This window comes from Coenobita brevimanus, chromosome 74, assembly GCF_032717465.1.
Source record: "Coenobita brevimanus isolate Jiangsu-jjx chromosome 74, ASM3271746v2, whole genome shotgun sequence".
NCBI lineage: Eukaryota > Metazoa > Arthropoda > Malacostraca > Decapoda > Coenobitidae > Coenobita > Coenobita brevimanus.
This window is the reverse complement of record NC_137027.1, coordinates 4,332,038-4,465,149: the sequence shown is the minus strand read 5'-3', so window position 1 is coordinate 4,465,149 and position 133,112 is coordinate 4,332,038. Positions and strand designations below refer to the sequence as shown.

Below are 133,112 nucleotides of genomic sequence, written 5' to 3'. Positions count from 1 at the left end.
CGGTACGTTGCTGTTTTTTACTGGTGTTCTTCTTTATTAATGAAGAATTTATCGATATATAATTCCTCTTGATGGTAAATTCTCTCCTGAGTTAAATCGTACGTAGAGAAAAAAATAACGCAAAAAAATTTCTTAATCTGAATGAGTTAAATACTTCACCTTGCACGATCATTTTTTTTTTTTTTCTTATTCCTTCACGCACGATCCTCCATTTTTTAACACCTTCAGTTCGATGACGCGTTTTGTATTTTGCTCTTACTACCAGCGGAAAGATGCTGGAATGGGACGCCTTCATGTGGTGGCACCGATATAACCGCGCGGCTCCTCTGCCTGGTTATGCACGCGTCCCCCTCAACTCCCTCCCTGCCTCTAGTATACTAGGATGGTGAGCTGCCGGTGAAGGGCAAGTTCAGCCTGCAGTTCACAGGGTTCATGTTCCAATTGAACCTAGGACTAAAACAACAAAAACAACAACAACAACTACTACCACTACTACTACTACCACTACTACTACTACTTCTGCTATTGCTACTACTTCTACTATTACTACTACGGTACAACAACTACTAATACTACAGTACTACTACTACAACAACAACAACTACTACTACTACCACTACTATTACTACAACAACTTCTACCACCACTACTACTAGGCAACTTTGGGGAGAGCTTTACTACCGTACTGAAGGAAGCAGCTGACCTCTTTCATCTGGCAACACCTTTTTCTAATTCAATTAGAATCTCCAGACGAAATTATTGAATATGGAAGGACACCCTCACAGTGACGGGGTTAATGAAGGACACATCCAGTCTTTCTAACTGAAAAAAAAAAAAATGTTTATCTATATTTAACTGTTTTGAAATAACAGGACTAAACTAGAGAAAAAATTTGCCTAACCGGATTTAAGGGGTTACGGCTATGTAAGTAAGGATATATCTAAGTTTAATTCTAAGCAAGGCTATGTCTAGCAAAGCCTGATATCTAAGAAAGGTTAATATCTACCTAATGCTTTATCTAACTCCTACAGGTGAAAATGTTTCCCCGAAGCTGAGTAAAATCGCCTGGTGGTAGCAATAAAAATACTGTAAAAATAATAATAATAATAATAATAATAATAATAACAACAACAACAACATTAATAATAAAACAAGTTACTGGACTGAAAAGTTAAACTGGTATCCTATGCGCTATCAGTCATTCACCTCTTCAGCCCGGTTATATATTTTCAGCTTTATTCTTCCTAATACCAGACAGTTTTATTCAACTTTCGAGAGACGTATTGCAGTGAGGGGATTGAGGGAGGATGTTTTACCTCTAGTTCATAGCCTCATGTAAAAAAATAAAATAAAAATAAAAATCTAGATGTAGGATATGTTATCGAATTATGGGAGCTTTTCTCTTTTTTTTTCCCCCTTTTGCCAGACCATTTCATTCGTTATCGTAAAGCCATTTTATTTTGTGTACCACGGGCCTCTTTTCTTTTCTTTTTTTTTTATTATTCCTTGTAACCCGAGACGTCATTTGTTTCCTCTTTACTGCTTCCCGATTATACAAGTTAGCTCAGAAGAGTCCGTGGTGTGTGTGTGTGTGTGAAGGAACCCATGAAAGCTGCATCTAACCCACCTGGTTAGAAAGATCTTTAAGTTGAAAATAAGCGTTAGACGTTATTTATTTATTCTTGTGTGTGTGTAATTCACCGGGTCGGTCAGGATCACTTGATGGTCGTGATCGTCAGCTTTTACCCTCCCGGAAGGGAGATGAGAGCTCATATAGTCCGATCTAAGGGCAAGGCTGCGACCTTCACACACGCACACACCCGTCCTCTTGCTCAAGGGGGACAGTAACCACCCACTTCGTCAGTGATACTTTTCGCAACCTGAGCGAAGCGCGAACTCCCGTCCACCAGTTGGCAGGCGAGAACGTTACCACTGCACCAGTGTGTGTGTGTGTGTGTGTGTGTGTGTGTGTGAACAGGTCATATCCGTCTGACATTTTAAATCTTGTTACCGCCAGACCTTTTTTATTTAATCATTTATTTATTTATTTATTCATTCATTCATTCATTCATTTAGTCATTCATTCATTCATTTACTTATCTGCTTATCCTAGGCCTTTTTTTTTTTTTTTCTTTATCAAACAGATGGGGCCGCCCATCACCCACTCAGTGTAGTGCAACCTTTAGATGACTCTACTTAAAATGATTTGCAAGCAAAAATGGTTGTACGTAACCAAGTAAAGCATCTACTACGCTGGGTGGTAATCACATAACCAAATGGCGCCAAGTAATCTAGTGGGCTGAGGCGATCCAACTGGAATGAGACCCACTAGGATTTACAGCCGGAGGATGGGTGGGATTTATTTCTGACATAATGCCACCCAGGGCACTCAGGGATCACCCTTGCTTTGACGGGACTGAGTGGTCTAGCTTCAAGTCCAAATGCCCTACAGTAGATGGGGCAGAAAATAATTGGATAACAGACAGACAGATAGACAAACATACAGACAGATAGATAAATATTTAGACTGGTATACAACATTACTACTATAATTATAACACATCCGTTGTCGGCACCGCTGTCACGAAGTGAGTTGTCCCCCGAAGCGAGTTGTCGCTTGGGCGTTATGCGCATGCGCGAATATTGAGGGGACCTCTGACAACAGCTTAGCTGTGGTTAGTTGTCCTGAAAATAGTACTAAATTCTGTGCACCCCAACCTATCCCAAACCAGTCCATAACTTAACCCAATACACCCTAACCTAACCTAATCCAAATCTCGGCAAGAAATGTGAAGAGACATCTAACCATGCCTTATCAATTTCCACGCATGCACACAACGCCCAGGAGACAACTCGCCACGGGGGATAACTCACAATGTTACACCGGATTTCAATAATTAGCTATATGACAAGGTGCGCTTGAAGATTTTATTTAATCTCTGAGCACTGAGCAAAATAGCCTTTTTAAGAGGGTGGGGGGGGGCCTCTATTGGTAAATGAGTATGTGGAGATCATTTTTCATTACTGCTACCGTTAGCCCATTTTTTTATCATGACCGTCAGATCATTATTATCTTGCTAGAGCTAGATCAATTCCATTAACCGAAGCCGGTAACTATTTATTTATTCATTTATCCATTCATTCATTAACTTCGTTATATGTGTACTTATTTACTTATTTCAGTGTATACCATATATATATATATATATATATATATATATATATATATATATATATATATATATATATATATATATATATATATATGTTTTTTTTTTTTTCATTTTCTCTGCATCTGTACTGTACATTTTCCATAACTTACCTTATCATCCTGGTGAAGTGTGAAGGTTATCTAAAGCGTCGATGTTTTCACTGCATATCCGTGCATCATATTCACTAAACCTTCAAGCTGGATTTTTTCTTTTTTTTTTTAACGCACTGTTAACGGGTCATATGACATGTAGTAGTTTAATAGTATTATTATTTTTCTTCTTTTATGTTTAATAGTTGCAAATGGTACAACATTCCAAGCAAAGTACTGGAACTACAAGTTTCAACGTTTCCACACGCATTAATATACTGTAGCACTTGCACGAACTTTCCTTTAGTTTCAATACTTTCTTCGTCTTTCGCGTTGAATATCAAAACCAGTTAATCAGTCTACATAAAATTCATTGTTCACATGTACTGATACCAGACAGCAGGTACTGAACTAGGACACATAGGTTTAATGCACTTGCACTGGCTTCTGCTTTTGATTACCAGTATTTTCCGTCCTTTCTGTTGCAGCGTACCAAGACGAGCAAAGAGTTCAGCGCAAAACAATCGTTGTTTACATACACTGATACCAGTTCCTGATATTGGAACAGGGGGACACATGTGTAATGGATGCACATACAATAACAAAACGTTTGCAGTTTCTAGTTCAGATACCCAACATTTTCCGTCTTTTTATGTTGCACCACATAAAAATGTGTAAAGAATTCCAAAATTCATTGTTTACATATACTGAGGTAGGATACTGGAGATAAAGATGCACTATAAACTCTATGGTAGGTACGCGCACCTGGGGTTACGGACACTGTAAACAAACATCTCTACGAACTGAAAAGCTCGTGACTCATCTTTAGACCTCGGTTTCGGTACTGTCTCACATTTGGTGTCTTATCTAGGCTTCGATTTCGGTACCGTCTCACATTTGCTAGGAAAACTAAGTTGCTGTGTGTGTGCGTTTTTATTTTTATAATTTTTTTTGCGCATTTAATTTTCCACAGGGAAGTGAGCATGGAAGTGAAAAAGTTACTACATGACAGTATTGTGATACCAACTCTAACATATGGAAGCGAAGCTTGGACTTTGTTGGAGGGACACAAGTCAAGAGTGAGAGCAGTGGAAATGAGTTATTTGAGAGGAGCATGTGGAGTCACATGGAGAGACAGACTGACAAATGAAGAAGTGAAGGAGCGTTGTGGTGTGGATGTGGATGTGATAGGAAGCGTTAGGAGAAACACACTGAGGTGGTTTGGCCATGTGGAGAGGGTGGAGAGTGAGAGACTGACGAGGAGAGTGTATGTGAGTGAGGTGGAGGGGGAGAGGGGGAGGGGGAGGCCAAGGATGAGATGGAGGGATGGAGTGGAGATGTATGTGAGGGGGGGGGTGAGCTGGGAGCAGGGCAGTGAAATGGCGGGGGACAGGGCGACGTGGAGGCGATTTGTTTGTGGCCACCCCGTATGGGATTAGGCGTCTGGCAATAGATAGATAATTTTCCACTGCATCTCTGAAACTTAGTGCATGTACTCTAAAAAGAGCTGTAAGTCCTTGGACAGTCCATTCAATAGCCTACGATAAATAAATTCAAAATTTCATAATTGACCATCGTTTCTAAGAACGTTGTGTATTTTTACCGCTAACAAATAATATGCAACACGAGTTGCATTATCGATCGGCATTATTAACTCTTACTTTCGTGATAGAGATGTCTGTCTAGCACAGATATTGTCGGCTGCATAGCTTCATTATGCTGTTCCATTATGTCTTCAATCTCATCTTTTACTTTTAGCCGCTGTCTAGTTTGAGTGAAAATAAAAAATGATACTCCAGTAAATGCCTTATTCCAAGGCTGTGTCTATCTATCTGTCTTGCTACCTATCTCTGTTAGCAAGACGAAAGCCCGATTTTTTTTTTTTTTTTTTTTTTTTTGCCCTTTTTAAAAACTTTTCAAGCTCCGACACTTACCTCTTCCAGCCAAAAGTTCAAATAGTCCCTCTTGGGCAGGATGGCAGTCAGGGGATAAGGTCAACCAGCATTTTATTGCATTTTACAAGACTTTGGCATTTCAATCCAGTGACGGCCGACTTGTAGCCTCATTTCGTGTCTTTTCCTCCCGCACGAGCCAAAGTCACGCTTGAACTTTGCCTTCTTCTCTACCAGTGTTGAGTGACGCTTTGTGCATGGAATGTGTGTGTGTGTGTGTGTGTGTGTGGAGAGAGATTTTGTGGACATGCTTGTGAGTTGATTGATTCTCTCTCTCTCTCTCTCTCTCTCTCTCTCTCTAAGCCCTTAAACCTCGACTTATCACCTACAGTATTCTAACAAAATCCAGACACTTTCACAACCCACCAGAAATAGATCTCTCTAAGATCTAGGTAATCGTCCGAATTAACCTTCAGCCCCCTTCACAATTGGTACTTTGTGACGATTTATTTTCAGACGATTTAATTCACTTTCAGACGCTTTTGTTTACTTTCAGACGATTTCATTGACTTTCAGGCTATTTAATTTACTTTCAGACGGTTTCATTTACATTCAGACGATCTCATTTACTTTCAGACGATTGCGTTTACTTTCAGGCTATTTCATGTACTTTCAAACTATTTCATTCACTTTCAGACGATTTCATTTTCTTTCAGACGATTTCATTCAGACTGTAAAGGATCTCGTGCTGAAGATATTAACCCCTTCATTATGATGACACCTTTAATCAGTTTATTCTTGCTCTTTCCAGACGATTTTATTCAGCTGAGGAGAGACTTTCTGAACTAGAGGGGTTAGATACAGCCCTTATGAACCCTCTTCACTACATGTCCCCCCTAAGGTGACTAAAATCGTCTGCAAATAGCACAAATAAGATGGAAAAGATTATGTCATCGGACTGATGGGGTTAGGATTGTATCTAACCCTTCGAAAAATCTCTCCCAAATAATCGTCAGACAAGCACAAGTAAAACAAAAACACGAAATGAAAAAAAATAAAACGATAAATACATCACGGGCTTCAACGTGTTAAGCCCACCAAAACGAGCGTGCCAGACGGTTTTATCTGCCACCATGGTGTTAAAGATGGGCGCCTTCATGTGGTGGCATTGATGTAACAGGGCGGCTCGCCTGCCTGGCTATACAAACGTCTTCCATCTACTTTCCTGTCCCCCAAGAAGAGGATGGTAGACTGCAGGAGGGGTTAATTTCAGCCTTCAGTCCACTGGGCCACATTCCAGATGAACCTTGGGCGATTATTAGGCTACTACTGCTGCTACTACTACTACTACTATTACTGCTACTACTACTGCTACTACCACTACTCTTCTTTCTTCTACAACTACTCAAGTAATTAATTAATGCTATATCTAACTCCTCCAGTGAAAAAAAAAAAAATCTATCATAGGCTCAATAAAATCGTCGTGAGAGGACAAGAATAAAAAGGACAGGTACAAAAATTCTAGATGGATGCGGGACCATTTGGGCTGTAAAATAGGAGGTTCGCTAAAGTCTATGGGAGTGAAGAACTTTGCATGCGAAAATTTTTGATGAGTGACTGACTGACCAGGCCGCTGCTCGAGATTGTCCTGTATCTAAAGGGACCTCCCACGGCACAGTGGCTTGACTTTATACCTTTATCACTCTCACTCTGACCACCTCATTAACTATCCCTATTTCAACCACCCTCACTCCATCACCTCATTAACTACCCTTCTACCTACTACTCTCTCTCTAATTACCTCATTAGCCCCCTCAAACCACCATGCAGGTCACTAGTTCCCCTTTAGCCTCTCTCTTTCAACAACCATGGATAAGTGATTCATACGACAATTGCTATGCAAAATGAAAAACGCGTCATGCAGTTATTCACGATGTAATACACAGCGAGCAGACCCCATCGACCCGCCCCCTGGATGTTTTGAAGTGAGCGTGTGTCCGGGCCGAGTTATTCATAGAGCGCCGAATCATTCACGGGGCCGTCCTATGTGATATGTATCTATATACGATTGCGATATGAATAAAGTGGTGGGGCCATGCAAGAATGTATGGGCTGCATTCATGGATGTGTGTTGCGTGTGGATATTGAATGGGTGTACGTCACGACAGGCCTGACACACCGTACACGCACACGCGCACACACACGAGTGATGATCTGTTTACAAGGCACCAGTCACTTTCAGATTTCGACCAGCTCGTAATTTTAATTGAAGCTAATTGTAATACTGAGTAACTATTGGCATTTGAACAGTGAATATGAAAATCAATTTTTATTGAAACTGTAATATGCACTTCCACTTCAATCCAGTTTCATATACGCCATGAAACTGACATAGTGAAATACGAAGGAAGCTGTGGCAGTGTTTGATTCATTCTAAAAGTAATGGAAGGAGCTAACGGTGAGAAAATGGTCACATTCTCAGAGACTTAACCAGCAAAACTTGGTTTAGTCTTTGCAACAGGTTACTTGATTCAGGGTTGTGTTGCTGTGGTAATCCGGCCATAGTCTTACACTTGAATGAAGCAGTGAAATAGAAACTTGGTCCAATTCTGATAACCTATTCCTGATATCGTAACAGCATCTTTCTTTGTCATCGATTTTAGTTATGTGGTTACTGACTTACCATCTCAACGGGGAAAAAATGAATAAAAAAAAAAAAAAAAAAAAGATGCAGTCCTTCGACAAATCAGAACACTTCCCACAGAATCGGTTTCTCAGTCCAAACTGCTGAAGGAAAAGACTAGGGTCAAAAGACCAAGAGACTGAAGACGAGCAGTACGAATCATCTGAACTAACACGAAGTTTACATTAGTGGCGTCGACTTCTTTCCTTTATGCCCCCTGCAACAAAAGATAAGCAATAAAGCCACAGAGATTATGTCCGAATCAATGTTAAGAGAGTAGGCCTATACAATGGACGGCTGTGTTCCATTTGTTGTGGTCCCTTTGGTCTAGTGGAAATATTTTCCTCCAAAGTCTCTCCGTCTGAAGCACCTGGCTAGAGAAATACTGGGCTACACTGCCAATTCAGTGCTGTTGGAAAAAGTATCTATCTATCTATCTATCTATTGCCAGACGCCTCAATCCCGCTTGGGGTGGCCACAAACAAATCGCCTCCAAGTCGCCCTGCCCCCCGCCACCTCACTGCCCTGCTCCCAACTCACACCCCCCTCTCATATACCTCTCCACCCCATCCCTCCATCTCATCCTCGGCCTCCCCCTCCCTCTTCCCCCCTCCACCTCACTCACATACACTCTCTTCGTCAGTCTTTCGCCCTCCATCCTCTCCACATGGCCAAACCACCTCAGTGTGTTCCTCATAACGCTTCCTATCACATCCACATCCACACCACAACGCTCCTTTATATCCTCATTCGTCAGCCTGTCTCTCCACGTGACTCCACAGGCTCCTCTTAAATAACTCATTTCCACTGCTCTCACTCTTGACTTGTGTCCTTCCAACAACGTCCAAGCTTCACTTCCGTACGTTAGAGTTGGTATCACAATACTGTCATGTAGTAACTTTTTCACTTCCATGCTCACTTCCCTGTTTTCTTATCACTGCTTTCAAGGAACCAGCAACCTTTCTTCCCTGCTGTACCCTTTCAAGCACTTCACACTCCAAACCTCCATCCTTACTCATCACACTACCCAAATACTTAAACGTACTCACATTTTCCAATTCCTCACCATCTAACCTTGCTGTACATTCACTAACTTCACCTCTCTCAAAGACCATCACTTTACTCTTCCCTACATTCACCTTTAGGTTCCGTTTCTTACACACTCTCTCAAACTCATCCACCAAGCCTTGCAGCTCCCCTTCGTCTTCACTCAACAACACAGTATCATCTGCAAACAACAGTACAGGGAGTTTCCAAACACTATCCTCTCTCACCAGGGCCACTCCAACATCCACTACCCTACCTTGTACCTCTTTTATTACCCCATCCATGTACAGATTGAACAACCATGGAGACATGACACATCCTTGTTTCAAACCAACTTTCAAAGAGAAAAATTCACTTAGTTCACCATCCACACGCACTGCAGCCTTCGCACCATCGTACATACTCTTCACAGCATTCAACAACTTCCCATCTACTCCATATATTCTTAACACTTTCCACAATCCTTGTCTATCCACCCTGTCATATGCTTTCTCCAAATCCATGAAAGCCGCATACAACTTCTTTCCCTTCTCTAGAAACTTTTCCACTAAAGATCTAAGAATGAATATCTGATCTACACAACCTCTTCCCTTCCTAAAGCCTCCCTGTTCTTCTCCAACTAATTTCTCTGTTCTTTCTCTAACTCTGTCTATAAGTATCCTACCATACACTTTTCCTATTATACTAAGAAGACAAATGCCCCTATGATTACCACACACTTCTTTTTCCCCTTTTCCTTTGTACAAGGGAATAATTATACCTGACTTCCAATCCTCCGGGACTCTACCTTCCTCCCAGGCCAATCTGCACATCTTCCACATCCATTCTACTACTATCTCTCCCCCATGCTTCAGCATTTCACCACACACTCCATCAATTCCTGGGGCTTTCCCCGATTTAACTTTCTTCATTGCTTCCACAACTTCTATCCTACTGATTTCTTCCTGTCTTCTCACCTCCCTCCTTCTCCCAGCCATTCCCCAGCCACTTATACTTGCATTACTTCCATCCTCTACGTTCAACAATTCCTTAAAGTGTTCTCTCCATCTGCTCACTTTTTCTCCCTTCTCCACTAGTAATCTACCATTTTTATCTTTCACTCCCCTGCTAACTTCACTTCCACCCTGTCTTACTCTTTTCACTTCTCTCCAGAACATTTTCTTACAGTCCCTCCACTTTACACTCAAATTCCTTCCAAATTCCTCATCCACTCTCTTCTTACTCTCTCTTACTAATCTTTTCACTTCTCTCTTCCTTTCCACATATAACTCTCTCTTCCGCCTCTCAACTTCTTCCACGCCCCTATTTCTCACCCATTCATTGTATGCTTTCTTCTTTGTGCCACAGCCTGTTTCACCTCTTCAGTCCACCACGCTGTTCCTTGTACCCCCTCCGCCTTCTCTTCCTTCCACACACCACATCACATGCTGCACATATTTCTTCTGTAAATATCTTACACACACCTTCCACGTCTCCCATCTGCTCCAATTCATATTTGCCCAATCGTTCCTCCACTTCTCTCTTATACTCTGCCTTTTTCTCATCCTCTTGTAACCTTTCCACTCTCCTTGCAACTACTCCTTCCTCTCGTCTTTCCCTTCTTCTATTCCTCCATCTCACTTGCATCCTAATTCTGGCCACCACCAAGTAGTGGTCAGAAAGTCCACTCCCCCAACCTCTATATACTCTTGCATCCTTTACACATCTTCGCATCCTTTCATCCACACACACATAATCAATCATTGCCTTCCTTTCATTCAGTTCACCACCCACCCTTCTCATCACTCGCCATGTATACCTGTGGATCATTTTATGCCTGAAGAGGGTATTGGCTATCACCAACCCCTCCCAGCACAAATGTCCACTAACGCACTCCCATTCTCATCTATCTCGGCAGGCACACCCCACTCACCAACTATTCCATCCACCTTCACATTCCCAACTTTACCATTCATATCACCAATCAAAAACACTCTCTCATTCCTTCCAAACTTTTCCATGCACATTTCCACATTTGTCCAGAACTCTTCTCTCACTCTTCTAGCACGATCTTGCGTTGGCGCATACACACACACAATCGCCCACATTTGTATTCCAACTTTCAACTTTACCCACACAATCCTTTGACCCAACTGATCCATACTGTCTTATGCTCTTCTTCCATCTTTTACTCACAACTATACACACTCCTTCCTTTGCCCTCTCATTCTCATCTACTCCTGCACATATACCCCATCCATACTCCCATTCTCTCACACTTTCTCCTCTCCATTTTGTTTCAGTTATTCCACATACATCCACTTTCGCACCCTCAAGCACCTGGACAATCTCTCTCTCTTTCACCTCATCATTCGCTCCTCTTACATTCCATGTACTCATTACCAAGTCCTTTGTCCGGTCCTGGGTCGTCATCGTTTGGTCAGTCCTTGTCCGAGGCTTCTTGTTTGTTTTTTTAGTTAGTTGTTTTCCGGGGAGGGGCACTAACCCTCCGCCAACCCTTTTAGTCGCCTTTTACGACAAGCAGGGATACTGGGGGAGTATTCTTGAAAACCCCCCTACCCCCAGGGGGGAATTGCGAGGATTCGAACCAGCGCTTGCAACTGCCTGAGTACAGCAGCCTACCAAGCGAGCATTTTTTTTTTTTCACCCCTAACAGATCGCAACGTTTGGGAAACTCCAGATCAAAACCAACAGCGATATACGAGTTCAGCTTCAGCATTTGTGACTATCCAGCAACACACTAGATGGTGAGGGAAGACACCATGAGGCGCATAGCCACGATGCTCTTCTCCGTAACTTAGGTTTTCGAACCTGTGGGGGGTCTTCACCCAACATCCTGGGATATAAGACCACTGCATAATACAGGTTATCACAGTTTCTTTTTTTTTTTCTTTCTTTTTTCTTTTTTTTTTGTGTCCGACTCTGGGCATAGGCTTCACAGCCTGCTTACCTCCCCTAAGCTTTGCCCTAGGTACTCATTTTACCTACAAACCCATAAAGGGTGGATGGACACCTGAACTGAGTGACACCGCAGCTGCCCGCTCCAGGATCAGAACCCTGGCGCTAACGGGCTGACAGCTTCACAATTAGGGACGCTAACCACTCAGCCACCCCGGCGGTAAATAAACTACATTGACAGGAAATGTAAGCAAATTGCTAACTAGAGTGAAGTGCAGGATTTTTTTTTTTTTTTTTTTTTTTTTTTTTTTTGCTTGATACCCCAGCCCGAACATGGGTACAACTTATGATTGTTAAATGTAATTATTTGCACCACTGTATGCAAATGAATTTGCAGTTGTGATTTCAGAGCATTGTAAATCAAGTAACTGTAACTGTAGTTTTAATTCAAACCTTGCATGGGTAAATGTAACTAAAATTGGAACTAACCATAAGTAGTGTAATTAATCCAAGCCTGGACACAGGTGAGAGTTACTTTCAGGTAGTGGTACCGGTATGATCGGGCGGTGGAGCTACACGGTTATGCAAACATCGCTCAGTCCCTTCTCTATTCCCCTAACAGGAAGGTGATAGGCTGCAGAAGAAGGGCAGCTTTACCATGTAGTCCATTGCGTTCACGTTCAGATGTGTCTGGGATTGCAACCACTGCTAGATACCTTGAAACTCTCTCTCTCTCTCTCTCTCTCTCTCTCTCTCTCTCTCTCTCTCTCTCTCTCTCTCTCTCTCTCTCTCTCTCGTCCCTCACACAAAAATCCCCAAGCTAATCCAATTCCAAACCTGTATTAACCCCCGCCAAGACAGCCCCAGGGACCCGCTCAAACTTCAACCCGGACTTAATTTTCTCGAGCAAGATTAAAAGTTAGGCCAGAAGAGTGGAGGGAGCACAGTTACGGGCTCGGCGGGAGGCAAAAGACGTGTTCGGGGCGCTCCATCTTCTCGGCACTTCCTACCCAATCCTCTCTTCTCATACTCCTCTCTTCTCATACTCCTCTCTCTCTCTCTCTCTCTCTCTCTCTCTCTCTCTCTCAATTCCTCTCCTTACCATATTGAGGTTTTTTTCCCCTGCTTCTCACAGCCAACACTTACACTTCGTTTATCTTTTCGTATCGTTTATGAAGGCTCCAACATGCTTGCATGCGTCTGCCTTGGTCACGTAATGGGGGCTCTCCACACTGCTCAGTCTCTGGTAGCTTCCTTATTCAGTCCCTTATCCCTGAGTTAACATTCTATGACCTCGTCTAAGGTCTTTTTCGGTTTGCCTCTCACAACCCTACCCTCGACGTTCACACTTCTCACCTTCCCCATCCAACTGTCTTCCTCTAGCTTCTCAATATGACCAAACCATCTCAATTTACCCCTTCTCATCACAACACCAATACATTCCAGTCCCATCCTTCCTCTCAACTCTTCAGTATTACACATAATATACATTTACGTCTCGTGTTGCTATCCTTATCTTCGGTTCATAGAACAGATACCACAGTCACTCTTTTCTAACAAACAGCCTCGAAAGGAGCATTAGGTCTTTTGCTGTTTGCTCTTCACTGTACTCCTTTATACATCACATATGGCAATGGACACCTATACTTAAATCTTCCTAAGGAACAGGACTCATGCAGTATGATGACTAGAGGGATTTGATGCACTTATAAACTCCTCCATTACTAGATGTCCTCCTAAATCCCTTCTCTCTACCAATGCCCTTTTTTCAATACTTGACACCTCCAGATGATTTTATTCAGGTGCAGGAGATAAAGAGGAATATATGTAATCTCTCGGTCCAGAAAAAAAAATGCAAAGGTGAAAAAGTGTCAGGAGGTAAAACGAATACATTTTAAAACCCTTACGTCAATGCGTTAACCTGAATAAAATCGTCTGGTAGCATTAAGAATGAAATAAAGCTGACAGTGGTAGTGAAGGAGTTGATCTACCGTTTTCCAAGCATCCCCTGTGTCTACACCATCACAGTACATAATTATCTACCAAACTAGCCTACATCTAACCTACAGTGTTTATTTTCCCTCTATGTTACCTTCACATTTGTTCATTTGTCCATCTATCCCTCCACGTTACTTGCACATTTGTTCTGTTGTTCACTTATCTTTCCTTGCAACTCTACAACACCACAGTTACCCACCTAACTAAAGCTACAGTGTCCATCTCCACTCCACGTTACCTGTAGACTTGTTCATTTGTCCAACTATCTCTCCACGTAACTCAAAAGCACGTCAATACTGTACATTCCACTTAACTAATGCTACAGTAGGCCTATTCATCTTTACTCCACGTTACCTGTGAACTTGTTCAATTGTTCACCTATCGCTCCGTTAACGCCACACCTCCACGGCACATCCCACCTAACTACAGTTACAGGTTCACCTGTCTCTCCACGTTACGGTACCTTAGCTTGTTTGTTCATTTGTTCACCTATCTCTCCACGTAACTCTGCACAATCACAGTACATATCCACCCAACCAACAGCGTTAAACTCCTGTCCACATTACCAGTACACATTTGTTCATTTGTCTACCGTTACCTCCAAGTAGCTCAACACCACCACATCACATTCCATACCATACTAAAGCTATAAAGTGTTCACCTCCACTCCACGTTACCCGAACTTTTGTTCAATTGTCCACCCATTTCTCTATCCAATAACTCGACATGCACTCCTAAAATGAAACCAGAGTTATTATTTATAACTGTTGTTCCTGTCCTGTTGTGCCAGGGGGAGAGTGATATTATGTTTGCCCTTTCAATCTGATGGCGTATTTCTAAATGTGGGAGCACTTCCAGAAGCGGCCTGGTTAGTCAGTCGCACTTTAAGGATTTTCACACGCAAGGTGTTTCACTATCAAAGTCCCATATGGTCCTCTACTTATTTAGGACTTGCTCATTTTATTCTTGTCATCTCCCCTAAATTGTGTTCAGCATTGAAGACACCTAGAAATGAAGAGGCTAGATGTAGCCTCCATTTAACCCGTCACAACAAGAGGTCTGCCAAAAGCTGAATAAAATTGTCTGGAGGTAGCAGGAATGAATCAACAAAACACGCCACTGAATCGAAGAACTTGACGGTAGGACAGTGAAGAAGATTTAGACGTTCCCGTCGACTGCACGAGGGGCATTTAGGCTAACAGTCTGTTTTTGCTAAGTACCAGTCTTCCCCTACAACACGACTCGCAGCAGAATATATTACATCCAGGTCCCTTGTTATACTGCTGGGTGAACAGGGCCAGGAGGAACAAAATGCGCCCAACAGCATGTGACCGGCCCGAAACTCGAACTCGGGTTCCAGTAGTTACGAGCTGGATGTGCTAACCAGTGCAAAATCAGGTCCTCTTAATGATGAGGGGGACTAACTTGAAACGGGAGAGAGGACAGTGTGAACTGACCCTGACCCCTTCAACCAATGGAACGTTTGTAATATATATATACTGTATATATATATATATATATATATATATATATATATATATATATATATATATATATATATGTGTGTGTGTGTGTGTGTGTGTGTGTGTGTGTGTGTGTGTGTGTGTGTGTGTGTGTAAAATTCATGTTACCATCAGGCAATTTTATCCATCTTAAGATAGCGAGTTAATAGTGGTGGGGTTAGTAAAGTCTGAAAAGCTTCTCGTGAGCTGAATTATTAATCCTTTGCAGTGGCGGATCCACTGGGGCTCTATGGGTGCCATTGGACCTCTCCAGATCAGTCACTTCGCGAAATGTTTTGCACTGCCTCAGACACGAATAACTCATTACAATAACGAACGATGCAATGTTGAACACGGACACATTCATATTTTCAGGTAGGAAACCCACCATCATACTAGTATTATTAGTACACAGCTAGACTGGTCAGGGGCGATTGTGCCAGACTCTCGAGTGTGTCATTAATTATAATGGATTAGGGGAAGGAGAGAGGGAAGACGATGAGCAGTTGATACATATATCCCTTGCCCAGTCATACCGAAAGCGAGAGCCGAAAGAAATACGATATTGTTGGTTCTGGAAATATACTTCGATGTCAAAAGTTCATTTTTCGACATACACTGAAAGTTCAGCCATTGTCCATCCAAGCAGCATCAAAACACACCATTTTGCTCTGTTTTTCAGGAGGTAGCTTCCCGTTATTTTTTACCTCGCCCGGACGGAGTCCGCGAGGCATTTATTTTAACTGAGTTTCTTTGTTAGCAACATTAGGGAAAAAGCGACTAAAGGAAATTACATGAAACTTTCAGAATATGTGGGCACTGGTCCCAAAAGAAATTGATTAAATTCTCGAGATAATCGATTCATCCTGAAAGGTCAAAATCAAGGTCACGGATTTTCAGAGGGATATAACTTGAAAACGGTTGAAGATAGAGATATTTACTATCAGGAACATACCGGAACTCGTAATATGGGCTTTCATTTGGCACCAAGACCTTTGACTCTGAATGACCCTGAAAGGTCAAGCTCAAGGCCACGGATATTTAGGGGACTATAACTCGAAACTGGTTGAAGACAGATATTTACTAGTATTAGCATATAAGAAATCCCATGTAGGTTTTTCATTGGTACCTTGACCTTAGACCGTAAACAACCTTGATAAGCCAGACTCAAGATCACACATAATCAGGGGGCTATAACTCGAAACTCATTGAAGACAGAGATATTTACTATTACCAAACTATAGGAAGTCTCATAAGGTCTTACATTTGGCAGCATGACATTTGACCTTGAGTGACCTTGAAAGGTCATACGCACGATCACGGATATTCGGAGGGCGTAACTTGAAAACATTTGCGCAAATACCTCAGACTTTAACTGTGCACTCAATCGCAGAAACGAGTCAGTATTTAACTACAATAAAATAGCTGCTGTCGGGCGAGGTTTGTTGTGCCTGACACCACTTGTTTTTTCTGGATCTGGTAGCAGTAAGACTGCACCAAAATCTAGTCAGACTGAAAGGATTAACGATAACTGTTTCTTCATTATACTGCGCTGCTTGGAACTGAGCAAGGAAAGTTACAGAGACTGGTTTAAGAATTTGAAGGTAGGCTTATGTGTTAGTGACAAAATTTGAATACCCTTCTGGCTGCAGTAAACACATTGTATTTTTTTTTTTATCACTGACTTCAGCTCAGAGAAACACCCTGCTTCGAGAAAGTTGGTTAGTAAACATCTCCATTAACGCTTTGAAGAGGAATTAGTAATTACTGAGACAACAAGAGGTAGGAAATAATAATCTATGGAAATAATTAATTTAACTTGTGCAACCATGTGTTCTATACACAGTAAGTTATATTCCGGCTATCGCCAGGCAATATTACTAGGTTACGTAGCTCAAAGAATCCACCGCAATAACAGTGCTGGGAAGCAGTAAAGTTTTGGTTTTGAGTGGGGCATTTTATAATGATGAATGATTCACTGACAAATACGTGAAGGATTTTAAGCATTGTTTACGAATTGTATCAAGGGTGGACCACCAACACCGCCCATTTCATCGATCATATAATATGAATGTGCTTGTAATTTTAGATATTTCATGTTTGGAGAAGCGGGATTTGCTAGATAGGAAGTACTGGTAAGTTCCCAGTATTTCTCTTTTTTTTTTTTTTTTTTCCGCTGTCAGTTGCCAGTTAGCCTGCTACTGAGGGGAGGTATTTTGCAAATTTACACATTATTTTTGTGCCCTTTTTTTCAATATTGTTTTATTTGTGATTTTTTTTGTTTAATTATGTAATTTTATCTCTGTATGCTAAAGCATTTAGAGTGTTATGTAATGCAAGAAAACTCTGGATGTTTTGGATGTCTCCGAGTTAGCAACTGTTGCTTGCCCGAGAATGTAGTAGATAATTTATTCTAGTTTACCACCAAATAATTACATTTAATATTTGCCACCTTCACTGTTTTTACAAGTACCGGAGCTATACAATCTGCTCTGACACTGAACTATACTCAAACTGGACTGGAAAACCTCTAGTCCCTTCCCCATAAGAAGCCAGTGCTTATTTACAACGCCTGAGCAGCTAAGCTGATGTCGTTTGTTGCACACTGAAAGGCTGAACATTTGAAGAACAACGCACTGGCTCTTACAGTCTGTGGCAGTGTGGGATGGGGACGTAACACGTTTTGTTCTGGACACCGATGAAGTTTTTTCTCTCTTCGACCATTTGATTTTGCAGAAGACTGATAATAATCTGTGCTATAAAAATCTAAATAAGTTTAGGTAATATATATATATATATATATATATATATATATATATATATATATATATATATATGTATATATATATATATATATATATATATATATATATATATATATATATATATATATATATATATATATATATTCTCAGAGAATGGTTTTGTAACTAGTAACAGAAAACGACGTATCGATCAGCTGACTCGTGTAAACATCTCACAGCTGTTTGGGGAGGCCTGCAGGGCTAAGAGTATTTAGGGTTGCTTTCTTAATGGCCTGCATTTTCATTCAGTATTGAAACCAAGATTCCTCCTCAAATATCCAAATTCCAGGTGAGTGGAAGAATATGTGTCCTGGATTAATTTTACATCTGTTGTGGGAAGTGGTTTATTTATTTTTTCTTTTCCCTACAAATGAGAAGCTTTTGGTATGTTGTAGGACTTCATGAGGTGTGCTTTGACAATATTGTCATGGAATGTGTGTTTGGTAGCTAGAGTAATAGAAGTATATTGCTGTTGGCGAGGAATGTTTGTGGAGAGGTGTATGATACCATGCCTTCTTTTAATAAGATGGTAAATTTTTGGAGTTAGGCCACACCCAACTAATGGACACTGAGAAAGCTATACTGTATTCATTAGTGATCTGAAGTAATTATAAGAACTTTGTCATCATTAAGGAGACAGAACCACCTCTTAAAAAATAACATAAATGTTCAACTACCCTTGACCTGATTCATTGAGTTTAGAAAGATGTACAGATGTGCATTTCAAGTATGAAGAGGATCCATTAATAAACAAGGAAAATATGATTAGCTACATAACGGATAGGTTAGGATATATTTTGGTTACGGTAGGTTAGCCTGAAATTGATAAGGTTAGCATGTAATAGGTTAGGTAAGGATAAATAAGGTTGAGTTATGAAAATTTGGGTTATATTTGGATCATCAGGTACTGATAAGGGTAGTTTCATTCAGAAATGGTGCTCTACCTAAGATGGTGTCCATCTCATCGCACACCACAAGGTGCGTCCACATGTAAACATATGCCGCATTTTAAAATGCTTTTCACCACTTTTGAAAGAAACACAGAACATTGAAACTTGAAAATGCTGGCAAAAAAGACTTTAAAAAATCACATGAAGAGCTAAGGTAAGGAAAAAACAGAAGAAAACTGTATAATAAGGTGGTTCTGAGTCTCCTTAAGGATTAACACTTTCTCTTACCAAGTTCGAGTACATGGGAGGTCAAGAGACTTGACGTTTCTTTTGGGGCTCCCATCTCTTATCCCTTCTTGAATGTGGAATTCATTTCAGGAATCAAATAAATAATCTCCAGAACTTCTCCAATACATGGATAGTGCCCTACACAACCTGTACTCCCTAACTCCTATTTGTTAACCACCTATCCAAGCCAGCTTTAAAAGCACTTATGGACAGAGCAGTAACAACCTCTTTTGGAAGAGAATTCCAAGAGTTGACATCCCGTACACTGAAAGAATTTACTCTAACTAGTGTTCTCTAGTGACCTCTCTTTTTCAACTTGCATGTATTCGACCGGGTACTGCTTTCACTGTATTCAAAGAAGACACTATGATCAATTTAATCCATCCCTTTCAATATTTTGAAGGTTTCCAATAAATATCCTCGGTGCCTACTTTGTTCCAGCATTTTCAGGCCCAGTCGAACACATCGCTTTCCATACTCCATGTCCCTGAGCTCAGGTACAAGCTTGGTCATCCTTCGTTGAACCCTCTCCAATTCATTAATGTCCGTCCTATAATAAGGCGACCAACTCTGCACCGCATACTCCAGATGCGGTTGCACCAGAGATGAGTATAGGGTCCTGCACATATTCAGGTCCATGTGAGGGAAATTTCTTTTTAATCAGTCCGACCATCCTGTTGCCCTTGGCTGCTATTCTTGTAATATGTTGGGCTGGTTTTAAATCTGTCGTTATCAACACTCCGAGATCCTTCTCCACTTCAGATGAGACAAGTTCCTCCCCACTCAGGTTATATACATATCCTGGATTCCTATGTCCTATATGCATCGTCACACACTGTGCAGATGGCTTTTTGGTGAAAGTGCAAGAAACCTCCCATACTTAAAGTTTATAATTATATATTTTTTCAGTTAATTATAATATGCAGTAATTATCATTGTGATAGCTTTATAAAGTTGTGGAAATCCATAATTATGAATATATTATCTATAAAACAACAGTTTTACACGCAGACCTTGGCAAGCAGCTACCCATCATGTCAGACTTTCAAGCTGATTCGGCTCCAAAGTCACTCCATCACATATCACCCATCTCTGCTAACTGAACGTAATGTGACCTAACCTAATGTAACACAGCTTAATCTAACCTAACCTCATTCACCCAAACCTAACATAATTTAACCCAACCTAACTAACCTGAACTATTTGTGGACGAATGAGTTTGGGTCTGAATCATCTCATTGCCCGCTGCAGGATGCCACAGCCACTGTCAACAAACTCAACTTAATGCACTTTAGCATGGCTATTCAACTGGTTTCCCGTGGGCCAAATCTGGCCCTTGATTTGATTTTGTTTGGCCCTTTCACCAACTCTGAAGAATGAAAATAAATAACAGACATAAAACAGAGAGTTTTGTGTTTTTCATTTTATTTTTGTATTTAATGGAAAATGTAAATGCAAATACAGTACACTAATACATGAATTTCTCATTTCTTTCTGAGTACCATGTAAGTGTTTAGACAGAGGGAAAAATTACAGGTAAAATAATGTATGGCCCTTTTGTTATTCTGAGTTTCATAATTCAGTCCTACTTCTATAGTGGTTGCATAGCCCTACTCTTCTGTAACATGTTATTTTTGCATAATTTGGATGTCAAGAATGAATTATACAATCTCTGTTAACATAAATGATATTCCATAGAATCTGCGTATCATAAATGAACTGATAATTATGGCAGATAGTCCCTGTCACTGAACTTTCACCTTTTGTTAATGGGAGCTCTCCTGCAGTTTGACTTTTTTTTTTTTTTTTTTTTTTTAACAGTAAATAAGGAGTTGGGGGAGATTCTTTAGCTTGTATATCTGTCTTTTGTTGTTTAAGTTGAAATGAACTAACCTAACCTAATGCAACCAAACCTAACCTAATTTTAATATACCAGTACCTGCAATAACAGATAGAGCTTGGAGCTGGACACCGTCCTCAGACACACAGGCACCTTATTTATTAAGTGCTTAAAATTATATTTGCAGAAGATGTGTATAGAAGAGAAATTTCCTAAAAATGCATAAATGTCATGGTGAACATATTAATACAGTCTCTGTTAGGTGTAATTCCAAAATAATAGTAATGAATAAGACGTTTGAGAAATACAGTAGTTGCCACCTTCCCTTTGTCAGTATGTGAGTGTTAATTAGTTACAGTATTGGTAGTGTTTGTTCATAAAGTGGGGAGATCTTGATTTTTTGACCTGCAGAGGGCTGCTTATGGCCAGTAGCCTATATAGTTGTAATCCAACAGTCGTAAGTCCAACTGAAAATGGACAGGGCCATAAATAATGGGAAAATATCTGTATGTAGTTTAAACACAACAAAATGAGATTAGAGACATTTAGAAAATTATAGAGAGCATTAAAGTTATTAATCTGAGCAGTTTTTCAAAATCTAACATTAATAAAGAATGAGATTGAAGTTTTGAACCATGTTTTCAAATCCAGTTTACCTGAAATATCATATTATGAACAGTACTAGCTGCAAGCCAAGTTTGTATTTACACTACTGAAGTTTAGAAAAAAATATATATATATATATCAGTTAAATTTCAGTTTACAGTACTATACTGAACACAAGAAAATAAAAAAATTCTGAGGTGGTATGAGAAAAGCTTAATGGGACCTAATCTGATTGAGAAAGCCATATCCTTTAGTCTTAAAGGCAAAATGAGCAGCCTTTCATCCCAGCCTTGGTATCCATTGCACTAATCTCTGCATCACTGTGATTCTAAACTCGACAGCATAAGACTATAAATCTTGGACACCACATTATACAAACCACACCAAATATTCAGTAATACAGTAATAATTATCTTTAGTTGCACTAGCAATCCCCAGAAGTCTTGAACTGCTCCTTGAGGATTGAAAAAATAGTTGCCAGTACAGTATCTGTATGTAATGAAGTTATGGATATTGCATGCAGCTGGCATTTTTTATACTGCATACCACACAGTAGAATACTGTTTTATGTGGCAAGGGTCATTATTGAAAATGTTGTTGATGGTCAGTGTCCATAGTACACCAACTTTTTAATTTTGTTACAGGATTGGATGTGGGGTGCAGCAGTGGGTGCAGTGGTGGTTGCCTGGTGTGTGGGTATTGTTTGGGGATGGGGTGGGGAGGGGGGCAGCCTTGGTGTAGTGCTGCCCCTCTCCCTGGTGGTAGGGGGGCTGTCTGCCATGGTGCTGGGAGCCACCCTCACCATTGCTGCATATGTCATGCTGTCAGCCAAACACCAGGTGACGGTTAAGGTTCCACCAGAGGTCACTGCAGTACAGTCTGTTGTGGCAGTAAGTTCATTTCATTGCTTTTTGGGTATAAGAAGTTTAAGACCACTGTAAAAATTATGTAGCTACAAGGTGATTACTCACAGTGAACACACATGCCATGCCTTTTTCACAGCCTGTTCTTTCAATCCTCTTTCACTGGAATCCAACTCTATCTATCTATCTATAGGCAGACATCATAATCTCATATGGGTGGCTGTTTGTCTTTGAGTTAGTGTTACGTGGAGGGACACTAACCCTCTGCCAACCCACTTGTTGACACCTAGGGAACACGTATGGGATGGTTATATGGTTACTGCCCAGCATTGTAAATGGTTTCCAGGCTTACAGGAAAGCAATAGGCTTGTCACCCAATGTAAAGCCACCTGAAAAGGAAGGAACTATCTATCTATTGCCAGATGCCTTTATCCCATGAGGGGTGGTCACACACAAATCGCCTCCATGTCACCCAGTCCCCCTCCATTTCACTGTCCTGCTCCCAGCTTACACTCTCCTCACTCACATACCTCTCCACTCCATCCCTCCATCTCATCCTTGGCCTCCCCCTCCCTCTCCCCCCCTCCACCTCACTCACATACTCTCCTCGTTAATCTCACCCTTTGTCCTCTCCACATGGTCAAACCACCTCACTGTATTTTCCCTAATGTTTTCTATCACATCCACATTCACACCACAACACTCCTTCACTTCCTCATTTGTCAGTCTGTCTTTCCATATAACTCCACATGCTCCTCTCAGATAACTCATTTCTACTGCTCCTACTCTTGACTTGTGTACTTCCAACAAGGCCCAAGCTCCACTTCCATACATTAGAGTTGGTATCACAATACAGTACTGTCATGCAGTGACTTTTTTACTTCCATGCTCGCTTCCCTGTTTCTTATCATTGTTGTCAAAGAACTATCAACCTTGCTTCCTTGTTGTACCCTTTCAAATTCTTCACCCTCCAGACTTCCATCCTTACTCATCACATTACCCACTTACTTAAATGCACTCACATTTGCCATTTCCTTATCATCCAGCCTCACTGTACATCCAGTGACTTCATTTCCCCCTGAAGACCATAACTTTACTCTTCCTTACATTCACCGTTAGATTTCGTTTCTTACACACTTTCCCAAACTCATTCACCAAGCCATGCAGTTCCCCTTCGTCTTCACTTAACAAGACAGTATTATCTGCAAACAACAGCAGGCTACAGGGAGTTTCCAAACACTGCCCTCTCTCATTAAACCTGCCCCAGCATCCATTGCCCTACCTTATATCTCTTTTATAACCCCATCCATAAACAGACTGAACAACCATGGAGACATGACATATCCCTGCTTCAGTCCAACAATCAGGTAGTAAAATTCCCTCAATTCACTGTTCACACACACTGCAGCCTTAGCCCCCTCATACATACTCTTCACGGTAGTCAACAACTTCCCCATTTACTCCATGTATTCTTAATATTTTCCACATTCCATGTCTGTCCTCCCAGTCATATGCTTTCTCCAAATCCATGAAGGGCGCATACAACTTCTTTCCCTTCTCTAGAAACTTTTCTGTCAAAGACCTAAGGATGAAAGAAGAGTACAGTAATAAAAAGTGACCGGAAGGGAGAAACAGGATGAGAGGAAGGCAATCACAGAAAAAGAATTATAAAGGTGAAGGATGAAGTTAGCAGCACCACATCAAGAGAGTGGATAATGGTTGCCACCACCTATCACTATTCTCTGGAATGCTTTGTTTTATTATGATGGCACAGACTTGCAACATAGTGCATTACCTCTGAATTTATACCTATTCTGTACAGTACTGTAAATGATTATCAAGCTCTTTTCCAAAATAATAATATTATGGACGGGTGGGTGTTAGAAGTTCCACTACTAGTATGCCATACACAAATAAATACCTCCTCAGTATTTCGTTGTCTTGTATGGCATACCATTTGCAGCTGGATATCTATGGTTTATTGATACACTAGATCAGGTGTTTTTAAGTAGTGCCTTGATATCCCAGGGGGTATGAAAATGGCTTCTTGGGGGTATCCAGAAAGGTGTCAAAAAAAAAAAAAAAAAAGGAACAATTTTGTGTATAGTCTTTCTTTCCTTCATTCTTTCCTCTTTGTTCTGGCTGTGGGTGACTCTGCACTGACTGACAAGCCAAACGGTTTCCTGTACACCAACAAATCATTTACTATGCTGGGTGGTAACCATATAACCAAATTTTGGCCCCTAGTGGTTTAATGGGTAATTATGGCGCTCCAATCGGATTGAGCTGGTGAAGGTTTATATCCAAGGGGTAGTTGGGGTTTATTGCTCATGTAATGCCACACAGGGATGAGTGAGGCTGGTCACTCACATCTTAAATGTCAGGACCAACTTGCCTAGCCCCGGGCTCCTATGTTCATCATGGGGCAACACAGGATTGGATGATGGGTGGATGGATGGTAAATACGAACATTATTTTGTTGAAAATATAAATAAAAGAATCTATAGAGTTGAACTGTTTGCTCATAGCCATTCTCTCTCTCTCTCTCTCTTTTTTTTTTTTTTTTTTTTTTAAATGGAAAACTGAAAGTGGAAGGAGTAACAGTATTAGAAAGGGGGTATTGGGTTGACTTTCAATTGAATCTGGGGGTATTGGGGCTGAAAAATTTGAAGAACCACTGCACTGGATTGACATGCTTGTATTTATTATGTTAGAGTGATTTTTTTTAATGTTGTACGGGATAGAAGTACCCTGTACTGTGCTGTAAGGGTACGTGTACAGCAAGATTTTTATTTAAATTTAAGGTACCAGGTTCCTGGAGTGTGAAATTGCACAAATGTTAATATTATGAAAATTTTACATGTACAGTGTTCATGATTACACAGTGGATCAGAAGTAGCTGTGAGAATTGATGATGTAATGACTAGGTGATTTGGTTTGAAACAGAGTTACCTTGTAACCATGGTTGTTCAGTGTGTACCATTTCATGTATGGGTAGAGTGCTGGTAGAGGTGAAAGTAAAAACACTTGATGTGGGATAGAATGGTAAGACTTGGTAGGGGACAGAATGGTGGGACTTGGTAGGTGATAGAATGGTAGGGCTTGGTAGGGGACAGAATGGTAGGGCTTGGTAGGGGACAGATTGGTTGTACTGTAGTTTTTTCCCTTGAAGCTGCTCCTTTCACGATGCAGCATAAGGCAATAGATAGATAGATACAGCAGACCCTATCTATAGCAGACTATTTGGGAATATGCCAGGTCTGTTAAAGCACAATAGTTCATTATATCTGAGGGTTCTCCCCCCTGAGGCTGCATTTCAAGTACATGTTTGAAAATAAATTAGTTCAGTAGCACTTGGCCCATAATTATGCCCTTTTGCAGCTTCTTTTACATCCTTATCATAGCACTGCATGTCTAGTACGATACCATATTACTATACAGTAGTCTGGTATGACAGCTTAGTAATCACGATGGGGAGAGGGCAATCCCGGGCCAGGTTGGAGTAAAAAGGGTGGGAAATGCATGTGTTACACCCCATTTAACAAACATTGTTCGTTATGTCCGACAAAAGTTCCATGAGCTTTGTGACACCTCATAAATCTGATGTCTTCTGTACCAGCATCCATTATAGCAAGGGTCTGCTGTAGCTATCTGTAGTCTTGTAAGGAACATTAAGTTTTTTTTATTTTTTTATACATATTTGTTGTAGTTATTCCTAATGTGTACTTAAACTTGATAATTTTGTCATTGTCCACCGCTGTACATACAGAGTGTACATTGTGCTGAAGCCTCACCACCAGGAAGACATGGAGTGGTTATTAGCCGGAAGATCGATGGTGCCATCAACGAACTGATTGATGGATTTATTGTAAATGATGTGACACCCTGGTACTCTGAACTGGTCACTGACACAGCTCCCAGCATTGACACACTCAGGTCAGATTCTCATGTGCAGTTTATCATGGACATGTGTACATTGATTTACTACAGATGTATACTGTACTGTGCTGTTAAATTTTGTCTTGTCATGTCTGTTTGTTCCTGTAATTGTCATGAAAGGGGTACTGTAGATCCCTTTTTACCAAGTGATTAGATGATGAATGAAAATGAATGTTCTGCACTGACTGTGCTAGTAAGTGGGATTGTCTCAACACTATGTTAGTACAAAGAGGGAGAGGTTTCCAGTCTCTTATTCCCATTCCATTTAGCTCTCCTTTACAACATGCAGGGAGTATGTGAATTGTATTCTCTCTCCCCTGCATCCCCAAGGGCAAATGAATGTTAAGAAAATTATACCTGGCAGTTGACTAGCCTACAGTATTTTTTAAGCTATTTTCTTACAGAGAGAGAGAAAGAGAGATTTAATCACATTTTTGTGGTGCAGGAATGTGTTGTGGCACAGTGTCCGATGTGTCAACGAGCGTCTTGGCTGCATGGACCAAGTGCGCTTCCTGACTGCCGGAGTCGTCACCTGCCTCACTCGTCACCTTGAACACATAAGACTCGCCCAGGCTGCAGGGTACAGACATCAACCATTACAATGATATTTCTTTCATTTTACAGTGTTGTTCTCTTGTTACTGCTGGGTGATTTTATTCAGCAAAGGAAAGACCTCCCCATTTAGAAAGGTTTAGAAATACAGTAACCTCTTCACTGCGATAATAAGTTTTTAATTGCATTCATACTGCCATCAAAGTACCTGTACTGTACTGTATTTTGTTCAGCTCGAGGAATACTTCTCAGAGCGAAGGGATTATCAGTTCTGTGAAACAGGATGGTATCTTATTCAGCAGTTCGCCCTATTCTGTTGCACAAGGTTCGGCCTGTCTGTCTGTCTTTCTGTGTCTTAACTCCTCCTACAGTCTATTCAATCTGGATATCTCAGTAAGCCACGCCCCCTTTCCCCAGTGCCTAAGTTGTCATACGGCTGGCTGGGCTGTAGGCTATCACCTAACGTCTGACCATGGAGTTCCTAAGATCTCATAAACATTCATCGTGTAGTATAAGAATGTTTTAATACCTGTATATCTGCAGTTATTTGTGCAGCATGATTTTCCCTTGCACCACTATGCTCGTGAATATTTTGTCAATGGAAATTATTTTCCAAAAGGTAAAGAGAGGCCACAGTAATAAAATTAGAATGAGAATAAGTACAAGAATGGTTGAAAAATGTTTATACCGCTTTTTACTTATCATTGATTTTTACAGCAACTATCGAACCAATTCAAGAATAAAGTAAGAATTCTCAGAGAGAAAATTATCTTGATTACTATGGTCACTTTAGTTATATTAAAAGTATGGCAGAGCTGCGGTAGAGAATTTTTTATGCAAGATTTGCAAGCGCATCAACTTGTATGCCTCACTGGCATGATTTTGGCGCTATTTCGTGTTGTCAGCTGTCGCTCAGCGCAACTTAGCCCCAGCTGCCTGGCCACCACTTTACTTTACGAGAGAGAGAGAGAGAGAGAGAGAGAGAGGCGGGGTGGGGAGGGAGGGGGAGGGACTGCAGTGCACAGAGACAAGGGAAGGAGAGGTGGTAGGGCATACCACCCAAGCATGTAGTCCAAGTGCTCCAGATCTTTGCATGAAAAATTCTCTACCTCAGCTCTGCCATACTTTTCATAAAATTTGAAGAGACCATGGTAATCAAGATAATTTTCTCAGAGAATTCTCACTTTTTTCTTGAATTATTTCAATAGTTGCTGTAAAAATCAGTGATAAGTAAAAAGTGGTATAAACATTTTTCAACCATTCTTGTACTTATTCTCACTTTAATTTTATTACTGTAGTCTCTCTTTACCTTTTGGAAATTAATTTCCATAGACAAAACATTCACGAGTATAATGGTGTAAAGGAAAATTATGTAGCACAAATAACTGCAGGTCTACAGGTATTAGAACATTCTTATGTCGTGCAATGAAATTTATTATGAGATCTTAGCAGCTTCGTGGTCAGACAGTAAGCGATAGCCTACAGCCCAACTAGCCATAACATAAATTTGGTGCCTGGGAAAGTGGGTGTGGCTTATTGAGATATCCAGATTGAATAGTCTGTAGGCTATCTGATGGTTTTGACTGAAGCTAGTTAAGTGAGTTCATCTGATTACTCTGAAGGTCATCCACTATATACAATTTTCCGACCATGAATTTTTAGGGGGGTCACCCCCCCCCTCACCAAATTAAATATTCTCAGAAATAGTGAAAGGAGGGCAGCTATGGCTTTGATTTCATAGTATATACTGTACAGTGGACTCTCATCCATAGTGGGATATTTGGGGAGCATGAACCTCCCCCTCAATGATTGTTGGGAGGTCAGCCTCCCTCCTAAAAATAAAAACAATCAGAAATAGTGGAAGTGAGCACTTGGATTTCAGCAAAGCTTCTTAGATTAGTTTGTTTAGTTCCTTGATAATGTCTTCCACTATATAAAATTTTCCATCATTATTTTTAATGGGGGTCAGCCCTCTGTAAAACTTATAAAAGGATACAAAATAGGAGAAGTAGGGCAGATATTGCTTTGATATTGTACTGCATGTTGTGTAATGGGCTCCCATTTGCTAACTACTTCTGCTACTGCTGCTGCTACTACTACTACTACTACTACTACTACTACTACTACTACTACTACCACTACTACTACTACTAATGCTGCTTCTAATACTAATGCTACTTCTAATACTAATGCTACTACTACTACTACTACTGCTACTACTACTACTACGTCTGCTACAACTCACTGAATGTATCCTGGGATGTGACCTCTTCACATATGCCACCAGTGCGATCATGTGGCTTTTGCATTGGGATACTACCTTCTTTTATTATGCAGTCAACATTATTTTGTAATTCAAATCAGCATGCCTATTCCAGGATTGGATATGCAGTTTCCATGTTTCCTCTGAATGTTAACCCTACACCGCGGGGTTGTTTTTGCGCTCCTTGCGTGTCCCGCGAGGATATTCACGCTCCGACTGACTTTTTAAAAATATTTGCCAAAAATCAGTTATTAGTCCTAGAATATTAAAATTATATATGCATATGGCACATATCTTCAGCTTTCCCCTGGGATGTTGTTGAGCCTTCGTCATCTACCGTAGGACTTGTGGAGACTTCTGAAGTTGGGTAACGAAGTCTCCGCTTTACACTTCCCGATACCTCGTAATATGGTTACCACTGCCTGATATAACTACAAACACTATTCTATGAATTTCAAGTAGTTTGGAAGCCACATTCCAAAAAAAAAAACACTGTGAAAGCAATGTAAATTACGAGCACATACGACCTTTCCTCCTGTGCTGGTTCCCTGATGGTATTCAGAGGCAGAGCTGTCATTTATTATTTATAACACACTCACGCTTTATATTCCTAGTACTTTATTACACTTATTTATATATACAGTATTTATCTATAAGTTTCTTTCAGTACTAGTAGTTTATTTTCACTCCAGGCATTCACTTTCTCGTCCTGTTTACTAGCGTAGAGAGCGAATCTGTCACTTTCACTTTCATAACTCCCAGTATTCATACATGCTAGAGTGAAACTTTCACTTTCATTACTCCTAGTACAGTATATATACTCATATTCTTACATTACAACTCATTTACATTTCTATTTACATTCTCTATTTTATTTACATTATTTACCTTTCTATTTTATTTACACTATGTTATGCACTGTCACTTGCAGTAACTTATAAAACTATTTTCCACTGTTCACTTATATTTACATTCATTGCTTTCACGTGCTGTTTACACATTATTTATATTTCCACTTGCACTGTTTTAGAGTCACCAGAAAGATCGTAGTCACTGTCCATCATTTTCATTGATAAATTAGCCAGTTCACGTTCCACAGCAGTAACTTAGCCCTTCACCCCTTTCCACACGAGGTTTAGTAGGGGTAGAGGTCACAGGGCCCTTTGCATGGGGCTAAAAAGCGGCGGAATTGGACAGGCGCGAATCCGACATGGTTTCACCTCAAAAGACGACAGTAAACTGAATGCTGTGGCCTAGGGGCAGTGAAGGGCTGCCAGTGTCAGCGTGGTGACAGCTGCTAATATATACGCTATGAAATGATTGGCAGGAAATCTAGACAATACAAAATAAATTAGGTAGTTCCAGGTGCATATAAATATCACTTAGGCTTCTCCCTTCTTTATATTTATTTTTATTATGAGAACAGGTCATACGGCATATTTCAAGGGGAAATAAACAGGGAAAATTAGTGAACGAGTGCACATGAGGTGTTGCCAGGTGATAATTAGTCCATTCCAGATGTATGGCAGTATCAGTTACCTTTTCTTTTTCTTTTATATATTATTTTGTATAAGAATAGAGCAAAGGGCACATTTCAATGGATAAAATGAGTGGAAAAATCCTTCCAGCATTTGTGTAGCGTAGCGCAGCTGGTCAGGCAGGAGGAGAGGGTAATGGAGGGGAGGTAAGGAAGGGGGGAGTCAAGGACAGGAGAAAAATGGCTAAATTGTCAACAGTGGATGGGAGTACAGGTGACATTAGCAGAACTGATTATAGCTGGACACTGGTAGTACTGACAGATGATACAAGCCACCACTTGAAAGCCTGGGCGAATTAAAAATAACGGAATCACAAAAGTGACACCCCGCGGTATGATCCCTTGCTCCCGAGCGTCACGAAAATGACGCCCCGCGGTTAAGGGGTTAAAGAATAAACAGCACATCTACTCTGTTTACATGATTAGGAACTGATCAAGTCTAAAGCTACTAGCCACTGGACTTGTACTGATACTGTTCCAGACATTAACTCACCATAACTGTATTGGTTGCAGAGAAGCACGAGGTGAACGTGGTGTGTTCCATGTAGTACCTCAACTTAGTTCCCCAGAGAGAGAAAGGAACTTCCTGCGCTTGGTGGCTGAACTCTTCATTGTGCGGTGCCTCCCTCCTGAGTATTCTCACTGCACACCACTACGCACACTTCTCAAGGAACTTCTGGCATGCAAAGGTTAGGCAGTGTTGGCAGGTCAAAAATGTACAATCGAGTCGTCTAATCCACGGCAATACGGTTCTGGACCACTGCTGTGCCTTAAATTCCATGATTTGTAATAAACACAACTTACGGGAAAAATTACTTATGGTTCTGGCCTCTCGGCCAAGTTACCACATATCACCCTACCTACACCCAACTAGTCACCAGCGAACACTAGCACACAAATAATTATTCAGTGTTTGTACTGTATTACAGGGAATAAAGAATATTAAACATTAAATAAACAATATTAAAGGGTCTTACCTGATTCCAACTGACGACAGTGCTTAAGTGGAAGGGGTGGGGGGTGGGGGTTCTGAGGTTAAAGGCACACTAGGGCCTTTCAGCATGAGATGAGTGTGGTGGTGCCTCATGCCGCCACTGCCTCAGTCCTCCATCTTCTTTGATTCGTTGACACCATAATCAGCTGCTATTGTTGCCCCTTTTTCCCATTATTGATGCAATGAATAACATCCATTTTCTAGTCACATTTAAGTGGTGGCTTTTTTTTTCTGTCCCTTTTGTGATGAAGTCTTAGGCCGGTTGTGGTCTGGTATCATATCATGCTGGAAGGGCAAGTAAGGGAACCAAAAAAAGGCAAAGTAGTCATCAGAAACCGCATTCATGGCCACTCTTGCAGCGGGTGGTGCAGGAATAAAGATTGGAGGGAAATAGTGCGTACACTTGCTGCCTGGGAAGGGTTATGATTGGCTTCTCATTGTTTGTCACGCTTGCCTGTGAATGGCTGATGGTCACTGTTTGCAGCACAGACACGTACCATGGAAATCTCAACGGAAGTGCATCACTTTGGTACCGAAAGTCCTCACTTTAAGCATATAACCGTGGCTTCTGCTACTTCCGGCTCTGAGCAGGAACCATGCTGTGGATTAGAAAACCGTGGCTAACAAACACTCGTTTTATGTGACCCGACTGTAGTTGAATGGAACAGACATTCATGCAGGTACTGTATATGAAAACATAAACTTCTATTTTCTTTAAACTGTTTTTAAATATATACTATATTACACCATCGCTGCTGCTAGTGCTGGAGCCTCTGATTGACCGAGTGTGTGACCCTGACTGGATCAACATGCGGCTGGTGTCATACCTGCGACAGCAGCAGGCAGCTGAAGAGCTGCACCGGCGGACGTACATGTATGCTGCAACATATGAGGACTTCATTACACTCATACATGATTCCACTGACGTTCATGATCTTCAGCATCTGAGGTAGGTTGTCATGAGATCTTGTATAGTAATTTTGTCTCATAAATAGACACTTACATCTTAACTTGCAGCTTTTAATTATCACTTCTTTGATACTACACTTCAGCCCACAGCACTCACAGTTCACCCTGCACTCCTTGTAGCACCTGTCCTACAATGCATTAATGTTGCAAATCACCAGACACCCCTGCTGTGGTCATAGTTAACAACATCTACTACTTTTTGTATGTCATTTGCAACCACAAACTCCCTTACCTGACCCTAGTTACTTGCTATACTTCATCCTTTACCTGTTGTCTCTTGTCTATCCCTGCATCTTCTCCCACAACACTCCTACACATCAGACACACTGTATGCTGTACTTTAGAATATAATTGGCCAAACCAACCCAGGCTTGATTAGAACAACTTTGCTTAAGGCAAGTTTTGCCTTTTAATGTACCATATGTTTTGCTTGAGTACATTAATTGGAGTCATTTCTGCAGGAAGTAAAATTTAGATTTTTTTTTTTTTTTTTTTTTTTTTTTTTTTTTTTGTGTGGGGGGGGGGGGGTAGGGGGGGATAGTTATCACGTAAAGTTATATTGACAAGCTACAGAGAGAAGCATTTGCATGGAGCCTGTGACATGGCCCCAGCCCCAATTGTTGAGACTGTGCTGTGCCAGTATCATTGACTTAAGAGAGCAGTCACATTGCATTTACTACATGCATTTTGAAGCGCCCCATATTCTCTTGCATTTACTGTTTAGTGATGTTTTTCTTATTTACATTTTTTCCTCTGAGTTTTAAGACAGAGTAGTAGCAGTAGTTAATAATGAACTGAACCTCTTTTTTCATCATTTATTTTTAACCTTTGGGGTAGCGATGTTTCCTATCAAAAATATAGTTGTCTGATGGTAGCCAGAATTAGCTAAAGGAAATTAGTCTTTAACCTTTAGGGGACGAGTTACTTCCCTCAAAATGTGTTCCACATAATCTCGAGGGCCATTGATGCCTGTTGAGTCAATCTTATTAATGATATTCAAGTGTTACAAAGTGCTAATTATTTTAAACTTTGTCACTAAGAAATCACTTATTAATTACTTATGAAGGTGTCACTATTATTCACTGTCATTGTGCTTTATTTGCTTTGTTTATGGTTATTGCTAAAGACTTCTGTGCTGTGGCAAGCGTAGCAGTAATGTTGATGTAATCCTTTAGTTTACAAGTGAGTTAACTTTGTATTCTACCTCATCTTGAGGGCCATAGATCTATGCATAAAACTGTATCATCTCAGGCTAGTATCTGTTAGAAGATTCACAGTTGTATCCTGTCTGAATTATATTCTTAGAATTGTTTTTTCTACTATTTTATTCATGAGAGATGAGTCATTTTATTTTTTATAATATTGCTGTATAACAAGTTGTACATTTTGGCCATCCCAGAGTAAATGCAGGATCAAGAAATTCGTTGGTCAGTTCAGATGGTTCATCAGACTTGATGTTTACATAATGCATTACAAAAGAAACAAACTACAGTACTGTACTTAGAATATACTGTAACTTCTTTTCATACATAAGTGTGACCAAAAGTAACCTATAAATGCTGCTTGCTAATCCAACAGAATTTATTTACCGTATCTCTTTGCTTCTTATTAAGAATGGAATGTATGACATAGTTACAGCTTACATCTATCTCTAGGTACAGTAGACTAGCATTATTTAGCATCTAGAATAGAATTCCTGTAGCCGTAATCTTGTATACCGGTATTATATAGCACTAAAATAACCTCAGACCTTCTCAGGCTGTTTGGAGTCTCTCAAAAATTACATAATGCTTTTTCCGACCAAAATTTATACCCCACACTCTGTGTAATACTATAACATCAAGCCAACCTCCCCAAAATATTACAGAGTGCAATGCTGAACCCCCCCCCCCCTTTCGAGGCATTAACCATGACCTGAGTAGTACACAGAGATGGGCAAGACCCTGAAATTCACATCATAGTTCAAATGTTCATCAGTTTTTTGTTGGTTTCCATGAGCCAAATATGGCAAAAATGATAGATATGGTAGTCAGATTTATTGTGCTAGACATGGGTGCCATTAGCAACAGGCTCATCTTGTATTGTGCAAGGGAGTAGTGTAGTATCATTATGACTATTATCTTCATTAATACAGAACATATTATGTGTAATGTTCTTACAAGTTGTGGGCTGTAGTTATTGGTAAGCAGATGTATTCCATACCAAGTAAAAATATTACATCTGTATTATTTAGGCTTTATATTGTACTGTTACATAACACTTCTTCTGACAAAGCTCACCTCCCAGTATCACTTCAGAATGTCTGGTTTGGTGCCTCCCCCTCTGTATTACGTAATTTTTTAACAGGTCTTTTGGATGTTACTGCATATGTGATCCTAGTCATTTATTCTCAGCTTCAACATTGATTCACTTTGAACCAATGCAGTTAAGAAAGCATTAGTGACTGAAGCCAAAGGATCTTGAGCTCATGACATTTGGTCACATTACTGAAGTATCCCTATGTCATTAAAATCTTCTCCTCCAAACATGATGCTCACTCACCTGTTGTTGAGGGTACAGTACCTTATTATGCAGCTATCATATAGGCTTTTGAGTCGCTCATACCATGGAACTTTTGAAATGCACCTTGATGCTAATTTTTTGGCGATATAATTTAGAATGGCTGCTACTGTAAATATTCTGACAATCAGCCTGTTGTATCAGTTTCCTGCTGAAACCTACATGTCGCTAAAATGGAGACAGTAACACATATTTGGACGTCGTAGTCTGTGTAATCTCTAGCACCATATCATCTGTCATTTATGCTCCAGGCAGTAGCAGATTAGTTAGAGTTTTGTGGTGATGTATGTTTTGTTTGCTGTATTAAATTCAGTATGGTATACAGTATTTGTTACCTTCTTTCAGTTCCATTATGTTTCTGAAATACTTAATCCTCTTAACTTCCCTTATGTGTGTGAAGTGTTCCCTTAACTAGCACCAGTAAAGTAGATGGGACTTGAATCATGGTGCCGTATCTTATGGAACTCTAATATACAAGTAGATCCAATTTACCTAGGACTCACAAGATTTTAATTTTTGTTTTTCCTAGTTAACATTTTTGTGTTCCACGTGATACTCATATGATGTTTTTGCCTTGGTAGCACACTGTCATACTTTTCTTGGTGAACTGCTCAATCTTTTGTTTTTATTTATCAGCTTTGACAACTTCTTAGAGTTGGTTTTAGCCTCTGAAAGCACAGAAGAATTGCTCAGAATAAGGTGAGAGCACGGTTTCTTGCCTTGTTGTGCTGCTTTGCTTGTTGCCTGCCATTTTGCCTCTTATGCTATCAGTTTATGTTTGTTTACATCTCTCTTGATTAACATTACCATTTGTAATGTGTAAATTAATTCATTATTTTAATTTTTGTTACCGGTATGAATTATTGCAAGCATAGGCATCAGTATTTCAATTTATGAGAACATTTGATATATTACTGAAAAATTTTAAAGGGATTATTACTGTGTTCAATGTTCATTATTTGTAATTTTATTGTTGGGCTGGGATTAATAATCATTTCTAAAATATATTGTAGATTCTCACTATAAAGGACAAATTGGGGGAAAACCAGGTCCATTAAAGCTGACAGTCCATTATATCCAAGGGTCCCCCCTCCCCCCCCTCAAGGTGGGATTTCAAGCACCTTTTTGAAAATTAAATAGTACAGTAGCATATTTTAATACTAAAAAAATTTGAACCATAGTGGCAGGTGGTGGCAACCATCATCCACTCACTTGATGTAGTGCTGCCTACTTCTTCCTTATCCTTTATCATTCTTTTTCGGTGCCTTCCCCCCTCTCTTCCTATTTCTCCCATCTTTCCTATCACTTCTTATTGCTTTTCTTTCCTTCACAGGTGGCTTTACATTGAGTGACAAGACAAATGGTTTCCTGTAAGCCAAGAAACCATTTACAACTCTGGGTGGTAACCATATAACCAAACCACATGTGCTCCCTACATGTCAACAAGTGGGTTGGTGGACGGTTAGTGCCCCTCCCTATAAAACAAATAAAGTCAAATGGCCACCCCTTACGGGATTATGGCGTCTGGCAATAGATAGATATATAGACCTATTTTACACTAACCTATCCCATGATTTTGCTCCATTGCAGCTTATTTCACATCTATGTTGTAACACCTCATCGTAACTGGAATAGTATTATTATAGTCTGTTATCACAATACAGCAGTCATGATGGAGAGAGGGCAATTTCAGGCCAGGTAGGAGTAAAAAGGGTAGGAAAGACATGTGCAGGGTATTGTGACTCATTTAACGGATATTGTTTGCTATAGCTGACAAAATTCAATGGTCTTCATGGCATCTGTTAAATCCAGTACCCACTATGTCGGGGTGTGTTATAGTGAGGGTCTGCTGTATATTTTTGTGATGCAGTACATATTACTTTAAAAGGAGCATTAATATTCCAGCCTTATGAGTGATTCATGGAGGTACAGTAATCCCCCTATTATCCGACGTAATAGAGCCATGGAAGTGAAAAAGTTACTACATGACAGTATTGTGATACCAACTCTAACATATGGAAGCGAAGCTTGGACCTTGTTGGAAGGACGAAAGTCAAGAGTGAGAGCAGTGGAAATTAGTTATTTGAGAGGAGCATGTGGAGTCACATAGAGAGACAAACTGACAAATGAGGATATAAAGGAGCACTGTGGTGTGGATGTGGATGCGATCGGAAGCGTTAGGAGAAACACATTGGGGTGGTTTGGCCATGTGGAGAGGATGGAGAGTGAGAGATTGATGAGGAGCGTGTATGTGAGTGAGGTGGAGGGGGGGAGAGGGAGGGGGTGGCCAAGGATGAGATGGAGGGATGGAGTGGAGAGATATATGAGAGAGGGGGGTGTGAGCTGGGAGCAGGAGTGAAATGGCTGGGGACAGGGCAACATGGAGGCGAGTTGTTCGTGGCCACCCCTTATGGGATTAAGGCGTCTGGCAATAGATGGATAAATAGAATAGAGCCAAAGTCATGTCAGGGGTAATGGCAATGTCCGGATAATGAACAATATCCCCCTACTATACCCAGACCCTACCTGTACCCAACCTCCAACCTATACCTAACCTATATGTACCGTACCTCTGCTTACTTTGGCAGTTTTTACAGTCATTCAGGGATATTTAGACATCAAAGCACACATAGGGATATTCAGAGTAATGCTAAACACCAAGAAAACCATACAAAAAAAAATATTGAAAACCAAAACACACTACCAATACACTGCTGTATGTACAGTACCCCTCCTGATTTTGGCACTATTTTCAGGTCAGTCTGCCATATGTAGACATCAAAACACACATAGGAATATCCAGAGCAATGCTGAACGCCAAGAAAACCATGAAAAAACACTTTGAAAACCAAAAAACACCCCACCTAGTGGAAGAAAGATTGGGAAGGTATGAGTTAGAGCAGATGGAAGGGGTGGAAGACGTATGTAAGATATTCACGGAAGAGATAGGTGCAGCATGTGAGGTGGTTTGTGGAGTGAGGAGGAGATGCAGGGGTGTGCAAGGGACAGCATGGTGGAATGATGAGGTGAAACGAGCTGTGGAACAAAAGAAGAAGGCATATAGTGAATGGCTAGCGAGTAGAGGTAGAGGAGAAGATGAGGGAGAGAAGAGAGAGGTATATGTGAGCAGGAGAAGGGAGGTGAAGAGATTGGTGAAGGAGAGTAAGAAGAAAGTGGATGAAGAATTTGGAAGGAATCTGAGTGTGAAATGGAGGGAGAGTAAGAAATTGTTTTGGATGGAGGTAAAAAAAAGTAAGGCAGTGTAAAAGGGGAAATAGTAGGGGAGTGAAAGATAGGAACAATAGATTGTTGGTGGAGAAGAGAGAGAAATTGAGGAGATGGAAGGAGCACTTTGAGGATTTGTTGAATGTAGAGAGTGAGAGCAATGCGAGTATAAGTGGTTGGGGAATGGCTAGGAGAAGAAGAGATGAGAGGAGGGAGGAAGAGATCAGTAGGGCGGAAATAGTGGAAGCAATGACGAAGATCAAGATGGGAAAGGCTCCAGGAATTGACGGAGTGTGTGGTGGAATGCAGAGGTATGGGGATGAGATTGTAGTGGAATGGATATGGAAGTTGTGTAGATTGGCTTGGGAAGAGGGAAGGGTTCTGGAGGACTGGAAATCAGGTATAATTGTTCCTTTATACAGTAGAAGTCCTATTTTTCGGCATCTATGGGACCAGGCTAGTGCCGAAAAATCAAAATTGCCGAATTATCAAAAACCCTACCCACTCAATACCTTATATGTTTTGGTGAACACTATCATCACCACTCATATCATTACAGATGTGCTTGGAGAGAGTACTGTATACTGTTTGATACTGTACAATACTGTAATGAATACAGTACTATACATGAATATGAAAAATAAAGAAATTAGTGAACATACTGTATATAAATGTAATGGTACAGTAGGCCTACAAGTTCACATGCACTTACCTAAACTTATAGTAGGTTCCTTAATTACATATGTACAATAGAAGGGGTTGATTGGACTCTGCTACTGCTGGAAGAAGTCCCCAGCAGTAGAGGGTCCTCATGGAGAATTTCAAGACTGACGAAAAAAATCGGAAAATCTGCCGAACGATCAGAGATTTTCGTAAGTGGGACTATTTCTCAAAACTGCCGAAATGTCAGATTTGCCAGGGAATTGGATGCCGAAGAATTGGACTTTTACTGTACAAAGGAAAAGGGAAAAGAGAAGTATGTGGTAACCATAGGGGTATTTGCCTTCTTAGTGTGACTGGAAAAATATATGGTAGAATACTCATGGATAGGGTTAGGCATATAACAGAGGAGCTAGTTGGAGAAGAACAAGGGGGATTTAGGAAGGGAAAAGGGTGTGTAGATCAGATATTTGTTCTAAGATGTTTAGTGGAGAAGGATCTAGAGAAGGGAAAGAAAGTGTATGCTGCCTTCATGGACTTGGAGAAAGCTTATGACAGAATAGATAGGCAAGGTATGTGGAAGGTATTGAGAATATATGGAGTGGAGGGGAAATTGTTGAGTGCTGTGAAGAGTATGTACGAAGGAGCTAGGGCTACAGTGCGAGTGGATGGTGAGCTGAGTGAGTTCTTTTATCTCAGTGTGGGACTGAAACAGGGTTGTGTGATGTCTCCATGGCTGTTTAATATATACATGGATGGGGTTGTAAAGGAGGTGCAAGGTAGGACAGTGGATGTGGGGGTGGCTCTAATGAATGAGGGTGAGATTTGGAATATTCCGGTGTTGCTGTTTGCTAATGATACAGTATTGTTGAGTGAAGATGAATGGGAGTGAAAAAGTTACTACATGACAGTATTGTGATACCAACTCTAACGTACGGAAGTGAAGCTTGGACGTTGTTGGAAGGACACAAGTCAAGAGTGAGAGCCGTGGAAATGAGTTATTTAAGAGGAGCCTGTGGAGTCACATGGAGAGACAGGCTGACGAATGAGGATATAAAGGAGCGTTGTGGTGTTGATGTGGATGTGATAGGAAGCGTTATGAGGAACACACTGAGGTGGTTTGGCCATGTGGAGAGGATGGAGGGTGAAAGACTGACGAAGAGAGTGTATGTGAGTGAGGTGGAGGGGGAAAGAGGAAGGGGGAGGCCGAGGATGAGATGGAGAGATGGGGTGGAGAAGTATATGAGAGAGGGGGGTGTGAGTTGGGAGGAGGGGAGTGAAATGGCGGGGGACAGGGCGACTTGGAGGCGATTTGTTTGTGGCCACCCCAAACGGGATTGAGGCGTCTGGCAATAGATAGATAGATAGTGTAGGAGGAGGAATCTGAAAGTTAATGTAAACAAGAGTAAAGTTATGGTGTTTGAGAGGAATGAAATCACAGAATGTACAATGAGGTTGGATGGTGAAGATATGGAGAATGTAAGTGCATTCAAGTACTTTGGTAGTGTGATGAGTAAGGATGGAACGTTGGGGGATGAAGTGCGTGAAAGGGTACAGCAGGGAAGGAAGGTTGTTGGTTCACTGAAAGCAGTGATGAGAAATTGGGAGGTGAGTATGGAAGTTAAGAAGTCACTGCATGATAGTATTGTGATCCCTACCCTGACGTATGGAAGCAAGGCATGGACCTTGCAAGAGGGGAACAAGTTAAGAGTGAGAGCAGTGGAAATGAGTTACTTGAGAGGAGCATGTGAAGTGACATGGAGGGACAGGTTGACGAATGAAGAAGTGAAGGAACGTTGTAGGGTGGATGTGGATGAGGTTGAGAAGATAAAGAGAAATACACTGAGGTGGTTTAGACATGTGGAGAGAATGGAGAATGAAAGACTGACTAAGAAGGTTTATGTAGGTGAGGTGGAAGGAGGGAGAGGGAGGGGAAGACCGAGGATGAGGTGGAGGGATGGAGTTGAGAGGTATATGAGGGAGGGGGGAGTGAGTTGGGGGGAGGATAGTCAAATGGTGGGTGACAGAGTGACATGGAGGCGTTTTGTCTGCGGCCACCCTTTGCAGGATTAGGGCACCTGGCAATGGATAGATAGATGGACCCCTCCTACACACTACTCCCTCCTAATTTTGGCACTGTTTTCAGGTCAGTCTGCCATATTTAGACATCAAAACACACATAGAATTATCCATGTTAATGCTAAACACCAAGGAAACAATGCATAAACAACATACATCCACAAAAAACCTCAGGACAGTTGGAAAATCAGTTATTTGACACCAGTGATAACTGCTCCTGGGCCACAAAAAAATTCCACGGCCAGATATGCACTGGAAATTGGTTAAATTGGTATAAATGGTATACCATCATTTTCACTGGTTTATATAATATAATAATAAGCTAATAAAAACAGAAAACTGATGAGTAAAAGTACAGAAATGCGCTGAAAATAAATACAGGTATACAGGCTGGTCCCAAACTTACAAGCTAATTGGAAGCAAGGATTTTGCTTGTTAGCCAAGTTCTTGTTAAACGAAGTGAAAAACTTATGAGAAAAATAGGGTTAGGGAGCAAGGCCTCCAAGCAACGTCCCCAAACTACCAAAACTGACTTTCTGATCATTTAAAGCTGGAATAAGGGGTTAATACAAGAGGAGAATACACCTGAAATATAAAAACAGCATGAATATAAGCAGAATAACAAATTATAGGTAAAATAGGGATGGGGTGAACAACCAGCCAAGTAACCTCCACTGACCGCCAACACCTTTGACAGACAGTTTTAAGCAGGAATAAAGGGTTGATACACACAAAATAGATGACAGCTGCGGCGCGACCCTCGTATCGATTCTCGTAAGTTGGGATTTGGGGGGATTTTACCTGCTCATTTAACAGGCGGTGGTGCAAATTTCAAAACCTTGTATTTGCGAATTCTCGTTAAGCGGTTGCTCATTAACCAGGACTTACCTGTACCTCGATATACGATACCCCTAGATGCAATACCACAGATTAGCGATGGGGGTAGAAATACCACCATACCCTGCCTAACAATGGCCAAACCCCGATTTAACGATGGGTTTTTATTTTTCTTTACCAATTTTAATGATATTTTAGACTAAAATTTTGTGTATAGGTTGATTTATGCACGGTTTTTAGACTTAGGTTAGGGTAATATGTTTTAGTCATAGGTGAGGTGAACATTGTCATTTTGGGGTACAGTTTACTAAGTTTGATTTCTTCCAGACTTATATTTGACGATTTTCAGATTTTATTTGTTGGTTTTAGTGAGTTCTTTATAGGTGTTAGGCTTAGGGTAACTTCTTTTACAGCTGTTTGGCCATTTAGATTGCCTTTAAACTTGTTTTTGGGCTCATTTGGGTGGGTTTAGGACTTGGTTGGGGGGAAACCCAAGGCTCAAAAATGCATCCCTATAGTTTACAAGTTAAATCTACCCCAAGATACAATACTCTGCCTGACGATGGGTTTTTACTTAACCAATTGCATCACTAATCCAGGGTATACCTGTAGTGTTCAGGAGTAAAACTTACCTTCATATAACTTCCCACCATCCTAGTGCAAAATTTTGCCTTCCAAGAATTAAGCACATGTCTAGATGCAGACTTTCATGAGCTTTCTCATGGTCACTTTGGAATTTTGATACGATCAATAGTATTCAAATAAATCACAAAAAAATTTAAATACTCATGACTCGGTGCCATCAGCACGAAGAAGGGGAGGGACTGAGGGAGTGAGGGGGGGGGAGCCGGGAGGGTATGGAGGAGGGACGGGAGGGGGATGGAGAAGTGAGGCCGTGGGCAGGATTTCACCCTTCTGTCACAAGGTGGACAGACGTTTTTACCATACATTTACTTGTGGCTTGTGGTCTGTTAGACACGTGATGGCCATTCGGAAACAAAACTCCCGGTGACTGGCTGACTTTGGACTTTCGGTAGAGAGGTAGACGGCCACTGTCACCGAACATGTACTCGGGTCTTGTGGTCTGTGTTCGATGCATGGTGTCAATTGAGAAAGACTTAGCCTGGTGGCTGCGCGACTTTGGACGTCCGGTAGGGATGCTTACGGACATTTTAACACCAGTTGTGGGTTACAGTGGTATTACTTTGGTGCTGGAGGTTCATTGGGAGTTATCGGACCAGCATGCAACTTTGACCATTCAGTACAGGGGCGGACAGACATTTTAGCTCGAGTTGTGGGTTACAGCCTATTTTCCATTCAGGGCTCGAGCCCAGCGGCCACGATACCGAATGTTTGAACATGTCAGCAGGCTGGCCAAAGTTCTTGGGGACTTTGACATCTGAATAATAGCAAGTAAATTCAGATAATGGTTTAATAGAGTCAAGGTCCAGTATCCTGATAATGAACAGGTCCAGGTACTGCACGTCAGGATAAATGAGGGATTACTGTATATTGATTTCGGTTTTTATACTATGGTCATATTCTGTATGGCATTGATTAGATGCTGTAGCTATATGTAGTCTAATTGATTACATACCCCTTCACTATGATGATATCTTTTATCATACACTTTACTATTTTTGCTACCTTGGGATGATTTTATTCATTTTTAGGAAGACTTTTCAAAATGAAGGGGTGTGATACTTTAACCACTTTGTTGCAAGATGTCTTCCCAAAGTTGAATAAAGGCATCTGATAGTAACTAGAACAAATTAAAAATATGTCATCATATTGAAGGTCACAGCACTGTGCAACAGGTTTGTACAGAGTTGCATGACTTAGTGGAAGCAGTGAGATCCATGTTTTACATATATAATAAATTCGTATTTGCTGTGTAGTGGCATAGAAAACTTTTTTTTTATTATTATTATTAAAGCATGTTTCTATTTAGAAATCTTGCATGCAGAATAGCTGTAGTATGGTAGATGGTGTTGAAGAATGAAAATACAGTACAGTGGCTGAATCGGTACAGAGGCGGCCTGCAGTCCTGATGGACCCAGGTTCGAATCCTGACTGGGGCAGGGGACAGTTTAAGGATTTGAATGTCATAGAAAGCAGACTTTCCTGATCTACCAGATGGCCCACCGACATGTCTTAAAAATACCCCTGCTAATATCAGTACACCAGTCCTGTATGAGACAGCCCTAGCATGTATTCAGTATGGACGGTGGATGTTAGTGCCGAAGTGGTGACATGTGGAGGTGTAGGAGGACTACTGGGACTTGGGATAGGCTACTGCCCCTGAGATATAGGTCCTGAAGCCTTTGCCCAGAGTCAAACACATTAAAAAAGAAAAAAAAAAATTATGTGAAAGAAAGAGGATTTGAAACTGGATTAATAATTTAATGAAATACTGTATACCTTTATTATTAGTGTCTTTTTTGTTTGAAGCTGTGATGCAGTTTATGATGGTCTTACAGTATAATGATGAAAACTGACTTACCAGAGAATGTAAGCTATTTACAGTAGACTTTGCATGGCATAATAATATAAAGAGGTTATATAGGCCACCTTGGATTGCAAAATTATGAAATAGTACTGTGCTGTGTTTGGTATTTGCCCAGTTCAGATGTGGCAGCTGTCATAATTATTTGAATACTGTAGTGAACAGAGAGATTATAGTCCATTTCAGGTGGTAGTCTTCAAAATCTGATTCATTATGCAAATGTATGGGAAATAATGAAAACAGACCTAAAAATTGCATAGCTAATATAGTAATTTTTCTGGCTTGTAGTTGGAACAGTTATATATAACTATACTGTACTTTTTTTTTTTTTTTAGCATATTGGTTTTATTTGTGAAATATGTATGATGAAGTAGTGTACTTTATTTTAGTTATAAAACTTTTGTTTCCTCAGTGTTGCATCTAGTATACATTTTCTTAACCCATGAGAGACGGGTGTCCGCATAAGCAATCCAAGAATACTAGTGACGAAGAGATGGGTGTCTGCATTTGCAGTCCCGCCATTTTTCAAAGTAGCGCGTGCATTGAGGCAGCTTCCCATGCTCAGTGGAGTAGTAGGATGACAATAACAAACCCTCCCCAACACCCCCCACCATAGTAATATTATATATTTATATATACTGTACATATATTGGAAACATACTATTCTCTCTAAGTGCCTTTGTCTATTAAATACATTGCAGTAACAGTGATGCGACAGTGACGTGATTTGTGATATTATCATCATTATTGTTATAATCTGGAGTGTCCAGTTTATTGGAAAATAGTGTTATAAAATGGTTTTGAAAATATATTTCACTGCAAATATTGCAGTGCCAATATAGTGAAATATAACAACACTGCACTAGCCTAACTCACAGTAATTTCCTTCTGAACTCATGCCGTGAGTTGGAAAACGTGAGTTAAAAAAAAACACACCTTATGGGGGAAAATGTATTTGAGTCTGTCATGGTGTTGGGTAGCCTATAGGATTGCCGGAACCCCTCTTAACACCACTTAACACTAACATCCTGCCTCAGAAGTATGTATTGCATGTCTTATAATGATAATAAACAGTATTAAAAGACATTACATATCCTAGTATTATAATAAACAATATTGAAAAGCAGTGCCAAGACGCGCTTGGAGGGTGTCCCTGTAGCTGTCCTGGCGGGGTGCCCCGAGGCCACTACCACAGCCACTGGTAAGCTGGTGGGCTAGGGGTCCCAGATCCATTGCCTGGACCTGGGACTGTGCAGGGAGTGGGACCTGTGCTGTGTCTGTCCCCCTTTATTAATACTGAAGATGACAAAACAAAATAAGTTTCAAAGCAAGCCTGAGGACAGTAAATCACCCATGGGGATGAGGGTGGGTTCATGGAATGTGGGAAGTTTGAGGGGAAGAGCAGGGGAAGTCGTTGAGGCATTCAGTAGGAGGTGGGTGGATGTGGTGTGTTTGCAGGAAGTCCGGTACAGGGGTGGATCAGCCAGAAAGATTGTTGGGAAGGACTGTTGCTATAAGTTGTTTTGGCAGGGGGGGACAGACGGATATGGAGGTGTTGGTGTGATGGTTGCGGAGAAATGGGTGGAATATGTTATGAATGTTTTGAGGGTAAGCGATAGGATATTGGTAGTGAAAATCTGTTGGGAAGAAAGATAGCTGCGATTATATCGGCATATGCTCTCAGGCAGGATTGGATGAATCAGAGAAAGATAGATTTTGGGATGATTTAATACGTGTAGTTGGTGGTATGCGGGATGATGAGATAGTGATTTTGGAAGGGGACTTAAATGGTCATGTAGGTGAAGCAGCACAAGGTTATGAAGGAGTGCATGGGGGATGTGCGTATGGTCTAAGGAATGCAGAAGGGGAAAGGATACCCGAGTTTGGGGAGGCAACGGATATGATTGTGTGCAACACATATTTTAGGAAAAGGGACAGTAGGTTAATTACGTATGAGTCTGGGGGAAATAGCAGTCAGAGAGATTATTTTCTGGTTAGGAGGGCCGATAGGAGGTTAGTGAGGGATGTTAAAGTTATAGGAAGTGAGGAGTGTGTGCAGCAGCACAAACTGTTGATTTGTGATATGGTGCTTAAAGAACAAGTGATGAAAAAGAGGACTTATGTACCTAGGAGGAAAATATGGAAGCTGAAAAACCAAATAGTAAGGGATGCCTTCTAATAGTGAGTTGAGGAGAGTGGTGGCTGAACAGGGAGCTGTAGACAGAGGCGTTAATGAACAGTACAGAGCCCTCAAGAACAATTTCTTGAGAGTTACTGATGTAACATGCGGCTGGACAAGAGGACCACCAAGACATAAAGTAACTTGGTGGTGGGATGAGGGTGTAGAAGCTGCAATTAAGGAGAAAAGAAGGCTTTTCCGGGAATGGAAGAAGGGTGGTAGCAAAGAGGAATATTTGGCTGCCAAGCGTAGGGCTAGAAGAGAGGTATACAGGGCAAAGTCTGAGTCACAGAGACAATTACTTGATAACCTAAATCATGGGGAAAGGAAAAATATATTTAGGGTGGCAGGTCAGGTGAAGAGGGATAATCGGGATATCATAGGTGAGCAGTGTGTGAAGAATGATGAAGGAAGGGTAGTGGTGAACAGTGAGGATATTAAAGATGCATGGAGAGAGCATTATAACCGGTTGTTGAATGAGGAGTTTGACTGGGACAGGGAAGGTTTGGAGCCAGCAGATCCAGTGTCTGGCCCTTGGCCTTTGATTGATACCGCTACTGTGAGTGAGGCAATAGGCAGGATGAGGGTGGGGAAGGCAGCATGTGTGTCTGGAGTTGACTGCCGAAATGTTGAAGGCCTCAGGCGATATAGGGGTGAGTTTAGTCACTGACCTGATAAATAGGATTATTTATGAGTGTGTTGTCCCAGATGATTGGCTGAAGAGTGTAATTGTAAATGTGTATAAAGGGAAGGGTGATGCCCTGGAAAGAGGAAATTATAGAGGTATAAATCTTTTAGATCAGATAATGAAGTTAATGGAGAGAGTTTTAGAAGGTATGATTAGAGAAAAGAGTGAATATTGATGAGATGCAGTTCGGGTTCATGCCAGGTAGGGGGACCACTGATGCCCTATTCATTGTTCGACAGCTTCAGGAAAAATATATTGGTAGGAGAAGGGATCTTTATTTTATTTTGTTTTTGTTGATTTGGAAAAGGCCTTTGACAGAGTCCCTAGAGAGGTGGTGAAGTGGGCAATGAGAAAGCTTGGCTTGGAGGAGTGGCTGGTTAGGGTGGTTATGGCCATGTATGTGGGTGCTCACACCCAGGTGAGAGTGAATGGAGATTTGAGTGATGAGTTTTCCGTGAATGTTGGTGTGCATCAGGGGTCAGTCTTGAGTCCTATGTTGTTTATCATGGTACTTGAAGCCCTTTCACTTGACTTTAGAAATGGACTCCCGTGGGAGTTGTTGTATGCTGATGATTTGGTGTTGATTGCAGAGAATGAAAGGGAGGCGGAGGAAAGGTTTAGGAAGTGGAGAGATGGTATGGGGCACAAGGGTTTAAGGGTAAATGCAGATAAAACAAAAGTGATGATATCTAGGGTTGGTGGTGGTACTGTCAAAGACGAGGGAGAGTGGCCATGTGCAGTTTGCCACAAGGGCGTGGGAAGTAATTCCATCTTGTGCGGTGTGTGTGATAAATGGGTGCATAAGGGATGTAGTGGTATCAGAGGTAGACTGCGAGATAATGCTGATTTTATGTGTATGGCGTGCTGGGGTGAGCAGGTGGAGATTGTCAGACGTGAAAGGATTGAACTTGCTGGTGAATCTCTTGAGTGTGTGGAAGAGTTTTGTTATTTGGGAGACATGTTGTGTGCTGGAGGTGGGGCTGGAGCTAGCTCTGTGGCTAGGGTGAGAAGTGGTTGGAAGAAGTTCAGGGAGCTCTTGCCTCTCCTGACATTGAGAGGGCTCTCCCTACGTGCTAAGGGGTCTTTGTATGCAGCATGTGTTAGGAGTGTAATGCTGTATGGCAGTGAGACCTGGGCAGTGAAGGAGGAAGATATTCGCCGGCTCAGACGTACAGAAATGACAATGATTAGGTGGATGTGCAGTGCGTCCCTGCGTCCAAGGCCTGGAGGGGCTGGGTTTAAAATGGAAGAGTTGAGAGGTAGGATGGGACTGGAGTGTATTGGTGTTGTGATGAGGAGAGGTAGATTGAGGTGGTTTGGATGTGTGGAGAGGATGGGGGATGATGATTGGGTGAGGAAGGTGAGAAGTGTTAATATTGGGGGTGGGGTTATGAGGGGTAGACCAAGAAAGACATGGGACGAGGTCATTAAGTGTGACCTTAGGGTTAAGGGACTGAACAGGGAGGCTGCAATGGATCGTGCAGCATGGAGAGCCGCCATTAGGTGACCAAGGCCAACACATGCAAGCATGTTGGAGCCTTTAAAAACGAAACGAAACGATTTACCTTAATCCTGCTGATGGCAATGCTTACGTCAATGAGAGACAGGTAGCTGTTTCGGCACACTAACCTCTGGTGCCTTATGATGCTGCTGCATTAATGCATCTTCAGCAACTTCACTGAGGAAACCCTCAAAATCAGCTACAGTGGTGGCATCTGCTTCAGTCCTTTCCTGGATGAAAAACTCTCTGCTTGATTGTTTTCAGCCATGGTGAAGCACAAAAAAGCAGAGAAGCTCGCAGGTAGATGTACATGTGTAGACTAAAATCTCGCTTGGTAGGCCTAGATGCCACTAGGCGTAGGTGGTTTGGGTGGAGAAAGCATTGTTTTGATTGGTTGCACAATCACAAGGACTATGTGCTTAAATATGATTGGCTTCCAGTCGCGAGTTGCGGCTACAATACCGTGAGTTAAACATCTCGGAAATGTCATTTTCTAGTGGAAAAACGCAAATTAGAGCATTTTCCATGAGTATGGTGATAATGGTGACTTAGATAAGGACACTGTGAGTTAGATAATATGCGAGTTAGTAGTGCTTGAGTTATGCGAGTGCACTATACCATACCATAGTGATCACACTGTGAATGTTTATAGTATGTGCAATGTTGAATAGTAATTATAATGTGAAAATCACAGTGTGGTAAGCTCTGGGTAGCAGTCATGAGAGTGATAAAATACAATTTTAGTACACCTCCTTCCGAAATCACTGCCCGTCCTGTGAAAGTTCACATAGTCTGCAACACCACCTCGTAGAAGACCTGAAGGAATGTGCTTTCTAGTGGTACCTCATTTTTTTTTACTCTAGCATTACTTATTATGTATTTACAAAGGTTTAAAAGTCTGTTTACATTTGGCCGATTATGCCCATCCTCAATGTCTGTCACAACATGCGGACACTTGTCTTTAGGGGGTTAATCTCTTTATGTACACATCTATGTGGACATCATATTAGTGCTGTAAATGACTGTTATATTACTGTCTTGCCTTGAGTATTCAAGGGAGTGATGATTATCCTGATGATATTAATGTTCTATCTATCTATATACCTTTTTTTTTTACACTTGTCTTTAGGGGGTTAATCACTTTATGTAAACATCTATGTGGACATCATATTAGTGCCGTAAATGACTGTTATATTGCTGTCTTGCCTTGAGTATTCAAGGCAGTGATGATTATCTTGATATTAATGATAATGATTTTGATAATGATGATTTTCTATTTTTTTTCGGCACAATAACCTTGTATCTATTCACCACATGACTCCGGTGATATATTTTCATTTCAGTTTTACCATGGAACCTTCAGATGAATTTATTCACCGTATGGGAGGCATTTTGAACTGGAGGGGTTATAGCATTTATTAACCTACAGAGTGTGAGAGGTCTTCTGTGACTTGAATAAAATCAGCTGGAGGTAGCAGAAGTATACTGTGAAAAGATGTCACTGTATTGAAGAGGTTAACCCATTGTGCATGTGATGATATTCTACACTGTTTTCCTGTGCTGACACAATATGATTGCAGGCGGAACATAATCAACGAGATCATGCAAGCCACAGCCATCAACAACCTGAAGAAGGCAAAAGGCTTAGACCCCAGCAAGGAGAGCACACCTCAAGGTTCTGGCAAGGGCGACCTCCTCCAGGTTATAACTGTTATGTGTTTACCTGAATGATTGTGTCCCATTTCACTGGACATATTGCAGAGAGTTATATTTATGGCGTGAATGGAGTCTGTTTCTAACTTCTTCAGTACAAGGGGTTTATTGTTGGCTGAATAAAATTATCTGATGGTAGCTAGACTGAAGCAAAAAAGACCATTTTACTAAAGGATTTAACAGGCAAGGATTTAAAACCCAAGCCAGGGTCATTGTTTACTGTAGCAGCATGATATAATGAGGACTAAACTGCTCTGTATTGTTATATTTCTTCTTACCTGGAATTATGGTAACTACATTTTCTGTCAACCATAACTTTGAAGCCAAGATCTATGACAACATTTTAGATTATTACAGTATTAGATAAGAGATGCATGTACAGTAGTCCTTATTGTACATCAGGGATGTAATCCTCATTTTCACGACTTTATCCATACAGTATAGCTACTGGCAGTGTATATCAGTGGAACGTTTATGAGCAGTTTTTCTGTAATTTACTGTGAATCTAACAGCAAAAAAGAATATCAGAAAGGTTGCTTATAACAAGGACTTAATGTGCCTTCATTCTCTTGACAGGCTAGAAATCTAAAGCGTTACATCAATCAGCTGACATATGCCAAGGCACAGTGTGAGCGCAGGATCACTGTTCTCACCAGTGGCCGAGGAGCAGGGGAGGCTGGTGGAGGGGCTGGAAATGCCAGTGGAGGGGCTGGTAATGCTGATGGCACACCAAAATCAGATCAGAACACACCAGACTCCATCTCAAGCTCACTCCAGAACCTACCAGGGAGAAAGGTAAGGGTACAAGACTCAGTAATGATCCCTCACCTGTCAGCTGAGGAATCGTTGTGAGTGTTCTTTGTCTCTTTCTATCTGTCTGTTGTCAGACACCATAGTCTTGTAAGGGGTGGCCGTTTGACTTTGAGTTGCATGTTTTATGAGGAGGGGCATTAGCCCTCCACAAACCCACTAGTTGACATGTAGGGGACACGTAAGGGTTGCTTAAATGGTTACCACCTAGTGTTGTAAGTGGTTTCCTGGCTTACAGGAAACTGTTAGGTTTGTCACTTAATGTAAAGCCACCTGGAAAGAGAAGAATAATAATAGAAAGTGACAGGGAAGATGGGAGAAATAGGAAGAGAAGAGAGCAGACACAGAAAAAGAATGATACAAGTGAAAGAAGATATATGCAGCACTACATGAATTGAGTCAGTGATGGTTGCCATCACCTACCACTTTAACCCGCCCCATCCCGACGTTTTCTGGGCAGTGGTACGCCCCAGTCCCGACATTTTTGGACCTTTTTTTTTTTTTTTTTTTTTTTTTTTTTTGGCCCAAACATCCGCTTTTGGTGAGAAACATCGAAAATTCGTAGAGAAATCGCTCACCTGAGGTTTAAAATACTCGATTCAGGTACGAGTACCTCCTTACCTGACTGGGTTTTCTAACAGGCTGGCTCCAAAGAAAACGAGTTCTGTGGGAGGGTAACTATTTTATCCACTCATAAACAGTATTTATTTATTTACCTGGTACGAATTTATATGTAGTACAAGAGTATATTGGTTTTCAAACAGTAATATAGGCATTATAAGCATTGTTTCACTCACTAACTCATCACCATTCATGACCTTTTTTTCCCACATTACCTGATCATTATTTCTGACTGTTTCTTCCTGTAATGCTATGTAAACTTTGTCCTCCACAGTGTCATCGATTGGGGAATCACTCTGGCCCTGAATGTCTTTATTGGCCAGGTCACTGGTAACAGGTGAATTGCCGAGACAATGGCGTGCAAGGGGGGGGGAGAGGTTATGCGGTGTAAGGCATTGTCCCTGCTTGGCATCTTGTAGAGGAATAGAGGAAGGTGTCCCATGTATACGTGCCAAAAATTACTCACGAAAATTGAAAATTGTGCAAATTAGGGACCTTGCAATGTTGCCGCGTTAATTCATGTCGCCGGGACGGCGCGGGTTAAATACCAGTATAGATATGATAATATTTCTTGTATATCTTTATATTAGCTTAACCTCTAGACTCCGGGAATGTTTTGGGCGTGGCTGCCCTCTACCTGTGGCAATATTTCCCAAAATACACTTTTTTTCAAACCTTCATATCTGGGAAAGTATAGCAGTTAGGGAAACAAATTAAAGACCATATTACTCAACAACTCTCCTTCTTGCATATGAAAGCATCCCCAGGTCTGCAGGTGGTCGCGTCTATAAGTAAAAACGTAAAGGAGATGAGTAACTTTTGCCGCTCAAAGCAGGATGTCTTCATTCGTGTTTGGCAGACCCAACGTTGGCTTCACTCTCAGTGTGATAATGTTGCCACTGCGAGATAAACTAGACAGTGGGATCCAAGGCACGCCCTATGGCACTATCACTGAGCCCTTTTCTAGTATCCTTGGGCAGAGGCTTGATAGGGGTGGATGAGGCAAGGGTTCCACATGAGATGGGAATGAAATCAGACGAGGAGGTTTCAGAAAACATCATTCAGCACCTGGCTAAGTCACAGAGAAGACTGAGGTATGCTTACATTGGGTGGCGGGAGTCTCTTCCTACCTTTTGTTGATGAGATCAAATGGCAACCAGCTCAAACTGTGGCGGAATTGCATTTGCGGTTCCTACCGACACCCAGCGGTCTCTGTCCATCCATTTTGTGGCGGCCCATACTGACACCCAGCACGTAGGGGTTAAGCTCAATATTTTTTCTCATGTATGCCTGTTTTTAACTTGGAACAGTTATAACTATATTGTCTGCTTGATCAAAGCATTATGGCCACTGAGTATCAGGTAAATCAGTATTTTGATGAAGATACAGGTAAGTTATTTTCCTTACTAAGGCACTCTGGTAAATACTGGCTGTAAAATTAGATTATTACATGTACTAATTAATTTTAAGTAAGAACATGGAAGAAATAATTATTTATTTTTACTGTCAGATCCTGATGTTCCAAGCACTTCTTGAATCAGCCTTTGCCCGTCGCTACTTCTCCATGTACTTGGATGAAATTGGACAGGGAGCTTTGATCAGCTTCTGGTCAGCAGTGCAGGAGCTACGTCAAGCAGACAAGAGGCTTCATCACCAGCTGGCTTCAGAGATATTCTACACCTATCTAAGCCCACAAACTCCACCCATAAAAGTTGATAAGGTAAGGCTGAAGATTTCTTTGGCTGACTGTTATTGTCCACTATTCCCATTCATACCATAGTTTACTGTAATTACCTCTTATCAGTAATTACTCAGTGTTCCTTATTAATCAGCTCATATCACTACTTTTCTGTCAGTACTCATTATTAATTACAGTATGGTAAATGTACCAAAATGCCATATGTTATTTAAAAGCAAAAGGTTAGTTATTAGTAGTGCAGTCTAATGATACTGTATTTGAATATGTATAGATAATTTGGTATGAAGCACAATAACATCATTATGCTCCCAGCCAACCCTGCGTGGAGTTGAGGGGTTCCTCCTGGGTAACCGAGGGCCAGAGGTTCTTTATGAGATTGGTGAGGAGGTTGAGCGGAGCCTAGAGGAGAGACACTACACAGGCTTCCTTGTGTCCACCACCTACCATGCCATGATACACCAGGCAGCACTCCAGGGGGTCGACTTCATGACTGAGTGTCCAGGTAGGTTTTCACTAGTTGACTTGAGATTGAAATATGCTGCTGCTGCTGATGGTGATGATGATGATTTTGGAGTGACTGGTTGATTACCTTGGAACACTAACCTTTGATCTGACTTACACCAACACTAACGTGGGGTGGACTGAACCCCATTTTCGAGAATGAAAAAAAATAATCAGAATTAGAATTTATTCAATTCCTTTGCACATATAGAAAATATGGCCTTTGTACTTCAATCTGAGTGAAAAACCAAAGCCTTGAAACTGAATCTTATCACTAAGGTGGATAACGAAAAAAAAAAGTGTAAAAATACTAAGATTAACTAATGACTGTGCTGAAAACCATGCTATCCAGTGACGTCTGTAGTTGCGGGCTTGGCTGTGGGCACACAAACACCCTGGTCGTGGGAGCCTCTGCTAACATACCCACAGCCTTGGGGCAGCACTAGGAACTGTATGGGAGAGGGACGAAAAATTTTTTTTTTTTTTTTTTTCCCCAAAGAACGACTAGTGTGCAGTGGATTTTTTTTTTTTTTTTACCTATATTTACCCCTGTAAATAAACAACAACAACTTATTATTGATCACCAAGGCTATAGCCATTGACTTCAAAGGAATTCTTATGGATTATTATATTCTTTTCTTTGAAAAACGAAAATCTTCCCTATGCAAAATGAAGACTATAATCTTATGTTACACCATATATCCTGTACTTGAACTAATAAGTACAAGTGTACATTGGAGTGTATGATGTATGTACTGGTGTACAGATGTACTAATCTCAAAATGATTATATTCCTGTCAGTTATTCCCCCAAAAAACTAATACAGTACGTATAAACACTAATGTGGGGTTGAGCCAACCCCAAGCATACTTTTCAGCACACAAAATATAAGTGAGCTGCACCACACTACCTCATTTTAAGAGCGGTTGTAGTGGCCTGAAGGTACTGGGAGACCCAGCACCCTGGGCCCCATATCTCCCCATGATTGCATCATCACCTCCTGTGGGGGGGGTCACCTCAACCCCATGTTAGTGTTCCAAGGTAAGATGAGGACAAAAATGATGACTTTGTCGAGGTTTGGACTGCTTAATCACACTTAATTCCCATTGTCTGGTAGAGGAGGGTGGCACAGGAAGCGGGACAGATGGTGGGAGCAGTGAGGGTGTGGAGGGAGTGACACTACAGCTCTCTGATCACTCCACCTATGCACGCAACAAGCTGGCCCACCTTCAAGAACGATTAACCAACAAGCTCTTGGTACGTGAAAATGAATGGATTAAAGTATAGGTAGCCCTCATGCCTTAATGTGCTAATGAATTGACACTTTTTTTCTTTTTTTTTTCCCATCCATCCATCCATCATCCAATCCTTCTCCCTACGGGTGACTTTACACTCCCTCTTCTGTCTTTCTTTCCTTCATTCTTTCCACTTCCTTCAGCCTGTGGGTGACTCTACACTGAGTGACAAGCCAAATGGTTTCCTGTGCACCAGGAAACCATTTACTATGCTGGGTGGTAACCATATAACCAAATTTTGGCGCCCGGTAGTTTAGTGGGTAATTATTGCGCTCCAATCGGATTGAGCCGGTGAAGGTTTATATCCAAGGGGTGGTTGGGGTTGATTGCTCATATAATGCCATTCAGGGATGCGTGAGGCTGGTCACTTTCATCTTAAATGTTGAGACCAACTGCCTAGCCCCGGGCTTCTACGTTCCTCATGGGGCAATGTAGGATTGGATGATGGATTGATGGATGGAAAAAAAAAGTGTCAGTTCATTAGCACATCACTTTCTCATTATTCATTTCTGTATTAGCATGTTGTGAAGTCAGGAATGACTTTTCTTTGTGTTTTGAATCCCTTAACCATGAATCAGAAGCATGTTTCACTAAACCCATGTCCTTCATGGAGCTTTAAACTGTACGCCTCATCTGACAAGAAAAAATGCTGATATTGGTCATTTTCACACATTCATATCTCAGCAGCCATACCATTTTGAACAACCAGTTAACTGGCAAAATACTCGTGAGTCCTTCCCCTTTCCAATGCAAGTTTCCCAAGCTGCTTAGTGGAGTTGTTGAGGAGCTAGAAGGTGAAGAACAGATGTAACTTTTGCCCATGTGCAGAGGCTGTGTCTGGGTGTGCCTAGCAGTTGCAGCCTAGGCTGACCGCCTTGAGCTGCTCCCTCTCGCTACCATGCTGCCTCTTCACACATTTCCCCAGTCATGAAGCATTTTTTCAGTCATGCTGTACGTGTGATGCTTACCATGTTGCCTGTTTTCCCTCACTTCCAGAGTTACACTGTGCCCAGTGGTGTGCAGGTGGTAATAAGCTTATGATTATAGTGAAAGTATAATGCGGACTTTTTCTAAAATCACTTTTTTCACTTCATTTCACTGTTTCAGTAAGGCATCAGGTTTCGCGGCATTCAGATTAGCAAAATCACTCTTTGGCAGCAGCCATCAAATATTCCTGTGATTGCACGTTTGTGACTAAAAAACACATTTTCACACCCTCTGCCAGCACAAGTTCCGGATTCTTGCCACGACAATGTCAGTGCCCACGCTCAGTTTTGACCCGTTTCCCGTTTCCCGCACATGTTCCGTGTGTCTCGCGTCCTTGATTAGTAATTGATTGAAATATGTCATATTGTGCTTCAAGTGGAGCCAGAAGTGTACCAGGTGATAGAGAAAATGGTGGTGGCGATGGAGACAGTGTTGGAGGGAGTGGTGGGACCCACTAGTCCTGCCCAAAGCCTCAGATACCCTCTAGCATCAAGTACATTAAACCATTCACCTTGGTTATTCTGGTGAGTGTTATGTTTGAATGGAGGGAGTGTGTATGTTATACATGTAAGTAATACAATAAAATCTCAATACTACGGACTTCGATAGACCGGAATTCGCTTTTATCGGAATCGAGGAGCTACCAGACTGAATTCCTATACAGATATATCAGAAAAAGTACGATAAAGCTGGAAGTAGTCCGGACTGCCTGACCACTTCAGCTATGTTCACCACAGTAAGGTAAATAAAAGACCTGTTTATCAGTGTACAGTACAGTATTATTATATATATTATACCATTTGATTATTGTAGTGAAGGTATAATGCAGTAGAGTACTGCAGTGGTAGTGAAAACAGTTTAAAAATTGTTGGTGTGATCTGGACTAATCGGAAAAAGTTTGGGTTAGCAGGGGGAAGTCCAGGCATCACTTTTATCGGAATTTCGTTTTTTTGGAATGGCTTGGGCCCCAATTAGTCCTTTGTAGTGAGGTCTTACTGACGTACTAATTCAGTCATTCATCCATCCAGTGTTGACCCATGAGGAGCATAGAAACCCAGGGCTAGGCAAGATGTTCCTGACATTTAAGATGAGAATGATCAGCCTCACTCATCCGTGAGTGGCATTATATGAGCATCAGGCATAAGCCCCAGCCACTCCATGGATATAAACCTGCACTGACTCAATCTGATTGGAGTGCCTTAATTATCCACTAAACCACTGGGCTCCATAATCTGGTTATATGGTTACCACCCAGTGTAGTAAATGGTTTCCTGGTGTACAGGAAACACATACTGTACTGTAGGCCTATATAAGTGTATTTTGTGATATTTTTATATTTTATTGTCGATTTAATGTTACAGTACATTATGATTTAATGTGTTAATAGCAACATTTCAGGTAACTTTAGGACATATTTAAAGTAAGAAATACACAAGGGAGGGTGAGTTTTCTTAGAGGCCCAGTCCCTATTAGCTTATTTCCCATAAGGTCAGTGCCCCAAGTATGGCTGAATCAACTTTGGTGGCACTTTTCACCGTCCTTATTAGACACGAAAACCTGGTGCCTTCCTGTATAAGTTAGTGTGTGTGTCGCTTACTGTGCTAAACACTTTTTTTTTTTTTTTTTTCTATGAAAAGTGAACAGGCACTGATTTTCTGTCCACACTCATTACTGAAGAAATCACAATCCACTTGTGTATATGGCATATTTTTCTAGAGAAAAATATTTACAATATCGTATACAGATGGCCCTGTTGTAAAATATATTCACTTCATTGTCGTAAAATATACTATGTATTTTTTACCGTATTTCACTGTTATAACCTTATGCACTTATCGCTTAGTGTGCTAAACATTAATTTTTCTATAAATCTCGTGATGTTATTTCTTACACAGTGAAAATTGCAAATGAACAGTCAGTTATTTTCCATCCACACTAATTAGTGAAGAAATCATTTATCCATTTGCATGTAATCCTTATTTTTCTAGAAATAAATATTTACAAATACAGTTCAGTACTATATACACACACATCATTCATAAAATACATACACGTCACTTGTAAAACAAACTGTGTACTTGTCACTGTCTTTCTTTTTTTCATATTATTTTGCTGTTACAACTTAATATGTTTTCACTTACTCTCCTAAACACCTATTATCTTATGTATCATCATCATCATCCGGACCTCCTTTCCCACCCAAGGGCAGGGTGAGGAGTAGCAACGTCCAGACAGCCCAGATTTGCAGAGTCCATGCTTCCATTTACTCACCATTCAAGCCCCTGGAATCCTGGCTCTACCTGATATGGCAAAACCATTCTCCATGTGCTGTAGCTTCACATAAACACATCCAATAGAGTCAGTCCGGACGCTGTCACGTTAAAAAGGGGTGCCAGATCCCTGATCATGTGCTTCTTCACACACTATTCATCCAGCCAGCTCAATCTCTTGTCAGTCCCCCAACCTCACCAACTTCTAAACCTCTCTTCCTCACACACTCATCCACCTTCTCCTTGGCCCACCTCACCTCCTCTGTCCTTCAAATTTGCTCAGATATACCATTTTCACCACTCTATTGGTATCTATTCTCTCCACATGACTATACCATCTCAATACACTCGCATCAATTCTGGTGTCCACAGACTTCCTCACTCCACATCTTTCACAAATCACATTATTTCGTATCCTGTCCACTCTCTTTACTCCACATACATTCCTCAGCAGTCCCATCTCCACTGCTCTCACTCTTGACTTTTCATTTTCATGCCACACCATAGTCTCACATCCATATGTTAAAGTTGGCACTAACACCTTAACACCTTATTTTCTTCATTTTTTTTTTTTTTTTTTTTTCTTACTCATTAAAAACAGTACAGTATATGAACAGGCAGTTATTTTCCATCCATGCTAATTACTGAAGAAATCATTTATCCATTTATACTGTGCAGGAGCATTACTTCCTTGAATATTTATAAATATTATATACACACATCACTGATAAATTTATACATGTCAATGTTGCTAACCTTTTGCATGTCACCTACTTTTTGCACATCACTTGAGCACAATATTTTCTAAAGTCACTGTCTTATACTGTTTACAAACATGATTGTTGTACACTATTTACAGTGTGGGAGCAAAAACCAAGTAAAAGAAAAAAAATACTTTCACTCAGGAAAGGCATTATATATTAGAAGGATACGGAGGGTGGCAAGGCATCGTACGAGAGGGACAGCACCAGGGTGGTGCTATGTTCTCCACATGATACAGATAAATCTCTTCTGTCAGTGACAACTTATGGCTTGACAGAGGAGAGTCTAATTCATGCCCAATGGTGCTGTCACTAAGCTGTCTTGGGCACATCAGCGGGGGTGGAGGTGGTGCGCCACAGGCATATGGGCAAGAAATCAAATGGTGCCACATTATAAAGTTATCATTACAGAGGCTAGCACATGACTGACACCTTGCAATACACACTCCGCTGACTGTAATGAGATCCCAGAGGCCACTCGACACAATATTTATGGACATGCTCTTCAAACTACAGTGTAGCAGTGATTGTGAGATACCTTGTGACCTGAAGGATGAGGGTTAAAGTAGTATTTTGTCCATCACGTGGATTTTAAATGAGGAGTGACTGTTGATCTTTAATGGTGGACTTTCCTAGCTCATAACAGTAGAACCTGCCGATTTACCTGTGGATCTCACTACTTGATAGTTGTTTAGTGATCTGAGGCATCAGTCACCATAAAGATTATGTGCAGTATACCATTTTAGTTTTGTTTAATTTATAAAGGCACCAACATGCTTTCATTTGTCAGCCTCGGTCACTCAATCGGTAGAGAGGTGGCCTGCAGTCCTTACGGACCCAGGTTCGAATCCCGGCTGGGGCAGGGAACAGTTTAAGGATTTGAATTTCATTAAATCAGGATTTACTGATCTACCAGAAGACCCGCCGACATGTCGTAAAAATACCCCCGCTAATACCAATACACCAGTCCTGTATGAGACAGCCCTAGCATGTATTCAATATGGACGGTGGGTGTTAGCGCCGAAGTGGTGACATGTAGAGGTGTATGGTATGTAGGAGGACTGCTGGGCCTTGATAGCAGGCTGTGAAGCCTATGCCCAGAGTCGGACACATTAAAAAAAAAAAAAAAAAAAAAAAAAAAAAAAAATTGCCGCTATCTGTGCTGCTCAGTCTCTGTCATGCATTAATTAACATCCCAGTGGGGCAGTTGAAGGTTTTTCAGTCTTGTAACATCAGCAGGGGCCTTGGCAGTTTCACTACACTTAACTCCTTCAGTCTGATGGTACCTGTATATTTTTTTTTTTTTATTGAATTCTTGCACGGTCAGACAGTTTTATTTTTTGAAAATTAAGAGGTTAAACATATATTTAGCCTTCATTAATCCATCGACAAGTCTTCTGTTAGTGCAAGAAAAAAATGTATATAAAATGTGGCCTTAGGATGAAGGGCTTAAATGGTCTGGACTTAAGCCTTTTCACCATGAAGGGGTAATGTAGAACTGGTTGTGGAAGTAGTTGTAAAAAAAATTATATATATATATATATATATATATATATATATGAAGCCTCTGTGGTGCAGGGTTCGCACCCCGCCAGGGTAATAAACTTTGGGAGTGTTCACCCGGCCACGTACTGCATTGGTGGACACAAGGGGTGCTGTGGTTGAACCAGTGTCGCTTACTATAAAGTATGCTTGCACCCAGTCGGCTCGCGTGGGCCGATTACACTTGGTTCACAGACTACACACACATCCAAAGCCTCTCCAACACTACAATTATACTTACAAGTACTTCTCACCCTACATACAATCTCTGCCAGACAGCCTAAGCCACTTGGTGGAGATACATTGGCTGTATCGTCCCAACTTCGGTCAGGATAGGCCGGTCCTGCAGTGGATACTTAAACGGCTGATGATGATGATGATGATGATGATGATGATGATGATATATATATATATATATATATATGTACACTGGGTCACAAAAGTATTGGTGCACAACATACTTGAAACATTTGGGACCACAGAACGAAGGTCACTGAAATACTGTACAGTATTAGTATCCGACCTACCAAACATCAGTAGCCCTGATGTCGGGAGGTTTCATATATCACCAACTAGCAATATCCTCTTGCACACATATAGCAAATGTAATGTTTATATAGACAGACACTGATGATACACAATGAGACGTTAGTAATGTCAGCAGTTGTTCAAACCATTTCGGTAGGCATCACACCCCCTGTACACCGATACTTTTGAGATCCAGTGTACCGTATATATACTGTACACTCATATGGAAGTGGTAAGTTCCTTCACAGCAGTGACATCTATTTTAATTATTCCTTGTACCTCCAGACAACTTTCTTCAGCTTGAGATTTTTTTTTTAATTGGGGAGTTAGATATAGCATTCATTATCCCACTTGGTACTAGAAGCTTAACAGTTGAAGAAAAACATCTGGAGGTAATAAGAATAAACCAGTGTTTTATCATATTGATTGGATTAAAAGCATCACTTCTTTTCATGTTCTCAGGCTCTCCAAGCAGTGCAGCAATATGGTAAGGCTGATGCAAAGGTTGTGGGGCACTTGGAGGGGGAGATTGCACAGCTGCGGTCAGATCATCAGCTGCTGGAAACACATGTTGAACGCACCACACTCTGGAGCGACAACATCGGGTCCTGGCGCGTCCATGTCCAGAGTGTACAGGTAGAGGGGCCACTGTTGCTCCTGTTGTTGTTATTGTTGTCACAGCATCCATTGGCTCATCAGAACATGGACCCAGTGGACTGCAGCCTGAAATTCTCCATCTCATGAAGTTCACCATTCTCTTTTGGGAGATTGAGAGTGAGAAATGAGGGATAGCATTTGTATAACTGGACATCAGTTATATTGGTGCCAGTGCATGAAGGATTCCCTTTCCAGCACCAGAAGGGTAATATGGGAGTGATTAAAGGGTATGTACTGTACCAGTACATTCCATGAAATAGATGAGAAGGATGTTGCACCCCATTTTTAATTTGGTAGATGATGGATTGACCTTACTGTGCCGGTGTATATGAAGGGTACCATTAACTGATGAAAAAAATATCATCATCATCATCATCCAGTCCTATGTTGTCCCATGAGGAGTTTAAGAGCCTGGGGCTAGGTAAATTGGTCCTGACATTTCAGATGAGAGTGACCAGCCTCACTCATCCCTGAGTGGCATTGTGTGAGCAATAAACCTAAATCACCCATTGGATATAGACCTGCATAGGCTCAGTCCGATTGGAGCACCTTAATTACCGACTAAACCACCATGCACCATAATTTGGTTTTATGGTTACCACCCAGCATAGTAAATGGTTTCTTTGTGTACAGGAAACCACTTGGCTTGTCACTCAGTGTAGAGTCACCCGTAGTAGAAGAAAGAGGAAAGAATGAAGGAAAGACAGAAGAGGAAGGAAGGAAGAGAGGAAAGGGCAGAAACCCAAAGCAGCACTACATTGAGTGGATGGTGAGTGCCCCCACCTACCACCAGTGAAAAAAATTATGATGATAATAATAATATTGTAATAATAATAATAATAATGTGGAAATGCCTTAACTTGAGAGGTGGAGCTGGGATTCCAAGGAGTGAATGATGTGTGAATGCTTGTGTGGTCCATTTCTCACAGTATGCTGTTGATACTTCTTCCACTTTCATATTTTTTCTTTTTTTGTTTCAGGATGCTAACTCACGGAGTCCATAGGTGGAAAAAAAGGTCATGATGATGGTGATGAATTTGACCATCTTTTGTGAACTGCATGTGGTAGATAAGATAAATGTTTCTGTTATTATTTGCCTGTTGAAATGATATTTACAGTGTATGCCAATATTCTGTGACAGCTTGTGGAAGAAAAAGAGGTTCCCCACTTGGTTCTTCTAGTTCACCTGAATTCTGAAGATGTCAAAACATTGGCTGCATCCTCCGAGGTGTTGTCCCCCCTTGCCCCAGCACCAGGCCCTCTATCCACTGCCTCATCACCCTCCCCTCCAGCTGCCCTTGATACATTAGAATCATCCCTGGCCAGTTCCAGCCCTTCAAATGGTTGGGTTGTGGTGAGGAGGCTCCCCCAGCTTGCTGACTTGCACAGGAAGTTATGGTATGGTCCAGTTACACATTATTAAGATCTGTGCTTTTAACCACTTCGCTATGTGAGCTTGTATAATATCATTTATAAAGGCTCCAACGTGCCTGCATGCATTGGCCTTGGTCATCTAATGGTGGCTCTCCATGCCGCTCCTTTCAGACCCTTATCTCTGAGGTCACACTCAATGACCTGAGGTCGATTTTGGTCTGCCTCTTGCAACCTTACCCTCATCGTTCACACCTCTCTTCCCCATGCCCAGTTGTCATCATCCATCCTCTCAACATGACCAGACCATCTCATTGTACCCCTACTCATCACAACACCAATACATTCAAGTTCCATCCTTTCTCCCAACACTTCAGTTGCAGTCCTAGACCTCCTGGATCTCTCATTCAAGGATGCACTACACATCCATCAACCAGTAATCACTGTCATTTCTGTACTTTTGAGCCTACAAATATCCTTTTCCTTTGCTGCTCAGGTCTCACTGTTGTACAGCATTACACTTCTAACACATGCTGCATACAAGGATCCCTTAGCACAGATGGAGAGGCCTCTCAGTTTTTGGAGAGGCAACAGCTCCTTAAACTTTCTCCAATCACCCCTTACCCTAGTCACGGAACAAGCTATGATCCCACCTACAGCACCTAACATGTCCCCCAAATAAAACTTCACACCCAGTTCTGTTGAATTTTCATAACATTTTCAAATTAATCACTACAAGAAGTAACTGTCTGGTAGAATAATAGTTAATCCATCCATTCATCATCCAATCCTACGTTGCCCCATGAGGAGCGTAGAAGCCCGGGGCTAGGCAGTTGGTCCTGACATTTAAGATGAGAGTGACCAACCTCACTCGTCCCTGAGTGGCATTACGTGAACAATAAACCCCAATCGCCCCTTGGATATAAACCTTCAACGGCTCAATCCGACTGGAGCACAATAATTACCCAGTAAACCACCAGGTGCCAAAATTTGGTTATATGGTTACCACCCAGCATAGTAAATGGTTTCCTGGTGTACAGGAAACCAATTGGCTTGTCACTCAGTGTAGAGTCACCCGCAGGCAGGAGGAGGACGAAAGAATGAAGGAATGAAAGACAGAAGAGGGAGTGTAAAGTCACCCACAGGCAGAAAGATAGGAAAGAATGAAGGAAAGAAAGACAGAAGAAGGTGGAAGGAAAGAAGGATGGAGGAGAGGACAAGGCAGACACCCGAGAGCAGCACTACATTGAATGAGTGGATGGTGAGCGAGTCAAAATTGCTAATTTGGAGTGATGACTTTGCCATGCAACTGGGTTTGATCCCCAAGAGGTGACAGAGTTTTTCAGTCACCTAATGCAACCAGTGCCACACTGGTCATCTACCCATGGATGTAATGCACAAGTATGGGAATATGGTAGTTTAGCTTGAGATCCATAAATACCAAAGGGGTATAGTGAGATTGACTATTACAGTTAGTTCTCAGTATGTCACTCTTTCAACATTTGCTAAGTCCTTGGTACATTAAGGAAATATTACCAGTTAAAATTTCATTACTTCCTATGAAGCTGATTTGCCAGTTTTCCCTAGTTGATGATAACAGTACTGTATAAGATATTGTGTGATATTTTAAAACATACCCTTTTCTTATGACGATTCTCTCTATTTGACAGTATTTGCTGATAGAATTTACTGACTAAATCTCTCTTCCCCACAGCCAGATAGCACCATGGATGAAGGGGGTGGAACTGCCAACAGTGGCAAGTAAGCTGCTGTTTGGCAAAGTGGACAAGTCACATCTGGAAAAAGTGAGGGCGGTAGCTCAGGTATATTTTGACGCAGTGCTCACTGATGAGAAGCTGTCAGGTTCAGAGCTTATCTATGCCTACCTTTCCCCCTCCCCAGAACACCTAAAGCAAGTGGAAATACAGCGCAAGAAGTCAAAATTCTCCTTTTCAACATTCTTCAAGGGGTACAGTACAGACATGGTGTTCTTGCAGAGTTAGGTATTGTAGAACCAGTGGCAGAAAAAAATTAATTCAATGCATTTGTTGTGATGATTATCACCAAAACTGTTGAGAGTTTTCTGCTCAGGCTTCATTAATTATATTACTGTAGTTCACCAGCCACAAGTGTGTACTGTAAATTAGACAGGTTTTCATTTGAGAATACCTACAAAAACTGTCCTCAGATTGCCTCATTATATTGCCTACATACAAGCCAACTACCTAACAGGATGGCTTTTTTCTCAGTCTGCATATAAATCAATGTAAGCGCATATACTTATGAGACTGTGACATTTTGATATATTTATTCATGCTGTCTTAGGCAGTTTTATTTGTCTTAGGAGAGCCTGGTAATAGTAGTGAAGGGGTTAATGAAGGCTATCTGGAAGCCCCCAAGTTTGAAAAATCTCCTCTAAACTAGATAAAGATGCTTGGAGGAAGCAAGAGTAAACCACAGGTCCTACCCTACTTCCGAACAAGTTACATTCCAGGAAACTGCTCTTAAGTTGATTTTTTCATGTCGAAAAATGCATTTAACACACCTAACCAACCGAACATCATTGCCTAGCCAAGCCTACCAAGCCTTTTAAATGTGCTTAGAACACATATATTAGCCTACAGTTGAGGAAAATCCTTAACACTAAGCCCATTTTATAACAGTGTTGAATATCTGATGTAATTCCATGTACAGTAATTGGAATATTATACTGAAAGTACAAATTCATAACTCCTAAAATTTGTAAGTCGACAGTTCATAAGTAGGGGGATGACCTTTATATAATAAAAAAGACTATTAAAAGGATTTAAGAAATATTTTAAAGCCTAATCACTGTGCCGCACTATCTAGGAGCGAGGGGAAAAGCGACAGTGACGAGGAGGACTTGGGTTTGATGATGGAGGTGGGTGAGGGTGGAGGTGACACAGGAAAGGATTCTGTTGCTGAGCCACTTTTCACTTTCCTGGAAGAACTGTGTGAACTGCGGGGAGTTAGCAAGTGGCTTCGCAAGACCTTGATCTCTTTCGTACAGATTACATACGGCAAGACTATTACCAAGTAAGTTTTATGTCTTTAGGAGGACAACTTTGAGATTTTGGATGGTATAGTACTGTAATGAACTTACTTTTCCCTAGTTGTACAATAGCATTATATGTCTAGCAAAACTTAGATCAAATAGATTTGTGTTTGCATTTGATTCTTTCAATACAATGACATCTTTTGAGTATAGTCATGCAACCAGCAGATTAATTCCTTCAGCTCAGGAAAGGCCTCCTTGTATTGAAGGGATCAGTGGGGGTTGTTTCTTTCTCCTTCACAATAAGGAATCTTTCATTCATTCATCATCTGATCCTGTGTTGCTCCATGAGGAGCTAGGAGGCCGGAGCTAGGCAAGTTGGTCCTGACATTTAAGAAGCAAGTGACCAACCTCACTCATCCCTGAGTGGTATTATGTAAGCAATAAACCCCAACTACCTCTTGGATATAAACCTACACTGGCTTAATTCGATTGGAGCTCCTTAACCCCTACACCGCGGGCATGTTTACAAATGTTTTGCGTGTGCCGCGGGGTTATTCGGGTTCCGACAGACTCTCAAAAAATATTTGCCAAAAATCAGTTATTAGTCCTAGAATATTAAAATTACGTATGCTTATGGCACATACCTTCAACTTTCTCCTGGAATGTTTGTTGAGCCTTTGTCGGTTACCGTAGGACTTGTGGAGACCTCTGAAGTTGGGTAACGAAGTCTCCACTTTACACTTCCCGACAACCCGTAATATGATTACCACAGCCAGATATTAACACTATAAACACTACTCTATGATTTTCAAGTAGTTTGGGATCAATACTCCCAAAAAAAAAAAAAAACACTGTGAAAGCAATGAAAATTACAAGCGCGTCTGACATTCGCACTTGCTCTAGTTCGCTCTTGGTACTCTGTCATTTATTATTCATAAAACCCCTCACACTTTATATTTCTATTACTATATAACACATATAATTATCTACAGTCTTTATCCATAAGTTTCCTTTAGTAGTATTAGTTTATTGTCACTGTAGGGATTCAATTTCTTTCAGTAAAATACGTAGCATTCACTTTCTCGTCCTGTATACTAGCATTGAGAGTGAATGTCACTTTCACCTTCACTCTCATAACTCATAGTATTCAGACATGCTAGAGTGAAACTTTCACTTTCATTACTCCTAGGGTATATACTCGTATTCTTATAATACTACTCATTTACATTTCTATTTACGTTCTCTATTTTATTTACGTTATTTACATTTCTATTTTATTTACACTGTGTTATGCACTGTCACTCAAAGTAACTTATAAAACTATTTTCCACTGTTCACGTATATTTACATTCATTACTTTCACTTGCTGTTTACACATTATTTACAATTCCACTTGCACTGTTTTACTCAATAGAAAGATCGTAGTCACTCTTTTATCAATTGTCAGCCCTTTACTTCTTTCCACACGAGGTTTAGTAGGGGGTAAAGGTCACAGGGCCCTTTGCATGGGGGTGAAAAGTCCCTGAAGCTAGCAAGAGCGAACTGACGTACCTCCATGTTGGAAGATGAGAGTGAACTGATAAGGGTGGGCCGAGGTGGTGGCCTACCTAGGGAAATTCATTACTACCAACGTTAGCCTCTTGACACAGCTAATATATAGCAGTGAAATGATTGGCAGGAAATCTAGACAATACATTATAAATTAGGTAGTTCCAGGTGAATGTAAATATCACTTAGGCTTTTCCCTTCCCTCCTTATATGTATATTTATTACGAAAATAGATTTTACGGCATATTTCAAGGGGAAATAAACAACGAAAATTAGCGAACGTGTGCACGTGAGGTGTTGTCAGGTGATAATTAGCCAATTCCAGGTGTATGGCACTCTCACTTACCATATTTCTTTCTTGTATATTTTATTTGGTATAAGAATAGGGCATAGGGCTTATTTCAATGGATGAAATCAGTGAAAAATTCCAGAGAAGATTTACTTAGCGTAGCACGGCCGGGCAGGCGAGAGGATAGGGTAATGGAGGGGGGGTAGGGAGGGGAGTCAAGAACGGGGAGAAATGGCTAAATTGTCAACAAGGGATGGGAGTACAGACAGTGGCGGCGCCAGGAAATTTTCATTGGGGGGGCTGAGGAGGGGCTGGGGTAAAATGTGGGGGGGCTTCACAAAATGTCATCAAACTGAAGTGTTGATGGAAAATTGGTATGTACATATTCATAATATCCGAATGTACTGAGGTTCATTTTAGACACCTGTACTCTTTGAAACTGCGGTGTTAATGTATAACATTTCTTATCTCATCAAAAATTCTGCCAAATGAAAGACATAAAACTAGCAAGGAAATTCAGATTAATGTATACGCAACATAATAACATTTATTATTTCCAGTTTATTCCATAAGATTGAAGTTTGACTCAATTAATTTAGACATCATGTGTAAGCAAGCAGTTAACATGACAAAAAAATTCTATGTTATGAAGTTAAGACAATCTGAAGAATCAGAAGAATTTTTAAATCAAGGTGTAACGACTGTCACGTTACTTTAAAACTATGCGCCTGTTCTGGTGATTGGCAGCAAATGTGTCTATAATGGCATCAATGTTCAGCTGTTTGGCCCTCCTAGAATTAATTGATATTACAGCAAGGTTGCTGGTGTGGTTGTTGCCACTGCTGTTCCTCAAGTATGTCTTGAGGAGTTTCAGACATGAGAAGCTCCTCTCACAGGCAGCTGAGGTGACAGGGAGGGTCACTGCAATGCATACAAGTTTATACAGATCTATAAAGGCATCCTTGTATGGCTCCAGCATGGCTGCGAGCTCAAGTGGTGTGGACACTTCCAGGCCATTGTCTCTCTTCCTAGCTATTAGTCTTCTCAATTGGTGGACCTCCACTGCAAGATCACCCTCTGCCACTCCATAATTGGCTGCCATTCCTGACAGCGCTTTTTTGTCCAGAAATGTAATGTGCTTAGGATTCAAGGCAGCAGCACCCATCAGAACATTACAGGCATCAGATGAAAATCGCCTGCTCAGCTCATTGAGCATTCTATCTATGATGGCATAGAAGGTCCTTCTCCTGGCATCTGGTATAGCTCCATCCCTCTGACCTGTACTGGATGTTATGATGAATTCATCCAGGTGTCTGGGAGCAGATCGTTGTCTACCTGGACGCTCAGTCTCAGTGCGTATCCCAACTACCTTGCACAAATCCTCAGCAGCCTCCTCTAACTCCTTCCAGGCAGCTTCAGTCCTCATTTCTGTCAGTCCAGACATGACAGACTGCATCAAGTCCTCTGCAGAGGCCAGCTGAAGGTCATGTGACTGGAGGTGGTTTGACAGTTGTTTGGTCATCAGTAACACTTTTTCCATGGCCATCAGAATTGTCACAAATTGCTGATCTAGCAGGATGCACAGGCCCTTTGCCTCAGTGGCTCTGTGTGCATTGTCTCCCTCCATGAGACGTTTCAAGGTTGTCACTATGGCAGGTAGGGTTCTTTTCACTGCCAGACAAGCAGCATGTTGGGAGGTCCATCTTGTGTCAGACAGTTGCTTCAACTCTATGTGCTGCCTTGTGGGATTTAATTCTTTTTGCACCTTTATAAATTCTTCATGTACTACTGACGTAGAGAAGAACTTGTACAAGCTCTGTATAGCCACAAAAACTCTGCTGCAGCCTGGATATTGTGTACACAATCAACGAGCACAAGGTTGAGCCTGTGAGCATAACAGTGGACATACACAGCCTGTGGTACCTTTCTCCTAAACCTCTCCTGTATACCACTGATGTGCCCTGACATGACTGCAGCTCCATCGTAGCACTGGCCAATGCAGGCGTTGTGGTCAATACCACATTTGGCCAGGGTCTCCAAGATCTTGTTGAGCAATGAGTCTGCATCCAGACCCTCGGCTGCTGTGAAGTCAAGGAACACCTCATGAAGGCTCTGTTTGTGGAGATACCTCACCACAATGGACAGCTGTTCTTGTTTGCTGACATCCTTGGTCTCATCCACCATTAGGGCAAAATGCTCTGCTCTTAGGACCTCGTTGCTGATGTCCTCTCTGATTATTGAAGCTATGATGGCGAGCAATTCATTTTGGATATCGTGGTGCGTATACAGTATTTAGCATTGCCAGGACCACCACTCAGTTTCTTTTTGACAATGTCATCATACTTGGAAATCAGGTCCAGCAGTTCCAGGAAGTTACCTTTGTTGCCAGAATTAGTGTCTTCCTTGTGACCTCTTTGGGCAACATTTTGGCAGGCTGTGTAGAGCAGTACGTCTATTACTGCTCTAATGTAATGTCTGTTTTCCTTTACAGTTTTTTCATGGTCGGTATTAAAAGCATGTAGGATCCTAGAACCTGTTGTTTTCTGCATCTTAAACTCTGCCCAAGCTTGCATAGAAAACTTGTGTCCTGCTGAATTATCATGAGACTTCAGAGATGAGGTTGCCTTCTTCCAGTTCCGAAAGCCGTCATGGGTGAAGGACTTCTCACATTTGCTTAAGTGTACATGACCGAAATGACGACATGCAAAGCAGAATGCAGCATCTAGGGTTGTGGAGTACTCCAGCCACGAATGATGATCATGCCAGTTCTTGTTGAATGACCTTGACTGGCCACTGTATTCTGTGGCTGGGTATCTCTTCAAGTCTGGACAGGTGGGACCACTATCTGGAAGCTGGCTCAGGTCCTTGGGTCCAGGTAGTAGTTTCTCACCATGGGTGTGAGAAGTGCCCTCTTGTGGCTGGGGTTCTGCACTAGCCTCACCTAGTAAGGCTGCAGACTCACAATCACGATCACCACTGTCCAGGTCCTCATTAACAGCAGGTGTGTCTGTAGGAGGATCATTATCTCGCAGCCTCTTCTTGGGAATCTTGGGTAACAGGTAGCGTTCCATGATCAACCCGGCCTATGTGATCAAATATGATAAACCACCATCAGTTACTTTCATAAACAGGGAAAACAGCATAAACAAGCACACAGATCACAGAAGCATAAAACTGCATATTAGCATTACAACAGACCAGATATTTTCACACTATTTTATTCTTCCTTCCACAGCTTCTTATAATCTTATAGTAGCCTATATACATTTTTAAGTAGAAAAAAATCAACTTACACCATACCTGTAAATCAGTGCAAGACGAAAACCACAACTAATAAGCTCAGCTGCTCAGTAATTCAGTGTCTACTGAACTAAGCAATTAACAGCCAACAGACTCGGAGATCTACACACAACCGCGTCGCGTGGTAGACTGGTCTGGTAGCTGACAGGAACCGAACAGGAATGGCTCATCGTGCACTCGATTCGTGAATGCTGGGCTAGGCTAGGAGCCTAGGACCATGTAGGCCCTATAGCAGTGTGAATCCTTTACTTCATTTTAATCAAATATATTCAAATTTATTAACTTCCTGCCTCGAATTATGACATAATCGACATTCAATTATATTTCTGAAGACGAGATAATAATCGTACAGTCGTAATACACTAAAAGAATGGCTAATGTAGTTTAATAAAATAATGCTGTATTTTACTTTCACTTATCATTTTCATTATAGGATATGTAAACTAACCATCTGAATTACAAGAATTTCACAGAATATATTATAACATAAGTTACCCTTAGTATTAGAACTAGGCTGGAAGTTTTCCTTAGAAGTTGAGTCAACTGATAAATTATCCGTAATTTCCGTGAAATTACTATCATTCAGAATCTGCTAAATGCTAACAGCTAAAAATAATAATCACGATTTAATCTATTGTCTTGAATCTTTTCCTAAACTTATAACACTTCGTTTCGTCAACTTTTGTGTATTATTTGTAAATAGTAATACACAATTGAAAGTTCAAATAAGGGACGTCCTGCCTAAATACGCCTTTGGAATCTGGCAATATTGGGGGGGCTGATGGGGGGGCTTGGCTCATTATTGGGGGCTTCAGCCCCCCCAAGCCCCCCCTTGGCACCGCCACTGAGTACAGATGAGATCAGGAGTGCTGACTAGTGTTGGACATTGGCAGTACTGATAGATGCTACAAGCCCCCACTTGGAAGCCCAGGTGAATTCAAAATAACACAGAATCACAAAAGCGAAGCCCCGCGGTATGATCCCTTGCTCCCAAGCATCACGAAAGTGATGCCCCGTGGTTAAGGGGTTAATTATCCGCTAAACCACCAGACACCAAAATTTGGGGTTACCACCCAGCATAGTAAATGGTTTCCTGGTGTACAGGAAACCATTTGGCTTGTCACTTAGTGTACTGTAGAGTCATCCGTTCTGAATACAATCATCTGTTCATAGCAAAATTAAAAGAAATCAATATACCGTGATGAAAGAGTTAACATCCAGGACAGTATGAACTGAACACTGTTTATGCCCCAAACATATGTATGAAAGACATCATTGTACAGAAAGAGTTAAAATCCAACCTCGTATGAACTAAACATTATTCTTGCCCCAGACATGTACGTGAGACTGTGTCAAGTCTACTAAGTGAGGCGATGGTATTGTACTACCTTCATACTCTTCGGGACAACTGCTGGCCTGCTCATGACCACCTACAGGATGCACCGGCCCCACGTACAGAGGAAGACAAACTAAGGACACGGTGAATGTTGGAAGCATTTGTGTACGAATATCATCAAAGTAGTATAGTGTCACAGTAATGTCACAGTTGCAGCTCTACAGACATGGAGTATAGTAATAGTTGCAACCCCAGGTTCATCTGAACATGAGCCCGGTAGATTGTAGGCCAGACAGGGAGGGGATTGAGGGATGTTTATATAGCTGGGCACTTCCACTAACCAGTCATATTGGAGCCACCACTTGAAGGTGTCCCCGTCTAGTAGGCTACTGTGCAAGTCTTTATATGGTATGAAATGGTTTTACGTTACTTATTATTGTTGCTTTTCTCACCTCATCCTCTTAAATCATTTCCCCACCTCAACAGTGACCTTGTGAAAATTATAGAATTGCATCCATTATCTGTGGGACTTATGTTATTGAAAGTTTATAATGCATTAAGGAAAGAAGACCGGAGGAAAAAAATCATAATGTTTTGTGAAGTTCAGTACATTGAAGTTATTGATAGATTATGGTAAAATGTAATAGCATCAGCTGGTATGAGTTGATCACCCCATTTGCCTCAGGTGAGTTGATCTGTATGCCAAAATCCATAATAAATTTAATTAATGCATGGTTAGAGTATCATCTGAGTTTAGGGCTTATACTGTAACACTGCTGCAGCTAGTTAATTTTACTAAAAAATAAACTTGTTTTTATGAGCCACAGATATACACCTTTGTTTCACACCTGTGAAATAATTCAGATATGGAAATGACTGCATTTTAAAATTGATGTGTATGAGTAAGCATCATTTTTAATGCAGATTTTAAAAAAAAGTCTGAACACATCGTAGGTAAAGGTCTGTAGTAGCAATGGTTAAAGTATTAATTTTCTATTTGTCCAAACATGAGATTGGTGTCTAGTTTTGTAATTGCTCGACTCATTCTTGAGGCATTACTATCTTGAGGTGAGTTGAACATATTTTTTTAATGCTTTCTAAACCCACCAATCCATGGCAGTTTGTTGACAATTCTTATTTGTTCCTGCAAAAATCTCTTATGAGATAAGCAGAGAGGAATAAATAGTTTGCTAGCCAGCTACATCAAAATGCTGCGGACTTATGTTGGAAAATGTGATGAGGTAAACAAAGACAGTTTGGCAGCTGCCATGAAAACTATGAAAGAAGATAGATTCAGCATTAAGGTTAATCATTTAGCAGAAAGTGGACTGGATAACATTGAAAAGATGGCTGGAGAAACCAGAGACAAGTGCCGCACCTCAAAAACAGGCGGGTCAACTGTTTCTCCCTGTTGAGGCAGATATTGAGCTGGCTGAGTACCTGAAGCTGAAAGCTAAATGAAGGTTTGCCGACACAAAAACAGAAATTAAAACTTTTGTTCACAGTTATGTGCAACAATAAGGCTGACAATCCAGCTGGAGAATACTTGTATTGCTACAGTCATCAGTTCAAGACTGCAGATCCTTGGGATGATAGACTGTCTGGGTTCATGATGAGGTATGGGATCGCTATGAAAGTACCATCAGGACTAAACTTTTAGAGCGTGTAATAATGCTGTACATTAAAAATATGTACAAGGAGTTAAAGAACTTGGAAAAGAGCAAAAAGAAAGCAAAAGGTGTCACAAAGACGAAACACAAGAGTCATTTAATGTTCCACCAAGAAGACACACAAATAGTAACTTCAAAGAAAACAACATGGATGATGATCTTGAAGGTGTAGAATGTGTTTCAAGTGAAGTTAGTGAAAATGGTGATAGTAATGGAACAAGTGCAGTAAAATTTGACTCCTGGAAGTATCAAAAGCATGTGGTCTATGAAGTACATTGTCAGAAAAATATTATGCAGCTGACTATGGTGATTCTTCCTATATGGGGAGTATTGCAATGCAAGAGTTACAAAGTAGAGTTTCTGAAAAGACTTGCAGATGTTATGCATTATTGACTAAGAGACAATATTGATGAACATGCTGAACTGTATATTTTCTGGTCCAACATTGCTTCATGGGACAATGTATTTCCATACTGTAGACCTAAGTAGTGATTTCCAGGTCTGCAGAGGCTTTAAAAAATATGAATTAACAAACAATGAACCTAAATATTTAAAAATATATGGTATATAGTGGCCTAATGAAAATACAAAAGCCATAGCAAATATTACAGTATAGCAGGTTCTGTGCATTGCATTAAAGTGTTTTGCTAATAAAAAGAACAGTTACAGTTATTAGTGTTTGTCATTTTAATCAAGTACCATGCATTAGCGGAAAGTAGGGTATGGATCAACTCAACCCAAGGTGGGTGTTCAACTCACCCCAGACCATTTTGTCTAAGGTGAATCACATATTTTAATAAACTGACAAAATGTTTTTAACCTATCTTTATTTTAGGGTTTAATGTAGCATTCAGTAAACATCCTTCCATAAAAATTTCTTGATTCTAGTGCAATTATTATAGGCATGGCATTGAAAATTTTTAAAAGGTGGCTCAACTCGCCTCACCAGATGCTATTTTTACATTTACGTACAGCAAGTCCACAGTCTAACTTGCCCATGTAGTTCCCCCCCCCCCCCAGTAAATTACAGAAAAATTGTCCACTAAAGTTCCATTGCTACCTATAAGCCTTATTTGCTTTTTTTTTTTTTCCAGCTTATATTTCCAAAAAGTTGCAAATTTTGGAATACACAGCCTCCCTGATTTAATAAGGATTACCTGAGCTAGTGATGAAACAAGTTATTTGTAATTAGTTGCATTACTAAAAATGAATAACTCATATTTCAGGTATGAGGCCAGGGAGCAGTTTGTGAACAACCTCCCAGTGCTGCTGTGTACACTGGTTGGCCAGCAGAATGCCAGGCGAGGTGCCATGAAGCTCTTCACCACGTTGCAGCATCATGCTCTCAACAAAAATTTATTCTATGTAAGGAAAAATCACAATTAATGCTTAGAGCACATAAGCATAATTATTATCAAGATTTATACCTGTTGATTGCAATAAGTTTTTGCTAATTTCTAGTATTCACTGAAAAGACAACTTGCAACTGCTGAATCATGATTATCTCCTAAATTTCCTCATATTCCAAGAGTTGAGTAGCACCAAAAAATAGGAAAAGGCCATTATTGTAGGTTATGGTAGCAGAGGTGTAGTATTTCTTATGCCAGTGCTGTATACCATATTGTCCTAATTTGTTATGTATATGGATGAGTAAAATACACATATGGGTACCCTTGTGATCATACTGGATGTAAGCTAGTGTAATGGGAATGCAGCCTGTATAAAATAGTTCAATACAGTATTTTGTTATATATATATATATATATACACACAGGCATACCCTGGTTTAACAATCTAATTGGTTAGGTAAAACCCCATTGTTAGGCAGAGTATCATATATTGGGGTACTTATAACATGTATTTCAACATGGACCATTTACTAGCCTTGGGTTTCCTCCCAAACCAAGTCCAAAACCCACCCAGATGAGCCCAAAAACAGGTTTAAAGGCAATCAAAATGGCCTAACAGCTGTCAAGGAAACTAACCTAAGCCTGATACCTGTAAATAACTCACCTAAACCAACAAATATAATCTGAATATTGTCAAATATAAGTCTGTAAAAAATCAAGCTTAGTAAACTGTACCCCAAAATGACAATGTTCACCCCACCTGTGGCTAAAACACATTCATTGAAGTCTAAAAGCAGTTTATAAATCAACCTAAACACAAAATTTTAGTCTAAAATATCATTAAAATCAGTAAGAAAAATCAAAACCCATGTTAAACCGGGGTTTCGCCATCGTTAGGAGGGGTATGGTGCAATTTCTACCCCCATCGTTAAGCCGGGGTATTGCATCTAGGGATATCATATATCGAGGTATTACTGTGTGTATATATATATATATATCCATCCATCCATCATCCAATCCTAAATTGGCCCATGAGGAACGTAGGAGCCCTGGGCTAGGCAGTTGGTCCCAACATTTAAGATGAGAGTGATCAGCCTCACTCATCCCCAAGTGGCATTACATGAGCAATCAACCCCAACCACCCCTTGGATATAAACCTTCACTGGCTCAATCTGATTGGAGTGCAGTAATTACCCACTAAACCACCAGGTGCCAAAATTTTGTTATATGGTTACCATCCAGCATAGTAAATGGTTTCCCGGTGTACAGGAAACCACTTGGCTTGTTATTTAGTGTAGAGTCACCCACAGGCAGAAGGAAGAGGAAAGAATGAAGGAAAAAAAGACAGAAGAGGGAGTGTAAAGTTACCCGTAGGCAGAAGGACAAGGAAAGACTGAAGGAAAGGAAGACAGAAGAGGATGGAAGGAAAGAAGGATGGAGTAGAGGAAAGGGCAGACACCCGACAGCAGCACTACATTGAGTGAGTGGATGGTGAGTGCCCCCACCTACCACAATACATATACTGTATATATATTCCCCCACCTACAAAATATATATATATATATATATATATATATATATATACGGTATATTATGTATATATTGTGGTAGGTGGGGGTGCTCACCATCCACTCACTCGATGTAGTGCTGTTTTGGGTGTTTGCCCTTTCCCCTCTACCATCCTTCATTCTTTCTGAGCCGTGGCTCAGTGGGTTAGAGTGCTCCGCTCTGACCGAAGGGTCGGAGGATCGAATCCACCCAAGGGTCATTGGTAGACATCAGGAAGGGCATCCGGTCATAAAATGCTACACGCTCCAGTCCAAAAGTCCTCTATTCAGGGGCAACGCCTTAGCCCTTCGGGGATACCTGGCATAAAACCAATTTTTTTTTTTTTTTTTTTTTTTTTCTCCTATGGGTGACTTTACACTCCCTCTTCTGTCTTTCTTTCCCTCATTCTTTCCTCTGCCTTCTGCCTATGGGTGTCTCTACACTGAGTGACAAGCCAAATGGTTTCCTGTACACCAGGAAGCCATTTACTATGCTGGGTGATAACCACATAACCAAATTACGGTGCCTGATGGTTTAGTGGGTAATTAATGCACTTCAACCAGATTAAGCCTGTGTAGGTTTATATCCAAAGGATGGTTGGGGCTTATTGCTCAGATAATGACACTGGGGGATGAGTGAGGTTGGTCACTGTCATCTTAAATGTCAGGATCAGCTTGCCTTGCCCCAGGCTCCTGTGCTCCTCATGGGGCAACACATGATTGGATGATGAATGGATGGAATTTTTTTTTTCTATTAGTATGTAAGTACTTTGTGTACTTAGTGGTATTTAAGATTTGCCATTCTTTATTTTTTTCAGACTGTACTTGAAGTTCTTTTGAAAGAACTGTTTCCTGAACTTCAAAAACATATGGACAAGAGACTCTGATGATCTCAGATGACATCACACTTGAAAGCTGGGGAAAATATGTACATGGTCATATGCTGAATAGAAGGTGAAAGCAAAGATAGAAACTAACTACTAGCAAGAGGTTGCTTACAAAAAATTATTGGAATGTACATGTAACTGTATTTTACAGTTTTCAAAAATTATGTCAGGTATGAAATTTCTTAGTTGTAACAGACATTTTTGTCACCTGTTTTACCATAAGTCATCTATGACTTCAGAAATAAACCAGATGTTGGTATGACAGCATTTTTTTTTTTTTTTTTTTTTTCCAGTTACAGTACTGTTTACGCCTAGTAAGTCTTTCAATTACTTTGAAACCAAAGAGAAAATTCTAGTATTATTGGACATACACATACATAAATATGGAGGTAATTGTTATGTGTTTATAGTATTTTAAAACTATAGTTATGCCAAGCAAAGGGACCACTGATGCCACATTCATTGTTCGACAGCATCAGGAAAAATGTTTAGGAAAGAAAACGGAATTGTGCTTTGTTTTTGTTGATTTGAAGAAGGCCTTTGACAGAGTCCCTAGAGAGGTGATGAAGTGGGCAGTGAGAAAGCTTGGGGTTGAGGAGTGGCTGGTTAGGGTGGTTTTGGCCATGTATGTGGGTGCTTGCATCCAGGTAAGGTCTGAATGGAGATTTGAGTGATGAGTTTTCTGTGAAAGTTGGTGTGCACCAGGGGTCAGTCTTGAGCCTCTTCTTGTGTATCATGGTACTTGAAACCCGACTTCAGAAATGGACTTCCATGGGAGATGTTGTATGCTGATGATTTGGTGTTGATTGCAGAGGATGAAAAGGAGGCTGAGGAAAGATTTAGGAAGTAGAGAGCTGGTATGGGGCACAAGGGCATGAGAGTAAATGCAGACAAAGTGATGGTATCTAGGACTGGTGGTAGTACTGTCAAAGAAGAGGGAGAAAGGGCGTGGGAAGTAGTCACCACTCGCGTAACACGCACTCCTATAGCGCGAAACTCATATAAGACAGAAGGCAAAATTTGTGCCAAAATTTAGTCACAATGCGAAAATGAGACAGCACAGGTGGAAGAAGCTGCCCATTTTTTTGAGCACCGTACTACTCGGCGACGATCGACATAACGTGGCCAGAAGCCCCAAATTATGGTTCAAACAGTCATAAAGTGGCAAACTAGGGTTCATTTTGTGGTGGGAACAGACATAACACAGCCAGTGATAGTCATAGAGCGGGTTGCATCAGCCAGTGACGTGTGGCTGTCACGTGTCTGACCGGGGTGCCATCCTGGTCCACTGAGCATTCCTGCCCCAGTTGAGCCTACCCTCTCCCTTTGCTCTGGCTGCACATGTGCTCTATGTGATCTTTGCTCTTTTTTTGGCCACAGAACCCCACTCCATCTCCCCCCAGCAAGCCCACAACCTCATCCATTCAAGGTGGGGAATCCTCTGTGTTTGTATGTGATGAAATCTTTAATAGGTACACGTCCTAGGGGGAGGGGGGATGAAAATTGCCCCCAAAGGTGAACTTGGGGCTGGCTTGGGTACTGTGAAACCCTTTAACATGTAAACATATGGTCCTATAATGCAGAATTCTCATAAAGTGGAAGCTTCAGGGTATAATATTCCAGCGTTATGCAAGCAGTGACAGTAATTCCATCTTGTTCAGTGTCTGTGATAAGTGGGTGCATCAGAGATGTAGTGGTACTAGAGATAGACTGCGAGATAATGCTGATTTCATGTGTGCGGTGTGTTAGGGAGAGCAGGTGGTGATTGTCAGACATGAAAAGATTGAGCTTGCAGATGAGTCTCTTGAGTGTGTGCAAGAGTTTTGTTATTTGGGAGACATGTTACATGCTGAAGGTGGGGCTGGAGCTAGCTCTGTGGCTAGAGTGAGGAGTGGTCAGAAGAAGTTCAGGGAGCTGTTTCTCTCCTGACATTGAGAGGGCTCTCCCTCCGTGCTAGGGGATCTTTGTACATAGCATGTGAGTATAATGCTGTATGGTAGTGAGACTTGGGCAGCAAAGGAAGAGGAAGTTCGCAGGCTCAAACGTACAGAAATGACAATGATTAGGTGGATGTGCAGTGCGTCCCTGAGTGTGAGGCCTGGGAGGGCTAGGTTTACGATGGAAGAGTTGAGGAGTAAGATGGGACTGGAGTATATTGGTGTTGTGATATAGGAGAGGTAGATTGAGATGATTTGGGCATGTGGAGAGGATGGGGGATGATAATTGGGTGCAGAAAGTGTTAATGTTAGGGGTAGGGTTGCGAGAAATAGACCGAAAAAGACCTGGGACAAGGTCATTCAGTGTGACCTCAGGGATCAGGGACTGAAAAGGGAGGCTGCTTGAGATTGAGCAGCACGGAGAGGTGCCATTGTGTCCAAGGCCGACGCATGCAAGCATGTTGGTGCCTTCTAAAACGAACGAACGCACGATTATACAATACTATACTGTATTGTTGTTGTAAATTAGGCTGGGAATATGGCGTCAAGTATGTACTTTTGTTATTTCTGGTGATTCATAAAAATTTATTTATGCTTAACGCAAAGGACAGTGAAAGTGAGTCATTCAAGCAGAAGCATAGCATATTGTTTATATGCAATATGTAACTCTGGCATTCACAAATGGGAGTAAAATGTTATGTCTTGATGAGCTACTGATTGCTGGTTAGCTGCAACTACTTCCTCATACATTCCAGTGGTTTCTTAACTTTTTGGCATGAATCCCCCACCTCCTCCCTTAGGTTGTTCACCAGACTTGCGCATCCCCTTACATACATTCCAGTGGGGTCTTAGCTTTTTGGTATGAACCCCCCACTTCCCCCATTAGGTTGTTCACCAGACTTGCACTTCCCTTTGGTTGTAGATGTATTACCATGTATTATCATTTGTAATATGTTAACAGAAAGTTATTTAATATGTTAACAGAAAGTTATTTAATCCTTGTGGTCAGTGTATATAGGGAAGCATATCTAAATGAACAAAAATCAGTTAATTCATTTATGATACTACAGCACAAAATACCTGTACATATCAGTTCTGGACAGGCACTGACACTATATCTAAGACCACATTGTCTGGACCTTGAATACATGAAAGAAACTTTGTGGTCATTATCATAATGCTGCCTCACAAAGTCAGAATTTCTTAGTATGAAAGTAGTGAACATTGGTTTTTGTGGAAATTTCTGGCATAATAACTTGTTCAAACAGTACTTCCACATCAAAAATTTATTTATTTATTCTTTTAAGACTTTATGGCCCCCAATAACTAATTCATCCTCTTCAGAGGTGCGGGTGGGGGATGGCTTGCAGCTTGAAAACAACAGAAGTAGCTGTAAAGTCAGTTATATATATTTTATCAAGTCTTCCAGAAAAAGGGAAGTTTTTTTGAATGTGACTATAATCTGTTTGTTAACTCTAAGGGAGATCCATTGTGCATACTCAACCATACATACAGTCCTTGTCAAATAAGTTCTTTAATTGCTTTTCCAAGGATAATAGTGTCAGTTTTAAGCTTCATCAGAATATTTTCCAATCAGGATTAGTAATTACCTTTATATAATGCACAGTATACTTAAAAAATAAAGATCAGCAGGTTCCATTGTCTGTAGTTCCAGTGTGTAAGTGTACTTGATACAAAAGCTTAACCCCCTCAGAATGACAATGTCTGGTAGTTTATTACTGTTACCTCCAGTGTATTTGTTAAGAAATACCACATGTGAAAGGGGTAGGTGAAGCATGTATCTAACCCCTCCAGTTTGTAAAGTCTGTGCCAATAACTGTCTGTATGTGGGGGGGGGGAAAAAAAAGAAAAGAAAAAAAAAAAAAAGCCACTAGCATCGAGAGGTTAAAAATAAGTGTGGATAATGGTCCATTTCATTACACCTGTACCAGTTGAATAGTCCTGTCTAGTACAGTATTTGATGTATTTAATTGTACTCTACAGTCGGTAGTTGTAGCCCTTGTTTCAGTGACATTTTTATTTTATTCCTGCTACTACCATCAGTAGCAGTGCCAAGGAAGAGCTTGGGGGGGGAGGGACTTAAGCCCTCAATATCCTCTCGGCTGCCGTCCCTCCCCATTAATTTTGAAGCAAATTATCGTCCTTTTCAGTGTTTGAGTCATCTCAGCCCCCACCTGCCCCTTGCTCCCAGGAGGTCCCCCTTAACCCCCCCCCCCAAAAAAAGAGATGCCACTGACCACCGTATGATTTTATTTAGCTTTGTAGGAACTTTTCAAATTGCTAGGGTCTGATTTAGTCTTATTTATCCCCTTTCACTGTTAGAAGTCCTTCCCAAGTTGAATATAATTGTTTGGAAGCATCAAGAAAAGACAGTAATACATGTACAGTATGTCACTGGATACAAAGGGTTAGATAGTTGTAAAGAAATCATTTTGGATAATGTTGTGCACTCGTCTGGTACGTATTATATGATTTGTATATTGAGGGGATTGTAAAGGCAGTGTTTGTTATAATAATTAAAAAATGGCATTTGCATTGTTCTACCATCAGCAGCTACAGGTCCCTGTTGTCTGCAGCATCTCTTTTTATGGACTTTGTAAATGACTGTACACTGTTTGAATTGGAATTTCTAACAGAGTAGGTACAGTAGTGGTGTATTCATATATGACATAAATTTTGAGTACCAGTAGTGCAAGGTTCCCTGAAAGGATGGCTCTCAAAGGCTTCTGTGGCAAGTCCTTGTTATGTGTCGCCTCTATTTATGTACTTTTATGCTTTTAATTCCTCAGTATATGACAGAAATAATGCCACTTCAAGTTTCACTGATAGGTAGATGATTTACCAGTTCCCACCTAGTTTTTGAACCAAGTGTTTGGAAAAAGTTGACAGTTTGGAACCCTGACTTACGACGTGGACTTAATGTATTTCCCTTGTGGTATTCCTCACTCTGATGATGTACTTTTAATTCTTGCTACTTTTTTTTTTTTCTTTCCCCCCCACTTATGGAGATGCATAATGGTGAAGGGGTCAGAAACAGCCTTGTTTCATCCTTTCAAAACAAAAGGTCTTTCCTAAGCTTAATAACATCATTCTAACAGTATTACGGATGATATACAAAAGGATCTCACTAACTGAAGGCGTTAAAAGAAGTAAAAATGCCAGCTGGGAACCTCTCTTTGTAATCCAGTTAACTCCACCGACCAAAATTCTTGTCAGTAGCCTTGTACCTACTCTGGCAAATCATTATTCAGGACCTGCCTGACAAAGAGTTATAAAACCTACTACCAAAATAATAGTGCTGTGCATAAGAAAGTATAATCCATCACCTTTCAACATTATTCCATGGACTGGCAGCATAGGGAGATCCTGGGCATCCTTTTTTCTTAATGTTACTGGGGACATAATCGGAGAAAGGAAGCTTCCCTCACTCCCTCCTGCAACATAGGAAGTATCAAGTTGCTTGCAACACAACCGTGAAGTGCTGGTGTTGTCACATTCCAGTGGCAGTCCAGTAAATGGATATGACTGACAAGCATTCCTCCAGATGACTATAACAACCATCAAATTTACAATCCACGTTCCTACTTCAGTAGCAGCTGCAAACATGAGTAAAGTGACCTTGTCTGAAGATTCCAATCAAACCTGGTAAAGGCGATGATTCCAGCCCATTTCAACTGCCATTTGACACAAAGGAAATGTTTCTTTTTCTCTTATTCACAGGAATATGTGTTTCTTCTGAGAAATTTCTTTGTCATCAAAACAATGCCGTGTTTTCTCCTGTGGAATCCCCATGCTAGAGGTGACCAAGGTACAAATGAAAGTTCCTCTTTGTTTAATAATCTACTGGACAGCAGAGAAAAAATCATGATGAAAATTTTGTGGTGCTCTAAATAGTTTTAGGTGCTGATTCTGAAAATCCCAACTGTTTTTTCCTACCACATCAAGTTTTTATGATGAGTGATGAACCTTCATGTTGAAACCATACATAACAGTATTCACATATATTCCTGTTCTTAACACTGCTTATGCTTTTTTGCAGCTGTTGTTGTTTACTGAATCAGTTGAAATGTCAAGGCAATGCTAAAATAGCCCTGACTGTTTCTGCTTTGTCTGTGGTTCGTTCACTCCCAAGGGACAGTGGCGCAACATCACGAACGATATCAGGAAGGTCTGTCATCTGTACTTCGGCTGTGCTCTTGCAGATCAAGACAGAGAATGGGCACCGCATGTAATTTGTACAGCATGTTCGAATGAACTAAGAGATTGGCTGAATAAAAGAAAAAAGGCAGTGCCATTCGCTGTTTCTATGATATGGAGGGAGCCAAGAGATTGTAACATTGTTACTTCTGCAAGGTCAGCATATCTGGGTTTTCTGTTAAAAACATGCATAAGACTGCTTACCCCAGTTTGGAATCTGCTATAAGACTAGTGCCGCACAACGATGAAATCTTCCCATTCCAATACCACCGGAAGATGGTACTGCCAGTAGCGACGATGAGGATGAAGATGTAGCCCAAACTAAGTCGGATGAAGCAGCTGAGGATGCAGAGTTTTTAGCCGACAATGAAGACACACCTGAACAGTTCTCTCAAGAAGAGTAGAATGACTTGGTTCAAGAATTGGAACTACCAAAGGACAAGGCTGAACTTTTGCCACCTCGTTTGAAAGAAAAATGTCTGCACAAGAAAGATGTTCAAAACACATAGGTGAGTTTTACGCCAGGTACCCCTTTTCTGGATAAGGGCTAAGGCGTTGCCCCTGGGTAAAGGACTTTGGTTTGAAGCGTGTAGCATTTTATGACCAGATGCCCTTCCTGATGTCTACCAATGACCCTTGGGTGGATTCGATCCTCTGACCCTTCGGTCAGAGCGGAGTGCTCTAACCCACTGAGCCACGGCTGCTACCTATACTTCAGAAAAGGAAATGAAGATTTTTCTTCATATTTTTCTGTTGATGGAACACTACCTTTTCACAACAACACTGATGGATTGTTCTGCTGCCTTTCACAGGAGCAAGATCCTTCTCAGTGGCATTATTTCATTGACTGAACAAAGAAAAGCTTGAAGGTGGTATTGCTGCACAATGGGAATATAAACCTTCTGTGTCTTTAGCACATTCAGTGCACATGAGTGCTATGAAAACATTGCCGCCCTTTTAGATGCCATAAAATATGAATACAAATGGAAGTTGTGTGGAGACTTGAAAGTGACCGGTTTGCTGATGGGACTGCAATCAGGCTTCACAAAACACTGTTTCTTATGCCTCTGGGATAGCCGTGCAACTTCCAAGCACTACATGCAGTCGACATGACCACCTAGACAAACATACGAGCCAGGAACTTTGAACATTGCAAATGAGTCCCTGGTTGCTCCCGGAGACATTCTTCTTCCTCTGCTTCATAAAGCTCGGCATAATGAAGCAGTTTGTGAAGACACTGGGAAGAAACACTGAAGAATTCAGATATGTTGCAAGCAAATTCCCAGGCATCACTGAAGCTAAGCTGAAAGAAGGAATATTCATCGACCCACAGATGAAGGAACTTCTGAGAGACCACAACTTCAGCACCTATCTGGCCGATGTGGGACTGGCTGCCTGGACCTCTTTCCAATGGATATGTGAAAATTTCCTGGGAAACAAGAGGTCACCGGATTATGAAGATGGTGTTGAGAGACTTCTCAATTCATTTGCTGCTATGGGGTGTCAGATGTCACTGAAAGTTCATTTTCTCCATTCGCACCTTGAAGTTTTCGAGCAGAACCTGGGAGCCGTCTCTGACAAACAGAGAGAACACTTCCATCAAGATATCACTGCAATGGAGCATCGCTATCAAGGCTTTTGCAATGAAAGTATGCTCGCGGATTACTGCTGGATGCTGTAACAGGGACGAGCCTGGAACGCAGCACTGAAGGAACTCTAAAGCTCGATGATTTTGGGTAGTTTGACCTTTGCAAAAGTGCACTGAAACTCACTCTCTGTTATATGTCTTGCAGGAGAGTTTCCTGTTTTGTCATTTCAGTTTGGATGAAAATACAATGTGTGGACTATTTGGAGACACTGAATTTATATGAGGACTCGACATACAGTGCACCCCCACACAACCTGAACTCACACAGGACGAGGCCATCCCATACAATGCTTATATTTTATTGACTGCAAAATCTGCGTATCGAACTTCCCATCATGCGAATTGGCTGTATGATTTCGAGGCAAAAATGGACTTCCCTCCATTACTACGAGCGTCGGGCTGGACAGTGCAAGTCAGTCACATGAAGGCAGGTGGCTGGCAACAAGCCAGATTCAAAATGGCATGCAGTTGGAAAGCTATTTGCATGCCATCTACTGACTTTCCTGGGTAAACAGACACTTCTCCATATTGCCTCAAGAACACATGTTGTACTTCGCAACCTGTGGTCCATTTTAGCATCACAGCAGTACCCACCTGTTCATCATGGTCTCAGCTGTCAACTTTAAAGGCTTTATGGCACCTCCAGGAGACCTCAGCAGTGACAGTGAAAGTGACAACAGGGCGCCCTGCAGGGTAGACGCCCTAAGCCTTGGATACCCATCCCCCCCTTCTTAACAAGCTCAGAAGTCACTTAAATAAAGGTATATGGTGTTCTATTTGTTGGTCCAACTAGAAGTACTATTAGACAAAGCATTAGCTGGGTAGAGGAGGCTAGAAGGGGACCCCAAGACCAAGCCCTGGGCGGGCTTTCAACCATATACCATTTTTCCCATAAGTTCTTTGGTTCACACAATGTGAAACTGTAGAATGCAAAGGTTTCTGCCACCCATAAACTCACATTGTGTGAGGGTGCACTGTACTTCAAAAAACTTCGAAACCTCAAATATACTAAGAAAAACTTTGTTTTTATAAGTAAGCATGTGTCCAGTGGTAAAATTCAACCAAAATGATAAAAGATAGTTTCCATAAAATTGTGACATGCTACGCTAAAATGGACTGTATATTCGTGATCGTTGTCAAAAATAGGTCTAGATGTGCTATACAGTGTATTTTATACCTGATGAAAGAAAAAGTTTGACTATGTAGACCTTAATCTGATCTAGGATGTTACAGTGAAATAATGAAATATGGCCAGTGAGTTCTGAAATTCATCAGCAAAATAAAGGACAAAATTTTAAACATTAAAGTGTACACTACCCATATGCGTTTTATACATCGCTGGGTATGACAAAACTTATTTTCTTTGGACAGGTGAGGTAAAAAAAAAAAAAAAAAAAAAAAAAAAAAAAAAAAAAAAAAAAAAAAAAGTGGAAACCAATGATTTCAAGTAGCTGGTTAGGGAGAAAAAAAGAGAGAGAGAGAGAGAGAGATGAGTGGTCTTGTAAGTTTATGTTGTGACACGTGGAGGATGCTTTGCAGAGCTACATGAAAGCTGTAAGACGGGTATTGCAGTCAGGGGTGCATTCTAAAGTATAACAACTTAAATCGATACAACTGGTGGCAAGCGATGGTGACCATCATCCACTCAGGATGTTGTGCTGCCTGCTTCTTCCACCCCCTTTCCCAGTCTGTCTTTATGCCTGCCCTCCTCTCTTCCTACTTCTCCCTTTCCTTCCTGTCACTTTTATTACTGTTCTTTCCACTTCACATGGCTCTACATAAGTGACAAAGACTAATGGTTTCCTGTAACTCAGGAAATTTTTACAATGCTGGGTGGTAACCATATAACCAAATTATGGGGTGAAGTGGAGTCTGCTATGGTGCCCCTACTAACTGGTGGAGAAATGCAAATGCAGTATCCACCCAGGAACCACACCTACACATTTTTCCCTGCACCTCACAGTGCCAAGGTGCTGTCAGCTGCAAGGGAACATCAGTTCACTGCACAGGACAGCCCTCCAGGGGCAGTTGCTTGCCTGCAGTTGGTGGGTCTGCTCGGCCAAACAGACAGGTTGATCAGCAAGAACAAAATGCACCCGGTGCTATGATCTAGGGGAGAATGACAAATCAGCATTCTCTGTTGCAAGAAAATCAACAAGAAACATTAATATAAAAAATAAATTTTAAAAGGTCAATTTATAATAAAGATTAGTTGAATATTCTGCCGCTGACCTCCACAAATTGCAATGATCTTTGTATTTTTTTTTTTATGGTAAAATGTACTTACTAAGGGGGTACTTTATCTTGACTTCACTTTCGTTAATGACATGGGTGATTTTAAGCCAGTGTGTTGTGTGAACGAAATCATGGCTATCGCTAGACAGTTTTATTCATGTGATGGAAGCACCTTATCCTTAACACCGTCAACCAAAGGACATTATCTGCATTTTATTCTAGCTCCTACCAAATGACTACTGAACTTAGAAGAGGCTGTATCTAACCCCTCTAGTTCAAACAGTTTACTCTGTGCTAAACAAAATCCTTCTAGAGATACAAAGAAGAAACTATAAGACATCCTTGGGCTCATGGAATTAATTACTGGACAGGATTAGTGTTTGGCATTAAGCACTTACCTATCCCACAAGCTCCTGTCTTTTTTGTCAATTTCTGGCATAAGAATCTTCTGTCATGGATAAAACTCAAGAGTCTTTCTCAGTTCACATTTATTTTGCATATAAACTATAGGCACCTAAATTTTTCTAACGAATAGGCTTTGCAGCTGGATCTCAGTTCAGTTTGCTGCTTTAGAAAATTTCAATTTGGTCACTTTAAATACTGTACCTGCTTAATTCCTGCACAGTACATATAAAAAGAATGTTGTTCTGCTTATATCAGCATTGAACTATACAGTACTTTTTTTTTTTTATAGCTACTCCATATCCTACAAAATATGCTTTCTGTCTCCCTGCCAGAATTTTTAGCTCAAAAAGCACTGCCTCTTCCTAAACAGTGTAACGAAACTACCGCACAATAATTACAGAAGTAGATGTGGGGTGCTTACAGATGCCTTTATGTGGTGGCATATGGTAACTTGGCAGCTTTACTGACTAGTTATATAAACATGCCTCAACTCTCTCCCTGTCTCCCAAAATGATAATGGTCAATAGCTGAAGGGCAACTTCACCCTGTAGTTCACTGGGTTCATATCCAGATGAACCTAGGTGCCACAACAACAACAACGGGAGCTTAACAGATATTTAACAAATTACTCAAACCATATACTGACAGGTGTGTAATGTCCAGGTGTGCCCAATACCTGTTATCTTGATGTTAGCTGCTACAGCACTGTGGCCATGGTTAGCTCGTGGCAACTGCAGTCATCTGATCTCGGTACTCGTCTGGCCCTTCCAGTTTGGTGGTAAGGCCAGGATAAACATTCCCATCCATGTCCAAGGCAAAGTTGTAGTCGACTGGATTGGCCATGGCTTTCTCAATGGCCACCTCTAGATCCTCACGTTTTATGAAAGTTTTAACAAGTTCCTGTGGAAATTTTTTAGGGATAAAAATTTAATATAGCCTACATTTCAATCAAATTATCATGATTTATGAACTTCAAGAATTTCAGCACAACACTAGCAAAGGCTATAATCTGAAAGTTATCTGCTCACTAACATACCAAAGCATTGCAGTACAAGAGTAATTTTTCCTGCAAGTGAATATTAGTGAGAATTACCATTATTCAATGGGAACAAACATGAGAAGCCTCTACCCTCACCCTCACAAAAGAGGAAACTTACAGTTAACTACATAATGACAACTCATCAAAACACTGCTTTTCAAAAACTGAATGAGCATACCTCAGTCTCTCTGATGATACGCAAAGCTTCTTCCTCTGCCAATAATGCCTTTTCTGCATACCTCTCTTTGGAAGCTTTAACTCTTGCAATGTCAGCCTCAAATTCCTTTTGTACTCTGGTAAGGAAAAATGTGAACTCGTTATTAAAAGTATTGGAACTGGTATACTTAAGTTCTGGATATTACTGAACTTGTTTTATTTTTTAAAATCCACTCAATAAAAAATGCAATCATATCACACACTGCAATAAAGAAAAATATACATAAAGCACATACTAGTGGTAGGTGGTGGCGACCATCATCCACTCGATGTAGTGCTGCCTACTTCTTCCTATGGCTTTATCAATCTTTTTCTGTGCCTGCCCTCCTCTCTTCCTATTTCTCCCATCTTTCCTGTCAGTTCTTATTGCTTTTCTTTCCTTTACAGGTGGCTTTACATTGTGTGACAAGCCAAATAGTTTCCTGTAAGCCAAGAAACCATTTACAGCGCTGGGTGGTAACCATATAACCAAACCATACGTGCTCCCTACATGTCAACAAGTGGGTTGGTGGAGGGTTAGTGCCCCTCCCTGTAAAACAAATAACTCAAAGTCAAATGGCCACCCCTTACAGGATTATGGTGTCTGGGAATAGATAGATAGATAGACAGACATACTACAGCAATAAAAATAAGTGAATGAACACACTCCAAGACCTTTCTCATGGAATAAACTTCCAATAGTTGATGATAATGATAATGATGACGATAATTACAAAACAAAAGGCATCTGTCTGGATACTAAGAGCGGGTTTGTTTTGCCTGACTGAACTGGCCAACTACCACAACTTGAATATCAGTCACAGATGCATGAAATTCAATGAACCTTAGTTATGAAGCTGGAACCCCCAAAATCTGAATTCCAATTTCAAAAAATACCAGTTTTTCAAAATCAATGTTGAATGTCTGTTCAAGGGAGGAAAAAAAATAAAAGAATATATTTACCACTAAAACTCCTCATTTAGTTCCCAATTTCGTTCCCATGGTCATTATTTTGTTGCAAAAGTGTTATAGTCATCTACAGCAACCCACGTCAGCTCAAGCTGTATTCACTTCAACCACAATATTGATATCATAGTGATTCTGTCCCTGTGATAATAAAGAGAGAGAGAGCGAGACAGACAGACAGAGAGGTGCCAGGCACAACAAACCTTGCCCAACAGCAGTTATTTTGTTGCTGTTCAATACTGAATCGGGACTGCCATTTAATGTCAGTACACAAATCTAAGATAATGGCACAAATGTTTTCATGTTCTACCCTCTGAAAATCCATGATCTTGCATTTGACCTTTCAGGGTCACTCAAGGTCAAAGGTCAGCGTGCCAAATGAAAACGCATATGAGATTTCCTATATCCTTCAACAGTAAATACCTCTATCTGCAACAAGTTTAGAGTTATAGCCTCCTGAATATCTGTGACCTTGAGTTTGACCTTTCAAGGTCACTTATGGTCAAAGGTCATAGTACCAATTAAAAACTCATATGGGACTTCCTACATGTTGATAATAGTAAATATCTATCTTGAACCAGTCTTGAGGTATAGCCCCCTGAATATCCGTGACCTTAAGTTTTATCTTTCAAGGTCACCCAAGGTCAAAGGTCTTGGTGCCGAATGAAAACCCATCTTACAAGTTCCTGTATGTTCATAATAGTAAATATCTCTTATCTTCAACCGGTTTCAGCCCTCTGAAAATCCGTGACCTCAGTTTTGACCTTTCAATGTCACTTGATTACCTCCAAATTGCTCAGCTTTTGGGGGGACCAGTGCCCACATATCCTGAAAGTTTCATGTAATTTCATTCAGCCATTTTACCATAATGAAAAAAAAAAAAAAAAAAAAAAAAGATTCCGTCCAGGCGAGGTATAAATCTGTTTACTACTGAGTTTTAACATCAAAACCATTATTGTGAGATAATAAATTTGAGCCTGGATACAGTGAATGATGGGAAAGCCAATTAGGTGGATGTCTATACATATAACTGATGGTAATGATAGTTCAAAAAAAAAAAAAAAAAAAATCAGCTTTCCAAAATGCTCTTGATTCTGACAACTTCAGATCTGGATAACTGCATTCTACTCAAATTCAGCGCCATAGAGTAGGAAGAGTTTGGCCAACTCAGTTTCAGACCTCGCCTCCCGCGCTCACCTGTGACTGGCTGAGAACCGGTCACGTGACATAAGGGCACCATGTTGCATCCTCACCTCACCTCCTCACTTCCCTGACTGCCATAAGAAAGCACAGAGTTCAAGGGAAACGATACACCTTCTGTGGCCATATCACCTGCAATATACCTATATTTGACCACAAGATGGTATACTATGCAGCCTGGCGATATTCCAACCGCACAGGCATGGGCAAGGTACCGCACAGGTTTCCCCAAGATCCCAATGGGATATACAGTGGGGCACCAATTTTCGCGCCTAATTGGGTCCAAAAATAATGCGCGAAAGTGGAATTAGCGAAAGTTGGGGCATTGTCTTTATGGCAAAAAGGCTAATTGGTTCCCAGTTATCCTAAAGTAACATCAGATTTTCATTTTCACTTGCAATACAGTACATCAAATCACTATTGTACATTGCATTGAGATACAAACAATAAAAACTCAACTATCTTCCTTTTCATTTCATTATTATACTGCCGTTTCTTCACTCCAACACGATACTCTCTTTTAGCCTTGGCCTTTCCTCCCGACTTTGAATGTCCCGGCCACTTTTTATCACCACCACTGCCTCCCGGCCCTCCCCCCACACCACCAGGCTCTCCCCCCACACCACCAGGCCCTTTCCCCACACTACCAGGTATAGTTGAGGCCATTGAACCGTGAGAATCCAACACAATGGAGCTAGCACGCTCGTACACAATTGCGGGAATGGGTGGACAGAGTGTTGACATGACGTCATTCAAGATGGCGGTGGGTTGCGGGCGGGCGGTGTAGGAAATTCAAAGTTCAAAATATTGTCCCAAACCCAAAATTTGTGCGCGAAAATCGATTTTTTTCAAGCGAAAGTGGAAGTTAGGGAATATTTGGTGCATGCCGCGAAAGTGGATTCCGCGAATCCTGCTGTAGCGAAAGTTGGTGCCCCACTGTATATATGTAGGGCATTAGAAACAAATAGCTGAGAAGATTATTCACCGTACAGTTTCATATCTACACCAAAAAACATTTGCAAAAATGTGGCTCAACTCTAAGTCTGGAGGTGAATTACGAAGCAAAACCATGGCTGTAAGACTTGTTGTAAAGAAGCATAAGTAAAAACTCTTCAACATATACTACTTTAAGGCTGTAGGTTATAGTATGTCCTGTATATAAACATTTTTATTCCGTATACAGATACAGTAAGTGTTATAATAATGTCTAAATGAAGTGGTGGGAAAGAAATGAAAGCATTCAAGGACCTAGCATATTTTGTAGGATTTTCAAGCTAAAACAATGTTATTCATACTTGGTGTTAGGTGGGTATAGGGGAGGCGTTGGTTAGGTTTTCATTTGCTTTCCTCCTGTTATTATACATTAAAAATGTTCTATCATAGTCATCAGCCATATATGTATGTATTTATATAGAGTATGTATGTATATACAGTATATTAATATACACCCTAGACAGATAGATAGACAGACAGATGGACAGATATATACATGTATATTTATAGACAGTATATAAAAGACCTGTACCAAAAGAAAAGGCTAGGGGATTGATATTTGTACTTTTAGTATTGTTTTCATACGCCCAGTCGGTGACGTTTAGATGCAAGATGGCGCCCAGTACAGCTGCTAGCCAAACTCTTCCTACGTTATGGTGCTGCTCAAATTGACCCTCTAATGTGACCACACTTGGCAATCAACTGACGTGTAAGAGATTAGGGATCTTCATTAGGTTAGAAAAATGTACTACAATAAATGACTTTACCGTTCCTCCCTGACAGCAGCAACTCTGAGGTTCTCTTGATGGTTGTACTCCATAAGCTGTCGGTGCTCCTCCTCTTCAGCTGCTGCCTGCTGGAGGGCCAACTCAGAGGTTGCTGCAGTACGTTTCTTCTCATCTATCAGGTGTTGTCTGTACAAACACATCAGTAGAGTGCATAACAATTTGAATTTGAAGAGTTTTCATTTTCATCCACCATCTGATGATTTTATTCTGCTTGTGTGTGATTATCCTGCTGTGAGGGGGTTTGCTGAGAAAATATCTATCCAATTCAAAAGGTTTCTTCTTGGTCAAATAAAATTGTAAAAATAATGCACTGTACAGTATAATTTGAAGTCAAACGACTGATGGGGTTTATTCCTTCAGAAACTAAATGAGGTCTGCCCCTTTTTAATATATTCTTGCTAATACCATATGATTACATCCAGCGGCCTCATCTAATGATGAACCTAATCTACCTGAACTACTGCAGCACTGGAATGCTGGTGACTATAATTTATTCCAGCTACCACCAGGGATTATCACAAGGTTTAAGAGAGACCTATTCTTCTTCATCATCATCATCATCATCATCATCATCCAATCCAGTGTTGCCCCATGAAGAATGTAGGAGCCCAGGGCTAAGCAAGTTGGTCCTGACATTTAACATGAAAGTGACCAGACTCACTCATCCCTGTGTGGCATTACATGAGCAATCACATAAACCACCTGGTGCCATAATTTGGTTAGATGGTTACCACTCTACATAGTAAATGGTTTCCTGGTGTACAGGAGACCTTCTACTGAAGAAATTTAAAATATCATTATCCATTACCCAATTCACTCTGATGGGGTATTTTTTATTCTTGCAACTCCAAACAGCTTTATTCTGCTTAAGAGACATTCTGAATTGACTGGGTTTGATATGGCTTTAATTAACCCATTCATAAGTAGAAATCCTCCCTAAATTGAGTAAAAATTCATCTGGAGGAAACAAGACTAAAATACAAAATTATATGTCAATGGAATGGAGGAGTTAACCATTTCATTATGACGCTCTTGCTGTAACAAACTATTTTAGTCAGCTCAGGATACAACCTACATTGGAGATGTTAGATACAACCTTTAATCACACTTTCACCAAAAGAGATCTCCCCTAAACTGAATATGGGTACAATCATCTGAATATAATTAAATACTGTACAAGTTTTGTTATATCAATGTAACAAATACAATCACCTTTAAAAACCTAATTGCACTACCTACTCTATCACATGAATCATGCAGTACTGTAGTGTACAGTACAATATTGCCCATCAATTCACCCATCATCCAATCTACTACCAAACTGCACATCCTGAGCGTAAGGGCACAGGGCTAGGCAATTAAGTTTGGATATATTTTAGTACAGACACAGGGCCAGGCTACTAGATTTGGATATTTAAGTATGGACACATGGTTAAGCTACTAAGTTTGGACATTTAGGTATGGACACAAAGCTAGGCTACTAAGTTTCAACATTTAAGGTTAGAGCGATCAGTTGCTCACCTCTTTGTGGCATCACATAATTATTCAATAAATAACCCCCCCTCCCAAGAATGAGACTTTCATGGATTGCATCAATTGGAGCACCTTACTAGACCATCTAGCATCATAAAATTGCATAGGGGCAGCAAGGCTGATGCTCTAAACCAGCATACAACAATAAGACCCACCCTTGATCTCCATGCATGCAGAGCATTGTCCCATTGAGGAGAGAGTACAATTGCCTCGTGTCCAACATGCATTTTTTTTTCTTTTTTAATGCAAAGAAGAAGGAACAAAAGGCCATGTGTCCACAAATTGTTTTCTCCAAGAAAAAACAAAAACAACATGACAGAGACCCAAATTCAAGACCCGTTCATTTTGAGATGCCTGGACACACTGCGTCTGAAAGACTGGAGATCACAGGCAGTAGGAACATACAGACAGAGGGAGATAGTTCCAGAGTTGACCTGTTGCAAGCATGAATGATTGGGAGTAACGATTAACTCTTGCCTTAGAGATCTGGACAGAAAAGGGATGAGAGTTTGTTGCTAGACGGGTGCTATGCGCCCACTGTAGTGGTACAGGGATGCAAGCAGACAGTTCATAGATGCAGTGACCACTGAAGTCGTGACACAAAAGAGATAAAGATGTAACAGTGTGGCGAAGAGACAGAGGTTGAAGGGAGCCAATACGAGGAAGAAAGTTAATGAGATGAAACTTTTGACTCCACCTTGTTGAGAAGAGCTGTATGTGGGGAGCCTCCCCACACATAAGAGCTCTACTTTTACACGGTAAATAAAACCCGTGTATAAAGTCAACAACTGTGCAGAGGTAAAGAAGGCACGAAGCTGGCCTAGCACACCTAATACCTCGGAGGCAGATTTTACACGAAAGGCACTGTGATCTTTCCAAGATAAATGCCGAGAGAATGAAACCACAACTATGTTTGAAGATGATGCAGGATTGAGCTGGATATTGTTAAAAATTAGAGGATACTCCTGCAGAAGATTATGTTGGGCTGACAGATGCAAGAACTGAGTTTCTGATGCATTAAAACAAGATTACTTCCACCCCAATCAGGGACATGAGCCAAGTCAGATACTAGGTGTGCCAAAGCTTCATCCGCTGTCTGTTGAAGTAACTGCTGAGAAGGACAATGCAGGAAGCAAATGGAAAGGTGAAGAGTGGAGTCATCAGCGTATGTGTGGGTAGGGTTTGACGTACAGCTCAGGTCACTGATGAATAAAAGGAAGAGAGTTGGTGAAACAACACAGCCCTGACGAACACCACTACTGATAGCTATTGATAGTACTAATGGCCTTTAATATGGTGGACACTCAAAATATTCATTTTAAAAATTTAATTAGTTTAGTACTGAACACTTAAATTACTACGGTTTGCTACCACAGCTATGCGTGAAATCCAAGGAGTTTTTTTGGGGGGGTCCATTATTCCGAGAATTTAAGAGGTGCCGCAGCAAATTATAACACACACTGGTTGGGAGGAGCAGCGGCCAATCAATACATTCGTCTGAAGGTGACGTCACTGTGCACTCGCCAGCATAGGCTACTAACATAGACTTGCAATTTTATGAAGGCAGTTTGGGTGGGGCCGCCTAAGACCGCATACTGCTAGCTCAGTTGCCACATCGCCGCCACACATGTGCTTTTCTCTCTCTCTCTCTCATATTTATATTAACTGCTTCTAATTTTATTCTCTTTATTTTTTCTCTTGTTTTGACTTTTGATGGGCAAGCTTCCACGGCGGGAGACTGACCGAGTATGACCCGTACACAAATGGCTATCCTTCGTGTCATTGCACTTGACAACGTCGCAAAAGCAACGCTGACAAGTCTTATGGGATTTATACTATACTATAGTTTTTTTTTTTAATTACATCTATACAGAGTATTTAAAATTCATTTTTAAGTACTAACTTAAAATAGGAGAGAGAGAGAGAGAGAGAGAGAGGTGAGCAGGAGTAATTACATGCATGTGGCTGCAGTGATATGGCAAATGAGCTGGCGGTGTGAGGTCTTAGGCGCCCCTACCCAAACTGCCTTCATAAAATAGGTCTATAGTAATACAGTAGAACCTCTTTGGTCCGGACCCCTTTGATCCGGATTTCTGTTAATTCGGACAAAATTTAAAAATAATAAGCTCCAAAAATATGTTGAAAGTAATTTTAAAGCCATTTTCAGTATTGGCGCGAAAAACGATCGTCATTTGTTTAGTCTCGGATCATGCTAGGTCGCAACATGGGCGCCTGTTTAAACACACGCTAGCATTCGTTCCATCAACTAGTTCACCAACCATTTATATTTTTACATTGTATTTCAAAAGTTAATCCTCCTTACCATGCCCCTTAATGCAAGTGTAGCGTCTCCAATGAATAAAGGTGTTAAAAGGAAGCATGTAACACTAAGTATTGCATATAAAGTGAAAATACTGGATAAACTAGAGGCTGGTGTTCCTCCAGAAAAACTCGTGAACGAGTTTGGTATCGCCAAACAAACTGTGTCGGACATCAAGAAAAACAAAGATAAAATTAGACAGTTTGCTTTAAAATTTGATGTTACAAACAGTGACTGTGGTGAAAATAAAAGAAAAACAAAAAATGCCACATATGTTAATAATTAACAAACATACCATATGTAGATAGTTTTTGGTATGAACTGGAGATTACCCTGATGGTCCGGACAATCTGCTAATTCGGACAACCCTTCCCCCCATATAGTCCGAATGAGAGAGGTTCTACTGTACGTTAGACAGTATCATTGTGCTTGTTTTGTGTAGGTGTGCTGCCTGCCCTTATTCAACTGACAAATTGCAGTTAAATTACAGTCTTGTCTGATCTAAATAATTTTCCCCATAAGGTTTTTTATTTGTCCTCTATGAATTTAGTTCAACAAAGCAGCGTTGTTCGATCTAATTACTGTACTGGATGCAAGGTACCTGTACTCGTGCAACAGGGAACGTATTTTTGTGTTCATTCAGAAAATCAACCAGAGTTGGCTGCAGTGGATACTGTAAATAAGATTAATCACCAGTGTCTATCACTCTCTATCATCCAATCTTTTCTTGCCCCATAAGGATCATAGAGATCTAGGGCTAAGTTACTTGGTCCCAAGAAGGTTTAAAGGGTAGAGACAGAACGAGATACTCGCTCCATGCTGTCAGGTGAAGCCAGCCGCTGGCGTGTCCACCACACTGTTGTAGGCTTACTTGCTCCAGGCAGTTACCCGACCCATACTATTATTACTAGTTATACTGCCCACACTCATTTATATTATTCATTTAGCTGTTTAAATGAGCCGATGGCCTTACTGTTGAGATTTACTGCATGCTATGACTACATTAACATGAACATTTGACTGACATTAGCTCCACAACCCACTGAATAATAGTAGCTTATTCATTGCAGTTCTGCTCATAATACCTTTAAGAGTTGATTGTCGTGCAGTGAATTGTTTACCAGCATAGTTGTATCTTACCTGAGGATATGTCTCCGTTACTGCTTTGATTAACAACACAAAATGATTCTTTAAAAGGTCACTGTCTGACATATGTACTGTCAAGCTTGGAAATACAGATTTGTTTAAGCCATCTGATAAGACATAAGTTACAATTTTGTAATAATATTTCCTTGAAGCTCTGCATAGAGGTGTATTTGTTTAGCAAGCAATGCTTTTTCTATGAATATCTTTTCACTTAAGCAACATATATCTATGACATCTTTTGAGGGGAATGACAGGTTTCCTTTGTTTTTCTTAATAATCAGTGTACGAGAATTATCACAGTTTTCAATAAACAGTGCACTGCAGCAACGTTCACACTTCAAAGATCTGTAAAGTTTCATTGATACACATCCTGCTATGTATGCAACAATTTTTTCAGAATATGGTGATAGCATAGAAGAAACAATGTCACCATTTTTCTTTCCTAATACATCATAATTATCTGTGTAAGACACTCATCATCATCATCTACAAGTCTGCTTTTGTCCACAAAGGTATTAATCACTCTACTTGAAGGATCATAGGTATTTATATCACTTAGATAATTACTAGAAGCCATCAAAATTGGTATATCCTCTAAGGCTAAGCAGTCTCCTCATGACACTTCCTTAGTGTCATTGTGAAGCATTACCTTCTTATAGGCTGCTGTGAACTGGCGAGCTGAAGGATTATTGTTGCATCCTTCCATACTTCTGATTTTGCCAGAAAAATAGTTCAATGTTATCCTGGCTCATTATATAAGAAATAGTTCAGAACTGAGGGTGGGGACATGGAATGTGAGAGGAGTGAATGATGAAGTGAAAGTGAGAGAGATTGTTCAGGTGCTTGAGGATGCAAGAGTGGATATATGTGGATTGATTGAAAGTAAATAGAAAGATGAAAGGGCGAGAGAGTGGGAATATGTTTAGGTATATGTGTGGGAGTTAATGAGAATGAGAAGGCAAGAGAGAGAATGTCTGATGATATGCAAGAAGTGGAAGGAGACTATAAGAGAGTATGGAACAGTGGGTGCATGGGTTGTATGGGTGAGGATGAAAGTAGGTATACAAGCATGGGCGATTGTATGTGCGTATGTGCCGACAGAGGACCAAGTGGCAAGAGTGAAAGAGGAGTTTTGGGCGAGAGTAGAAGCATGTATGGACAAATTTGAGAGGAGCGAGAGAGTGCTTGTGATTGGAGACATGAATGGCAAAGTTGGGAATGTATGAGAGGATGGAGTGATTGGTCAGTGGGGTGTGCCAACTGAAGTAGATGGGAATGGTAGTGCTTTGGTGGACATCTGTGCTGGTAAGGGGTTGGCAATAGCTAACACCTAGTTTCGGCATAAGATGATCCACAGGTACACATAGAGAGTAATGAGGAGGATGGATGGTGAACTTGTTGAACGAAAGGCAATGATAGACTATGTGTGTGTGGATGAGTGAATGAGAAGACAATTGTTGGATGCAAAAGTGTGGAGAGGGTGGGGGAATGGAGTCTCAGACCATTACTTAGTGATGGCCAAGGTAAAGCTGCAAAGAAAATGGTTGAAGAGACAAAAGGGAAGACAGGAGGAAACAGCTCCTGTGAGAAGAGTGGAGAAGCTGCAAGATAGTGAGAAAATGGCAGAGTATAAGAGCATAGTGGAAGAAAGATTGGGAAGGTATGAATTAGAGCAGATGGAACGGGTGGAAGACGTATGTAAGATATTCACGGAAAAGATAGGCGCAGCGTGTGAGGTTGTTTGTGGAGTGAGGAGGAGATGCAAGGGTGTGCAAGGGACAGATTGGTGGAATGATGAGGTGAAACAAGCTGTGGAACAATAGAAGAAGGCAGTGAGTGAATGGTTAGCGAGTAGAGGTAGGGGAGAAGATGAGAGAGAAGAGAGAGGTATATGTGAGCAGGAGAAGGGAAGTGAAGAGACTGGTGAAGGAGAGTAAGAAGAAAGTGGATGAAGAATTTGGGAGGAATTTGAGTGTGAAATGGAGGGAGAGTAAGAAATTGTTTTGGAAGGAGGTAATGTAAGGCAGTGTGAAAGGGGATATAGTAGGGAAGTGAAAGATAGGGATAATAGATTGCTGGTGGAGAAGAGAGAGAAATAGAGGAGATGGAAGGAGCACTTTGAGGATCTGTTGAATGTAGTGAGAGCAGTGCGAGAATAAGTGGTTGGCAAATGGCTGGGAGAAGAAGAGATGAGAGGAGGGAGGAAGAGATCAGTAGGGCAGAAGTAGTGGAAGCAATGACGAAGATCAAGATGGGAAAGGCTCCAGGAATTGACGGAGTGTGTGGTGAAATGCAGAGGTATGGGGGAGAGATTGTTGTGGAGTGGATATGGAAGTTGTGTAGATTGGCTTAGGAAGAGGGAAGGGTTCCAGAAGACTGGAAATCAGGTATAACTGTTCCTTTATACAAAGGAAAAGGGGAGAGAGAAGTATGTGGTAACCATAGGGGTATTTGCCTTCTTAGTGTGACGGAAAAATATATGGCAGAATACTCATGGATAGGGTTAGGCATATGACAGAGGAGCTAGTTGGAGAAGAACAAGGGGGATTTAGGAAGGGAAAAGGGTGTGTAGATCAGATACTCATTCTAAGATGTTTAGTGGAGAAGTATCTTGAGAAGGGATAGAAAGTGTATGATGGCTTCATGGACTTGGAGAAAGCTTATGACAGAATAGATAGGCAAGGTATGTGGAAGGTATTAAAAATATATGGAGTGAAGGAGAAATTGTTGAGTGCTGTGAGGAGTATGTACGAAGGAGCTAGGGCTACGGTGCGAGTGGATGGTGAGCTGAGTGAGTTCTTTTATGTCAGTGTGGGACTGAAACAGGGTTGTGTGATGTCTCCATGCCTGTTTAATATATATATGGATGGGGTTGTAAAGTAGGTGCAAGATAGGGCAGTGGATGTGGGGGGTGGCTCTAATGAATGAGGGTGAGATTTGGAATATTCCGGTGTTGCTGTTTGCTAATGATACAGTATTGTTGAGTGAAGATAAATGAGAGTTGCAAGGTTTGGTGAATGAATCTGGAACAGTGTGTAGGAGGAGGAATCTGAAAGTTTATGTAAACAAGAGTAAAGTTATGGTGTTTAAGATGAATGAAGTCACAGAATGTACAGTGAGGATGGATGGTGAAGATATGGAGAATGTGAGTGCATTCAAGTACTTGGGTAGTGTGATGAGTAAGGATGGAACATTGAGGGATGAAGTGTGTGAAAGGGTACAGCAGGGAAGGAAGGTTGTTGGTTCACTGAAAGCAGTGATGAGAAATAGGGAGGTGAGTATGGAAGTTAAGAAGTCACTGCATGATAGTATTGTGATCCCTACCCTGACATAAGGAAGCGAGGCATGGACCTTGCAAGAGGGGGACAAGTCAAGAGTGAGAGCAGTGGAAATGAGTTACTTGAGAGGAGCATGTGAAGTGACATGGAGGGACAGGTTGACGAATGAAGAAGTGAAGGAACGTTGTGGGGTGGATGTGGATGAGGTTGAGAAGCTAAAGAGAAATACACTGAGGTGGTTTAGACATGTGGAGAGAATGGAGAATGAAAGACTGACTAAGAGGGCGTATGTAGGTGAGGTGGAGGGAGGGAGAGGGAGGCGTAGACCGAGGATGAGGTGGAGGGATGGAGTTGAGTGGTATATGAGGGAGGGGGGAGTGTGTTGGGGGGAGGGTAGTCAAATGGTGGGTGACAGAGCGACTTGGAGGCATTTTGTCTGCAGCCACCCTTTGCGGGATTAGGGTGTCAGGCTAAAGATAGATAGATAGATAGAAAGATTAGCATCTCATTAATCTTCTGGAGACTCTTGCAAAAACTAGAAATCCCACAAATCCAGTCGTTCTTTAGATTTAGCCATTGGCACGTTATCAGGAGATATAAGATCTAAGATACCGTTTTGCACTTTCAATGAACCCCATTATCTCTGAATTATTATCTGCTTGTAAAGGACGCTTCCAGCCATAACTACAAAGACTTCGAAAATTCCTTATATCAAACAGTGCATACGAATGAATTTTATTGTTCAGCTAACTGAAATCTGAACCTCCTTGAGCCTAGCCCTGACATACCCTGATGCGCCTTATGCCGACAACAATATGGCAACCGGTCAGGTCACTAGGCTCCAATCATCCCACCTGATGCTGCCTCCACCCTTTGAACCTCCTTGCTTGGTCCCAACATTTAAGGGAAAGGTGACCAGCCACTCCCTTTTGAGTGGCATTATATGAGAAATAAGATTCAACCACCAATCGGATGCAAACCATTACGGACCTGTTGCAGCACCTTAACCCAATAGACCACCAGGCATCTGTTAGTTGGTCATGTGGTTACCATCCATTGTAATAACTGGCTGCCTGGGTTAGCCTAAAGAAACCATATGATCTGTCAATTAATGCAGAGGTACCTGTAGGTACTGATAACTCTGCTGCTATATCAAGAAAGTGGATGGTAGGGTGCCCCTAAACACCACTAAATCAGTAGAGTAGGCAGATGAACCGAATAAAATTGATTTCCTTCAAGATTAGACACTCACAACATACCTAACTGCTTTCATTCTTGTGCGATAAATGTTGTATAATCGCATCATCTCCACATACTCATCATCAGGAAGTGTTTTTCTTTCCGGTATCCTGAACATTTTGCTCTTGGCTGTGGGTATCCATCTTGCTTTTCTCCATCTGAAATGAAGAGCAGGCTGCTGCAAAATCAGTCATTCACAGAATTACTACATCCATCCATCATCCAATCCTACGTTGCCTCATGAAGAGCGTAGAAGCCCGGGGCTAGGCAGTTGGTCCTGACATTTAAGATGAGAGCGACCAGCCTCAGTCATCCCTGAATGGCATTACATGAGCAATAAACCCCAACCATCCCTTGGATATAAACCTTCACCGGCTCAATCCGATTGGAGCGCAATAATTACCCACTAAACCACAGGCGCCAAAATTTGGTTATATGGTTACCACCCATCGTAGTAAATGGTTTCCTGGTGTACAGGAAACCATCTGGCTTGTCACTCAATGTAGAGACACCCACTGGCAGAAGGAAGGGGAAAAAATGAAGGAAAGAAAGACAAAAGAGGGAGCGTAAAGTCACCTGTAGGCAGAAGGACGAGAAAAGACTGAAGGAAAGAAAGACAGATGAGAATGGAAGGAAAGAAGGATGGAAGAGATCACAGGGCAGACCCCCGAGAGCAACACTACATCGAGTGAGTGGATGGTGAGCGCCCCCACCTACCACTAAGAATTACTACATACCTACTAGCAATGTTCTCTGGTGCATGACCAAACTCACAGCTCAACCCCTTCAATCCAATGATGTACTGTACTTTTGATTTTACTGTTGCTGTCACTCTGTAGTTTTATTAAACTATTTCGTTCAGCTCTGGTGATCAAGAGGTTTTGAGATAAAACTAACCCCTCCCCCCCAAGTTCAATACATCTCTCCCACAATTTGTAAAATTGCCTGAAGACAGAAGGAGTAAAAAGATAAACTGTCTAAGACTGAAGCGGCTCATATTCAAGGCAGCCACTTTATTACATTCCCAAGGGGATAAATTACTCATATGCCCATACAGTGGTTTCAACCACCCTGTGAATGAGTACAGATATTTGTTCTTATAGACCAACATACCACCTCCACCAAGAGGTTAATGTAACTTTATGGGTATCCTGTACTCACAATTATAAACACATGATGGTTACAGGAAAAATAAAAGCTCTTGCTTGCACTGAAATACAGTGAATGCCTATTTAAGTAACTTCACTATCTTTAGTTTGTTAGTGTATCAAATTAAGTCATGGTCACAAGGGAATATTTTTGGGCAACAGCAATCCGAAGAGCAATAGCAAGAGCAATGAAATTCTTTCAAAGATGATCGCGTGAGCTGTTCTCTCACTGCAAGGAGAAAAATAAGTTAATGTTGCCGTGTGAGTCAGACAAGTGTTTATCTTATCCTGCTGTTACCGATAGCAACATGTACAGGTCCAGCAATAAAAACAGTGAATATACATGCCAATGAGGATGCTGCTATTCTGGTTATGTCGATGCTTATAATCCAGAAACAGACTACTACTTAGAAAATGTTTGTAGACTTGCAAGTACCAGTAACGTCCTAGAACAGGGAGTGAGAGCATTTAATATAAAGTGGTCAGAGCTTATTTTGGTGGACTCAGAAACCAAGAGGCTGTATGTATGACTCAACCCCAATACAGGCAAGACCCGATATACGATGGACGATGGTTTAGTAACATAAGGAATAAAATAATACAACGATAAAAATAAAGTTATAGCCACTTTCGGGTTAATGATTATGGAATTTGTTTTTATAATAGTCAAGGTGGCTGCATACAACAATCCCGTGCGTACACAGTGCTGCCTGAAAAAGCCGTGAGCCAGACATTTGAGCCAAGGTGGCGGTCCAGTGTTTACATGTACTGAATTGTGTTCATCTGGTTTTCGTTCCATCTCGCCTATGCAAGGCCACTGAAACACCACTGCTATTGCCAGATAACAGTGCAAGTGCACAATGAATAGTGCAATGGACAATATCTACCCTCCCATGCACAAGGGCTCAGTAAAAAATCCAACTGCTTGCACTTTTTCAACATAGGTTAAGTCCAACCATATAGGTTGCGGTATTTTTTTGCCATGATTTTTGGTTGCGTCAATCAGCTTTCTCCTCTACCCATTTTTATCACTGTATTGCCATGAATTTGCTGTTATAAATAAATAAACAATCTTCCTAATGAACAAAAATAAATAAAAATAAAAATATAAAATATAAAAATAAATTACCATATTTTATCATTTACTCATTTATTCAACGCTGACTTCTCACAGATATATTGTATAAACATTTCGTCAATGCTTGTTGAGTGAAAGTTGTAGAGCATTCAACAAGCAATGACGAAATGTTTATACAGTATAGCTCTAAAAATTCGGTGTTCAATGAGTGAACAAAACAATATGATAATTCATTTTTTCTTTTCTAAACATGTAGTAATTTCATAACAATACAGTTACACATAAGGGCTGGGGAATGAAATGACTGGAAACATTTTATGATGTTCAGCCAGCCACTACTAGAGCGGCCGGGTGTGGTCAAAGACTAAGATATTTCTGTTCCATACACCATAAAAATCTTTCTAATAGAGCTAGAAGTGTCATTTTCTTCACAAAAATCATTGCAAATGCTCTACAAATCTCTCAACAAGCATAGACAAAATGTTTATACTGTATATCTGTGAGAAATCTGCAATGAATAAATGAGAGAATGATAAAATATAATTTTTCCTTTTTTTTTCCCTTCATTAGAAAGATCATTTATTCATTTATAGCATGTAGCAATTTCCTAACATTCATTCATTCACCATCCAATCCTACGTTGCCCCATGAAAAGCGTAGGGGCCCGGGGCTAGGCAAGTTGGTCCTGACATTCAAGATGACAGTGACTAGCCTCACTCATCCGAGTGGCATTACGTGAGCAATAAACCCCAACCACCCCTTGGATATGAACCTACACAGGCTCAATCCGACTGGAGCGCCATAATTACCCACTAAACCACCAGGTGCCAAAACTTGGTTATGTGGTTACCACCCAGCGTAGTAAATGATTTCCTGGTGTACAGGAACCATCTGGCTTGTCACTCAGTGTAGTCACCCACGGGCAGAAGGAAGAGGAATGAAGGAAAGAAAGACAGAGGAAAGAGTGTAGAGTCACCCACAGGCAGAAGGATGAGGAAAGAATGAAAGAAAGAACGACAGAAAAGGATGCAAGGAAACAAGGATGGAGGAGAGGCAAGGGCAGCCATCCAAGAGCAGCACTACATTCAGTGAGTGGATGGTGAGTGTCCCCACCTTCCACATACAATTCATAATAATAGTTATAAATAAGAGCAGGGGAGAAAGTTGAATGGAAACATTTTCTGATGTCGTGCACATCGTTGAGTGAGGGGTGTGTGGCATGTGAGGTCTGGGCCAGCCCGTGGGGGTCATGCAGTACCATACTCGTAAGCGGTTGTACACAGGTTGCGCTGAAAGAGTTCGAGAGGGTTAAGTAATGATAACTTTTTGTGCATGAAATAATGAAACTTGTGACTTGGACAGCATGTCTGGCTAGAGTGGTACCCCTAGTGGAAAGCGCAGTGCTACTGAGGGCGCTGAGGGAAAGCCTGTAAAGGGTAAGGTCTTTTGAGATTCTGGTCATGGGCCTTGATCCCCAACCATATCCCCACAGAACCCGTGTTAAATCGACATTAATTTATGATAAAATCAGTATAGTATGCAACAGATTTTCACTTGACATAACCCCATCACATACTAGAACAAGACAGAATCTTCATCTGTTGAGTTTTGTTTATCATATTATTAACAAGAAAGATACCAACATGAAGAAGTCTGACCCTGAGTGAGTGGCAGGCTTGGATGTAAACAAAAGCTGGTCAAACCACCAATCAACGTACATTTCCCGTTTGTTTACAGTTACTGTATCTGAGTATGTTAGCTGGAATAATAACGATAAACAGCTACTGTAGTATTACGTGAACATTAAGCACAAAAATGAGCATTTCTGTTTGTGTAATTAATTCTATTTCCCCTGATCTGACCCTAATTACTGCTGGAAGTTTTTTGGCTCAAGACAGAGACACACGTCTGCAATCATTCCTAAATAATAACTGAGAAAACTTCTGAATATTCAGACATCAAGAAAAACAGTCTGGAAGAAAACATTGCTTGAAAATGCCCCATGTGACCATGGCTTTAACCAAGAATGATATAAGGGTAAATACTATTTACTAGTATGGTGTATGAATGGTAGACTGCTTGTGGAGAAGGGAGAAAAGTGAGCAGATGGAGAGAACACTTAAAGGAACTGCTGAACACTGAGAATGAAAGTGGCTGGGAGAAGGAGGGAGGTGAGAAGAGAGGAAGAAATCAGTAGGATGGAAGTAGTGGAACCAACGAAAAGGTCAATATGGGGAAAGCCCCAGGAATTGATGGAATGTGTGGTGAAATGCTGAATCACGGGAGAAAGATAGTAGTAGAATGGATATGGAAGATGTGTAGATTGGCCTGGGAGGAAGGTAGAGTTCTGAAGAATTCTAAGTCAGGTATAATTATCCCCCTGTACAAAGGAAATAACAGAGTAATTAGTTGGAGAAGAAGGGGGCTTTAGGAAAGGAAAAGTTTGTGTAGATCTGATGTTCATTCTTAGGTCTTCAGTGGAAAAGTTATAAGAGAAGGGAAAGAGGCTGCATGCAGCCTTCATGGATTTGGAGAAAGCATATGACAGGATGGATAGACATGGAATGTGAAAAGTATTAAGAATCTATGGAGTAAATGGGAAGTTGATGAATGCCATGAAAAGAGTGTATGAGAGGGCTAAGGCTGCAATGCATCTGGACAGTGAACTGAGTGAATCTTTTTATTTGAATGTTGGACTGAAACAGGGATGTGTCATGTCCCCATAGTTGTTCAATCTGTATGTGGATGGGGTTATAAAAGAGGTACAGTACAAGGCAGGTCAGTCAATGTTGGAGCAAACCTAATGAGAGAGGGCAGTGTTTGGAAGCTCCCTGTACTGCAGTTTGCAGATAATAATGTATTGTTAAGTGAAGACAAAGGGGAACTGCAAGGCTTAGTGAATGAGTTTGGGAGATTGTGTACGAAACAGATCCAAAGGTGAATGTGGGGAAGAGTAAAGTTATGGTCTTCGAGAGAAATGAAGCCACAATGTACAGTGAGGCTGGATGAGGTGGAAATGGAAAATGTGAATGAGTTCAAGTACAGTATTTGGGTAGTGTGATGAGTAAGGATGGAAGTTTAGAGGATGAAGTGCTTGAAAGGGTACAACAGTGAGGAAAGGTTGCTGTTTTTTTAAAGCAGTGATAAAGAATAGGGAAGTGAGAATGGAGGTAAGAAAGTTGCTCCATGACAGTATTGTGATACCAACCCTAACGTATGGAAGTGAAGCTTGGACCTTGTTGGAAGAACACAAGCCAAGAGTGAGAGCAATAGAAATGAGTTATTTGAGAGCAGCAAGTGGAGTTATGTAGAAAGACAGACTGACAAATGAGGATGTGAAGGAGCATTGTGATGTGGATGTGGATGTGACAGAAAGCGTCAAGAGAAATACACTGAGGTGCTTTGGCTATGTGGAGAGGATGAAGAGCGAGAGACTAATGAGGAGTGTGTATGCGAGTGAGGGGGGAGGCCGAGGATGAGATGAAGGGATGGAGTGGAGAGGTATATGAGAGATGGGGTGTGAACTGGGAGCACTGCAGTGAAATGACATTGGTCAGGGTGACATGAAAGTGATTTTGTGGCCACCCCTTATGGGATTGGGGCATCTGGCAATAAACAGATAGATAGATGAATATACCAGCAGCTGTATAAAGTACCTACCATCTACAACTCTATAGTCAGAGCATCCCTTTATCAAGAAGTGACTGGTATATGGATTGATAAAGAAACAGAAATACCCAGCGGTACTGCACATACAAACAGAAGCTAAGGTCCACACCAGGGGTCATGCCGCGCACCCAGTTACACGTCATGTTGCTGAGGATGGTGATGTCCACACCAGAACAATAGGCGGCATGCACTAGTTACCGTTGAGCTGCAAGAGGAGGATGGATACCAACACTGCAACAGTTCAAGAATCAATGATGTGGAGCATTGTGACACTATGTTCTGACAAAAAGATGTGATGTAAGCAGTAGCTATCACAGCATTTGCTATATCAACTGATATTGTTTTAAACTTGCACTTCTTAAGTTCTTGTGCTTGTACTGCTTGTTTTTTCCCTGCCAGATACCAGTACATGGATGCATCTTCAGCAGTTCTGTAAACCATATGGTGCTGCACCTTGACCATTCGGTATTATTTTACAAGTTGCCAATATGCAGTTCAGGGATATTACCACCATAAACACATAGTATAATGCCTAAGAATGCTAATAAACCCCCATGACCCGATCTGCAAATCAATATTTACAGAGATATTGAATTTAATAAAAATATCCCAAAATACCATACCTTGGATCTTGACTGCCAGTTCATGTAAAAAATGCGTATGTTCATACATGTGTTTCTCTTTCCATCTACTGCGCATGTGTCTTCTTGACATGTTTCAGCCACTCATGGGCATACTTTTAGTCTCATGATGGTATTCTACCAATCAGTTTGAAGTGTGCTCTTTGATTCATTCTGGGTAAAAAAATTCAAATCCTTCTCACTATGGCTTGATGAAGTAGGACGTGATCTGTGCACCGGGTGTGATACTGATTATTTACCGGTATGTCTTAAATGAAGCATTTCCGACAAAAATGAGGATCAAAATCACTCAAATCTCGTCAAAAACTACCAGATAAATATACTGCACAACCTGGACCAGTGTATCTCTAAGGTAAGCATTCCACTGCAGCAGGTTAGGTTAGGTTAGGTTGGGCTAGGTTAGGTTGGTTAGGTTAGGTTTGGTTTGGTTAGGTCAGGTTAACTAGTTGTGAAGTATAGTTTTCTTGTGGTTCTGATGCTATTTGAGTGATTTTTGTCTTTGTTTTCTGTTGGTCAGGTTTGACTGGGTTAGATTAGGTCTGTTTGGTTAGGTTAACCGGTTATGCAGTATATTTTTCTGGTGGTTTTTGATGCGATGAGTGATTTTTGCCTTTGTTTTCTGTCAAAAATGCTTCATTTCACCTCCTCATCCAGTCAGGGTTCAGAGGCAAAATAAAGCATTTCCGACAAACATGAAGGTCAAAATCATCCAAATCTCATCAAAAACTACCAGGAAAATATACTGCACAACCTGGGGGATGTATTGGCAACTTGTATTGGAGATGAAAGAAAAAAAAAAGGCAATGAAAATACAATTATTCTCAAGGAAAGCCAGAGTGTTACTCAGGGTACTAAGGTGTGCCCTGTCACCACGAAGTGCCTCTCAACCAGATTTGCCAGAAGCATGCACCACAGAACTTCTGCAGCACAAAGACCTGAGTTGGGTAACTTGACATGCCAAAGCACGCAGCATGATCCCTAGTGTGGACGGGGCATAAATGTTAACTTATTTCCGCAAATAACCTACCCTGCTGATCCTAAAAGGTTAACAAATGTCTTGCCAGTAGGCAAACTGGAGAGTTATGGCACAGCAAGAAAACCACTTGCCCGAGTAGGTAGTGATGCATTTACACACACCATTTGCTCATTACCTTTACGGTTAGAACTGTACCTTAAATTGACAGTAAAACTCACCTCACACTCTGGTCCCCTACAAGCGCTACAGAAGTCTCATTTACCGGATACCACAGTCTGCTGGCACACCTAGAACTCAGCACCACGCTTCTCGCTGCAGTCATCAATATGTAGCTGGCCATTTCTTATTAATTTCCGTGGTAACTCAACACAGACTTACCATTGTTTACGTCTTAACTAGAGCGAATGATCGATGCCTCACAGGACAAGTTTCTCTCGCTCCACTCGCCGACTGCCTCACAGGACATGGCGTTAACTATCTGATATTATCCACATATTTTAATGCGCTGTTTTGATTAGTACTACTCTGAAACAAGCTCTGGTCGTCCTCGCACTGAAGGTGACCTAAATAAGCGAATATTAGTATACTATGCTTTTTTTTTTTTTTTTTCAAAAGAACTTCTCATTGCTTTTCTTTCATTTACAGGTGGCTTTACATTGAGTGACAAGCCAAATGGTTTCCTGTAAGCCAAGAAACCATTTACAACGCTGGGTGGTAGCCATATAACCAAACCATACGTGCTCCCTACGTGTCAACAAGTGGGTTGGTGGAGGGTTAGTGCCCCTCCCTGTAAAACAAATAACTCTAAGTCAAATGGCCACACCTTACGGGATTATGGCGTCTGGGAATAGATAGAAATCTTTGGCAGGGTGTTGGGACTTTTGTAAGATGATGTGAACCCACTGAGCTCTATAGTATGGCGAGGCTATCTCCGCCGCGAGCGTGTGATTTTCGCCGCCATATTGAACCACCTACACTCATCGCTTATAATACAAAAACATGTATGGATTATGACTTTTTTTTCGGCCTAGTTCAACGAATTATATGGGGTACATTTAGCCAATGAGTATAAAGCATCGCCATAGGTTGCTGCCTTGCTGAAGTCACTGATGCAAGTGACACAGTCGAAATTTTGTTTTCACTTGCATCGAGTGGTACAATAATAGCGTTATGTGAGGTAAGTGACTCAAAGTGATTAAGGGATGTGGTATGGTCATATAGTCCATAATACCACACAAAACCACGAATTTTTTGAGGAAATGCTGCACGACTTTACTTTCCGATCTGTAGTAAGGCAAGAGCCCGGGAGAGGTGCCAAACCAATCAGCACGCGCCTCATGGTGCCCGCCAGCCAATGGGAGCGCAGTAGGGGCGTCAGTCATAGCTCCCGCCTCGTATTTACTTTTGTGTGTGTGTGTGTGTGTGTGTGTGTGTGTGTGCGGTTTTCTGACCTGTACGGCTGCTACAATGGCCGACAGTGGTACTACTGACCAACCGGCCTTTATCTCACCCTCTGGCGCACATTAGAAACCCTGCAACCAGGAGAGGTGGAAGAAAGTGGCGAAACTTGGGCCTAGAATACACTGGAAAAAACTTACCGGAAAGAAAAGTTGGACCGCCTTGTCAGTGCCCACGTAAGTGCAATGAAATAGTCGGAGAGAGTAATATTATTCTTAAGGTAGTGTTAAGAAAAAATAATAGGAATAATATTATGAAAGAGAAGTCATTATATTTTTAGTAAAAGGCAAGTTGTGTGTACGTGGCTACATAAAAGAAAAATATTATTTTGAGAAGTCCCTACCAGTTTTACATTTTTTTTTTCCAAGGAAATTATATTCAGTGTATTATGATAAGGAAGTTATTAAGTATTGACATCATGAACATATTACGTGATGGAGTAGTATGGTAATAAGCCCAGTCACGTTCAGTAATATTATTATCAGGGTCATTGTCTCGGAATACCTTGAGTAGGCCTTCAGTCTTCATCAACCACTTATTCAGACAGTTTAAAACAACAGGATTATTAATAGGTAAAGGAGGCTTTTTTTTTTTTTTTTTTTTTAATCCATGCAATTCCGACAAATCTTCGTATGTTGAGTGAAATCGTATGGAGGTACCTAAAATATAAGGTACAAAAGCGCCATGTGCTTCAAGGGGTCATGTATTATCAGTAGAGTAGTAATAACCCGAGAAAATAGCATATGAATGTTGGAAATGAGGTTAGCGTCACCGATTTGCTCCTTGCTTCACTTCCGCTCTACAGGTCAAGTGAGGCTAGGGCAAGCGGGAGTGAGCTAGCCCGCCAACTTTCAAACGCTGTTTTCTCGAATTTTTGTTTGTGTCACTTGCATCACTTCAGCAGGCGGCGCCTCAATTCACCCTTTATGGCAAAGGCAGAGAAAGGTAATAGCAGAAAGGGAAAAGATAGTGCTGTATTAAAGTTGAAAAGATAGTGATGTTTAAGCTGTTTTACGTCGAAGTGTTATGCTGGTTGTCTTTAGATCGACTTCTCGCGCTAGACACCAGCGATTGAGCGGGGTCCTCTTTCTAGACCAGAAGTAGAACACTTACAAAGGAACAGGGCATAAAAACTCGGCAGGACACTTTAACACATCTTTTGCCTTGGATCAATTTCCTTTCTGTATATATACAGAGGTACAATGGATATGATTGGAATTAAATGACAAGGAACTTAATATTACTATATCATGGGCACAGTCTTTACACCTGAGTTAGCGTGGGGGTGAATAGCACAGAGTTGTGGTGACGTTCACTTATACTATTTACTTCACTGGACTGTTAGTAAGTTAGTCCCCGAGTTGCACACTTAAGATATCGCTCTGTTTCAAGGGAACTTAGTACTCTAAAACACAGTACATAGCATGATCTTTACATCTGAGTCAATATAGGGCGAATAACACAGAGTTGTGGCGACACTGGTTTACATACTTTATATCACTGGACTGTTGGTAGTGAGTTAGTCTCGGAGTCACACACTCTAGGTATCACTCTGTTTCTAGGGAACTTAGTTATAGGCACAATAATCAGGGTTGACTGGAATTTTTTATTTCTGTCCCACTGCTCTGTATCACTGGAGGTTACTGTCACTATTAAGTCTTTTCACACGACACTGGGAGTTAGGGGGTCGTCACTGTATCCTTGACCGGGGTTTACCTGAGGTGGCGCCTGGAAGTAGGAGGGAGGCCTTCCGGAGAGTCCTCCTACAGGAGGCACTGGATCACTCTCTGGGGCATTGTGACCCCGGCGCGTGTCTGGTCTGGGGTGCAGGGAGGCCCTTCCTTGTTAGGGCCTCGACCTAGTAAGTGGCCCTCGGGACTAGGGCCAAACAGGGCCAGAAGTCGGGCCTGCCACCTCTCACTCCGGGTGGAGGGCCAACGGTGAGTAGGGCCGGAGCGGTCCCGCCTTGGGGTCCGCGGGCTGGCCCTGGGAGACTTGGAACTGTGGTCGCCCTTAGGTTGAGGCATCGTCAGGGGTTAGCTGCAGCACCTCACCTGTGGGGTGTCCGCCAGGAACTGGCGTTGTCCAGGGGCTGGGTGCAGGGCACGGACCTCGCCTTCAGCGACAGGACCTCACCACCACTCCTGGAACGGCAACGCCTTTGGGGAACCACACCTGGAGGGCGAGAGAGACGGGCGTCCCATGCAGCCCAGAGGTGGAGGGCGGGCCACACAAGGGACCTTCCCCTCCGGGGAATTGCCAAAGTTCAGTCCTAAACAATACAACATCGATGTGTACATGGATATGGTTAAACCCTTATTTGACATAGGGTTTGATACCAACAGGGAGAAAATTGCAGTCACACTACCTCACCTGGGCAAAATTGTGGCAACCATAGCCACAAAAATCGTCCCTGACTTTAAATGGGACCAATTCACACATATCATGAAGCAGGCTGTCACGCCTTCTTTGGGCAGAATTGTTGCTCTCTCACAGCTGGACGCCCTCACTTACGACAGTAGCCTCGATGACACTTTCATCCAGGCATAGTGACTTGTCACCGCCGCCTATCCCGAAGCCAACACTGCCACTCGGGACCTACATACATTCAATTCCCTGCTGAGAATCCTCCCAAGCACCGTCAGGGAACGCTTCACAATATACGATCCTTCGGGAGACATGGACCAAGACCTACAGCTTGTACGCCGCCTCCTTGCTGCCCGCCCCACACCTCAACCTATACATGTGGTCAGTAGATTCTCCACAACCAAGGCGCTGCCACAAAAGCAACGGACTCCCCCAACACCACCCACTATGGAGCCGTCACCTGCCATACCCAGAGCTCACCCTCTGAAGAAACGCCCTAACCCCAGAGAAAACTCTAACCTGATCTCCATAAACACATGGGAATTTACTGCCTGCAGTCGCAGCTGCCCTCTGTATGATATACGCAAGCAACTGAAGGCCACACGATGCAGGGCAGCCCCACAAGGGTGCCAGAAGGTGTCATCTTTAGACGACAACGCACCGGACGACGACGCTCCACCCCTCCCTTATGCAGACCCAGGGGAAGTGGAGCCCAACGAAGAGAGCAACATACAACAGATGGATTTTTAGGTCCACCCCTGCACCTCCCCACGGTGGTGGGGGCCACTTCACACAAATATAGACCCCCAGTCTACGACAAAATGAGGCAGAATGGGGTCAAGGCAAGACTATTGGTTGACACGGGAGCAGCCAGATCCTGCCTCTACTCACATTTCTACTCCCGCCAGAGCTCCGCCTTCTGCCCCCTTCTCCCCACCTCAGCCAACCTCGTAGACGCGGGGGATGGACCCCTGCCTATCCGTGGGGAAACCCAGGACCTGCGGATTGACACCCACCAACAAGCCACCGCAAGACACCCCTTCATCGTCTTCGACTCCACCTTTTTTTTTTTTTTTTTTTTTTTTTTATGCGAGGAAGAAGGAACCAAAGGCCATGAGCCCGCAGTAACAGTTCCCTCCAAGAGAAAAACAAAATACAATAGAGAGCCAAATTCAAGATCCGATCATTTTTAGATGCCTGGACACACTGCGTTTGAAAGACTGGAGATCATAGGCAGGAGGAAATACAGACAGAGGGAGACAGTTCCAGAGCTGACCTGTTGCATGAATGAAAGACTGGGAGTAACGGTTAACTCTTGCATTAGAGAGTTGGACAGAAAAGGGATGAGAGTTTGCTGCCAGACGGGTGCTACGCGCCCGTCGTAGAGGTGGAGGAATGCAAGCAGACAGTTCAGAGGAGCAGTGACCATTAAAGTAGCGATAGAAAAGAGATAAAGATGCAACAGTGCGGCGAAGAGACAGAGGTTGAAGGGAGTCAGTAAGAGGAGGAGAGTTAATGAGACGAAAAGCCTTTGACTCCACCCTATTGAGAAGAGCTGTATGTGGGGAGCCTCCCCACACATGAGAGTTGTACTCCACACAGGGGCGGATAAAACCCCTGTATAGAGTCAACAATTGTGCACCTGCCGTGCATATGATGGCTACCTGGGGCTGGACCTCCTACAAAGGCTCCACACCAACATCGACTGCAGCAAGATCCGCCTCCACTTCCGTTCCCACCCCTTCCCACCCTAACCCCCCACACAGCAGGTGCACACCTCCACCCAACACATCCCCACTCCCCCCATCCCCTCAACCACTCTGCACATGTATCTCAACTTCACCCTCACCCCTCCCATCCCCCACCATCATGCCTTCTCACCCCCACTCCTCTTCTCTTTCCTCTCATACACCGCCTCCAACTTTCCATGCCACCATTGCTTCCGCCCTCACCATTCCCCCACATCACGAGGCTTGGTTACAATTAAACCGGCCCAGCGGTACATCCGTACTATTTTCACCCAACTTACCATCCGGGCCCCTCTCATCATGTTTACTCTCTCCCACATTTCTTACCCCGCATGTCCAAGCCATGCGAATCGCCAACCTCGCCACCATGCCACTTACCCTCCCTCGAGATTTAATAGTAGGTGACATGGAGGAAGCCGAGCCTTGTGAGACACCCTCCCCCACTCCTGCCACGTTACCTACTGTACCTGACCACCTCTCCACCCACCAGGCAAACAGCCTCCAACAACTTCTCCTGGACTCCCAAGACCTTTTTTCATCTGGCCCTGCAGACATCAGGCACACCACCTACCTGAGCCACACACCATGGGACCACCCATTCACCAACCCTCACGACGCAAAAACCCCAAGTAATGGGTAGAGGAAGACCGGCAGGTCCAGGACATGCTCGATGCCGGCGTTATATCACACTCTACTAGCCCTTGGTCCTCTCCCATCGTGCTTGCTAAAAAGAAGGATGGCACCACGCAGTTCTGTGTTGACTACCATAAACTCAACAATGTCACCACCAAGGACTCCACTCCCCTGCTCAGAATAGACGATTCCGTTGACTCACTGCACGGCTCTTCCTGGTTTTCCACCCCCAACTTGCAGTCAGGATACTGGCAAGTCCCTGTCCACCCAAAAGACAAACAAAAAACAGCCTTCTCGACCAGTAATGGCAAACATTACTAATTTAACGTCCTCCCTTTTGGCCTCTGCCATGCACCAGCTACATTCTCCCGTCTCATGGGGTCAGTCCTAAGCGGCCTGACCTGGGAGATCTGCCTAGCGTATCTAGACGATGTCATCGTGTTCAGCCGAACCAGGGCCGACCATCTCCACCACCTCAAACAAGTATTTACCAGAGTACCCCAGCCGGACTCAAACTCAAACCTCCCAAGTGCGTCTTAGCCGAGAGATCCATCTCGTTCCTGGGACACGTGGTCGGAGCCGAGGGCATCTCTCCTGACCCTGACCAATTGCGCGCCATCGCTGACCTCCCCCTACCTAAGAACGTCCACGAAACACGCACCTTCCTTGGACTTACCTCATACTACAGGCATTTCGTCAAAGGCTTCGCCGACATTGCCAAGCCCTTACATGATCTCACCAAGAAAGGCGAACCCTTTGTCTGGACAGATACCCGGGATGCAGCTCTTAACACCCTCAAAACCAAACTCATCTCAGCCCTGATTGTTGCTTTTCCTGACTATAACCTACCCTTCCGCCTATACACTGACGTTTCCTTGATCGCCATCAGTGAAGTCCTTGCACAGGTGCAGGACGGATGGGAACACATCATCGCCTGTGCCAGCCGCACCCTCAACCAGGCAGAGAAAAATTACGCTGCAACTAAACGTGAGTGCCTGGGCATCATTTGGGCTTTAAATTATTTCCGATCCTACATATCTGGCACCCATGTAATCATCGTCACCAACCGTCGATCTCTTCAATGACTGCGACAGTCTCCGCCACCAGCACTCAACTAATTTGATGGAGAGAAGCGCTTGAAGAATTCGACTTTGAAATATCATACCGGCCCGGGAAACTACACACAAATGCCGACGCCCTCTCCCGCCTACCCATCAATGCCATCCGCACCAACACAGACCTCATCCAAATGTGGCAGGCCAGGCAATGGCCCCAATGGATACCACTGCACACCTTCGCCAAACTACACCAACACGGAGAACACCTGTTCAACCAGGACGGCCACATTGTCTTGGACCCCGATGCCACGTGCAATGTAATGCTTCACCTCCACGCTGATAACAGTATCCAATTCAGCACAAAAAAATTACTGCCTGCAAGTTTTCAACGACATTCATTGGACATCCAACCCCTCGACCATTACCAAAGACATCATCCAATCGTGCCTAGCCTGCTCCTTGGGTAAAGGTATCACACGCACAGCTGGACCTACCGGAAAAATCACGGCAAGCAAGCCATGGCAATTGCTATTGGTTGAAATAGTCGGGCCCCTAACACCCAAAGCAGGCTACAAATACATCATTACCTTCGTTGATGTATATTTCAAATTTCTCATTGCCTGCCCCGCAAAAGAACATAATGCAGTGACAGTAGCGGATGCATTAGTCCGCCACGTTTTCCCCTATTTCGGGATTCCCCAGGCCCTACACTGTGATAATGCCCCCGAGTTTGCCGGCAAAGTCTGGGACGAATTAGCCAACCTGTTCGGCTATCAAATCTCACACTCCTCCCCATACTGGCCCCAAGGAAATAGTATCTGTGAGAGAAGTCACCATTCCCTCCATAATCAGGTGCGGACAAGAATTTTACAAACAGGCAACGACGACTGGCCAGCCCACGTGAAAATTGTTCAGTGGGGTTTGAACACATGCCTTAGGGATGATGGAACCATCCCCCACGAGCGAGTTTTCGGGGAAACCCCGCTCCTACTGCCCCTCCGCCACCACCTCCAACCACCCCCCACACCCACCACCACCGACCCCCTACACCACCTCAAGTGACGCCTCCACCACCTTCAACAACAACAAGATCTGCAACCGGACACACTAACCTCCAACTCCTACAAACCAGGAGACTTTTTGGTCGTGGCACACTTACCCACCCCAGACAAGCTATCCCCCCCGATTCGACGGCCCCTTCACCATCATAAAAGTCCCTAACCCCTACCAAGTCACCATCCAACAGCACGGACGCCCACACATGCACTGCAACCACCACGTGCGCCCCTTCCGACCCATCAAAAGTGACATTCCCCCAGCCCACGCGCCACACACTTCCCGCTGTGCAGCAACCACCCCCACTCCTTCCGAGAATCAACCCCACGATTCATACTCCAGCTCCTTCTCACCCTCCCTTGCCACCTCACCTACCACAACCCCGCCTCCCACTACCCCTCTACATGACCCGCTGCTGACATCCTCCAATTTCACAACATCACCAACCCCCCCCTCCTCCACACCCCACTCAGACACCTCGCCATCACCTCCTCCACCTTGCCAATCACCAGCCTATACCCCCTACCACACTTCAACCACACACCACTCCGTGACAACTCCCGCGACCCCGGCGGAACAATCACCTGCACCTTGCCACCATGACGCTCACCCCCACCCACCCACTCTCCCCCCACCACCACCCCCCACATCACTGCACCAGCAAACCTCTCACATTTACCACCCACCACCCACACCACCCAAGCAGCCACCCCTGCCCACCCGTTATCCACCGATCACGCCAACTACACTCGCCACTCCTATCACCACCCGCAACCACTCACGCCCAAACCACGACACCCACACCACCACGTGCCTCCACAGCTTCACTCCCCACGCCCGTCCTCACTACCACGACCACCAGATCCAGACGCCTCTCACGCCCACCAGCCAGATACACCCCAACGCCCACTCTTACATCATCGACACCACCACACACAACACATACCCCCAATATTAGGCCCATCACCCTCAGCCTCCATCAAGCCAGGAGGAAACTTTCACCAGCCCAATTCTCCAGGGGGAGCCGTCGCTCCGCCCCTCACCTCCCCCATAAAAGCCCGAGGACTTCACCCCTAGCCAGCATACAGCCACCAACCCTGCACCAAGCACCACCACCAGAGATGAGGATCCACAGAATTATTTGGCATCCCCTCCACGGACCGGGACAGAGAATACGAGGGATGCAACACCTCCTCCGCAGCCTTCATCACACCCAACACACTTCCACACTCCACATCACACTTAACCCCCACCAAGAACCTAACCATATAACACATCTCTGGACCACCTTCCTCCAACACATCACACCCACACACCAGACCTCCACTACAACTACATACCACCTCCAGTCATGGGGCCGTGACTTTCTTACCACGGATGGTGGTAATATGCCCGCCCCCACCGCCAGAACCCCCACACCGCTACGGAGCTGTAGCCCTACCCCCACCCCAGGAGGACACCACGGTGGGCCAGGTGAGTGCAGGACCGGCCCAGAACAAGACGGGTGCCAGGGCGGCCCAACCTTGTGTCCTTCTTCCCCTCAACCTACTCAGCCACGATGTCGCAGGAATGCGGCACAACTTCTCAACCAGACCAGCCCTTAGCAGGATTGGGCTGGGACTGCACCAGATACAGTCCCAGGCAGCACCATGGTAATGGCCATCATCCATACCGGGGAGGGAATGGCCATCATACGTCCCTCAGCTGTTTCCCCCTGTAGTGCTGCGGTAACAGCCATTGTCCGTACCGGTGAAGGAACGGCCATCGTACACCCTTCTGCTGTAGCCACATCTGGTGACCGCCTCGGCGAGTTAGCTATTGAGCGCTCGCCGACTGGCACAGGAAGGAGGAGTGGGATCGCGATGACGGCCATCGTCTGCTCTGGGGAGGGAACAGCCATCATACGTCCCTCATCCACTTCCTCCTGCTACGGGAGTAGCCCTGAAGTCAGTGAGTTAGCTACTGAGCGCTCACCGATGGAAGAAGGCAGGAGAGGTGGAGCTGCAGTAACGGCCATCGTCCGTACTGGGGAGGGAATGGGCATCGTACGTCCCTCGTCCACCTCCTCCTCTCCTTCAGGAGTAGCACCGCGGTAATGGCCATCGTCAGTACCGGGGAGGGAACGGCCACCATACGTCCCTCAGCTACTTCCTGTAGTGCAGGCAGAGCCGCGGTAACAGCCATCGTACGTCCCTTATCTGCCTCTTCCTCCATCGGGAGCAGCACAGCGATAATGGCCATCGTCCGTACCGGGGAAGGAATGGTCACCGTACGTCTTTCTGCTGCTACCCCAGAGGGCTGTGGAGCCGCGACGACGGCCATCGTCCACGTCGGGGAAGGGACGGCCATTGTACACCCTTTGTCCACAGCTCTCGGGGTTTCCCCGGAGGGGAACGTCCCTTGAATGGCCTGCCCTCCACCTTTGGGCTACGTGGGACGCCCATCTCTCTCTCCCTCCAGGTGTGGTTCCCCAGAGGTGCTGCTGTTCCAGGAGTGGTGGCGAGGTCCTGTCGCCGAAGGCAAGGTCCGCGTCCTGCACTTGGCCCCCGTACAATGCTGGTTCCTGACGGATGCCCCGCAGGCGAGGTGCCGCAGCCAACCCCTGACGACGCCCCAACCAAAGGGTGGCCGCAGTTCCAAGTCTCCCATGGCCAGCCTGCGGACCCCAAGGTGGGATCGCTCCGGCCCCGCTCGCCATTGGCCCTCCACCCGGAGTGAGAGGCGGCAGGCCTGACTCCTGTCCCTGTTCGGCCCTAGTCCCAAGGGCCACTTAACAGGTCAAGGCCCTAACAAGGAAGGGCCTCCCTGCACCCTGGACCAGACGCGCGCCTGGGTCACAACGCTCCTGAGAGTGATCCAGTGCCTCCTGCAGAAGGACTCTCTGGAAGGCCTCCTACTCCTGGGCGCCACCTCAGGTAAACCCCGGCCAAATGATACAGTGACGACGCCCTAACTCCCAGTGTCGTGTGAAAAGACTTAGTAGTGACAGTGACCTTCAGTGATGCAGGGCAGTGGGACAGAAATAAAACCCACAAGGGTCGCTTCTCCAGTCAACCCTGATTATTGTGCCTATAACTAAGTTCCCCAGAAACACAGTGATACCTAGAGTGTGTGACTCCGAGACTAACTCACTATCCACAGTCCAGTGATATAAAGTATGTAAACCAGTGTCGCCACAACTCTGTGTTATTCGCCCTATATTGACTCAGATGTAAAGATCATGTCATGTACTGTGCTATTAGAGTACTAATTTCCCTAGAAACAGAGAGATATCTTAAGTGTGCGACTCGGGGACTAACTCACTACCAACAGTCCAGTGAAGTAAACTGTATAGCTGAACGTCACCACAACTCTGTGCTATTCACCCCCACGCTAACTCAGGTGTAAAAACTGTGCCCTTGATATAGTAATATTAAGTTCCTTGTCATTTTATTCCAGTCATATCCATTGTACCTCTGTATATATACAGAAAGGAAATTGATCCAAGGCAAAAGATGTGTTAAAGTGTCCTGCCGAGTTTTTATGCCCTGTGTGCTCTACTTCCGGTTTAGAAAGAGGACCCCGCTCAGTCGATGGTGTCTGGCGCGAGAAGTCGATGCAAAGTCAACCAGCATAACAGTTTATATACTATTATTGCTGGAACTCTAAGTTTTATATATTTGTGGAGTGGGTGGTACTATTTCACTGTTGGCAATTATTACTTTAACGCAAGGGTCTGTGTATGATTTTTGTATGATGCGGCGTTATCAGATGGTAGCGTATTCACTGTAACAGACCCGTATTTCACTGCTTGGCCATGTTCACGGTTTCACAGTTACTTTTGTTCACTCCATCACTTTTATATTGTCACTGGTGCTTCTCTCACTGACTTCCTTTATATGGTTAATTCACTGCTCTGACTTCACGTCACTAAGTCATGGACACTGCTTTCACTGTCACTCCTTTCGGATCTGGGCATCGTGACGGTCAGGTACAAGGGCGGCGGAGGTGACCCAGACCCACTACTGACGGGGCTGGGTTCCGCCGGGGGCCACGGGATCACGCGTGGGGGCGTCCTCTCTCGTCCGGGGCTGCGGGTGGCAAAGGGCCCCGCGCTTTCAGGGCTTGGGGCGGGAGTACGGCCCTCAGGGCTGGGGCCGATTAACTGCCTGAGCTTCTCGCTCAGGCGCCTGGCAGAGGACAAAGATCTCCTGCATCTGGGTGTAGGGAGGTCCCGCCCGGGGGTCCTGGGGGTGGTCTGGGGGTCCTGAGGGCTGCGGTCCCCGATGCTTGGTGGTGCCATCAGGAAGGGGCTGCGGCGCCGGCCTACATCGGGGTCCGTCAGGTGAGTCCTCTCCAGATCTGGCTGCAGGGTGAAGAGGCCAGGGGAAGTCACGGGGCCTCTCCGGTACTCCTCCAGGCTGGGGACTCCTTCTGAGTCGTAGGTTGGTGAACAGGAGTCAGCACCTGATGGAGGAGCGGCTACAGGCCGTCTCCTGCCGTAGGGCCCAGCTACTGGCCGTGGCCTTCTAGGGGCACGGCTACAGGCTGTTGCTAAGGCCCAGCTACTGGCCATGGCCTTCTAGGGGCACAGCTACAGGCCGTCGCTAAGGCCCAGCTACTGGCTGTGACCTGGGGAAGGGAGCAGCTACAAGCCGACTCAGGGGCACCTTCAGAGCGGCTACAGGCTGTCTCCTGACGAAGGCGGGAGCGGCTACAGGCCGTCTCCTGATTTTCCTCAGAGCGGCTACAGGCCATCTCCTGATTTCCCTCAGAGCGGCTACAGGCCGCCTCCTTCAGGAGGATTGAGCGGCTACAGGCCGTTTCCTGTTTTCCCTTGGAGTGGCTACAGGCCGTCTCCTTCAGAAGGGTTGAGCAGCTACAGGCTGTCTCGGAAAGGACACCTTCAGAGCGGCTACAGACCGTCTCCTCATGAAGGCAGGAGCGGCTGCAGTCCATCTCCTGTTTTCCCTCAGAGTGGCTACAGGCTGTCTCCTTCAGGAGGGTTGAGTGGCTATTGGCCATCTCAGGGGTGCTGACTGGAGCTGGAGTAACAGCTCCACCCCGATGTTGGTTGGGGAAGGCTCGCCTGGAAGGTAGTCTTGTATTCCTGTTATGGTGGCGGCAGGCGAGCTTCGGGTCATAGGGGCGCGTGGCCCGGGCGGACTTAGTTCGTTGTCGTCCTGGGTCCCAGCGCGCTGTCGTTGCTCCTCTGTGGGCTCCTGGGGGTGTTAGGTCGCCCCCTGTGGCGCTATACTGCATTTTACTTCCGATAGCACAGGTGCTACAGGAGAAGTAGATCATGTGGACAGAACTGCCTTTCCCCGGCCACCTCCTCCCACTTGTAACCTCGGACAGAGAGGAAATTCATCCTCCCCACCCGCCCCACCTCAAGGTGGGAGGAAGGAGGGGCAAGTGTTGTGATATCAAGGAGTCAATCACATGCCGTGAAGGTAAAAGATCGAACCGCATAGAGTGGCTTGGTCGTTTCTGATGGTTCAGAATGCATTAATGACTGGGAGATGAAGCCGGAATCATGAGACTCCCCACGTGTGCTGCTGACAGCTGTCGGATTGTTACTAGGTCTCTATCAAACCCTTGAGTGTTGTGGATGGTGAAATGTTCCCGGACAGCACAGGGTAAGACATGTATCAGGTGGGCAAAAATGTGCTGGTTACACTGTTCCTCTGTAAGCTGGGCATATGTGGACATTATGAGTTTCTGCGGTTCCGCTAGGGTAGTGTCTAGGTCTCCCTCAAACTTTACGTCGTTAAGTTGCGACAATGCGATAACCGCCCCGAAGGATGGTTCGACGGTGTTGATAACTATTTGCCTGAACTCTGCCCATGTTAAGGCTGCGTTATCTATTCCTGCTACCAGGGCAACCAATTTCCCTAAATGGGGTAGTAATACCGCAATCTTTTGCACATCTTCCTCAAAAACCAAGTCCAACACCGGTCTGACCATTTCCATGTAAGTAATGATATCATACAGTTCGGGGTCATACTTGGGAATGGGAATGTGGGGCATCAGTGCTGCCATGTTGGCATCTGTGTACCATGTAGGCCTACCTTGGTGACCGAAGCTATGCTTTGTCTTCCCTCCGTATTTAGAACCACCACTAGCCACCAGCTGTACTAGGATTTTCCTAGTCCAGTGGGGTTCTTCTAAACGGGAAGGAAAACCAAAGCAGGATTCAATACACCTTAAGAGTACAGGGTAAACACAGAAACTCCAGTTGGCAAGGCGAAAGATCTATTATTTCACTAGCCTGTATGCACAGCTTTACATCCGAGATCATGAAATCTATCCGTAGGAAATGATAAGTTGGGGCGAAGGGGAATCGAGGAGGGGAAATCTGGAGGGAGATGTCCCGGATATGACACATACACTCGCTGCCGGGGTATTCTATGGAAAAGGAAAGAGGCTGGGGTTTAATTCTACGTCTGTATGGGTGTTGTAGTGTGGTGAATTAGTGGTGATAAGGTTAAGGGGGAGATAGGCTATGACCCTGGCTCCGGAAAAGTGGAGGCCCAGTGTCTGGCTCTTTCTTCCTCTTAGTCTGGTGATAGCATTGTGTGAATTGTGCCCTGAATGGGTCTAGTGGTGAAGTTTGAAGGGACCCGAGACAGTTGGGACAACAAGTTTATGTTGCCATGCCCGGGATTCCTTTTCCAGGGGTAAGAGGGCACTCTACCTGTGGGAGGGGATGTGTGTATGTGTGGGGGACTTGCTCTAGCTTCCGCATCACATTGGGGAAGACTGCCAGACTACAGGGGGTGCGTGGTCTGGAAATCCTGCTGTGTTGCTGCATCTGGCAAGCACGCTGGAACACAGGAGCTCCTTCCGCACTGCCAGACCATCTCTAGCAAGCTCAGGGGTGCCGCATCTAGCAAGCACCCTGGAACACAGGAACTCCTGCATTGCCAAGCCACCTCCGGCAAGCTCGGGGGTGCGCATCTAGCAAGCACTCTGGAACACAGGAACTCCTGTGTTGCCAGGCAGCCTCTAGCAAGTTGGGGGGTGCCGCATCTAGCAAGCACACTGGAACACTGGAATTCCTTCTGTGTTGCCAAGCCGCCTCTAGCATGCTCTGGGATGCCGCATCTAGCAAGCACACCGGAGCTCCTTCTGTGTTGCCAAGCCGCATTTAGCAAGCCCAGTTATGCTGCCTCTAGCTAGCACTAACTTGATGAGTCCTCATCGCTGCTGGTACTGGTGACTCGATCGGCGATATGGGCAGTGTGGTGGTTCCAGGCTAGAGGGACTTCTGGCCGCAGGGTGTGCCGGCTTTCTGTATCCTTCTTGGGCGGACATTCGTATCCCCACAATTCGAGGGTGGCTGCACGCAATTTCTTCTGCCCCCTTTTGAGCCGGAAATGCAGTAGATCTTTCAACTTGTTGTGTTGCGGCCCCAGATATTTCACCCAAACTTTTTTCCAGATCATTCTCATGTGGTTATAAACTTTTATTCAAAAATTGGTTAATTAATGAAGTCTTTGTTTTATTATTATTATTATTATTATTATTAGTGTGTGTGTGTGTGTGTGTGTGTGTGTGTGTGTGTGTGTGTGTGTGTAATTCACTGGGTTGTTTGGGATCACATGATGGTTGTGATCATCAGCTTTTCACCCTCCAGGAAGAGAGCTGAGAGCTCATATAGTCCGATCTAAGGGCAAAGCCTTGACCTTCACACAAGCACACACCCATTCTCTTGCTCAAGGAGGACAGTGACCACCCACTTTGTCAGTGAAATTTTCCACATCCCAAGCAAGGCGCGAACTCCCATCTTAGCAGATGCTAAGCAAGAGCAATACCACTGAGCGGTGTGTGTGTGTGTGTGTGTGTGTGTGTGTGTGTGTGTGTGTGTGTGTGTGTGTGTGTGTGTGTGTGTGTGTGTGTGTGTGTTCGCGCGCACAAGCACAATCGTGAGGGGGCATACTCCCTCCTGTTTCTGGCAGGCAAATGGAGTGTTATAAAAACTATGTTTATTGACATGTACAGTATATGCAATAAATATCTTACATAAATGTCATAACAGAATCATTTCAGCGACAAGAGGGATGTTACCGGTAATATATTTTAAGGAAGTTAAAATCTTTGGATGAATGGAAAATAAGCCAGCATGAATTCTGACTTGTAATTCTACTAGGTGTGTGTGTGTGTGTGCGTGCACACTGATAGGGTCCAGGAAAGGGGAGCATTAATGGAACCACAGTGCTAGGGTCCATGCCCAAGGGGGAGCCCAGAGAGCAAGCTTGGAGGTAATAATATTGTAGTAATTACAAGTGATTGTGGGCCCTTCGGACCCCTCGCACTTGCTCCTGCAGAGGGCTCTCGCATTTATGTGCTGCTCTAGTATAACATTGTCACTTGAATTTTTTGCGGCTAACCAATTGATTGTGTTATATGCAGCTTCAGGAATGGAACCCAAGTTGTCTGAACACAAGTTCGAAGTACACACACACAGACACACGGCTACTGCTACAGTTTATTTTAGTTCTATCTCTGGGCAAAAAATTCTACGAAGATCCTATGCCAGGGCTCCAGGAGCAACGTTTTTTGGTCAAAATGTGATCGCTCATTAAATATAGTAAAAGTTTTTCAATCGTGATGGGACCAAGTTTTTTTTACATCAGCGATTTTTTTTTGCGATTTTTGTGCCAATTTTGGTGTGATTTGAATGTGTAGTTTCGGCTGCTCAAAATACACACACACACACACACACACACACACACACACACACACACACACACACACACACACACACACACGGCTACTGCTATAGTATATTAGATTCCTCAATAATACACAAATCACACTAAATACACTACCTGGTCATTGCCTCACACACAAGGCATAAATTATATCATCAGGATTAGCAAGATTTGTTTTCTCCCCTTTTTTTTGAGAGGGATGGAGGAAGGTTGTACTATTTCAGTATGAGCAAAGGGTTAGGGACCCATATATTTATGAACACCAGGACCCCAAGATTTCTCTCCCGGGCCTTGCATGTGGGAGTGGGGAAAGGGAATTGGCAAATCTTGGAAGGGTAATGAAGACATACCTATATTTTACCAAAACTTCAGTCTTCCCATCTGTGTATGGCCAGATGCATCACCGCCAGCAAGGATGGGCATGGATATCCTGTCCTCCATCATCAGGATACCCTCTCTCCAACTCACACCATCCTTACTCGTAATACTGCACCTCATCCATAATATCCCCCTCCTCTACTCCCCATCTACTTCACTCACATACACTTCTAGTCAGTCTCTCATTTCCCATTCTCTTCAAATGGCCAAAGCATCTTAGGGCACTTCTGACACTTTCCAGCACATTCACACCAACAGCATGACACTCCTGAACTTCCCCATATGTCTGTCTGTCTCTCCAAGATGCTTTACTCACTCGTCTCAGACAACTCATTTCATTAAAAATAAACAGCTTTAAAATGTGAAAGCATTTATGTGAAAGGAATACAATACTGAAGTGAAACAAATATGGTACAGTATCTGATTACTATATGCACTTCTATTAATATGTACAAAGGATATAACAGAGATGAACTTCGATAAAAAAAAAAAAAAAAAAAAATTAGAGTAGTCCTTACCCTCCTGCCACAGAGGGCCCTAGTAAACAAGTGGAACAACACAGACACTGACTGGCAGCAAAATTATTGCCCGGATAAAATAAAATTTCACTGGGCATGCTGCTAATAGCTCTCCTACTTTTATGCCTCTCTCTCTTTATTACTTGAATCCCACCATACCTCACTTTTTCAAGTGGGAGTATGGGCTGTGATGATGATGATGATGATGATAACAATGATGATGATGAAAAAAATTAGGGTATATCATCGTGATCTTCATCCTGACTTTTCCAGCTAAAGATGATATGGGCACAGAGTAATTTAGAAATTTATTTACTCCATGCTATAAACTGAAGTTTTCATGTGTGTGCTGTCTTGCATATGGAACAGCATTAACCACTATAGATTGTGGATGCCCTTTTTATTTTCTTGCTGCCACCAAAAGTTTTATTGCGCTTCAGAATGCACCCTAGCAGTGAATGAAGTATTCATACTGAAGACTAAAACTAATTCTTAGTGTATGAAAACTCTCTCCAATACTGCATTAAACTGTTTGTGGATGGCAGAATAAAACAGAAAATATGACATTTGACAGAACAGGTTAAAAATATGCTTGGCCTCTACTGTGTGGGTCAAGTACAGTACAGTTATTTCATCTACTCGTCTTATGGTACATCTTGTGTTATCTACAGTACTATACATTACAGTAGAGTACAATACTATGTTCTTGCTTTTATTTTTTTCAAGACATTACTTTGTTCTAACGCAGCTTTCCGTTTTCTCTGCAAAATGAAAAGAAAAAGTTTAAGATACAATATTGGTATAAGCAATTATTAAATTATATTAAAAGTATGATGCAGCTAAGGTTCGACAAGAATTATGGAAAATATCACAAATCTATATTCCATTACAGAGGAAGTACATTACTAAACGTAATTAATGTCCTATTCAATCGTCAATGGTGTTTTCAGTTCGTCATTACCTCTAAACAATTTACCATTCTAATCATCTGCACCATTCCATATTTAGTTTCAGCCCTCCTCCTCTTCCTCCTCCTACTTACATTAGGTGTGTTTGGGGTGGCGACGGCATCTATCATCTCAGAGATTGCTCGTGGCCGGCTGGGAGACTCTTCACCCATGTTGATGGTCAATGCTTCAGGGATCTCCAGAACCTGAATTTAAAATTCACACATTAGGGAAAATCTTCGAGTTTGTTATCATTTTTTCCTAAATTCATTCAATTTGTCCCAACACAGCTGGGCAAATACAGTATCATCATTCATCACCATCATCATCCGGACCTCCTTTCCCACCCTAGGGCAGGGTGAGGAGTAGCAATGTCCCAGCAACCCAAATTTGCCCAATCCAATGGGCCATGTTTCCATTCACTCATCATTCAAACCCCCAGAATCCTGGCTCTATCTGATATACCAAAAACATTCACCATGTTCTGTAGCTTCACATAAATGTATCCGATAGAATCAATCCTGACGCTGTCATGTTAAAAAAGGGTGCCAAATCACTGACCATGCGCTTCTCACAATATTAATTCAGCCAGCTCAATCTCTTGTCAGTCCCCTAGCCTCACTGACTTCCAAACCTCTCTTCCTAACACACTCATCCACCATATCCCTCCACCTTCTCCTTGGCCTACCTCACCTCCTCCCTCCTTCAAATTCACTCAGATATACCTTTTTCACCACTCTATTGCTATCCATTCTCTCCACATGACCATACCATCTCAGTACACTCTCTTTGATTCTGGTGTCCACAGACTTCCTCACTCCACATCTTTCATGCATCACATTATTTTGTACCCTATCCACTCTCTGTACTCCACATACATTTCTCAGCAGTCCCATCTCCACTGCTCTCACTCTTGACTTTTCATTTTCACACCACACCATAGTCTCACATCCGTATGTTAAAGTTGGCACTAACACTCCTTCATGTTGCAGCTGCAACACTGAAGCCTCTGTTTCTTATCAAGGCCTTCATTGCACCAGCTACTTTTCTTCATTGTGTCACTCTACTTTCCACTTCTTTTGCACATTTTCCTCTCTTTTCTATCACTGTACCCGGGTATTTGAACTCTCTCACCAATTCCAGTTTCCCTCCATTCACTATAACATTGCACTGGGAGTCACCTTCTCTCTCAATAACCATCACTTTACTTTTTTCTATATTTTCTCTCAAGGCATGACACTCACAGACATCAGCAAAACTCTGCACTAGTCTACCAAGTTCTTAGATATGCCATCCATCACCATTCATTACCAACACCATCCCCCTCTCTATTACTCATTTTTTTACTTCCCCCATCACCCTATCCATATATACATTGAACAACCGTGGGGACATCACACAACCTTGTTGCATGCCCACACTGATCATGCACTATTTACTTAGATGCCCATTAACCCTTACACATGCTTCACTACCATCATAAAAACTCTTGACGGCACCTAGCAGCTTACCATCTACACCGTACATGTGCAAAACCTTCCACAATCCTTCTCCGTCTACTTTGTCATATGCTTTTTCCAGATCCATGAATTCCATAAACACCTTATAATCCTTCTCACAAGCCTTCTCCACTATCTGTCTCATTGCAAATATTTGATCCACACATCCTTTGCCACTCCTAATGCCACCCTGTTCATCCTTCACTAGGACTTCTGATATCTCTCTTACTTTCTCTATAATTCTTCCATATACCTTCCCTACCACACTCAATAAACTTATGCCACATTAATTCTTGCACTCACTTCACTCACCTTTACTTTTGTACAGGGGTACAATCACAGCCTTTTTCCACTCTGCTGGCACAGTTTCACTCACTCATGCCTTCTTACATGTATCTCCAACAAGCACTTCATTCCGTTCTCTCCACTACACTTAATCATCCCTGCATACACCTCATCAAGCCCAGCTGCTTTCCCATTTTTCACTCGCTTCACAGCACTGTTCACCTATGCAAGCGTCATGTTTCCTGGCACTGCATTCCTTCTCTGCACACCCCCAAAACCAATCATGTTTACAGCCACTCAGCTCTCTCTATTCTCGTTCATCAGGCTTTCAAAATATTCTTTCCATCTCGTCCTAACTTCATCCCCATGGGTTAATAATCTACCACTTACATCCTTCACAATTCTTTCCGCTTTCACTTCAACATTTCTGCACCTCTTACCAGAATAACTTCCTATTTTCAGAGTAGTTTTCTTTCATTTTTTTTCCTAAATCATCATTTACTTCCTTTCTCCTCTTCACTAGTCTCTTTAGCTGTTTCTTGCTCTCAATATATTCAGTTCTTATTTCAACTGAACTGCTGTCCTGTAACTACTCTAGCCACTTCTTCCTCTCTCCTCCACTGCTCTCTTAACCTCTTCATCCCATCATGCCATACCTTTGTTGCTACGCTTGCCATACCAAACACCACTTCTGCATTTCAAACGAAGCAATCCCTACATGCATTCCACAGGCTGTCCATATCCATTTCATTGCAATTCACTGATTCTAACTCCTCCCATACTTTGGTCCTGCATTCATCTGCCATTTCTTTGATCCTCAGCTCTCGACTTTCAGTCTTTCTCCCTGACTGCTCCTCTTTCTCCTTCTCCACCTCACTCCTCTCAGCTTGATCTTGCATAGCACAATCTTATGACCTGACAGACCTCCAGATCGTCCTCTCACGGCCCTTGTATCAGCAACCATTCCCAGCACTGACCTCTCTACGAGCACATAATCAATCAGGTTCCTTTCAACAC

The 133,112-nt window shown here is 42.3% G+C and overlaps 3 protein-coding genes across 6 annotated transcripts in view; 1 reads left to right on the top strand and 2 right to left on the bottom strand.

The window, feature by feature from the left end:
• The first annotated feature begins 18,339 nt into the window (after positions 1-18,339).
• On the top strand, positions 18,340-79,041 carry LOC145407899 (sorting nexin-25-like). The gene is made up of 19 exons (XM_080278759.1): positions 18,340-18,414; positions 22,394-22,639; positions 26,382-26,548; positions 26,997-27,131; positions 31,417-31,592; positions 32,660-32,846; positions 36,062-36,124; positions 50,681-50,801; positions 51,390-51,608; positions 53,755-53,964; positions 54,256-54,445; positions 55,562-55,701; positions 62,290-62,463; positions 63,626-63,882; positions 65,570-65,824; positions 66,706-66,912; positions 73,345-73,491; positions 76,244-76,382; positions 78,732-79,041. The coding sequence occupies exons 2-19, from the start codon at positions 22,400-22,402 to the stop codon at positions 78,798-78,800; spliced, it is 3,096 nt and encodes a 1,031-aa protein (XP_080134885.1). The 5' UTR covers positions 18,340-18,414; positions 22,394-22,399; the 3' UTR covers positions 78,801-79,041.
• Positions 32,439-111,835, bottom strand: mRpS26 (mitochondrial ribosomal protein S26). 3 transcript variants are annotated; one of them, XR_013898815.1, is made up of 7 exons: positions 111,671-111,835; positions 103,961-104,098; positions 94,404-94,550; positions 90,461-90,575; positions 89,920-90,143; positions 51,467-51,593; positions 32,439-32,496 (listed from the first exon to the last, which is right to left on the bottom strand). XR_013898815.1 is itself a non-coding variant. In XM_080278764.1 (5 exons), the coding sequence occupies exons 1-5, from the start codon at positions 111,790-111,792 to the stop codon at positions 89,961-89,963; spliced, it is 705 nt and encodes a 234-aa protein (XP_080134890.1). In that variant the 5' UTR covers positions 111,793-111,835; the 3' UTR covers positions 89,321-89,960. The 3 variants fall into 3 exon arrangements, 2 of the variants coding, with proteins under 2 accessions (XP_080134890.1, XP_080134891.1); XM_080278764.1 differs by lacking the exons at positions 32,439-32,496; positions 51,467-51,593 and having other exon boundaries at positions 89,321-90,143; XM_080278765.1 differs by lacking the exons at positions 32,439-32,496; positions 51,467-51,593; positions 103,961-104,098 and having other exon boundaries at positions 89,321-90,143.
• Positions 111,836-127,761: 15,926 nt separating this feature from the next.
• Positions 127,762-133,112, bottom strand: part of DMAP1 (DNA methyltransferase 1 associated protein 1) — a 57,189-nt gene continuing 51,838 nt past the window's right edge. For both annotated transcript variants that reach the window (XM_080278760.1, XM_080278761.1), the window contains 2 exons: positions 130,407-130,517; positions 127,762-130,125 (listed from right to left, as the gene is read on the bottom strand). In XM_080278760.1, the coding sequence (XP_080134886.1) occupies positions 130,063-130,125; positions 130,407-130,517 (174 nt within the window). In that variant the 3' untranslated portion in view covers positions 127,762-130,062. The remainder of the gene's footprint in view (positions 130,126-130,406; positions 130,518-133,112) is intronic.

Bases quoted from the DNA above. Each gene is read 5' to 3' on its own strand.
- LOC145407899 (XM_080278759.1), top strand. From the start codon at position 22,400: ATGTGGGGTGCAGCAGTGGGTGCAGTGGTGGTTGCCTGGTGTGTGGGT. The intron at 50,802-51,389 runs GTTATAACTGTT...TTCTCTTGACAG, and splicing joins GCAAGGGCGACCTCCTCCAG to GCTAGAAATCTAAAGCGTTA. The intron at 63,883-65,569 runs GTATGGTCCAGT...TCTTCCCCACAG, and splicing joins GACTTGCACAGGAAGTTATG to CCAGATAGCACCATGGATGA.
- mRpS26 (XM_080278764.1), bottom strand. From the start codon at position 111,792: ATGGCCAGCTACATATTGATGACTGCAGCGAGAAGCGTGGTGCTGAGT. The intron at 90,576-94,403 runs GTAAAGTCATTT...TTTCCTTACCAG, and splicing joins GCTGCTGTCAGGGAGGAACG to AGTACAAAAGGAATTTGAGG. The intron at 90,144-90,460 runs GTATGCTCATTC...AAATTTCCACAG, and splicing joins GTATCATCAGAGAGACTGAG to GAACTTGTTAAAACTTTCAT.